Raw genomic sequence first — 120,356 nt, forward strand, 5'->3', positions numbered from 1 at the left:
AAGGTGGGTGTCTAATTTAGGGTTGAGATCGGGTTGTAAAAAAATGAGATGGGGGGTGGTTTGCAACATTGCAACATAAATTTTTGTAATAAAATTTCACCCTAGAACGAAACCCGCGGTCATGGCCCATGGGCATGGAGAGATGGTTGCCAATGACCATGTTAAATTTCCCATAAGGGGATTCGACGGGAAGCTAATTTTTTACTAGCGATATTTGTATGGACATGATACGGTAACCCCTTTGAATCAAATTGAGTTGTGAATAAACAATTCCTCGACAGTAAACCCAAAAATTTGAAAAAAAAATCGAAGAAAATCTTGTATGAACTTGTGTACCTCACTCCCCAGCCACAGTCTACCAAACACACCGCACATGAATTCCATGTACACGCATGTACACCTCACCTATAACAAAAGCCGTATCCAACAATCAAAATAAAGCAATCCAGAGCCCAGAAAATTATCACTCCACTGAAGAAAAATCTTGCACAAAATCGAATCACAATGAAATACCGAAATACTACTAATTTTTTCACCTCGCGCTCTCCCTTCACCGGGGCAACCGCTGGGCCGTCCATAAATTACGTAGCGGTATTTTTGGCCATTTTTGCAACCCCGCCCCCTCCCCTACGTAACAAAGTGTAACAAAAGTAAGAACCCCCCCCCCCTAAAAATACGTTACAATTTTCTAAACCCCCCCCCCCTTTTAAATTTAAATGCAATATTTTCTAAGCAAAATTTAAAGAATTCTTTCAAATGTTTATCTTTATTTGAAAATCGAATACAAAACTGATGCAAATTTAATAATTATATAACAAAAGAAGATAATTATTCATTCGTCTCCCAAGGGCTTGAAAAATGTTCTTCTAATGAAACAATAGTAACAGGGGTTTCTTGTAAAGTAACGTTCTCATTGAATCCTTCCGGTAGATCAACGTCTTCTTCTTCTGCTCACTAGGCCTCTTTGATGCCCAATTCATCTTGAGCGAGAATTGCCATGAGCTCACGTTGTCTCCTTGCAGCAATACGGATTGGTTTCACTTTTGTGTTGATGGTAGGCAAACGATCATTCGAGTGCACAGTTTCAACATTACCTTGGAAGCAAAATAGATTGAGCATTTTTTGCAAATCCTATCTAACAATTGAGACTGAACACTGGGGTTGTATAAGTCATAGGGCAGTATTTTGAAAGATCGAATTGACCGAGGAAGAGGGGAATTGATTGAAGGTTTCAGGATTCAGGGAAAAAAACAGCGATGGAAACTTGTGGTTTTGGAAGTCAGATCGCTCTGGTGCTTTTAAACCATCCGGAGAATAGAATAATGGAATTGGTGGTGGTAGAAAGCGCCCAGGAATGAAAAGTATGAGCTCTGGGCAGGGGAACAGAAGTTGGCATCCAAGCATTTCACAATCTGAGTGAAATATTGACTAGTCCGTACATGATTGGCAAACCAAATTTGGCTTGGCATCTTCATCAATTGTTAGAAAGGATTGTTCATCAGGATTTATATACTGAGCAATAGTGGGCTAGTTATCTACTACAACATTTGACCAGATTTCAGCTTATAGACAAATCCAGAAGAGTATGAAAATCAAAGCCGTTGGCAAGTTCCGTAGATGAGGAATGCTTTGCTGAACGGTTTGCGATATACGTTGTACCAGAGTACCCAATTGCACTAGGATGCTGTTGGAAAGATCAAAAGCTTATCTTTTAAACCAGCCCCTGGAGCAAAAGAGAGAGAAAAAAGGCATCTCTACTTCTAATAATTAAATCTGGTCGACCCTGAAATCAAAATAGTGAAATGCAATAAAACACAAAGTAAAACAAAATACAAATTATGATTAGTGTAAGATTAAGAATTGTTTGGACCTCACGTTTTGAGGAGTGTTTAAGATTTTGGGAATTTTTTGGACCTCACGTTTTGAGGAGTCTTTGAGATTTTGGGAATTTGTTGGACCTCAAGTTTTGAGGAGTTTTTGTTATTTTGGGAGAAAAAAGGGATAAAAAAAAAAACAATAACCATACCGTCAGCTGGCTAGGTGATGTCACTCATTTCAGGTTTCCTTCGGATGCAAAAAAGTGACAGTCAGTGACATTCAGTGAGCGGTAGCCCACGGATAGCTTTTGGATGTAAACGAATGGTTGGTCAGCAACTACACAACTTGATTGTCCATCAACAGCTGTTTCGGCTGTTACCGTTTAATCTCTTCAAAAACTAAATTAGATTTTGAGAAATTAGCGTAAAATTTTTTATTTAAGCATACATACTCCGAAGTAAGTTAAAGATTTCCGAAGTAAAGAGCTAAACTTTCATTTATTGTTAAGTTTGAAGCGTGAATTGGCCAATTATAATTTAATCTAAATAAATTATTTGTGAATTCTTTTAAACATAAAAAGATATAAAAATTTCAATTTGATATACCTTTTATCAGTAAAGGCGAGGAGCTCTCAGCGAATATTGACTCCGTTACCATTCATGGAAAGGTTCTGAGTTTACTTCTTCCATCACCTCCGATTTTGTGTGTGTAAGATATTACACATATTATAGGTAGTAGGTACAGGTAGTATATTAGGTAGTAGTCATATGTACAGGTAGTAGTCATAGGTAGTATATTACAGGTAGTATTTGCGTCCAACTGCAAGACATTCAAATATTTGGCAAATTGGTCAATTGCAACATACTCTTTAAGAAGACAACGATCCGCTTCATCCAATAGTTTTGGTTTCAACTCCTTCACTGCACAATTGAGTTTATCTACATTAGCTTGGTTCTTTATGAAGTCGATTCAAATTTTGAATTCCAGCGCGTAGCCCAAAGGATCTTAATCCACAAATTCATATCAATTTGATTCTCTTGTCAAGAGATCCTATAGATATCGTAGTCCACTAGTTGTAGAGGTGTGCCAATTTGTTTTTAAATGACTAAGTTACTGTTGCACCCGCGAGTGTTGATGTTGGATCGATCGAAAAGTCGATGGCTCAGCAATTATCACAAAGACAAATAATTGCTAATCCATATAATGAATACAGAAACGTCTCGTGTTTTTCTTTACAGCATCCATTGCATCATGATGAATCGCATCAATTTATACTTGCAGTTTCCTTAATTATTGAACTTTTTCATGAATTTGTGCGTTTTTTCTTTTCCATTCGTTAAGAAGCCGTCCATCTCATTCTCAGAAATTCCCCACAGGACATAACTCCATACCAGGACGCAACGGAAGACGACGAATCTTGCTTCGTGGTATAAGTGAAACTTCAGCCAGGTGAGGGTGGAAAGTTCATACGATTATCCCCTTGTAGAATTTCTTGTGTGCTTTTTTTGCTGCGTGGTTTTTCATTTCTTCTTGTAGTTTCCTTATTTGTTGATCTTTTTGATAAATTTGTTTGTCTTTTTTTCAATTCTTACAGATTTTCATGTCTTTTGAACAATTTTTCATGTCCTTTAATTCAGTGTTCTTTTTGACATTTCACATCACAATATAACACACGGAGACAGCAATAATAAATTTTAATCCACAACAATTTGAACATCATCTTTGTTTCCCGACGTCTCTGCAGCATGAATACGTATCATGATGCATATTGTGGACGTATGTCTTTATTTAAGATCTTCGTTTCGATTTATTTTTGTTTACTATCTATTGTTTCTGCTTGGTTATCCATCTTCCTTTTTTAAATTTCATTCTCTTTTTGCAGGAAACCCAATTTTTTTTATAGCTAACAATTCAAAATTTATTTTTTGTGTGCTTTTTTCGATGTGTAGTTTTCCATTGTGGTATGAATGGCGGAAACATGCCTTTGATGAATAGCTTCAATTTTTTCTTGGAGTTTCCTTATTTGTTGATATTTTTCATAAATTTGTTTGTCTTTTTCAATTCTTTCAGATTTTCACGTATTTTGCACAATTTCTTTTCTCACTGCAATATCAAACAGGCCATTTCTATTCAACGTGAACGAAAATGCAAATAATAGTTGTAATGTAGAAAACAACATATTAATCAAAATAAAGTTACACACTAAGATCTTCTTCTGCCATGGACTCCTTATTCTTGTCTCCCTTGCTTGTAATTTTGTTGTTTTTTTATGTTCTTGTTTTTTTTACCGAACTCGGTGGAAAGAACATTTCCTGTCCAAATAAATCAGTTTAAAATTTCATCTTCTGGTTTTCCTGAAATGATACTAAAATTTTTTGACAATTAATACTTAAAATCATCGTGTAACCTTACACTGTGACCGTTAGTCTGAGAATTAACTAGATGTTGAACAGGAAGGTGAATTATGCGATGACAAAGGAGTCGGTGAAGCAAAATGGAAGATTAACTCTCCTTTTTATCAGTAAATTTTCAAAATTCTGCATCATTCGAAAAAAAAATGTCTGTCAATGGTTGTTCTTCTTGTAGTCTTAATGAATAAGAAGACGCTACGAAGTGAAATTTTAAAAAATATTTATTAAAAAAAGGCGGCCGGAAAGACAAGAAAAATAAAAAAGTATATCGCTGCAACATTTTTTTTTAACAATGTTTTTTGGATGATTTTTTCGGTTCAACACTTTTGTGTTTGAACAATAGTTACTGACGGAGTAAGTTTATTTTACAAGTTCGAGTGACAGATTTTCTTAGAGCAACACATGAAGATTACATTAAAATAAAAAAGGATTAAAATCCCCACATTGAAGAAGTTATTCAATTGCAGAGAAGTAAAAGAATGCGAAAATTCTCAATTAAAATTTTGTTCAGGGGAAGATATCTTCTATTGGACGAATTTTTTACAATGATTCTATTTCAAGGATTATTTCTGCTCTATTGTACTGGTACACACCTGCTAGGGGGTTTTACACTTACTTAACTAGATTAAATAAAGTAAAGTGAATTAGATAAGTAAAGTAAAGTAAGAAGTTGGTCGGGTAAAATAGACTTTAACCCAATAGATATACTAAGAGCAACGGGCTTATACCAGCTAATCTAGATGAGCATACCATGAAAGAATGGTCTCGCTCGACCCATAATTCAGAAATAATGTGTCTAAAAGTTTTCATCTTTTTTTGTCGCCATGTTTTTGCGTCTGAAGGCACGGGAGCCCTTTTCATTTTCTGACAGCGATTGAAGGGCTAGTTTTTACGTCTTCACCCGCAGCAATGATCACATTATTCTTGGGTTTCTGAATGACAAAGTTCATGAAGAAAGAGGAGAGAACAATAAGGGCAATTGTTTAAATTTTGGACGTAAAAATCTTTAAGGATATGCTGTGCTGGCAACATCCCGTTTTTCAAGTGTCGTTTTGTCCACTGCTTTGGCAACCAACGTTGTAACCAGCATATGATTGCCAACTTCCTCTTTTCCGTTTTCCCAAAAACCTTCCTCGTTCCAGGGATCTTATTAGGTATCTATTACAACCCGATGAACAGATTCACGTCACAGGAAACAGTGGTGAATATTATAACGTGGTCAGTACCCACGCAATACGATTCTCAGCAATACACGTAATTAGTAAGTACGTTACATTGGGGAGATACAAAACTGGTAAGTCCTAATTTGACTCCTAGTTTACGTGTAAAACAGAATTGCAAGTAGTGTATTGAGTCATTAGGCGCTTGGAGGGCGGAAGACCCTGAGAGGCAGTGACCAAGCGGCTTTCTGCCTTAAATTGCTGGGATTATTGACCCACCCTGACGAACACTGTGACCACTACTACTGCTGCTGTCGTGTGTGTATATTTTTTCAACTTATTTTCTGGTGGAGTGAGAAAAAATGCAATTGTTTGTTTGCTGCTGCTGGGAAATCGGATCCTGACAGGAAAGGAAGGAGGGTTCAAGTGCATGTTGATACAGTGCAGCAGGGGTGGAAGAGTTGGGGTTTTTCTGTTTTTTAAATTGAAATTACGCGAAATTGGCGGGTAATGAGACCCGTGCGTGGGCGTCATCCCCTCTGGCACATCCGGACACACATTTTCATTCTCATTTCATATTTTTTCTTATTTTATTATTACAATTGGAATGGTTTGAAAAGCCTATTATCACGATCCGTTTTTCTCGGGAATGTTGACGTCATTTAAGCGGGGGGATGACGACCAAATAAAAACAGCTGCAGCACAGACTGTGAATGTGTAAACAGGGTCTTGTATAAAAGGAGAAAAAAGGAGTCAGGAGCCATATAAAGGGTCAGATGTGCACAATCGAGTGTAATCTACTACAGTGCCCGGTGTTGAGAGTTAGAAGAAGAAGAAGATGGAGAAAGAAACAAATAGGATCGGACGAGAATGATTCATCGAGTCTAGACGAGATTGGGATTCATCATCTTGTACGCAACTTTTACCCCAGTCGACCAATGACCTTACGAATAAGTGCTAAAGACTTGTGTGCTGCTGCTGCAGTCTGTTTATGTGCTTACTGCGTTTTTCCCAACTTAAACGGGAACGGCGGGAGAGTCGATCGACACGGACATCTGTCATTATATCGTGATGTGAATTTCAGGTTTTCCCCTAATGTTTGATCGTTACAAGCAGCGACGTTGCCAATTTAACACACACAAACCTTGTTTCTGGTTCTGGGAAATTGGAGGGCCTAAAGCTTTCCACCTATTCCTATAGCTAGGGAATATAAAAACACACGTTAAACTGTTTAGGCTGTCACTCTAAACTGCCTCGGAAGGTGGTAGCTCCTCTTGTTGTTGTTGTAGTGGTAGCTGTTGCTCCTACCACCACCTAAACACGGGTGGTAGCAGCGGCTGACCGCACCAGGTGAAAAGTTGTCCCCCTTTCCCCTCCACAAGATACCGGTAATGAATGTCAGCCGTTAGACGTATTTAAATTGACATTAGTCAAAAGCTTTTTTCTTCTTATTTTTTCTCCGACTGACAAAGTTATTTCAAAACCTCAAGGGGAGAGACCGCAAATTCCCCTCTTTCGTCTTAATTGTTGCGTAATCGCATTTTCTACTTTCTGGAGGTGTGTTGGTTGGTTGGAGTAGTAGTAGTAGTGGTGGTGTAGTATAGTAAATGGATTCACTGATTGAATGGGTGTGGTTGATGTTTGTTTCTTTTTCGCTTCTCCTCCTTCTCCTCCTTCTTCTGTGTGTATCCGTCCGTGTGTTGCCAGAGCCCTCCCGCGCTCGTTTTTCTTCTTCTGTTTTCTTCCCCCACTCTGCTGCTGCTGCGTTCATACCGTTCCTTCGTACTAAACTACACCACCCCTCCTGAAGCTCCTAGGAGCTTTATTGCAGTTGTCATTCAGATTCCCTCCAGAACACACACACGTTTCCGGTAGGGCAGCAAACCGCAACAACAACAACAATGGCGGAATAATTTAGTATCGATAGTTAAAAAAGAAAAGAAAAGGGCCAAGGCTTCGATTGTTGTGTGTAAAATCAAAAGAGATTGGGTTTCACATTTTATTTGTTAAAATTTTTTATTTCTTTTCGGGTGGAACGAGAGACGGGGGAAAAAAGAAAAAGAAAGAAAAAGATTTGTCGTTCATGAATGAATGAGCTCGTTGGCTCAAAGTCAATAAAAGTCTGCTGGACCCCCGACTATTGTTAGTTGTTTGTTGATGAATGGCGTTCTAATATTTATTCGTAGCACTTTCCATTTTTATGTTATACATGTCTCTCTCTGAAAGTTCTAAAGGGTGGAGAGAGGAAAAAATCAAATTTTATTGGGGTGTGTGTGTGTTTGTAATGCGGCTTTCTTTTCTGTAATGTCGTAACGTGCCGTGGCATTGAATCAAGTTGTTACCCTCGCACACGATTGGAGTTTGGAGTTTGGGGGGAGGCGTGGATTTCACGACACCACAGAGTCGTCAAGCTATCGGTGGAGGGGAATTTAGTTTAATTTGCTTGAACTGACATTATGACTTGAATTTAGTATTCAGATGACTGAAAATAGCTTATGGCGCCATGGAAACTACCTTGGAAATGCTTTCGAGATTGCTGATTGGCGGAGGAGGTCCTGAAATGATTGATGGAGAAGAGGACAAAATCCCCAGCCCAGAAATCCTCAGCGCTCCTTTTGTGATCACTCAAAATAAAGGATCGGTTAGTTAACTTCGTTAAGAATCGAAATAATTAAGCATTATTAATTAAAAATGTACTCGTCTATAGATCACTAGAATTCAAATGGGTGAAGAATGAGCCTTTGTGGATCGTCAACATCGAGAAAAGCATCGCCAGCCAGTGGCAATTGGATATAACAGGTGTCCGTCATGAAGGCCCTTCTGTTAACTGGGATGCTATTTGGGAAGGTCAAAGCGCAACTTTCACCGTCTCTGATGTATTCTACTAAACCCATTTAGACTATATCGTGTAGAAATTTTGCTTAAATCAATTTCGTTTATAGGACTCCTTGAGTGGTGACTGCAGCACTATCTACGACATTGAACGCCTTCCCTGGGCTCAGGTCTACACAATGGAGGCCTACAAAATGGGCTCTTGGGACGCCGTTTGCCAGGGCAAGCCCGTCTACAAACTTGTCAAGACCAAGGACTTCAACCGCTGCAGACTTCCGAGATTCGTGTTGATCTTCCCCTCAACGGCAAATTATGCACTTGTAATGCTTTACTATGAATCTATGATGCCCTCTTAGTGGCTTTGTTATGAACCATTTTAGTATAGTTAACTGGCAATGTCAGATGCAGTTTATAGAAACCCCTCAAAACAATCAAGACGCCAAATGTGTATAAATGGTTTGCTTTTGTTTTTGACGTGAAAATATAAAATATTGGGCAATGCATATTTACAAAATACTTTGGTTAGTATTTAATAATAGTTAGTCTAACTCTAAGGATTACACTACACAGAAATTAACTATTCGGGGCTGCCGAAAACAGATAAATGCTTGCAAGTTGCAAGTCTTCGTCGTGTATCTACGCGTTAGTTACGCGCTAGTTTGTAAAGAAAAATAATTGGGAAACAGACTAAATCTTTTGAAAATTATGTGTATTTAATCAAGACTGCGTAAATCAGATGAGAATTTCAATGCGAGTGATTTTGTTTATCGACATTTCAGTGTCGGCGGATGAATGTCCGCCTGGAATTCACCGGGGTCCGGGACTTGTTCAAGAGTAATATCTGTTGGAATGCGTAAGCAAACACACAATAGGTGGCAGCACAAACGGGAGTGGTGGCAGCACAAGCGGGAGTTCTCTCGGCCTTCTACCTTGACTGTGCAGTGCTCTCTTTTGTCTCTTTCTCTTTCTCTCCGTCTGCTAAAACACGCGGTCATGCGTTAACTTGTCTCCCCGTTTTTGTATCAAGAAATCTGGTCTAAAGTTATTCTATCTGTGTTCCAAACCTCATTGTATCGAGACTCTTGAGTTATTCTTTTTGTTCATCCGAGTTAATCTGACTCAGGTAATTATCTCTGTAATTATGTCTCATGTATTGCATATTCTATGTACACATTTCGACATGCATTGATGAGATGTACTTTGCCTGTACGGTACATACAGAAGCCTGTGTTTATTCAATACAGAAGCCTAGTTAAACCCTTGTCTATTCTCTACAATATCCACGAACAGAGGCTGTGACACATAACTTGAACCGTCAGCCGGCAGCTGTGAATTTTGCAGCTCCTTATTCTGGTCGATTAATTCTTCGATTTCTGTTAATTCCAAAATACTCGAAGATTCCGATTTCAATAAAGACACCACGTTGGTCTCTGTTTTCAACATCTCATCAACTCATTTTCTCAATCAACATCATTTTCAACACCAGGTTGAATTCCTTCAGTGGAGTGAATGATTTGAGGTTTTCCTGATTGTCCCTCAGCGACTTTCCCAGGGGCGATCCTATAAGGATTTGTCACTTCCTTTTTTATTTCAGTTTATGCAAGTGGCTTGCATTCGGGTTTCGGTTCAATTACGTTAACGGGAGTAGATAGGTTGAGTATGATTTCGGTCCATACATCCGTCAACTCCACTGGTTGCCGCATCACAACTGGGTCCCTTTGTGGTGGAAAAGGGATAAAACCTTGTTCGGCGTTCGATAGTACTCCAGATGGCGGAATTAATCCAGGAGACGAAAGAAGTATGGTACTGAAATTCCCATAGTAGACACGTTCCTTAACAGGTGTCGGTTTCAATTTCACAGTCTGGTATTGGCATGACAGTGGTGGTTGAGACAGTGAGTTGTCTGGTTGCGGGGTCTTATGTATCGGGTTCGTAATCAACCACGAAGAAACCATCGAGATCAGTGCTGCAAAACACATTTTGTGAGTTTGTTAAATTGCAGATCAATTTTCGAATAATGTAGAGGGCAGCGGTGACCTTTATAAAGCCTAGGCCGATTCAGCTTTCGCGCTTCGCACCAGTCATTTTGCATGGAATTTTAATTTTCCAAAATTCAAATCAAACGTTATGAAATGCAATTTTACTTTTTCTTAAACCTTATGACATTACACACATATTTCAAGCAAGTGACAATGAAATAAAATTACAGAAATAATTAAAAAGCCCATTATAGAAATGGAAATCGATAGATATGCTGGCTGTGGCTGGCAACTGCAGATAGCAAAATTACTTGCTCCTTTATGCCCTCTTACTTCATTCTCAAGAAGTTTTGAAATTGATTATGAAAAAATAATTAATCCTAGAAAATGGGCGTTTTTTTTTAATTACGCAGTTCATTTCTGCTTTCCAAATTATCTTTAATTAGAATTAGCCTAAGATACCTATACCTATTTCATTGAATTGATCAACAAAATGTTCCAATACGCAATACATGGGGATCTATTACGCAAAACGGGATCGGCAGAGATGGCGGAACGTTATTGAATTAGATGGAATTATATTTTCGAATATATTTCGATCACTCTTAATTAAAAACTTGATTTCTTTTTTTAAATGCATTTGTAATATAATAATGTTTCAGAATAACTAAAGTTTAATGACATAACATTCTACAATTTTAAAATAAATTCGAATAACTGACCAGAAACGGCTGTTGCGAGTGTGAATCGGCGATGGAAGGCTATATATAAGGGACCCTCCCCCCCAAGGTAGTTTTTCTCTAAGGTTTACAACTACCAAAATGTCAAATCTAGTTGTTCATACTTGTTGGCACTATTGGGTAACTAAAATGTCCAAGCGGTTTGGTTCGGCAGTTGAGCAGTTATTTTATGACAAGGAAGAAGAATTATGGGTCGATACCGACATGGATGTATGGGTGAATATGTCTCCTGGATTAATATTAACAGATCAAGAGGCAAGAGCCTATTTTGCTGAAACGAAGCCCGCCAGTCATATATGGATTTGATGATTTGAGCTCTGACGAGGACCATCTTCGCCGAACTAACGAAGCCGTGCAGTTTACTTCAACGGAGACATTTTTTTTGCCTTTTTCTTCGAAATTCAATACAACCATTTCAAATATCAAATATCAATATCATTTATTTTCGTGTATCAGAGTATATGACCCGCATAAAGCTAGAATATGATTAACTGTTTGAGCTGTACAGGCTATGGCTATAATAGTTCCGTTGATGTTCTGGTCATCATGCTGTGTTGTTGTGCATCATGACAATGTTGTGGTCAGGCTGTGGTCCACTTCCTTTCGTTTTTTCACTATTTATTTAGTCACAATTCCTTTTTCTCAGTGGCCTATTACTAAGGTTTAGGTTTGGTTTCCTCTAATAAATTTTTTTTTTCTGTTTGAATCAGAAGTTAAGTTTTTTCTCATTAGAATCAGTGCGATATTCTATGAACCATATTGAGCTGTGCTTCAAGCCTTCAAGTATACTGCAGAATTTTACCCGTGCCCTTGCTGTATTTTAGGGTTTCTTCTCCAATGCTAGACTTCTTCATCACACGCGTCGCATATGTCTTATGTCTCGCGGTGGTGTACTTACGTCCTGCGTAACAGTGAAGGCTCGTTTTTTAGCATTGAAAACCTGACTGATTTTTCTGCATGGCCAACTGCCAACGGTCATCTTCACCGTTTGCTTTCATGAATTTTAATCTTTTTATGGATGATTGTTTCATTATTAATCTCCCCTTCTTTGTTTCCCACATTCCTGCCTTTAATGAATGTTCCTAAAGAGAAACAATTTGTAGTCAACTAGAAATTTTACAAGTCTGAATTTTTTTTTATTGCTGCACTAAAACTTAGAGGATTGTGTATGATCTCACAACACAGGTTTAAGGTAACTGAATCACGTTTCTTGTATTGAATTTTTGGTCCAATATGTTGATAATTTCTAGTCAACAGAACACTTGCCTCATAAAACTTCTGGTTGATTTAGCCTCAGAGAGGTAATCTTGCATTAAACGATCCAATTGAGTTTTCCCAGTTAAATGGGAAGCTAAACCGCTAAACAAACTTCTTCAGGCGTTAAAATCACTAGAATAGGAGTAGTAAATATATTTGAATTAAAACTCATAACAAAAAATTACTTTTGAAGAGATTCTTTCAACGTTAATGGTGAAACTAGCTAGACTGAAAACGTGACTAGTACGAAAGAGGTTAAAATGAGCTTTTTTTACTCGTTGTATTTTCTTTACAGGAATTCAAGTACAGGATTTACAGGAGTCTCTTTTAAATCGAAGTAAAATGGTTTTAGTTCTGACATTTAAAAAAATGTTTTACTGGGCTCCCCTCCTGGAAAGGAGTCACACCGGAATGTATTACCGAGAATTAAATAGAAGCAGAAAAGATAAGCAAGTTGTTTGACAGAAATTTGTACAGTAAGAAATAAACGAGAAGCGGTTGACAAAAGATGGTAGTTAAAAAAAAGACTAGCATGGGGGAGAGGGGGAAGTTGGGACCTCCTGGCCTCCGTGCGGTCGGGTGATCCTGCTTGGCATGGTAGGATCTTCAAGGCCACGCAATAGCGGCCGCAGATTTAGCTTTCGGCAAACACATAAGCCGTTTGTGGGCCCCAGCTCCGCGTTTTGACTAGATTGGGGTCGGGAGTAATGGGGCTGGATTAACTGGGGGGGAGGGGGGAGGTGGAGTGCTGGATCATAGATGACTGGATCGGTGCAGGCGCTTGGTGGCGGAGACGAACGACCTCAAATCGTTCCACAGCGAGGGATCGGCCAAAATGAACGAGAGAGTTGGCGGCCATCCGCACTGTGACCGTGTGACGACATGCTTTTGGAGATGAGGGACTTGCTCAGATCCGCGTAGAGCCGGCAGAAAAATTTAAAGAAGGGGAGTATGTTTTGTCGTCCTCGCCGAATGCACAGCTGGGAAATGGTCTGAGTTTGAGTTTGTGGAGATGAGAGTTAAGCATGCAGTGACCTGTTAAAACTTGGGTGACAGGGCGCTTTAAAACAGTTGGGTTTTGGGTTTAGATGGTTCGGCTGAGGGGAAAAAAAGTTTCGTGGTGGCGCCCTTTGGAGAGGTAGCCCACTCTGACCGCCAGCGATCCCATATAGCAACTGGCTGATTAAAGTCTTGGTCTTAGCTTTAGATTTTGGTTGTTGGGGATGTTGCTCTGAAAGAGTTCGCTCTTGCTGGGGGGGGGGGGATAGGGCAAAAGCTGATCCCAAGGAGGAACTGGAGCTCCGGAGACACTCCGCACTGGATCAATTTTTGATAGATTATTGACGATGCTGATTTGGCGGAAGCTGCTCAGATTGACATTTGATGACTTGCTTTGTTTGCCATGACCACTACTTTCACCGCCTTTCACTCGGTTGGGAAATACTGGAGAGAGATTCTGTCGTTAAAAATAGAGATCATTTGGGACTTTACTTCCCAAAAGCAGCATTTAATGAGGGCCATCGAAAGCCTGTCCTTGCCGGCGGCTGCATTTTGGTTGAACAAGTCGATTGCTGCCTAATTTTTCCCGGCCTGACACTGCTGGAACTGTTGATTCGGTAAGTTAAGGCCCCGATAGAGCAAAGGTGACATTATTAATCACTGCGAAGTGAGCTGGGAGAGACGAATGGTCGTCTGGGAAGAAGTGGCGGGCACATTCCTCCAGAAGAGTGAGGACACCGCTAGGCCGTCAATTGTGATCGATGGTGGCATGGCGATGCTATTTGCGACTTTTAGAGCAGAGAAAAGGTTTGACCCACGAGATTTGATTCGCAAAACTGCTGTCAGGATTTCTTTTTTTACTTGCGTAATCCTCTTTGAAACAACGACTTTGCCTGGACAAAATGTTTACTACTTTTGGCCGTTTTGTCACGGGACCACGTTTCCATGGCACGCTTGGTATTGAAACACAGGGCGCCCAGATCGTTCTGATTTTCACCATGGCATCAGGTGGGTACGGTACTTGGCAGAAGGAGACTTAGCACTGCATGCAGGGACAGTCATGGTATTTACAAGAGCTTTTATCTGACTTCTGCTGTAGACGTGGAATGCCACATTCCACACATTTGGGCCCAGCTTAGAAACAAAAAACTCTTTTAGGCGCGTCGTGTCGACACGGGAGATGTGCGGTGCCTTTTTACTCGATGTTTTGTCGCGTGGAAACAGTACTGATGGACAGGGGAAGCAATCTCAAAGAAAATGTATGGGTGATCCGATAACCATGGGATGGACGAGAACATCCACCGCTGGGCAATGATTTTGTCACCACCCAATGTGATGTCTAAGAAAGACGTGCCAGGGGGAGATAAGTTGAGATCGTCTTTCGAGTGATTGAGAATGTGTAGCTTGTTAATCAGGATCTAATGCTCTAATTCGTGGTCCTTTGGATCGGTTTGTGGACTGTTCTAAATTGGTTTTTTGCGTTTGAGTCAATCGCAATAATTGAGTGCTATGTCAGCAAGTGGGAGAGGCCGCTGGCGAACAGGCCACCAATATCGGGGACGGATGGTCGAAAATATGCTGAAATAAAACGAAAAGTTGCACCTGTGGCTGTTAAGTCGACTACTGCGATGTGGTATGATGAGTGGACGGACGTGGCTTTGCCCGACTTAGCGAGAGACAGTTTGACCAGGATCGCTGCTCCGTAAGCGTGATTTTGGTTTAAGGCGTGGAAAGCAAAGTTCCCCGGAGGAACGTCAACAAGGGAGGGGGGCGAACTGTTGATGGTTCGCTGTAGAAAGGAGATGTTGATAGACTAAATATCGATGTCGAAAGACTGTTGATATATGCTTACTGTTTTTGTACAAAAACTTTGTCGAAGTTCTTTTCAAGGCTAAACTCCGCTAAAGAGGCTGCAGCTGCTTTCGAATGTCTTGAATTTATTTGAAGGCATCTTAGGGACCTTTAAGGGGGGAGGTTTGCTCTGATTGGGCTCTGATGAGGGGCAAAAGGTAGGTTGCAGTGCATTAGTCACGATCCAGGCTGAGCCGATATTGATGGACCGTTTTCATTTGAATTGTAGAGAATCACCTACTTGGTGCTTCCCGGTACAGTTTGCGCACTTCAGATCGGAGCTGTGGCACTCGCGTGTCTGGTGATCTCCCGCGAACTTTCCACATTTTGGAGCGGAGGAGCGACAGGAAACTTGAGCTTTGCCATAGCCCTGACAGTTGTAACATTGACGCACTTCTCTGTCAAGCAGAACCTCGACTACCCGGGCTGTGTTGTTAAAAAGATCAATCACTCCATGAGACAGCGCGCGATCCCTAGCCTCACGACAAGTGAAAAAGATTTTAGCGTGACCTCTTGTTGTACCTTCTCTAGCAAAAATTTGCTATACGGAGTCCACTTTCCTCTTAGAGCCAGGTTCCTAAGCATGATTTCATCCTTCTTGCTGGTTAGCCGATTGAAGTCAACGACAAGGACTTCTGGGTATAATCTGGATGAGCGGGTGATGGAAGATAAGATGTTTTTGCTGTTCGCACTTTGCTTCGACTCTAATATCGTCTTTGTCCGGTCGTATTCAGCTTCGTTATGAAGTCGCATGAAGATAGTGTCGTTCTTTTGACGGACTGACGATGGGGTGGGTTCTCCAGTAGCTGAGTCTAGTAGTTCCTTAGAGAGACTTTAGACTTTTGTGAGGGAGACCTTGTCTGAAGGTGCCGAGCCACTGTTGAAATTTTCAACTAGGACTGGGACGGGGTGTCCTATGCGTAAGACAGTCTGTTGTGATGTTCTCTGTTCGGTTGAGGCGGGCCGGCGGGGTTCTTTGCCGATGAACTGACAGGCGGTTGCATTGGCGAAGGCTAGTTTTATTGTGACTATTTCGGCTTGGAGATGGTAATCTGGTCTTACTGAACCTGAATGAATTCCAGGGCAGCTGTCAGCTTTTCGACGCGGCACTCCTTTCTGAGCCCTTCTAAGTTCATTAGGTCTTGGTCTGCTGAAATGCTCGAAATATCGGAGTATTTGCACTTCTTCGGTTGAGTCTCGACGAGGCTGTTGTTAGCCGACAATGAGTAATGTGACCTTTTGGTGGAGGTGCAAGTCGCCTGGGTGGTGGCGGCAGCCACGTATGAAGTGCGTGGTTTGGGTAACCTGAGGCTGGAGCGATTCCTATTTTCTAAGGGTACCCCGCAAAACTTGGAGTCTGCCTTCCCAGTGTATATTTTCTGACAACAAACACAGGCTTTGGTGATGGCCGGGAGCTTTTGACATCCCGGCTTTGGACCTTTTTTCTTCTTTGCTCCAGAGATGACGCCACCATCGCTCTGACTCATGACAATTGACAAGGTGACATACCAGGTCGAAAATACGATAAGCACTAGTAAAAGAACTTTCAAGAAACTGGATATGGCCGTAGTGTACCATATTCAGAGTTACTGCACTTCAAAATAGTTAAAATTATAGCACTGGTTTGGGAGACAGAAAAAAAAACAGTCGCCTATGCTAACAGCAGACGAATATTCTCCTAAGCTCTTACCTATGCCTAAGCTCTTACATAAATCGCACGAATCGACAAGATTATCAAGACTGCAACTAAAAGATTTTCTGATTGCCTCTCCACCGAGGAGCTTGCTGAATCTCCGTTCACACAAGGTGACCATTTCATGGATGAAATTACGGAAAAGGAAGAAGATCTATTGGGCGGATTGGGGTCGGGCGTAGAGGAGTTTAAAGAAGAAGGAGACTTCGCCACAGAAGCAACTAAAGATTGCGATTCGGAAGCCTTAGACGAGCTCACAATAAAGCTTTCTCCATCAAAAAATTACTATGATTTACTTTTGGAGGTTAGCAATGCTTGAACCAATCTATTACATACAAATATACAACTGAGCTCTCCATAGTGCAAGTTTTTATTTCAAGTTGCTCGAAGGAAGGTTTTGAAGTGCCGATAATGGCCGACTCGTAGGATGTCTACTGGGGCAGTCTTTTTTCATTCCCTCATGGTTTTGCGCCTAAATATGCGGTTAAAAAATGTGGCGAACCCATACAAACATCTGTCAATATGATAGCAACATTTCGCCTGAAGTTCAATAAATTCAGTTCAGGGAAATCAGCCGAACATGAGGCTCATCGGTGATTTTCTTGGAATTTTAGCCACGGGTCAAGAAGCTGGTTTTTATTTTAATTGAAGGGTTAACCCCACAACTAGCTAGTAATTACTAGCTAATCAAAAATAGTATTAATTAGTCAAAAAGATAGACAATTTAAAGGACAATAACATACTTAAAATTGAACAACTTTCCTGGGCTTATAAGATACGAATAGGTGTAAAAACGAGAAACAAATTTCACCTAATGGCGAACTCTCTTCCGACAAATGTTCTCCCGGGATGCTGGAATTCAGGAATACTCCAAGGGAAAACGGCGTGTCGCAAGCAGAAATGGTCTTTGGCCACCAGTTGAGGTCCATCATTCCGGCTTATCGGACGTCATACGCCGCGCGCTGGAAGGCCGTCATGGAAGGAAGGGACCGCCAGGCAGAATTTGACGCATTGGTCAAGTTCCGGTACGACGAACACGCACGCCCTCTTTCCCTACTTCCTTTGGGGACCCACGTAAGAATTTGGAACCCCAAATCCAAGCTGTGGGACAAGACGGGAGTCATTGTCAGCGTCGGGCGCTATCGCTCCTACCGCGTCAAATTCACAAGTGTCTTATGGCGAAACCACCATTTCCTACGCCCAATGATCGCCGCCACGCCAGCCAATGACGACGGAGCCGAAGACGCAGGCAATCGGGGGGGGGGGGGGGGGGCAGGCGCCAGCACCGCAGATCCAGATGGAAAGGAGAGTGACAGCGTATCAATCGAGCACGGTCGTCCCAGGTAAACCACCAACCACAGCGGCCAGCCCGCGCCTCGGCGAAGCGGCCGAATTTCAAAGCGCAGAGTCATGTTTGATATCTAATTGCAATGCCCGACTCGTTCAAGTACCCTTCCCGCCTCATTACCATCCCCTGTGTTAAGTGTGTTAAGCCGTTACTCACATTTTATCAATGACGTTACGTCTTGGGAAGAGTTGTTGTGTATCCGTATCAGTGTTGTCGAGCTGCCCGCCAGTTGGCGCAGCTGCTCCGATGTCGTTTTCTGGACCGTCCGCGCATTCCTTCTCCCCCTCTCCCCCTCTTCCATCCACCCGGGAGATTTAACTTTGAAACACTCCCTCAAAAAGCAGTGACAAGGCCTTACGGCCAAATCCTACAAGGTGACGGTACCACCTCCTCATAGACCATGATTCTACACATAATACAAATTCTTGAAATATAAAAACAAAAACAAAAAACATTAAACTGGGCTTTTTGAAAGAAAATTGCGTTCGGATTTTTTGGAAGATACTGTATTTAAAGCCCTCTCAGGCTGAAGAATACTCGGTAACATATCTTGTTTTTTTTCCTTTGACTTTTGTGGCATTGCAACACTTTTTAATCCACATTTAGACTAAAATTGAAGTTATCAACACGTTCTACAGTTCTTTAGTCAAGAATGAGTTATCAGAGAACTGTGATTACCTATTTGGTCAACATGAATAGTGGGGGGCGAGGTCAGAACTTTTCATCGTACCAAGTTTTTACTCTGACTGGAATACCAACGGGGAAATTGAAGTCTTTCTGATAATTAAGGGATCCTATCAGCTTGTTAAAAAACACAGGGTGTATCGAATTGTGCCGAAATTCCTTACATTTCCAGCATTGGAAAGTCCAATCAGTCAATAAATTCCAATTCTTGTCCATCTAGTTGTGGAAGTGCAAAATTGTTGGCGTCCAAACATTGCATACCTCACCTTTTACGGCAGAAATAGCTTATTCCACTGTGATGCGAAAAGGGAAAATTGCTGTCAAATGTTTAAATATTGTTCAAGGTATTTTTATGATGCTGTGTTTCTTTACATTGGAAAAGTTAAATACTTTGTTTCTACATTAGTAGATGAAGTTCAAATTCAAATGTCGGAAACTGAAGAGACGTGGCTAGTTTGTAGTTTCTTAGTCAAAGGAAAAGTGGCCGAGTTCAGAAGATAGTCGTCCTCTCCACGCTGACCGTTCTCTCTCTTTTCGTGTCTCTGATTTCTGGCTTAAATCAGTTATTTAATCCCTTATATTGTGGTAATTTTCTTTTTTTGTCACCTGATCTTCCGAGTGCTGTTCACTCAGATAATTATTCTGTGTTATTTCCACTTTATGCAGCGTGATTTCTGAACATGTTTGAGAAACTGATTTATTTTATTCTTGTTTAAATTGTTATCACATCTTCTTCTTAATCAAACGATCGAATGCTGCTTTCTTTTATTGTCACTGTATTTGTTTTGTCATTTGTAAATCTGACACTCTTCATTTTCAATTTTCAAGAAATGAGGTCAGCAGTTTATGTCGAGAATCATGACATGCAAATGAGCCGAAATGATCATCAGACTGCGATACAGCTCTTCCAATTGAATACCTCCCTATTCGTATATATAAGAACAACTCGTCACAAAATGTAAAGAACTGAAAACGAAATCATTTTCACCTTGCGGGAGAAAACGTCTGATAAATTATCTCGTGATAGTGACTCCAACTGGAAGCCTTTGCATTTACGTAGCGCCTTTAAAGTATAGGATAGTAAAATGACATTATACATATTAATAGGCTACAATTTATTAGAGGGAAATTCAAGTTAACTAACCGATGGCGAGTAAATGCGGCGGGTGAAGAGCAAGGCTTGTGAAACGACGAGCTGCAACTCTTGGCGGGATTGCTCCTTATTCATCTTCGTGTCGTTCAACGAACGCTGATTAACCGATGTGATGAGCTCCCGAAACGGGCCGAGGAAATCGAGAACCTACTGGTCCAGCGGAATGTCTTCCCTTACGTCTCTTAACGGTGCCAGCACTAATGTGTGTTGAGCCAAAGTGTCGATATGATTTGCCGCATTCTGTCGCTCAGCATCAGCAGTCACCGCTGATGAACTTGGCGCTGCAGAATGTTCCAGTTGAAAACCGCAGGGATTGGCCAACGAGAGTCGGACGACGCATCGCAGCAACAGCTCAACAGTTGCCGATTTCGACCGAATTTGAATACTCCTTGGAATGCCATTCACTTCAGTCGCCAATACACCTGGTCAGTTGAAATTTCCATGGAATTAAATTTAATGTGGGTCAAATAAACGGTTATTAAGCGTGTTTTACATGGAACAAAACAAATGTTGGAAAACATTGATTTCTCTCTGCGCGGTGCTTTCAAATGAACTTGAAAAAGGGACAAAACCATGCACGTCTAGTCCCTTTGGGTGAAAATGACTTTGGTGACTGATGAAAATGTTACAAAGAGGTTCGGTCCTTATATATTGTGGCATCATATACAGACTAACTAAAGCTTTTAGTTTTTTCTTTCGCCAAGAGTGTAGGAATTCAGGCATGTATACAGTCTGTGTAGAATTCCATTCTAATTAGGGCTCGAACTCGAAGCATATCTGTTTACGGATGTGCATGATGGGTTCCCACGTAAAACTATTTGAACCAGTGTAAAATTAATGTCCTCCGCCTTGATTGAAAAACGAAAAACAAGATATCTGCATTATAGAAAATAGGATTGTCAGACGGGTTCACCCGACAAAAATTCTCTTTTTTATGCAAGTCAATGCAAGTTATTTATTTAAATTGTGTATAGTCAAGTCTTGAAGGGGCCGGGGAGAGTCAAGTCGGAAAGGTGGACCTCTCAGTCCGACCCCTGAAAGCGAGACCGGTTATTACAGACGACACAACATTTTGTGATCTTGATAAGCAGCAGCAGCAGCGGCTATAATAGGACCTTTATGGCTTTATTCGTTAGGAATGGAATGCCCTCCCCAACACGGGCAACAGTCAACATGTGCCTCTATAGGACCAGTTTAATGTGATTAATAACGGCCGCAGTCTACGTGTATATTATATTACGAAGGCGAACAACTGATTTCAATCGTCGCCGGATAGCAGTTTACTGAGAGGGAAAGGTCCGTGCCATTACCAAGCACCAATCAATATATTAAAGAAAGAAAGAAAGAAAGAAAGAAAGAAAGAAAGAAAGAAAGAAAGAAAGAAAGAAAGAAAGAAAGAAAGAAAGAAAGAAAGAAAGAAAGAAAGAAAGAAAGAAAGAAAGAAAGAAAACAAATAATTGGTGTCTTCTATAATTAAATTATAAATAATATTAGTCAGCCGAACACTGGCATGCGCAAGCTGCAGTAGACTAAAACGTCAATCATCAGAGGGGAAAATAAAAATGAACACGTTTGGTGCATGTCAAAAGTATTGACGCTTATTCATCATCTTCCGACAACCATAAATTTCTTACTGGAACAACCGACAGCCGTTGGGGATGTATTTACCCTAAACGTAGTTGCATTCAGCGTTAGACGACTAGATTAAATCAGCTGTTTTTTGCATTTCGTTATAAAAACAAATGCAAAATTTTTCAATCAATCTTGAGTTTATTTGAACAACGCGTTTCACAGACGAACGAATTTTTGAATAATAATTTACAATATGGGCATACCGACTCCAAAATAAAACACTGTGCTGTGTTTCAAATAAATGAATCACTGCTACTGATACTAAACGCATGGCAATTTTAAGGGGGCTACTTTTACTGGCAACAAAGATAATAATCTTAAGGGATGATGCAATTTATAACCACATTACAACAGGGCGGTAGTGACGTTTTATTTCCATTTTGGAATGAAAATTGATTTGCAAAGCTTTATTATTGAGTCCACTAAATCAACTTTACCCATCACGTGCAAAAATACCGTAAAGGCCGCAACTTGAATCGACAGCACGCATTCACGGACCCTTCACGGAGATGAGATATCGATCGAAACGCACCACCCGGCCACCTCTCCACTTAAAAGACCGTTGTGGGCAGGAGGACATTTGTGACGCAACGAAAAGGGGGATGGGTCAGAACGATTAGACACACACACCAAAAGACGAAAGGAGCAAGAACAAAATATTCACAACTAAATAACAACTATCGCCATCCATCAAACGCCAGTAAATATCAAGGGAAATCAACCAGCAACGACTGAGGTGGACATTAATCACACTAATTAAGATTCCGTTTTTCTTTTTCTTCAAAAAGCACGAAATCATTATGCAAAGTGGCGCCACTTGGCATAAATTGGAGAGTACTACCTGATTTGTTGACAGGCAAGTCGATGACGCCGTTGGCCGGTGTTCAAATCCATATAGGCCTATTGACGGGAATCAAGGAGACGATGACCGTTGGTGACTGAACAAACAGCCAAGAACGAGCTGACCTTTCTCGACAGACAACTGCGCAGCAGGGACAAGTTATGGAAATTGACAAAAAAACAATCATTGACAGTCGTGATTGAAATAACAACGCCACTCAACATGACACCATAAACATTTGATAATCCCATGTAAAAATCAGACGATAAAACCAATATATATACGACCATCGGACAAGGCGAAATGGTGTATACCCAACCTAAGATGTGATGCAGCCATACAAGTATTTTTATTATGCCGCGAGCTTGCCGTGAGCCGGAAGAATAAAACGATCGCCATGTTCCTCTTAGACTCTGGAGCCAATTAACAAGTTGAGAACTAATTAGAGGTCAAGCAAAGACGAGAAATGAATCATGAACAAAAGTACCCTATAGCATGGCTTTATTCCTTCGGCCGTTATGAAAATTCGGTTCAATCCGTCTCTTTCATTATTTGATGACGTAATATCGATTTGACTTCAGCAGGCTGATCGACGATAGGCGTTATTTGAACTCGACTGATTTCTAAACGCCAAAAAGAAGATTAAAATTGAATTATTTCATATCCTGAAGACACTTGGGATATCTGTCTATATTTTCATTAAACGAACGAGATGCAAATAACGTCTGGAAATGATTCTTGCTTTATAACTCCCCCTAAACCTACCGAACAGATGATCGGAAAAAAAACAAAGCAGTTGAATTCATTCATAGTAAACTAGACGAACGAAGATAAACTTGGACGAAAAGTATTACCATAAAATTGTTATTGCTTCGCTTTATCTATTGCGTACTCAACCCATCTGATAACACGCTAAATCGTAAACACTTCAATAACAAACGTGAAAAGACGAATCACGAATCGGAAAAGAGAACTTCCCCCCTCTTCTACGGCCGGCCCGTCTATCCGTATTTCTGGATTGGCTACCAGAAGCAATAGGGAATCTTCTCCTCACTGAGAGGGCCAGAATTGACTGCTGGAATTGGCTACCAGATTTGGCTGCCGAAATTTGCTACCAGAATTGGCTACCAGAAGCAATAGGAAGCTCCTCCTCTCTGAGAGGGCCAGAATTGACTACTGGAATTGGCTACCAGATTTGGCTTCCGGAATTGGCTACCAGAATCGGCTACCAGAAGCAATAGGGAAGCTCCTCCTCTCTGAGAAGGTCAGAATTGACTACTGGAATTTGCTACCATATTTGGCTGCCGGAATTGGCTACCAGAATTGGCTACCAGAATTGGCTACCAGAAATTGGCTACCAGAACTGGTAGCCAATTCCAGTAGCCAATCCTGGCCCTCTCAGAGAGGAGGAGCTTCCCTAACCCTTGGACGCTGCGGCGTATAAAAGCAGTGCCTCATCTTACCAACCTCAGTCTCTCGGGTTAACTCGCTTTGTCAACACGAAATGAAGCCCTCTCCCAAGAAGCAGGAGACTGATCCCCGCTATTTGAACCAAAACCTAGAAGACCAAGAGGATCAGGAAATTATAAGGAAAATCACGGCTGCGTTTGAAAGGCACCTCCGACAGAAGAATCTTCAGATGGAACTCGTAGAGGACGAAATTAAGCACGTCAAGGAGGTTGTAAAGAAAAATCCATCCCTACGCGTGTTCGTAAAGCCGATCGAGATGAACATGCCCCTCGAGGCCATCAAGGTAATTTTTAATTCATTTATTTGTTTTCTTAAATTAATTTTTATTTTAATATAGGAAAAATTTAGCGTCTTCGGCAAAGTGATGGAGGTAGATGAAAATTTGAACGCCGGATTCAGCCGCTCGGTAACGATTACTTTCTACTCAAGGGATGCAGTACTGGCTGCTCTAAATGTAAGTTTTAATTATTATGTATTTTTTGAATATTGTTAATAATTTTTATTCAATTCAGCACCCCGAACCGGTCGTGCTGAATCGTGTTGCTTTGAAGATCTCCGCTTGGCGTCCATCCGACGACGAACCGGATCCCCCTGGTGCTGGTGGCGCCATTGGTAGACCAAGCAGTCGGCAATAAAAGATTATTTTTGAAAAATCCAACACGTTGATATGTATGTGATATTTGTATCTCCCCTTCCCCTTTAAAATGTTTGTGCGAATGTACCGTTGGTATATTTTGTCTCTGCCAGAAGGCATGCTTTTCGTCGAATCTATTTCTCTGAAACACTGTAATTTCATTGTACACGGAAATATTATAAATTACAATTGTTTAAACAATTACATCCCTTGTTTTTTATTTAAATTATGTTAAAATTTTGATGGATTTCCATTTGTATTGTCATTTTCATTAATACCAGAATTTTGGAGACCAGAATTGGTAGCCAATTCTGGCCAATTGGTACCAGAATATTGGTTACCAGAATTGGTAGCCAATTCTGGCCAATTGGTACCAGAATATTGGCTACCAGAATTGGTAGCCAATTCTGGCCAATCGGTACCAGAAAAAAAACTACCAGAATTGGTAGCCAATTCTGGCCAATTGGTACCAGAATATTGTCTACCAGAATTGGTAGCCAATTCTGGCCAATTGGTACCAGAAAAAAAACTACCAGAATTGGTAGCCAATTCTGGCCAATTGGTACCAGAATATGGGCTACCAGAATTGGTAGCCAATTCTGGCCAATTGGTACCAGAATATTGGCTACCAGAATTGGTAGCCAATTCTGGCCAATTGGTACCAGAAAAAAAACTACCGGAATTGGTAGCCAATTCTGGCCAATTGGTACCAGAATATTATCTACCAGAATTGGTAGCCAATTCTGGCCAATTGGTACCAGAAAAAAAAAACTACCAGAATTGGTAGCCAATTCTGGTCAATTGGTACCAGAGTATTGGCTACCAGAATTGGTAGCCAATTTTGGTAGGCAATTGGCTACCAGAATGTAGCTAATCATGGCCCTCTACGAAGTAGCCAATCCTGGAATTCTGGTATTTTATCGGGTAATCAACTGAAACCCTTTGTTTATTAGCTGGAATCCTCACTTCAACCACTCGCAAATCCACCGGTGGCAATTGGAAGGCGCCCCGTAGCCACCCCCGTGTGTGCATACACTCGCCCTTCCAGTACTCTCCGACGCCGGCGCCAGTACTGGATCGACGTCCCCGTCTACATCGCCCTGGACGAGGAGTTGGACGATCAGCAGCTCAACCAGTTCTACATCAATCCACTCTCTTTCATTCGTACAATTGCGGCCGTTTCACTCAAAAGCCCATTCTCCGCCGTACACATTTCGTATAGAAATTGTGTTTTCAATTATTTTTGTTTCATTGAAATTTTGTGTGCATTCGATAGAGAATTTTTTTCACCCTCGTGGCTGCAACTGCTAGTGAAATTCATCAAAGCTGGCGGTGGTCCAGTGTGCGAAGAAACCTCATTTTCACTGACGGCTCAACTTCAAGCCATCGACTTGCTGCGAGTCTTACTGCCAGAGTGGACCGGCACTGTTTACCAACAGAAATAATTTCTGATCCAGCTGGTGGACCTTTTAGCTGAGCATGTTTTGCTGACTAAACCAGACGTCGTTTTCGAAATGGCACATTCTGAAAATCGTCCGTCACAGAGTGATGGTATCAACTTTTGCGAAACTTTTGGCGAATCCGACAAAGTTCATTACCGAAACGACGACCACCTGGAAGTTGACGACGATTATAACCACGACGGCCACTAAAACCATTTTCATCTCTGGTTGCCTGCCCAGTCCGTTCCCCTTCTCGACGTGCAAGCAATAATATGATTGTCCCATTTGGTATTTCCTATTTCAACATGTGTTCCCCACTCCCCAATTCGATCGACATAACAAGTAAACAACACAATACAATTCTTGACGATTCCTTCTATAAAATATCACGCGTTCCTTTACGCGTTCCTACTCGGTTAGCTTTCTTCAGCCATTCCTCAAATGTGGTATTATCGTCAAGGTCACCGCTGAATTCGGGAATATCTTTTCTGTAATTTACTGCTGCGAGGTTTAGCATTCCAGCTGTTATAGCTGCTGAAAAAGTGCGAAAATCTGCCGGATCAATTCCTCCTGGCCCTAGCTGTGGTCCTAGAGGTCCAGGTGGGCCTTGGTTGCCTGGTGGTCCTTGGTTTCCTGGTGGTCCTTGGTTGCCTGGTGGTCCTTGCTGACCAACTTGCCCAGGAGCACCTGGTGGTCCTGGTTGGCCATCTTGCCCCGGCTGGCCATTTTGCCCCGGCTGGCCATCCTGCCCCGGTTCCCGGTGGTCCTTGTTGGCCTGGTGGCCCTTGTTGGCCTGGTGAGCCTTGTTGACCTGGTGGGCCTTGTTGTCCTGGTGGCCCATGGTTGCCCAGTGGTCCTAGTAGTATCGCCCTAGCTTCATCCATTTTTTCGTCTGTTTCTGTCTGTTTAAATGGGTTTTCTTTCTCGACGATTGTCAGGCTTTTGTCGAATACACGGTCTGGTATTGCACTCTTGTCAAATGTATCAAAGAACTCCTTATCGGTTGCAATGAGCTCGCTTTCTAGATTTGCGATTGCGATTGATAGTTAGTCTCCTTTCAGTTTGTGGTTTTTTTCCTTATATATTTGAGTTTATGTTTTAGTTCCAAGGTTTTTGTGCTTAATTGTTCCAATCTATTTTTTATCGCGGTTGATCTTTCAGATCTTCAAACACTCACGCCTGGTGATTCCTCTACACTCTCTTGTCTTGAAGGAGATGGCTCAGATTTTGTATTTACCTCCAATTTTGATTGATGTTCGTCGGTCATGTAGGACTTTGAAGCTCTTGTCTTCGTGCTGAGTTTCCCACGTTGTTAGAGTCCACGGCTGATATCCGTCGTCTTGAAGAGTCCACGGTTGATATCCGTCGTCTTGAAGAGTCACTTTGATGGCTCCTTCCAGAATTCTCGAAGGCTCCGCTTCTGGTATGGGTAGATCAACAGAGTGCCTTTGTTACTCTGTTGACGGAGAATTTTGCCGGAAAGAGTCACTTCGACAGCTCTTTCTCAAAATTCTCGTTGGCTCAGCTACTATGGCCGTGATGATCAACAGAGTGCCTTTGTTACTCTGTTGACGGAGAATTCGTTTGAAAGAGTCCCTTCGACAACTCTTTCTCGTAATTCTCGTTTGCCTCTCGAACTATGGCCGTGTTGATCAACAGAGTGCCTTTGTTACTCTGTTGACGGAGAATTTTGCTGGAAAGAGTCACTTCGACAGCTCTTTCTCAAAATTCTCGTTTGCCTCTGGTCTGCGGACGGGTCTGCGGACGTGATGATGTGTAGTTGTGTGTGTAGACACACTATGAAACTTTCGCCCAAATTTCAGAGTTCAAACACTTGCTCAAATGGCAGAGTTCATAAACTCACTCAAATGGTAGAGTGAATAAATCCACGCAAATGGCAGAGTCCAAAAACTCGTTCAAATGGCAAAGTTCGAAATGGCTCGTTCGCCAATTGTAAGGGCCATTCGAGACCTTACTTTTACTTATACTAAATAACACACAAGTGATCATCAGAGGATGACGCTTATGTATTACACTTGAACACTACACATACAGTACAAGCATACAGTTCACAAGAGACCACAAGAGATAGTTAAGGCTTATATTACCAGAGGCGAGTCCGGAGCGGACTGCCTTCTGGAGGGAAACACGGGGCCTTTTATACTGCCCAAGACGCGTGAGTCATCGTGAGTCATCGTCTGGGTATTTAGGTCACGCCGGTGTTGCCGTTGAACTGTAGACGGTGGTGGACGGAGTTACTGGTAAAGGTCGTGAGTGCATCCGCACTTGAGCGCGTGCACCCGCACTTGAACTGCGCGCGTCCATGGTGCGCGTGCGCGTGCACTGCGTATGAGCGCGGGTTGCGCATGCGCGGGTGTTGCGCATGCGCGCGCAACTGTAGATGCACCGCTATACTTTGCTGGCTGCTCGTGCGCTCCCGTGGCTGGTTCCGGACACTGTACATGACAGATACATATAGTTCAGTCGATCCTTACAGTTGAACGAAGTGATCTTCTTGAAATCTGGAAACTGGTTGAAGTAATTAGCCACATCCGTGTCCTTCAGAAAATGAACTTGACAGCAAGCTGTCAGCTGCACGATCCACTTCCAGGCGGCAGGATAGATTTGTAAGACCAAGGAATAGAAACGCTTCTGGTCTACACCATAAGCTGCTGGAATAGTTTCAATTGCGGCCGCATTGAATTCGACAGTTATCTCCGGAGCATTTCCTACAGCTGGGAGATGAAACTGCGGTTGATCAGGTGAGTCCGCCCGGATGGAAAGATTGGAGAACTTTTCTCTGTTATCAATCAGCTGAAGGGCGATCGCCAAGCAAATAACACCGGTGGCGTCTCTCTTCTGATTGATGGTGAGTAAATATCGATCAAGTTGTCGATCCATATCTTCTTCGAGTGTAGGACACAGGAAATCATTCTCATCATCCTCAAATGCTGGTCTATCCATTTCTGACGTTGAATCTTGAAGAGAAACGTCGTCACCATGCGACTGAAAAGGATAACATTAACAATTGAAAAGTTTTCCAATTAAATTGAAACATCCAAAAAGTGGATCTAACAAGTGAAATGAAGCGACTGCTGAGACGAATATGAAACAAATTGTTGGGAAACTTGAAAGTTGAGACATTATGGATTCATTTCTTTCTCCTAATAAAAGTCATATTAAGGCAACGACTTTAGGAATGAATACAGAAACAATCGATAGCAGCATGACGCCAGAGTTATATAGAATCTCTGGTTTCATCACGACGTATGCTAATATGGCAATACTTTAGTGCCATTTTTTAGACATCATAAATTAAACAATTTTTTAAACATATTTTGTAAAGTAAAAACTAAAAGTAAAATTTTTTTAAAAATTTTTGTTAAATTTGTAAATGTAATTTTAAAAGAAAAAACTAAATGTAAAATCAAAAGTCTATTTTTAAAAGTTAGTTTAAAAAGCAAAAACTAAATATTAAAGTAAAAATGAAATGTAAAAACCATTGGCTATTGTTAAAAGATAAATGTTAAACTAAAAACTAAACTTAAAAACTATCGAGTCCGCGAGCTATTCCGCCCCTCCGGTGCTGCCATCTAGCGACTGCTACTGCAAACGCCCATACAGACCTAGAGATCGGCGTCTCTTGCTCCCCTCCCTATAGACCGTTGCGCCCTCTACATAAAGAGTGTGCGGAATAGTGCTGTTTAGCCACACTCGCAGTCTGTGAAAACGTAGTCACGTCTGTCACAAAGTCCAAATACTTCATACTCAATTGCTTGACATTTCACGGCTTCTTCAACCAAAAGTTTGCTCTATTATTCCATAGAGTTTGTCATTTCATTGTCATAATATCTCCATCTCATTATGTCTCGAGACATCATTTTTGAGGACTGTCTAACATGTGGATGTTCAGTAGAATTGTCCCTATTGGAAAACCATGTGTCCAATTGGTAATTTACATCATAATAATATATTGAATAAATTCACATCCTAAACTCATTTTCCCACTAGCATAATTCTAAACGAGCGGTCTGTTTCTGAAGTCCAAAGGAGAAAGAAATTAGATGTGGACGTAGACAAAGTGAAACAATATCTAGGCAAGAATATCATTTAGTTACGTCTCTATAAACTGGAGAATCTTTCAGGCTAATGCTTTTCAAATTTTTTTGCTACAGATGAGAGAATTCCTACTAAGGAAATTTGTTGTTTGCTTGGAATCTCAAGAAGGACTCTATTTCGAGTCTTAAAAGAAATCAACATTACAGCTAGACAAAAATACACTAAAATTGGAACGAAGAACTTGGAATCATATCTTACTAACACAATCTTCAAAATAAACCCCAAATTTGGTAATTATTGAGATGAATAGTGTATTACATTACATCACAGTCTATACATAGATAATTTTTTTCAATAAGGCTATCAAATGTTCAAGGGAGCTACGATCGCAAACAATGTCCTTTTATCAAATAAACGACTTAAAAAGGCCTACCGTTTAATAAGACAACGACAAAATGCCCCTTTAATGCAACGCATTCATCGGAGAGTGTACAAGGTTCGTGCTCCGCTTTCGCTATGGCACATTGATGGACACCACAAATTAGACCGGTAAATTTTTTGTGATTACCAATTTTTTTCAACTGACTTATTATAGTCCGCCCAAAAAACGAACATATTACTGTTTGCTAACAAAAAATTTTTTCTACAGATACTAATTCATCATCCAAGGAGCCATCGACGGATTTTCCCGTTTTATCGTATACATATCATTGGAAAATAATAACTGTTCCGAAACAGTTATTGGATTATTTGAAAAGGGAGATGAGGAATGGGGCTATCCAGCTAGTGTCAGGTAACACAGTTTACCAATGAAGTTAGTTCACCAATTGATGCTTTAATTTCGAATTCATAAGTTTTATTTGGGAGGGACAACGTACTAGTAGCGGATTTCATGATAAACGCTAGAGGAGTGGATAAAAACGCGTTTAGAACTGGAAAGTCTGTACACAATCAGAGAGTAGAGAGGCTCTGGAAAGACGTTATAGAGCGCTGTACTATAACTTTCATGGATATTTTGGGGTATTGAGAGTGTACCTTTCTTCTTATTCTTCTTGTTTCATATTCATTTCTATTTTTACGCTATTTACAGAGAAATGGAAATCGAAGGTGTACTAGACGTCGATTCCAACCTAGATCTTTTCTGTCTGCATATAGTGGCCACGAACCTCAATCAACGGTCCTTACAGACCTTTAAAGACTCATGTAACTGCCATCCACTTCGAACAGAAAATCATCGCTCACCAATGCAACTTTTTTACGATGGTTTGCAGCATTTAAAAACCCAGCAAGATAACGGAGCCATATAGAAGGCGAAGTTACTGAGCTGATACAGGTAATATTTCAATAATTCGTAATTCGATTTATAGTAAGTCTAATAATGTATCCCCGTTTGCAGGGACAGAAATTAAAACCGATTTCGAAGTGGTCTGGTTACAAGGATACCTTCTATCGTTGTGTAATTGATCAATTTGGAGTGAACATTTCCGAAGAGGAACTACTCTGCATTATTGATCTTATTAATCCAGCCACCATTGAAATTTGGAATGTAAAAAAGAAATTCATTCAGCTTAAACAATTTGTTCTCCAAAATTTTGATGATTAAAAGTAAGTCAACCGAAGACTGAAATAAATGTTGTAATGTACGGCTTGCCGTCACAGATTGCAGCTATTACGGTCTTAGTTACTTTATTTTATTTATAGTTTAATAATAATGGATCCAAGACATTTGATATTCTGATCTCGGAAACAAAATAAAAAAGCGCAATTTCAGTACAGTCGTGTTGATCACTCAAATAATTATATTTCTCAAATAGTTGCTGGGGAATGGCTGTTGTGTTGGAGCATGCTCGAAAGATCTATTTTGTATTGTCAAATAATATATAGAGTTAGGGTCAAATAGCCAGTTCTTTGCTGTCATTCGACAATTTCTTACAGTGACTTTAATACAGGCTATACATCCTGATCGAGGAACGAATTCTCTGATCGATCCCGAATCGGTCGCTCGTTTCTGTAACGCAAGGAGCTAGCCATATTAAAACATTTTAGACTACATAGAAATTGAAAAAAACAGTGATGTTACTTCACTTTTGCGTCATCTTTAAGTTGCGTGTCAAATTAATAGGAGACCATTCCCATAAATAGTGAGAAACCCATGCACCCAATCTATTGGTCCAACCCAATATGGCTCTTAATGTAACGTTAACTTTTTTCCTAACCACTTGTTTCCCATAGTAAGGATGCTGTGTGAAACGACGAAATTTGCTTCGAGAAGAATTTTGGGGGTGGGAAATCAGTCTGCAAATTTGACCATCACAGCATCCTTACCATGGGAAACAAGAGGTTGAGAAAAAAGGTTTGCGTAGAGGCGGGGCTTCAAGCTTAATCTCTTGCAGTCTTGCTATTTTCTTTCCAAATAATACATCAGTTGAGCTTCAATCGTGAACCGAGTTAGACGCATTGTTTTTACAGAGTTCGTTTATTATTCGTTCAGTTTGTATTAAATATGAATCGAAAGAAACTAGAAAAATTGTTTAAGGATTTTAAAGCTTCCTTAGAAGCAGCAACAGCAAGTGACGACGAGGACACAGTAGATAGTAAGCATTTCATTTCCGTAATCTTTCATTGAGCCTACATTTAAGATAACATTTCTAAAATAATTCAACGTAGAACCGAAACACAAGTAAATTTAATGTATGTGCTAATCAATGCATTTTAAAATGTTGCCATAGATCCAAAGCCGTCTTCATCTTTCTCTTATTTCCGTCCGTCGGCGAAAAAAAATCCACTTAAGAGGCTCCAAACCAAGAAACGAGAAGGTGATTTGGAGAAGAAAAAAAAGAAGAACAGAAAGAACGTGAAGACGATTTAGAGAAAAAGAAAAAAGAAGAGCGGAAAAAGTTATTCGGAAAAGCAATCAAAGGTTCTATAAAGTTCAACTTTTTATTTGTGGTTTTTAGCAGTGTTCCTTTAGTCACATCATTTAATTTTGCTTAGTTCCAAATTCATTTGAGAAAGATTTGCATTGTCTGGGCAAAAAGTGTCTGAGCGATCCAGTTAGTAAACCGGCTATTACTAAACACCTTGAAAAAGCGGGACTATGGGGTCGTACTACTACGTTTTTAGAAAATGATGACAAGCTATCGGTGAAAAACAAAATTGAACAGTAATTATTATTATTTTTTGTTAATTTTTCAATTAGCTAAATCGACATTCTAATAACTATTTGAAGGACATTCCCGGAGTTGAAAGGCGGATTTAAAATGTTGAAATGCAACAAAAACGGAAAAAGCTTATTCCCTATAGGAGATGGGCCTCTTGTTGATGGAATAACGCTTAAAGCCGTAACTACTAGAAAGATTTATCTGTGTCCAATTCAGAAGGACATAGATGTGGACGAAGCAAGCTCTTCTGGATCGTCTGGTGAAGAAGATGAGTGCAATGAGGAATGTTTAGTATGTGGAGAGTTAGTTCCGCTAACGTTGTTGACAAGTCATGCTAAAAATGCACGGTGAAACAAGTTGAGGATGATTGGGACAACTTCAGTACTTATGATAACGATATGAATAATTGGGAACCTCAAGCTTTTTTACCTGCGGAAGGTTATATTTTTTTTATTTCACATTTTTTTCTTTTTCTAAACAATTTCTGTTACCTGTTAATTGTTTAGCTTTGATAAAATTTGAAGAACATCGTGAACGCATAATGGAGTATTCCGATCAAGAGGCCTACTTAAATCTTGAAGAAAAATCCAATCGGATTAGTATTACTCGAGGTGCGTATGTAACTGATTTGATGACGGCTTCAAAGAATCCTGTTTTCATGTAAGTGCTATCGTGCTTCCGCATTATGCTATCGCTTAAATTTCAGCCGTTCATTTTTTTTTAGAGTGAATATAAAAAGACCTTTGGTCGTGACTTTCGTTGGCGAAGATGGAGCAGATGGAGGAGGCTTAAGGAGAAATTTACTGTCGATGGTGATAGATCATGCAAAGGATGTTTTCTATGTTGACCCTGATCAAGTCGGAATCGACCAGGATGAACTCGATGAGTTATATTTCGCGCTTTCAATTTTTTTGGGTACAGATATTTTCTGAATTTATTAAATTCTTATCTTAATTTCATTTTCTATTTTCAGGTATTGCTATTATCCAAGAAAAACTATTTCCTAAGTTTGTTCTACGAACTTTCAACAATCTAAAATCGCAGTATGGTAGGAACTTCAAATATCATCCGTTGAACCGAGGATTAGCGCTCTTCGATCTGGACAAGGTAATGATTGATTACAAATTTGTTATCTTTAATTGCTTAATTTTGATCTTCCGATAGGTGTTTGAAGATAAGAAATTTTCTGCCTTATTTGCTGACTTTCCAATTACGGTTCAAAACATTTTGGAATCATTGAACTACGACTTCAAGGATGCAAAACTTACTCCAGAACTGAAAATGTGCCATAAGATCTCCTTTACTTTCTTTAATCAATTCTTTAACAACGTCGAGAAGGGCAAAGTTAGTTTACCTACGAGTAAAATGACTTTAACTGACGTTTTTTTATTTTATACTGGGTTAAAAACGATCCCACTTGCTTTTGAAGGTGAAGGTACGATCTCAATTATAAACTTAACGATTCTAAAAACCGATTCAGTCCGATCGCATATACATGTACGGCATGTGCTTAACTCACTCTCCCCATTGTCGAGAAATACGAAGACATGGAGGAAGGGTGGGTTGACGCCGTTCTAAACAATGAGAATGGCTTTGGATTGCTTTAAGCTAAAATGAAGAAATTGGATCGGGATTTTGTCGTAAAGAAACGTATGCTTCGTTCTCTCTTAAAATGTCTGGGCGGATGAAAGAAAATTGGGTACACGTAGGCTACTAATCATTCTTTTGAACGGATTTGATAAACATTGTTTTTGTTTTGTTCCACTATTATGCCCTTTTCAGCACGTTGCGTATCTTTCCTGAGAAATTAAGATCTGATGCGTAATTTCAATTTTTTCCCCCATGTCATTTCAGATATTCATAATCAAAAATACATAACTGTATTTTTTTTAAACAAGAAATAAAGGAAGCAAATCAGAGCATTCCTTTGTATTCGGTTGTCTTTCATTAATAGATACATTGTTTTATACCACTTTAACTTAAATCCATGTTCAATTCGCTGGATACTCCTGCAGCATTTCCGTGATGTCTGGAGCATGTCTGGAGAAAAGAATCTGAAAAATAATTGGTGTTAGCACATTCATTTCTAAGACGAAAAAATTGAAACAGTAGTTATTTTATTACCTGAATATCGGGTGATGAACGAATATGCAGAACGAACTCGTTAAGTTGTGGGTTGTTATCCGAATCAGGAAGAAAACGGATATAGATTGATTCAGAAAGTTGAGAAAGTAATAGACGTACTTCTTCATTTGGTGGGCCGAAAGAATCGCTGATTGCTTGTCCTAACCCTGGAACCTGGTTAAGATCAATTCATTTGCCGATCTCTCCAATACAAAGGAGCGCAAAAATGTGTTGCCAATCAGAATGAGGTCTCTGAGCCTCCTGGAGGAAATTCTGCACCAATGTAAAAGCTTCAGAAACTTGTTGAGTTACAACCAATGAAGCAACAGCCTGAGCGACAGAATGATGAGCAGTATTATAAAGACCAGGTTTCGACGCCAAATTCATCATAAACATCAACAGATCGCGGTAGCCAAGACAAGATCCTGGGTGGTAAATATTTGTTGCCATCAAAGGATTTCAGTTTAAACTAATGAAAAAAGCATCACTAACCAGGTGCATTAAACTCGACCAATGCCTGTAGAAAATCGAGAAGGGAGCCCAAAGCCACACCTTGAAACAGAGGTTAACGCAAGAGATTGAAAACTTTAGACAAAATGCCTCAAAATTTCCGTAAATGGCTCCGTGGATGATGAATGAGTAGCTGTAGGAATTCTCTCATCTGTAGCAAAAAAAATTGAAAAGCATTAGCCTGAAGGATTCTCCAGTTTATAGAGACGTAACTAAATGATATGTTTGTTATGTTTCTAAAAACAAAAACAAAAAACATTAAACTGGGCTTTTTGAAAGAAAATTGCGTTCGGATTTTTTGGAAGATACTGTATTTAAAGCCCTCTCAGGCTGAAGAATACTCGGTAACATATTTTATTTTTTTTTCCTTTGACTTTTGTGGCATTGCAACACTTTTTAATCCACATTTATACTAAACTTGAAGTTATCAACACGTTCTACAGTTCCTTAGTCAAGAATGAGTTATCAGAGAACTGCGATTACCTATATTTGGTCAACATGAATAGTGGGGGGCGAGGTCGGAACTTTTCATCGTACCAAGTTTTTACTCTGACTGGAATACCAACGGGGAAATTGAAGTCTTTCTGATAATTAAGGGATCCTATCAGCTTGTTAAAAAACACAGGGTGTATCGAATTGTGCCGAAATTCCTTACATTTCCAGCATTGGAAAGTCCAATCAGTCAATAAATTCCAATTCTTGTCCATCTAGTTGTGGAAGTGCAAAATTGTTGGCGTCCAAACATTGCATACCTCACCTTTTACGGCAGAAATAGCTTATTCCACTGTGATGCGAAAAGGGAAAATTGCTGTCAAATGTTTAAATATTGTTCAAGGTATTTTTATGATGCTGTGTTTCTTTACATTGGAAAAGTTAAATACTTTGTTTCTACATTAGTAGATGAAGTTAAAATTCAAATGTCGGAAACGGAAGAGACGTGGCTAGTTTGTAGTTTCTTAGTCAAAGGAAAAGTGGCCGAGTTCAGAAGATATAGTCGTCCTCTCCACGCTGACCGTTCTCTCTCTTTTCGTGTCTCTGATTTCTGGCTTAAATTAGTTATTCAATCCCTTATATTGTGGTAATTTTCTTTTTTTGTCACCTGATCTTCCGAGTGCTGTTCACTCAGATAATTATTCTGTGTTATTTTCACTTTATGCAGCGTGATTTCTGAACATGTTTGAGAAGCTGATTTATTTTATTCTTGTTTGAATTATTATTTTCACATCTTCTTCTTAATCAAACGATCGAATGCTTCTTTCTTTTATTGTTACTGTATTTGTTTTGTAATTTGTAAATCTGACACTCTTCATTTTCAATTTTCAAGAAATGTGGTCAGCAGTTTATGTTGTCGCGGAAATGGCGAAATGCCGGAACAATTTTTTACTTTGCCGAAAACGGTAAAAGTTTTCTCATTATTCTTAAGGGAACGTCGAAACACTACGAACAACACCTATAACTGTACAAACAACAATTTGCTAATCAAACTTGTTTCATCTTTCTTGCTTTTGTGCTCGAGTTATTGGGCAGCATGGAATGCGATACTATGAGAATTGGCTTCTTCATCTACAGGAATTCATCAAAAGGAAGAATAGAGATCAATGTTGTCCTATACCTTTATGCCTAGGAAATACGGCCAGGCATCCAACCACAAGTGCTCCATCCATTGAAGAGTTGAATCCACCACAGACAGGATAGGGAAACAGGGATTTCTCGTGAATACAAAAACATTCACATGGCGTACACGAGGACATTTAAAGAAATGGGAAAAAGAGAAATCTGTAACTCGATTGACAATGGATCCGATTGCATTCCAATCCTATGGGTATGCTTTTTATCTAAATAAAAATAGAAAATGGGTTACGAAAAAATATTGACAGAAACAACAAATCGGGAAAAGTTGAGAATGAGACGGGTAAACCTTAATGAAAGGTTTACATATAGGGGAGAGGGGGGCTAGTTGGCAAGTGGGGTAAGTTGGCATTTTGCTAATTAGACCCCTTACAGACAAAAAAAAATCAAGCCTTTTACACCAAATATGAAAGACAACACCCAGATTGCTCATACAAAATTTCAAAAGTATACGTCTTCCCCAACAGGAGTTATAGCAAAAAGAAAAAAAACGGCAAAAAGTTTTTTTTTGGCCCCTCAGCACTTTTCATTTTTCTCATAGTATAAAACTCTCAGAGTGTCAGAAAACCCAAGAAAAAAAGAATTAATGCTTGTCTTATTTTTAAAAGAAATTTGTCATGGAATGACCCTATTTAGTTATCAATTTATTTGTCCCCTGTGGGGTTAGTTGTCAGAAATTTTGTGGGGAATGTTGGCATACAGATTTCTCACGAAATGCTGAGTTGCAAGTTTTCAAAATTCGACCTAGATATTTTGGAGCAATGAAGAATCGTCAGCTGCCAACTTACCCCGTAGTTGGGGCAAGTTGGCAGACTTTTTTTCAGTTTTTCTCAATTTCACAATTTCGTGTAAATGAACATTGTAAACAAATACGATCAATTCATAGAGAATTTAAATCTGAATTTGATTTATTCATTCAATTTGCAAAACGTATCGTCAAAAAATTCAAATAAATTCACAAAAAGTGACCCTGCCAACTAGCCCCCCTCTCCCCCTAATACACTGCATTGATGCAGGTAATGTAGCAATGCAGCAAAAAATCTAGAGGTCACAGGTCGAATCAAGTAAAGGAAATCGTTACCCAAGCGATGATCCTGAGATTGTTGCTGACGAAAGGTTAACACCTGCACAAGGAAAACTTGTATATTGTGTGGTTATGATGGCTAGCTCTGGCCTCAAATCTACAAAAAAGAAAAAAGTTCTATAGTATACAAACAATGTATAATATGTATGACTAACTGCCATGCATCGACACAGGGCAATCACTTGATAACTGCTATTCAGGAACTAACATTTCACAAATTCGTAACAGGTTTAGCTCCTCTACAGCTGCCATAATTATTCTATTTGTATTCTTAGTTTTATTTATCCGCTTATCAGCATGGGGTATGAAGGTTATCAAAACCAAATAAATCTATTAACAATATAAATCTTGAATTTTTGTCTCTTTACTTTTTTCGAGTTTTTCGGGAAATTGGCAATTGCATTCCAATACACTACATAAGCAAAGTGATGTATGAAAACAAAAAGAAACAGTTGAAATTCCAAGTCTTGTGTATTGCTCTAGGTGAGGCTGACACAATGAACGGAATTAACGAATGCGAGCGTACCAACATACGACAAGTGAACAAAAAAAATTACCCATAGCGCACAAGGGTAGCGGGCAGTAAACGACAACCAATTGGAGAAATATGAAAAACCCTTGTTCCACACAGGAAACGTATTGAAACACATCCCTGCATATATTTCGCTGTGAATAACCAATACATTGCTAGTTTTCCAGTCTTGTAACGCCAGACACTTCTCAGGATTGCACAACACGACTCTCTGAGAACACGGTAGCACTTGCCTTCGAACACAAAATAGTTAAACATAACACAAAAACACATACGTAGTAGGGTAATATAAAGCAATACTAAAAAAAAAACTGCACACAGTACGGCGTAGGGGAATTGAATTCAAAATTAACGCATGGATAAAGACAACACCCCAACAAATGAAGAAATGAAAGACAAAAAAAGCCACAGACTACTAATTCTGGATAGACTTTCGGTTTAGTCTGACCCTTTCACCCCTTTGTCTCGCGAAGACGGGTTCTAACATTTGACACGTGCCTGTGTATCTGCAATCACTTTGTTTTTCACATCAGCAGCCAGACAGCTTGGTCTTGTGATGCTCCAGCTCCTTGCATCAAATTAATTAAATTATTTTTTTTTCCTTTTTACACAAACAATTTGCATTATATCTTGCTATCAATAAAATGTCTACTGGACTAACCGGGACTAACCAAGATCTCAATATTAAAAAGCCATTGAAGCTATGTTTATTTTTTAATTTCCCCCGATTTCCTTTGAAAGCGTTAACGTTTGAGCGTTTGAAAGCGTTGCGTTAAAACGCGTTTTAAGGCTAAAATACGGAATCCGTTAAGAGTATCTCAAAAAAACCACTGTGGCATTAGGAACGCACATGTTTCGAAATATACACCAGCTTGTTTTTTCCCCACCTGAGACCCCGCATGGTCTATAAAATTTCACGAAAATTTGAATTAATTTTATATGTATTTGAACCATATATAGAGAGAGACAATGGAAGACATTCGACTTATGTTAAGGCCTTAAGGGTAGTAGGCCTATAGTTTATTACAGTTTATTAATGGATGCATGTAATTCAGAATGTAATTATACACACATAGACACACATCACATTGTGTAGGCCTACTTCTAATTTCTTAAACTGTCGATTCCTTCCTGGTAGCCTAGTTCTTTCAATTGCTGCTCAGCATTGTTGAGAATGTCGAATACTCTCTTAGTAAAAAACGAGGTTCCATGCAGGGCGTTCTTGTTCAAATGTTGGAGGCATCCCCAAGCCGCATGGAAATGTTTCAGCATTGTAGTTCCGTTTTCTTTAAGATGATTTTGCAACATAGTGATCTGATCACTGCTGATTGATTTCATGTCGCTCCACCTCATCTTGTTTTCAGCACTAGGTCTACTTTGGCTCGAGTTATTTTTCATCTCCTGTTTAACCCAGCGGAAATGCTGATTGAAATGCATTTTCAGACTGCACTTTTCCGGGCAGATGGAACAGAAACCCGACAATGTCTTTCCCTCGAAAACATCATGTGCACTCGAAGTGGAATCCTTTTCTTCCCCAACAACAAACGAATTGTTACATGTGAAGAAGCAGCGATCGCAATTGTATGCGTATTCTCCGGTAGGAAGCCATACTTTCCTCGCTAATTCTTGTATGTCATTTTCTTCAACATCCTCAGTCGATTCAATATGCGAATCGCAAAAGACGATCGTTGATTTTGCTTTGTCTATCGCTTTCATCTTCTCACAACCGATTTCGATGAGTGATTTCAGTGTGTTCAGCTTCCCTTCCAACAGTATTCTTTCTTTCAATACCTGCCGGGTCAGCGGCAGCGAATTAACATTCTTCTCGGTCAGTGCGGCGAAGAAGCGCTGGATAGTGAGAGAATGATGCCATGAGCAGGTGCCATCCAAGTAATTGAACGGCTCCCAGCAGTCGGTGATGCTTCCAGCGACATCTTTTCCCAATATGGACAACGATTGATTATATAAATTATCTGAAACTAAATTACAAATCATGTTGAGCTTGTTGATGCTTCCGTCGTCTTCCAAGAATTCGAGCAACATTTTTGCTGTAGTTTGGAATTTGAATAAAAATTGCGAATCATCGGCGTCGTCGTTGTAAATGGGCACGGCCACGATAGTGATCGAAAATGGGACACGGAATCCGTTGGCGTGGTGAACGTCGTAGACTTTGATACAATTCATTTCAGCTCCAATTTCTTCTTCCTTGATAAGTTGAAAACGAAATTTGTCGTTCTGCTCAACGTTGAAAATGTAATTGACGATGCCGTTGATGAACTGGGCCTGGCTCAATCTGTTGGAACCCAATACCAGGAATGCCCGATGCTCTGCATGTTGGTCGGGATTGCCGAAAGAGAATCGCTCAAAAGTTGAACATGAATCGTCTGACTTGACGAGAGGAACGGAATGCACATCAAAATGGTTCTGGTACTGGTCAATCTTCTTCGAACTTTTCAGTAACCTGTCAGCGAAACGAACCTCATTTGGTAATTCAAATGATGCTTTTTGATTTTCAGTTAGTTCTTCTTCAACTGGTCGACGACGTGAAAGGGGACCCCATGGTCTACCATTTCTGATTGAACTTCCTAAAAAGTAGTAAAAAAAACTATGATCATTAAGAATAAAGAAAATCAATAAAAATATATGAACCAGAAATTCAGTGACTACCAGGGATGTTGTCAGGCGACACCAACATTGCATTCGCGCAATCGCTAACAGATGCAATTTCAGCAGGTGGTATAAAAACTGACTCGTTTGTTGCACTGGTGTCGGTGTCGGTTTCCTCATCTAAATTTCAAAAGAAAAATAAATATAAATAATTTGGCTGTTTTATTTTCAGATTCAATTTATCGCATTTTTTTATATTTAATTCAAATGAAATCAATCTATTACCTGATGTTGATGATTGAAAGAATGACGATTCCGTGTCTTCGGTGAGAGAATCATCGGTGACATCTTCATCGGCCTTTCCGGCTTCCGCTGATTCGTCACGATCAGCCAAATTTTGTGAAGATAACTGAGTTTTTATTACTGGTACCGCCGTAGGCTGTTTCATGCGCTTTTCCTTTTGTCGTCGGTTGCAGAACCAAATGCGCAAAACTTTATAATTCATCTTCACAGAGTCCGCCAGTTTATCGAGCGCCTCAGGTGACGGCCTCGGTTCCTTTTGAAAGTAATCTTCAAGTTTAATCTTGGCCGATCCATTGATGAACGTTCGCGTTCTGCGCTTCCTACCTGCACCAATCTCGGCGTGTTTTTCCATTTTCAATTTAGAATCTACAAAATGAAAAAAAATAAATAAATGGGATTATTAATAAGCTATAATACCAGTTGAATGAGGATGCTAGACGAAAGGCTACGTGTATATACAATTTTTATACATGTAATATAACTTTATATAACTCTATAAAGACATTCAAAGTAAGATAGCTCAAGAGAAGTTAGACAGAACCCAGCAATAGGCAGCATAGTATATTTCCTGACAAACTCCCGCTCATAATTAATTATTTGTCTAATACAATTTCTATCTGGTTTCACAGTGCTTTAAAGAAACTCTATCCAATAAAGAAAATAGAATAATTCAGTCGATTGTTACTTACGAATAATAATGAATAAGACTCGTTCAACCGACTAACACTCTGCCTGACCACAGACAATGGCAAATTTGTATGAATTATCAAAAGGACCGAAGAGTTGGTACATAGAAATCCCGACAATATTACTTCTCGGACATCTGCACTATTAAGACTGAACTTGACATAGGTCGAGTTATATATTGAAGAGCATGCAGCAACAGAACTTTTTCCCGACCCGAATCCAAACCGTTTCAGATTTCGCGCGGATTGTGAGGTGTGGACAACAGTCAGCGCTCGGTGGTCAATTCGCTTCTGAACTTTATAAGCAAAAAAAAATTTATTACTTAATCACTTTTCTTTTATTTTCAGCCTGGTCTCGGGGGGTGTACGGAGAAGGTATTATTTCGCGTTCGAAATAAAACATCCGTACCATTTTGGCGGTAGCCTGCGGGATTGTTTTTTTTTTGCGATCCAATTTTTTTCCGAAAAAAACCCGCCCTGTTAAGGTATGAGATACTTTAGATTGGTACTCGATCAAAGGAACTGTTAATGGAAAGAGACAAGATATAAATAAAATACGAAATACGGTGAGCAAAATTTGCCTCTACCTGAACCAAGTGTGTGCCGCGGGTAAACACCACTATCTAAATGTTGCGTCACGATAAAACCCTTCTCATTGAGTCACGATCCCGATCAAGTTCATAAAATAAATTTTGGGCGAGTTGAATGGAAATGACGAAAAGTTTAACTGGTGACTTGACTGTATTTTATTTTCAGCTGCAGTAGAATAAGGGGAAATCCGGAAATGTGTGCACATTCATGTTACATCATCTTCCACTTTTAAATTTAGGAGAAGAGCAGAAAAATAAGAAAAGGGATAATTAAGGAACAGAGTAAACAATGGATTGCTTGTAAGGATTAGAAGCCCAAATACATTTTAAATAAAAAAATTAAAAGGTTTTGCGGTGAATTGCTCGTGCACCTTCTTCATCCCATTCTCGCTTGGAAACCCACATTTGCCGAAAAGTGTCAAGTGACGCAAGGATTGAACCGCCAATCCATGTAGAGTAGAGCCTCTCCTGAGGAGCGGCCATCTGTAACACACAACTCGATTAGAGATCACTACTAGATAACTATTGTTTGATAATAACGTACTCGAACTTTAACGTCACGAGGAGCTAGTCGTTTTACTTCAGACAACAGGCGATCACCAAAGCCCTAGAAGACGGGAGGAGAAATTTGAACAATCTTTAAACCAGAATAATACAAATACCAAGTACCTTGAAAAGAGTGGATCCCCCAGAAAGAACTATGTTATGATACAAAGTTTTTCTTAAATCCAGATCTGATCGCTGTATTGCGAAGACCAAGACTTCATGCAGACCCTCACACTCTTCCCCAATCAAATCAGGACGGAATAATACTTCGGGTGCGCGGAAACGTGCAGCACCTACTTCAATACTAGATCCGTCTGGTAGTGCATATGTAGCCTTGTCTGCATCTGCAATACTCTCCTCCTTGAGTGGATTTGCAGACAAATAACAAGCACGTTCTTTCAGAGTGCGAACAACTTCCATTTCAGAACTAGTGCGAAATATGTACCCTTCTTTCCGTAGCAATAACCTGATTGTTAAAAAAGAGTGTCACACACAGTACGTCGGATTAAGTTCACATTATATGTAAAAATACCTAAGATATCGGGTAACATCTCTTCCTGCTAAATCAGATCTCATAATTGAATGTGGTAAGGCAAATCCCTCATAAATAGGTACAGCATGAGTAACACCATCTCCACAATCGAGAACAACACCAGTAGTCCTACCAGTTGCATACCTATGATGGAATACTTGTGAGCTACTGATATTACAAAACCAAATTTCATGATATTCCTTACAAGCTCAAAACAGCTTGCATAGATACAAACAGAGCTGGAACATTAAAAGAATCAAAAAAGATCTCTGCTGCTTTCTCCCTATTGTGCCTGGGATTGAGAGGTGCTTCAGTAAGAAGCACTGGATGCTGGAAAAAGACAAACATATAATTTAAATTTAGTAAGCAATCATGTATAAAATTTTAAAAAATTCTCTCAAGGGAATTTTATGTAAATTGAATCCTTTTTTTAGCATACTTCTTCTGCAAAAGTGTTGAGCTGTTCTTTACTGTAGACATACTGCCAAACACGTTCCATGTCAGACCAATCATTGACATATCCATGTTCCATTGGGTATTTTAAGCTCAATAGACCACGATGCTCCTCTGCATTTGGTCCAATGAACATGTCCCCCTCCAGGGCTCCAGCCATCACACGAACATGTTTTGGTCTTCCAACATAATTTGGAAAATGTGCTTTGGGTGCTTGATCACCAGCAAATCCTGCTTTGATCAAACCAGAACCCTAAAAAATCCAAGCACATATGTCAGAATTCATGCATAATGATTTTAATTTTCAGAAATCGTGTAAACTTACGTTATCGATAACAACAGGCTGGTTAACTATCACGTCATATGCATCCATAATATAAAACAAATGTCTATCTTGTTTGCATAAATATCACCTTTCAGAGCAGGTGTAAATACAATGGGTAACAATTGGACAGAAAGAACAACGAGCTAACTGCTGCCAGACACAGATCACACAGTAGCAGACCACAACCCGAAACACTTCTACGATGACGTTAGTGTCCAAGGGGTTTCATCCACCTACTGGCCATTCTTCGAATCTCAATAAAATACGGGCGTGTCTATTTGATGATATCACAATTAACAGGTGTGCCCGGCGAAGGCTAGGTATACAAATCTAAATCAATACAAAAATGTTAACAGTACTAAAACGTACGTAAAACTAAGAGAAATTTCCAAAAGCATTCAACTGAATTCACTTTTATTTCTCATTAGAAGAACTGTTCAATTGCTTTAATGAATAGATTTCCATTCATCAGTTAAAATTCCGGTGCATAAAATAATTTTTTTATCTCAACTGTGTTAAAACGCAAATAAGAATATTTTGTTCATCTATTTAACGAAGTTTCTCCCCATCTCCTCTCCCCTAAAAAAAAATCTTTGTGCATTACGATTACGCAACAATGATTATCTTTAAGTAACTTTCGCGCGTGAAGTTAATAGAATATAAGTGAATTTTCAGTCAGAATGTGTAATGGTTAATATTGTGATATTAATGTTACCCACACCATACCTCACATTACAGACACATGCACTCGTATGCACTATAACAATCAAGCATAGCACTTGTTATTAGGGAATGTTAAACAAATTTAAAACGCAAAATGCGTTACAATTTATCATAAAAATTGATTCTTTGTGGCCTTATATAATTTATCAACATTACCTCCTGTACCGCTGTTACTCACCGATCGAGAAGTGAGTAAGACTATGCGACGTATTGCGAAAGTTTTCCCCGCATTCTTCCTAGTAGAAATTGAACCGCTAATCATATTGAACATCGCATACTAGCAAAAAATAAAACAATTATGTGGTTTAACTTAGTAACCTGTTTTCGAATTTAATATTATCTAATAAGCAACTTATTTCACGTATATTGTAATTAATTCAATAAAAAAGATTTTTACTTCTGACGTAAAAATCTTTGGTTGGAAAAAGAAGATTATTTAAAAAATAGTTGGACCCAATCGAGAAGTGCATAAAAAACGACGTTTAAGTTGGAGATGGAATATCACATGTACTGTACATAGACCCTCCCCTGCCATGATGAAAAAGCACACATTACAATAGTAGGGGGGATGATGAGAAAAAAAAATACACAAAGTGTATAGGAAAAAAGTAACAAAGAGAAACACTGTTTGGAAAGTTGACATAACTCGAAGTTGTTTTTCTTTTTTTTTTTTTTGCTTCTTGTGACATGCGGCCGAATGTGTCCCAAAACTCCAGAGATAATTATGCATTCCAATTCCAACCAGCAAGGGTAGACGACGTCTATTTGGACCGTACAATGGAACAACTTATAGCGAATGACGTTCTTTTTTAATTAAAAAAAAAAGGAGAGGAAGAGAGAGAGAGCGACAGGCAAGAGAGACTTCCCTCGATTTGGGACTATCAAACAACGGGAGTGATAGCTTTAGCTAACCCCTTCAGTTAGATGCCTGTATCTCTTTTCCACGACCTAGAGGGGCTTTTACATCGACACGTAAGTGTAAGTGCGCTGGGGTGAGGTACGTGATGATGGCGTTAAACTAGAAGGCGAATCTGTGTGAAGAAAGTCCCAAATGAGGATCGTGTCGTCATGAGAAGAGCTTACGATCTGGAACTCATCAAACTGCAGTCGAAAAACTCGACCGGTATGTTCCTAAAATGTTCGTGTGTAAAATAGTTAAGGGATTATTTTTAACCAAGATGTTAAAAGTGAATAATACCACGAGGGTTCGAAGGCAAAGGGTCCCAGCTGGTGCTCTGGGGTCTAGCGCCGCTTGTAAATCCCAAACTTTGATTTTTCCATCGTAGGCTCCACTTACGATGCGTTTGGAATCGAACCTGAATCATTTAAAATCATCCGACAATAAATAAAAATGGTAATAATCATTTTGGGAATCGTTACTCATGCTTTACCTGATACATCTAACTAATTCTTCGTGACCTTCCAGTACGCGTATGCAAGCGCCACATTCAATATCCCACAACCTGCAAGATCATTACAACAAAATGAAAATGAGATCTACAAGAAATTGTTAAGCTGAAGGCATTTACCTAATAGAATTATCGGATGATCCAGAGACGACTAATCTGTCCCTGTATTGCAAGCAGGCAATGCCACGCTTGTGTCCGTTTAATGTCCGAACAAACTCACAGGTTGCTGTAGACCACACCTTGATGGTTCGATCACCCGAGGCAGAGACAATGTACTTGTCATCAAAGTCAACAACGTTCACAGCTGCACGATGACCAACAAGCACACGACGGAGGTTAATTTCAGTGGGACTCACCATATCCCACACAGCAATACTTCGGTCCTGAAAGATTTAAAAGGCCACATAAATATTTACAAATGCTATTTTTACAAGCTTTTAAAGTTACCTTGGAACACGTAACCATGAGTCCATGAGCAAACCGTAAATGAAGGACGGCTTCACAGTGGTGAATGAGTGTGTTGACCTTAAAATGGGTAATATTAATAATGCTTTTTATAAAATGATTTAATTAACGTACCATTTCCCCGTTGTTGAGATCCCACACTCTGACAGTTGAATCAGACGATCCGCTAATTATCACGCGCTCATCGTACTGTAAACAAAGTACGGATCCCGTATGTCCAGTAAGAACCTTCAAGGTAAATCAATAAATAAACAAGTAATTAAATCTCGCAAACTAATGAAAACCAACTTTTGCACATTGGAGAGTTTGTCGATCCCAAATCTTTATGGTATTATCTCTCAACCCAGAGACAATTCGTCGGTCATCATACTGGAGGCAGTAAACACCCTTCGAATTTTCTGATCTACAGTTTATCCGTTGCAGTGTATGTCTTCCACACCGCCAGTTGTTTTCAATTTGTTCAATGTCCTTAAGGATGCGTGGATATAACTTTCTGTAAAAGGAATGATCTGGCTGTTGTTCACCAGGACGGGGTTTGAAAAGATAGGCTCCCCATCCTCGTCGTTCACTCAAGCCTCTCCATAGAGAATCTGTTCGTACCTGTTATAAAGAGATTTTTAAAATTTTGTTTTCAAACTTATACTCATAATTTTAAAGATATACTTTTCTTTCAATGAGTTTTTTCCATAACATTCCATCTGCAATCACACGTCTCCATTCTTTGCAGACTAGTTCAGCATTTCTAAGACTACTATCATCCAGGTAACTTAAAATATTTTCTGCTATATGGTCTAAACCTTTTTCTAAATTTCAAATAAAAATTAGTTTAATTTGTACTATTTCAAATTTTGTTTTCCATGAATTACTGGGCAAGAATGATATAAAATCTCGTTGAAGCATTGGTTGCAAAAACGAGTTAATGTGGCCGTGTTGGTAGTGACACATTCGCTGCAATAACTGCTCCACGAATTCCACCTGGGAAACAATTATTGTTAAAGGAACATGATTATAAACTAGAATAAAAATAGTCTTCACACCTGATCAGATTCTGGCCAAGAATCAAAGCACTTGAGACAAGGTTCCTTTTCAACTAGGTAATTGGACGATAGTTCGGAACGGCTTCGTACAAGGCTGAGCATCGTATTTGCCTAGAATGAATGCACAAAACACTTCAGCTATTGAGAAATATGCATAACAACACTAACGACGAGCAAAGAAGAACCAAGGACAAATCTCGGAAGTTGACAAGGAAATATTGAAATTAGGCCTCCAACATGGCTGCCATTCCCAGTAGCACTGTCTCTTCTTCTGGATTTATTCAAGGCTTTTCTTCAACTTAAAGAACGAATTTAGCGAGCACGATTTTACCCCAATCGCTGGTGGAACATCTTCCACGATGTTTTCAGCTTCCATTTCACTTCCTTCCTCACTTATTTCACAGCAAATTGACAATACCAAATACTACAAAAGTCTTTCTCTTCCCCAACCCCACTTCCTCTACACTAGGTTCGTTCGAGACTGGCAAACTGACATAAATGTAACGCAGCTAGCGCTCCGGACTACGGTGTCCATGTTTCGAACTTTTCTTGTTTAATGCAGCCAAGGGGCGGGGTTACCTAACAGTCTAGAGTCTAAACCCCCTAAAACCTGCGACTGGTTGGACCTGAGACTTGGAGTCACTATGTTGTGAGCACTAAGCTTGGCGATTTGAACACTGTGGCGCTAACTGTATTTCCAACAATAGAAGATGTGCGCTAATTTCTCTTTTGTGATGACTTGCAGTGCACAACATTGCACAATTTCCTTTATGTCGAGTTGTCGATAAAGGAACCGAGATTCCGAGAAGTCGGTGAGAATGAGACAAATGAGATTTACTGCCGAATTAGTAAAAAGTAGCATTAATGTTCATTTTTTGGCAATTAACTATTAGAACTTTTCTTAATGAAAATTTCTTTACACTAACTTATAGAAGATGCCAATGGTTAAAGTAATCAACCATCAATGAATCCTAGAAAACGAAATAAGTTTGAAAGAATGTAATACTTTAATTCAACATTTTTTTATAAAATTCGATGAATTCATGTACAACTATTTCACAATACATTTATCTTAACAAAATGGTTTATTTTTCAAATTTCCCAAATTGAGAAGCTAACAAGTCAGGTCTGCCGTTTTCACTTTATTTGATGTCGAAGCAATTCAGCCGTACCCTAGCTAGCAGTCATCAAGTTTGTGCTCGATCAACAGGCTTCGTCCGATCGCATGATTATTGTGGTATATAGTAGAACACGATCGGATTTCACGATTTCATAACCTGGAAAACGTACCGGTTGAACAAATGGCGCACTTCTGCGAAGAGAGGAGTTATCCAGTTCTCTTTTGTCAATTATAAAATAAATAAAATAAGGCTAGAACCAAACACTGGCATCATTGACCAAGTTGAATATTGGCCATAGCCAAATAATGAGATTTGTAGGTCGCTAGTCGAAGCGTTCCTGCATTTAAAACGTGGTAAAAAGAAAGCGAGACGAGACTCGCTTCACCGGCAGAAGGTCGAGACTCGAGAGTGAAAGCTCGTAGAAAGTTTGTCCCGCTTGAATAACCTGTGCTAAAATAAAGTTTTCTCTCTTCTTATCAACACGAAGAAAATTTCCAATTCTTTACTCTAAGCGCATCATATAAGAAAGCGATTCACTCATTTTATTGCTGTTAAGTCAACAAGTATCTAAAGCAGGAAAAGTATATTTGCGCAAACTAAAAGTAAAATATTTCGCAATCACAATTTTACGGCACCATCGAGTCATCAACAGTGGTTGCGACATTATCCTTTCTTGCTGTAGCATCAAGCATCCAGATTGGGTTCTTATTATATATCCTTATGGGTTATGGTGTAATCGTATGTTAACATCCTTCAGTAATTCAGTTGGGTGAAAGAGATATGACTAAACTCAAGGCGGAAGTGGTTTTAGGTAACCTTGATGATGCGCTTGCAGGTAAGAATTCCGATGAAAATGATGCAAATAAAAGAAAATGTTAAATTTTTTCAAGCTTGGCCATCTGTCGTTCTAAATTGGAAACAATTGTAGGCAGATAGCCAGCTAGACATCACTGCATCGTGCAATCACCGCACTCCATATGCAACAATGCAAGAGCCAAGAGGTTCAAGTTTTTACTTTTCCAGAGGCAAATTCTATCTTTCTGTTTCCTTATCCAAATTCCACAAGACCGTGCTTTCGGGAGAGGGGGGGGGGGGGATTCCAGTTTACTTAATGCGCAATTTTGTCTTCATTTAACCATATCTGAGAAAAAAAACATTTTGCAAGCAATCTCAAACGAATCGAGATTTTCAGTTGTGGTTAGGGAAACAAATGAAAATTTTAATTTCCGTACCCATATTTATTTTTAATACACTTCATGTACAAACACTGTTTGCTAAACAGAACATTAAAATTTGCGTTTACACATTAGAAAAAGTTCCGTATTGTAAGCAAGTCATGTCGGCCATCGTCGTCCTCTTCTGAGTGTACCGATACGATTTGGAGTTGATCGAATTTAAACTTTTGATATCCTCTTTTCAAGTGTTCTCCAGGTAGAGTGATGCTAGTGTCTGAAAAAAGTTTCATCCCCTCCTGCTTCGGAGTGTTGGATTTCTTACCCCAAAAACGCCAGATATTAAATGTTCCATTAGTATCTCGAATAATAAGGTGCTCGTCGTCAAGTTGAATATCTGCTACTTCCGTTTCGTACTCGTCGTCCCAATTGTCGAATGTTGTCGGAACTTTGTGTGGGCGGTTACACTCTTCAATGTCCCGCATGTAAACACTTTTTAATCCAGCTACGAGCCATCCATTGGAATAAGAGAATATTTCATCCGAAGACATAATACCGCAGATTTCGCGAAGAATTTCGAAAGAAGTCACAGAGCGGAGTTCGATTTTGAAATCATCAGGAGACACAACACAATGATTTGAACAAAATACGAAAACAACAAAATAGTTATCGTCGGATGTGACTTCTTTTACTCTTGCACAAGGGATTCGGTTTGTTAATTCTTGCGTAACAATTTCAGAAGGAGTTTTTAGAGAACGCACTGAAAACATCGTTTGATCCCCACCCCAATCCTGCCCAACTACTGTTTTAAAACTAACTAACAATCCATGAGCAACATGAATTTTTAAATCACATCCACTCATGCTTTCGTCTGTAAACTGAAATACAACCATTTTTTTAACGAGATTCCGCGCAACGATTGTTCCGTCTCGATATGAACAAAACAACAAGTCGTTTGACAATTCTAGATGAGTTAACTCTGAAGGAGTATTATCTGACTGAACTGGTAAGTCTTCTGCCTCTAATGTCCATGGGTTCCACATTGTAACTGATAGCGTTGACTCGATCACTATGATGCGCTTTGAATCCATGACGAATCGCGTGCAGTGCCCAACGTTTATAATTTTCTTCAAATGATTTCCTGCGTCCCAATTCTTTTGCACTTTTTCGTAAGCTGTCAGGAGTCTTTTATGCAAGAATTTATCATCAACAGTATTGAAGCCTTCGGATATTCGCCGTTGAAGTAATAGACTAAGGGCTGAACATTTGAGGTTCATATTTTCATATTTTTTGCTCCAGATTTTGAATTTTCTTATGATTGAATACCAAAGTTTTGATACTGTTTCAGCATTTTTTAAGCTACTAGTATCTAGAAGAGAAAATATGTAATCCGTTACCAAATCCGTACATTTCTCATGCACTAGTTGTATAACATCAAAGTTATTTTCCATTTTCGAGATCCTAATAAGAGAAAATTGTAATACTGTAGGCTTACTTAACCGTAGTAATGCTCAATTTAAATACGAACGTTAGTGGTAGATTGGTCCACTCCAACGCTTCCAAGAATCTAAGTGTATGCCGGATTATTAAGGGAATTCGATGACTAAATGCACGATGTATTTTGTAACGCTAACGTGTGTATTGTATGAATCTCGGGACGATATCATACACTCATACAGTGAGACACTGTTGTCGGTGTCTCAGTGTCTCTGATAACATGCAGACATGCAGACATGCAGATAAGATAGAACAACGTTGTATTGGGCTAAACAGCAAGGCAGAGCAGATTAGGGCATTTTTTAAAATGCATTTTGTATTTTTCGTTTTTTTTCCCTTTTATTAAATAAACGATTTGAAAACTATTGTTAACGTTTAAAATTTAAAGCTGAGAAAGCTAAAGATCCGCAAAGTCGTCGACTCGTTTTCTTTTCTTGTGGTTCGATCCGTCTAAAAATATAATTTCGTTTACAAAGAAAAACAAAAATCGTGTTTATCTGCAATTAATAGGGGCGACGGCGACACGATAGTGAAGGCAGTAGTGTTACTGCTTACTAGTATAGTAGTAAGGTTCCATTTCTTTGTTGGAGCATTGTTACTGATTACTGTAGTATATAATAGAAAATCGAGCTTCACAAAAGCGGAGTGTTTTTGTTGTGTTTTTTTTAACCACACGAGTCGGAGACTCGCAGTTCCAGATTGCTTCCTGAAAAACATATTTACCGCAAGTAGGCAAGCGCAAGCAGAGCCTGGCCAGAGCTGGCCTGGCGCAAGTAGCAACTTCTAGCAGTGCCTGGTCAGAGGAGACTTCTCTGAACAGTCGACCGTATAAATGTGCCAAACGTCTTCGGTCTTAGTGTAAACATTGGATTGTGGTTTCAACATTCAAGAAAGATTAAACATGATTCTAGCCAAATTAAAGTGGGATTAGACGTTTGGAAAATTAACACATTTTTACGGAAGTATGGAAAGTATGGAGCGATGTGAATTTCGACCTCTCCTCTCGAGTTCGAAAGGCAATCGCGAAGGTTTTTGTCATTGGCTTTCAACTGTTCGACTGTCTCGTATTATTTTCTGTATATTGATTGTTCTAGTCATCGTCCCTATCGTAACTCATTATTATTTGTCCAGCGTTGGAAGTGAACAATCGGAATCATTCCATTCAAGAAATAAACTTGACCTTCCAGATGATCTAGGTTCAGCAAAAGCCACTGAAGTAAAAGTCCGGATAGAAGAAATGTTGAGGATTAAAATGTCAGTCAACAACGAACTCCGGGATCTGGAAGCCAAAAGACAGAAATTGCAATCTGAGATTTCTTCTCTAGGAATGAAAATAGAAGAACTTAAAAATGAAGCTGGAAGAAAAGTTATTGAACTTGATCGCATCAAACTTTCAATAAGTCAAGCAGAAGTTGCTCATTTGGAAATTCTTGAAAGAAATCAGCCTGAGCTTAGATTGCCTGACAAATTAGAGCCTAATCCTTCCAATGACATTCTTCCCATGCCAAATCTAGAGGCTGAATCAAATTGCAGCATATATTCTTGTGTTGATTTCTCAAGATGCTCACTGATATCTAATTTTCCAGTTTATGTTTATCCTTTCAGTGGAGAAGGATATGAAGAGAGGATATCTGCTTCACTATCTCAAACATTGAACTACAATCCCCACATTACTTCCAATTCTCAAGAAGCCTGCCTTTTTATTTATGTTAATTCTTCTCCAGAACCAGAATTACGCAAAAATCTTGTGACTTTATCACACTGGGCAGGAGATGGTCGTAATCACATAATTTTTAACATCGCCTTCTCATCCAAAGAAACACCAACTATACTTTCTCATGGAAAAAATCAAAACTCTACCTACGGAAGAGCAATGATAGTTCAGTCAGTATTTCAAACTTATCGCCCGCATTTCGACTTACTTGTGCCCCCACTACTGGGGCCTCCTGGAAGTGATGTTTGGTATGACTTGCCATCCATAACTCCGGCTAGACGGAGATATTTACTGTCTTACAGTGGCCAGTCATTCGGAAGTTCACCGGAAGTGCAATCAACATTGGAACAGTTAACAGCATCAACCACCAGCGACGAGTTTTACTTCGAATTTCAGTGTTCTAATCCAAGTAATAAGACTGACACCTCCTTGTGCGGTACAATTCAGACAAGATCTGCTGTTTTGCAACAGTCCACTTTTGTTCTGATTCCGTTACCCCCCACCGATCTTACCTCATTAGCGGTTCAATTAAGACTGTACGAAGCATTAAAGTATGGATCAATTCCCATCATGGTTGGAAATCACAACGCCAAATTTCTTCTTCCGTACGAAGATGTGATTGATTGGAATCGTGCCCTCATAAAACTCCCAACGTCAAGATTACCAGAGCTGCATTTTTATACTCGAGCCGTGACTGATAGGGATATTCTTGCCATGCGACGCCAAGGCCGCGTTTTATGGGAGAAATATTTCGGCTCGGTTCAAAGTATCGTTGATAGCGTTGTTGCAGTGTACCGACATCGCATTGGCATACCGCCTCCAGCTATTCTCGATGAGCCGTCCCCTTCCGTCTTCAACGAAACATTCACGGTAAATGAATTTTCTTTATTTCTGTGCTGATAGGTCGAAGCAATTAAAGCAGACTTTGTAAAAGTATTTAAAATATGTTTCTGTTTATATTTAGCCTCTAAAGACTGAAGCTGCTCTTCAAGATGTTAATGGGGATTTAGACGAGAATCTAGGACCTATTGAGCCCGCGTATCCATCGCCAAAGTTTCAGCGCAATCTTACCTTCTCACTCTTACATGTAAGGATATGGTAAAGTTAAAAAATATTCCTGTAAAATTATCTAATGTGACTGAATTCCCTAGGGATACGAGATGTGGAATACATGGACTCATCCCTTTCATCTGTTTCCCCAAACGCCTTACGATCCTGTGATGCCTTCGGAAGCAAAATTTATTGGTTGGCTTATTTGAATTTTGTTTAAAGAAATTATCTGTATTTATCTGATTTTTTTCCCCTGTAATATTTTACCTTGCAGGATCTGGACTTGGATTTCGACCCATTGGTGGTGGATGCGGTGGTTCCGGAAAGGAGTTTAGCGAAAATCTTGGTGGAAATTTACCTCGCGAACAGTTCACAATCGTCATACTTACATACGAACGAGAACAAGTAATTATTCAGTGACCTATATCTTTTACGACATTCAGTGACATTATATCTTTAATCAATGGTTTATGAATTATAAAGGTACTAATCGAATCACTTGCTCGATTGAACGGATTACCTTACCTCCACAAAGTAGTAGTCGTTTGGAACTCCCCCCGGCCTCCTTCTCCTGACCTCAAATGGCCCGAAATTGGTGTTGAAGTTCATGTACATTTGGTTTTATTCGAAAATGCAGCATACAATGACGAACATTTTTTTATCTCATTTAGGTTATCCGTACTTTGAAAAACAGCTTGAATAACAGATTTTTGCCATATGACGTAATTGAAACTGAAGCAGTTTTGTCTGTGGATGATGATGCACATCTTAGGCATGACGAAATTATTTTCGGATTCCGGTAAGTTCACGAAGTCGTTGAATTTTAAAATAAAAAAATATTTTATCAACACTTTTGAAAATTTAAGAGTATGGCGTGAACAGCGAGATAGAGTAGTGGGTTTCCCAGGTCGATTTCATGCTTGGGATTTGGAACACAAAAACTGGGCATACAATTCTAATTACTCGTGTGAACTATCCATGATTTTAACAGGTTTGTAATTAAATTTTTTGTACCAATGTGAAATCATTAACTAATCTTTACATACTTAAATTTATGTTTCTAGGCGCAGCATTCTACCACAAGTACTACAATTATTTATACAGCCTTGTGATGCCACAGGCTATTAGGGACAAAGTTGATGAATTTATGAACTGCGAAGATATAGCTATGAATTTCTTAGTTTCACACATAACCAGACAACCCCCAGTCAAGGTAAAACCTAACGTTACTGAAACAATTTTTCTTTACCTTTTCTTTTTTTGTACTGCAACGTAGGTAACTTCTCGTTGGACCTTCCGCTGTCCAGGGTGTCCGGTTTCGCTTTCCGAGGATGAAACACACTTCCAGGAAAGACATAAATGCATAAATTTTTTTGTAAAGGTAAAAATCAGACGTTTTAAAAAAAGAAAATTTGACGTAAAATATAATAAAATGTTATTGTGCCCATTAGGTATATGGATACATGCCCCTACTCAATACGCAGTTCCGAGTTGATTCAGTTCTATTTAAAACGCGGATACCACATGACAAACAAAAATGTTTCAAATTTATTTAAATGAATTTGCTTTAAAGGATTTTATTTGAGGCGCGACTTACACCAATTTCTTTTATTCTTGCTGTAAAACCATTCATCATAAGTCATTTTGTTCATCAATACAATGCAAAATTACATTAGTTTAATCTAGAATTGAATAAGGTGCATAAAAAATCCGCCCACTATAATAATTGGTGTTTAAATGAATGTATTGTGTTGATGAGTTACAACGATAACATTTTCAGAAGACTTATCCACGTCTTAAATTTTCAACGTGGAAAAATGGTCGCTTTCAAAAGCCGAATCATTGATGATTTCCTCACACGTCAGTTTCGACCGAGCTTTGATTGCGAAGCATGCCACTTCGAGATGGCGTAGTACGAGACTGCAAATTAATAAATTACACAGTTGTCCATTTACACAGTTATAATGGTTTTCTTACCGAAAGAGGTGTAGTTCCTCTACTTGATCCAAGTGCAGATAAATTGATGAGACTAGGGGGGCGCTGGAGTGGTCGATCACTAACACTGGTATTAAGCGAGTCTTTTGACGGTGTATACCGGTCTCGGCTCTCAGTGGAATCTGATCTCTCCATACTGATAACCAATTTCAAATATTCAGAAATTAAATTTAAAAGAAAATAAAATCAAATCAAATAAAGATTTGTTGAAATTGTATACTAACCTGCTGGTACGAGAAGATGAACCCTTTTTAAACATTCCCGTAAGTTTGTCTTTAACAGTTTTCTTTTCCTTTTTACGATCAGGATCCTTATCTAAACTTAGATCTGATCCACTGGGAGCCACGGAAACACTTGGTATGAGTGCCTTCGAAATGTAAAGATGTTTGTTATTTAATTCTAGGTTTATTTATTTATTTATTGGAAGGGGGAGGGGTTGCGGTAAGAGGAATAACTAATCCTACCTGAATTCCAGCGTTCACAAGTTGGTTTGCAGTGCCCGTATCTTCTATGCTGCGGGATTTGGTGAGCTGTTTAATTTTGCCCATTAGACTTCTTTTCTTCTTTGTTTCTGGAGTAGCCATAACAGCGGATTCGCTGCGCGTTGAGTCAGTCGATTGTCTGATAAGAATTATAGTTTCAAAATTGCTTCTTAAAAAAAGAAATACAGTTCTTTTAAGTGTTACCTATCCAGGCTTATATCACGATCTACGGTCCGGCTTCGATATGAGTATGACGATTCCTCATCCGCGTAGCTATTGGAAGTATATGAACTAGAAGATGCATTCTACAAGAGCATTTGGAAATTACCATGAATTTAATTACAATTAAAGAATAAAATGGCTATTCATACCTCAATTTCCTTAATGTTTTGACTCTGTTCCAAGGACAAAGCACGGCGGTAAACTGGTGCCCGTTTTGTCACTGGAGTTGCAGGAGTAACGCTGTCTCCATAGTTATTTGAGGCGAGATTCGATCCCATATCACCAGGAGCAGTTGACATTGCTCTGTTAAAAAACAATGAAAAAATATTTAAAACAAAACAAACGATTCGGGAAGAAAGACAATTATTAGCTTTGAAAAAGACTTACCTTCTAAAGGTGGTTGTGGTTCGCTTGCTACTGTCTTCAGTGTCTCGTTGTTGAAGCTTTTTAACATCTTCAGTGCATTGATTAATTAATCTAAGTGTGGTGATGAATTCCTCTCGAATTTTCTCCTGACGAACGTCTTTGTCTAGTAAAACATTTTTGAAAAACATCTTCACTTGCAATAACAAATTCCTCTAAAATTATTACCTCGTTTAGCACCCGATGGCACTTCTCCGGAAAGAGATTCACCCATAGCCAATGGACACAAGTCCTTCATTTTCTGGACTTCTACAATAAGTTGACTCACGCGTCGCTCGGTGTCGTTTTCGGCTTTACGAGAGTCAACGACCGTTTTTTTCGCGTCGTCTCTTTCTTTTTCCACCCTCTCTTTATCACGACGCAATTTCTCGCACGAAGTGCGCAGTTTGGCGTGTGCATCACGCAATTCCAACAAGTCACTTTGCAGTTCGGTCACCTTCTTGCGAATTTCCACCTGTTCCTCTTCATTTGCTCGTTTCTGTTGTTCCAGCCGTCGACGAGATTCGAGTCGCTCACGATCTCGTTCTTTCTCCACCTATAGATTTGATTTGAGATATGGAATGTGGTTATACTGTTTAAATTATTTTAGTTATTTGTCTTACCTCGAGTAGCGTTTGTCGCAAGTCACGCGCCAAAGTAGATGATTCTTGGATTAAACGCTGTTGCTCTTCTCGCTCCTTTTGCCAAGCCAATTCTAGGCGAGTCCTGGTACCAGTAATGCGACTTCTTCCCATCGCCATGATTTTGTCTTCCTCGAGCTAGTAAGAAACGAATAATTTTGAGCGATGCAAAATATAAAAAAAAGTAATAAAACTCACTTCATTGATCTTGGTTTGCAGCTCAGAAATTTTGATTTCTTTGGCCGATTTTTCATTGAGATATTCGGTTTTAATGCGTGAAGTTTCGGTTCGCGCTTCATTCAGTTCGTCCTCAAGACTTGTAATTTGGGCATGGAATTCTTCAATACGAGTCAAGGTATCTTCCATCTGCAAATAATTGATTTTGTTTTTATTAAAGTAATAAAGAAGAATCATTTATGTCATCATACTTCACGAGAACGCGCGGCATCTACTCCAGATTTCGCTTTTTTGCTCGGATCAGATTTAAGTTCCGATATCATGCGTTGAGCACCATCCAGCATTTCCCTGTTGACAGGAAAATGAAGAAAACAAATTTTTCGAATAATTTGCTAAGGTAATTATTACCTAAACGTATCTCTTTCACGCCTGGCTTTTTCAAGTTGCATTTGAGTCGCCTGGGTTTCTTCTTGAAGCAACGCGATTTTATTGTCATTACGCATTTTAATATGCGTCATCTCTGAACGATGGGCTTTCTCTTCTTGAGCCAATCTGTAATAAGATTTCAGATTTATCGTTTATAAAACTATACAATTCGAATTTTTTATTGATGTTATTTCACCTATTTTTGAGTTCCCGTAGTTCACGTTCGTGCTCTGATGAATCATAGGTCATACTTCTCTTGATTTTGGTTACTTTATCGAAATCTTCAAGTTTCCTTCGCAGTTCGTCGTTCTTTATTAAGAAAATTGTTAATACAGGAGTATTTTTGTAAACATAAAGAAAGCTAACCTCTCGTCGGATGTTATCTATGTGGTCCCTATGCAGTTCTTCATCACGTTTAATCTTCTCCAATTGCTGATTTTTCTCTTCAATAATATCTTTAAGTCGACTTCGCTCAATGTACCAATTTTCTCCAGAGTGTCGCAATTCTTTTTCTTCCAACTCTTTCATTTTTTCCTGTTAAAGAATTGTGTTGAATGTATATTCTATGGTTTTAAAATATTACAATACTCTTAGTCTTACTTGCATATCCAACTTCTCTTTGATCCAAGTATCCTGGCGCAAGTTAAACGTTTCTCTGAGAGTCCGCAATTCACCTTCTACCGTATCATGTTCTTTTTTAAGAGAAAGATACTCCCTAGTAGGTAAATAATATCAAAATAATTCAAACCAATCACTGTAGACGCTCAGAGAAAAAAAAAACTTTCCATACCTCTCGATGTTTTGCTTATCCATGACAAGTTTAGCTTTGATTACCAAATAATCTTCCTCTAGCAAATCATACTTGGCTGTTAAATCTTCGTACTCTTGATGCTCTTTTTCCAGTTCCAATTCCAGTTCTGAATAAATAGATTTTCATATAGGGAAAATGCCAAGTCGCAATCTTTCATATTAATAACCTCTAGAACGTGTGTCTTGATTTTTGAGTTCTTCGTATCTTTCGAGCGCTGCTTTTAGCTCTATTTCGGTCCGTTTGATGCGCTCCTTTAATCCCATTACTTCGTCATCTTTGTCCCGCATTTCGCCTTCGTATTCCTTTTCCACTCGGTCTTTCTTCTTTTTCTCCGCCTGAAATAAATGTAGATTCATTGGTAAAGTCAGAATACAAAAATTTGGGGATTTGACGAAAGCACGGGTCACCTTTATTTCTACTTCCAGATCTGTTGCACGGCCTATTAGCTGATCACGTTCCTTGCGCCAGTCTGCCTCCAGCCGTTGGATTCTTTCGTTCAATGCCTTTTTATCCATCTCGGCCTGGTTCAATTTTTCATTAGATTCAGGACCATAATAATAAAATCGTGTGGATTGTAGATTACCCTAGTAAACTTTTGTTCCATATCCTCTGCTTTAGTTTTGAAATTGGTTGTTTCTTCTTTGGCCAGTTTGACTTCCCGCTCGCCTTTTTTCAGTGCGGTGTCCACAGCTTTCTTCACTTCGTCTTTAACGCTCGTTTCCTTTATAATAAATTTGATGATTAGTAACAACTTAATATAAGTATATTAGACGGGAAGGAAAAGTTCAGGAAAAGTTCAGGACATGGAAAGAGTGCGAAAAAAAAGGTGCACCAGATCTTTGATCTTCTTTTCTTTGACGACGATAGCAGATTCCAATTCGTCCATCTTAGATCGCATATCGGTCGACTGTTTCTTCAATTCATCGCGTTCTTTCAGCCAATTGAGCGAGAGTTCTTTCTGCGAAGACTCGGCTTGTCGTAATTTCGACCGCTCCTCTTCCATCTACTCACCTCAATGCCACGGTCGGGGAAGGATCACACAAAGAGGACAAAGATATAACAATGAGAAAGAAGAGTGAAAGAAACAGAGTGTAACTTATAAGTAAGAAAAAGAATGCTGAAAAGTCAATAGTCTGAAGAACGTGCAGATTGAAACAATTCAACATAAGCAGGGTATATTACCTCTCGTTCGACATCGGTGATTCTTTCATTATTGTCCTTCAAAGTTCTTTCCATTTTTCTATTCTTATCTTCCGATTCCCTGATTTTCTTTTCCAAATCGGAGAGGCGGTTGTCTCTTTCTGTTAGCTATTGGGTTAGAGGATTTTCATTACAGTTTTAGCGCGATGTCAAACTCACTAAATGCATTAAAGCGCATTACCTCTTTCTGTAATTTATGTTTTTCTTGCTTGACCTGATGAAGTGTGTCAAGATCAACAAAATCTCCGGCCTGCATTTTGGCGGCCAATTCTGTTTTTTCTTTTTCCAGTTTGTCACATTTCTCTTGTAAAACTTGGATAGCTGTTATACAAGAGAAATAACCTTAAATAGAAATAGTTTGTGGAAGATAGTACATAATACTAACCTGAGCTGTTGCTATTTCCTTTTTTGATATCCGCTTCTAATTTGACAATTTTTTCGTCCAATTTCTTCTTCTCGTTCACCATATTCTCTCTTTGCTCACGTTCGTCTTTCAAATTTTTGGTTAATTCTGCAATTTTTTTGGTATCAGAAGGTAATGGCTGGGCAGTACTTCTCGATATGAAGTCAGTGAATTCGGTTTCCAAGTCTTCAACCATTTTCTAAAAGAACAACATTTCATTACTAAACTCCCAATCTTAAAATATGTTTAAACTCTAGACGAACTTTTAGCTGAATTTTGGTCATGGTTTCGGTTGGTTTTTTGGGCACGCGTTTGACTGCTCCTACCCTTGTATCCATTCGATGATGGAGATTCTCATTCTCCTTTTCCATGTGTTGCAGTCGAAGAGTAAGGGAGTTTATTTGTTCTTCTTTGCTTTTCAGATCGCGTTCTAAAATTTCTTTCTCTCGTTTAAGAACGCTCGACTCTGGGTTTATGGAGCCGGTTGATAGACGGGCCCCACGATCACTAGCGCGGGCCAATCGAGGAGATTTTTCTAGGTCGGTATGTTGTTTGTGACCCGATGCTTCTGTTAATTTCTTCTCCATATTTTTAATACGTTCTTCCAACTCCAGTTTATCTAGAAGTAATTTCTCGGCATCCGATGGTGGAGGTTTTCTCGATACCCGCAAATGCAATCTACGGTTCTCGGCCGTCATCTTTTCATTTTCCGTTTCCAAATCGACCGTTTTGGAACGTAAAATACCTGCCTCTTGTTCGACGAGCTGCAGTTGTCTCTACAAAAAATTGTGTCGATTTAGTTAACTCGAACAATTTTTGGTGTGTGAAAATGCTTTGTACCTTCAAATCTAATGCGGATTCGCTCGACTCCAGAGAACGACTCCTCTGCACCACAATTTTACCTTTGTTTTTCTCGGCTTGAGTTAACGCTTCATTTAAATGCTCGATTTCTTTGTTCTTCTCCATCAACTCGGTTTTAAGTTTATTGATTTCTTCAGAAGAGGGTTTGGTAACCTTGGAACGGGCTTCAGGTGTTTTTTCGATCGTCGGTTTAGATTTGACTAGTTCTTGGAGTTCTAAAACTTCCTTACTCAGACGATCATTTTCACCCTCCATATCTTCCATTTTGCGTCTTAAAACAGCCGTTTCCTACATTTCAAATTAGGGTCCAACTTTAAAATAACAAACAATATAATTAAGCATAGAAAATTCTGCTTACCTGCTCGTTGAGTTCTAATTGCAGTCGGAGTTCGGAAAGACTAAGATCGTCGATATCACCAGAAATCCCTTCGTCCTTATCAACTGAAGTGTTGGGAGTTGTTCTTTGACCTTTCTTCATCGCCATTTTTTTCAATTGCATGACCAAAGATTCATTCTCTTCTTCGATACGACTTAGTTTCTTTCGCAAAGACTGGGCCTGATCTCGAAATGAATATCAGAAACACGCTTACATCAAACAAAAACGAAGTTATACCTCTTCTTCAGCAAATTTGAGTTGTTCGCGAAGATCCGCTTCTCTTTCAAGCGAATCTTGAAGATCTCTTTGCAGCTGGGACTCATTCTCTGTTGATTTCGTTGCGGCACCACCTGCCCCCTATAACAAAATTTGATTCGAGTTTGTCGGTTTGAACGTCATTGATTTTTCGCCAAATTATTACCTCCAAGCTTCGACTTTTGCTGAGAACTGGTCCTGATGCCAATACGTCTTTACTTCCAGTACGAATTTGGGATTGGAGCTTTTGCACTTCTCTTTGAGACTGAGCCAGTTGTTCACGAGTTTGGTTGAGTTCCTGTTCCAGCTGTGAAATTCGATCTGGTCCTTTACCCGGGGTGGGAGCCGCAGTCGAAGGAGCGCTGTTATTCTGGAATTCTTGGTTCTGAATTTCTAGTTCGTGTTTGTCGGTTTCCAGTTGTTCCATTCGACGTTCGGCCTTCCTCAATTTGAACTGCAGGATCCGACAGTTCTTCGCTGTCTGTTCCAAATCTTTTTTCAAGTCACGATATTCGTCTGCCTGGTCCTCTCTTGTACATTTAAAAGGAATTGCGAAAATAATCGTTCGAGCGTCTAGTACTCATCTAGCGAAATGGAATTAAACTGATCATGTAAATGTTACCTGAAATTATCTTGCAACTCGTCCATTTCGTCGACCATTAGTCTCATATCTTTTTTGAGTTCTTCGTTTTCCTCCATCAGTTCCTCGATGAGAGCCTCGGCTGCTGCTGATTTGGCACGTATTTCTTCCATGGCCTTTGCGTGGTGGAATGCAAACGAAAATACGTGTTAATATTCAAAATCCAGTTCAATTAGTCGAGACAGGATATGCAGTGATCGAACCTTGTGTGTCTGTGCGGACGAAGGGCGCGATTCCAGTTCTCGTTCCAGTTCAGCGACACGGAGCTCTGCGGATTGCTTGTCGTCTAACAGATCTTCGTTAGTTGTCTCCAGCTCTCGAATCCTTTGCTGTAGCCTCATGCTCTCAGATCCAGTGCCGCCGTTCATACCGATACTCCGGAATTTCTTGTTTGACAGTTCGTCCTTTTCTCGTTCCAGACGCTCGCATCGCACCCTGTATTTGTCGAGCTCTTTTTTCATGTTGTTTACTTGATCCTGGCCCAACGAAAATGGTGTTGCTGAAATTGTAATCATACGGAGGCACCCGAAAACAAATCCAAATTCTCGTTCCTGACCTGCAATTCGTCGAAATTCGCTTCAACCAGAGTGGTTTCGGTTGTCTCCGTGTTTTCTGTGATGTCAGTCCCTGCAAAGCTGTTGGCATCATCGTCTGATCCTCGAGACTAAAGCACAACTTAGTTGTTGATATAAATACACTAAAGCGAAAATGAGATTTACCTTAATATTGGAACGTTTAACTTCTAAGATAAACTGGACATCTGGGCTGTTATAGTTGCTGTCAGCTGGCACTTCTTTAAGCGAATGAATTTGAACGCGCTTCTTTCGAAGTCTTTCGCTTTCATCGCCCGAGCTTCCCCGTCGAGGTATCTCGTAGTCGCCACCACTTTTGGCTATTGCGCCAGTTCCCGAAGGATCTTGGGCAGTTGCCGAGGATTTGTGCTTATTCAATCTAGGAAAGTTGAGAAAAAAAAAATTAATTATAGTTTTTTGCTCGTTTATTTTGGTTCAGCATTCAAATAGAAAATAAGAGGTCTAAGAGGAACATTGTGATCCTATACCTCGAGAACGCTGATGCAGAAATGGAGGAATAAATACTACCATAGTCCTTGGATTTTTCTGTTTCTTTAAGGCCTGCTTCTTGTGGATTCTTTAGAGTTGGAAAAGAAAGTGTGATTAAAAAAACGTTACACATTCGCATAAAATGGAAAAAAAAAAGATTACTTCTTTTAGCATGGGTATTTCCGTTGTATTCCTCCTACTTAAAGCCACCGATTCCCTGGTGCGAACAGGGACAACAGGTGTTGGGATACTTTTTCAAGAGACAGGGAAACAAATTTTGAAAACAAAAAACACAAAAAAAAATGGTTGTTAGGTGTGTGCTGGAAACATTCTTATTTGTGGTTTCAACCATACTTTTCAAACTTTGATTCATCTAGGCTGTCTACCGAGCTAGACCGGTCTTCTCGACGCAGCGCACTGGTAGAGGAATCTCCGTTATCCTTGCGATTTGTGGCATTCGAGTGCTCCTTGTATTCACTACAAAACAAGGATATGAAGCCAGAAGCACTTAGCCAACGTTTGGCAAGAGCAATTTATTACCGAAAGCACCGCTTGCAACGGGTAGGCCATCGAACTTGTGGGTGGAATCCCAACGGACACAGTGGATCCGACACTTTAGGCATTTTATTTATATCCTTGGACCTCCTTTGCTACTACCTTTCGTATCAGCAACGAGCTTCTTCAAATTACTTGCCTTTGCCGACCAACCGACAATGGGAAAATCCGGGAAAATCACACGAGGAAAAAGAAAGAAACGTCAACTACATACTACGAAAACATAAAATGTGGTGCTTAAATTCCATTAAATCTTTACAAAACAAGGGCGTTGAAAAATGAATCGTTGCGCGACTCAATTAACAGGGGATTAATGACTGAAGACCGAAATCGTAAAGCTCAGTATAGTATGGGACTAAAGATTAATACTTTTTTAACTGAAAATGAGTTATTCAATCTGTGTGGTCGGTGAAGGCCAATTACAATAGTTGGCGACGGTGTGTTATCATCAACAAAGAATTAAATCTTAGAGAACCGGAAATGTCATCTTAATAATTTATTCAAAATGTACATCCGGATAAAATTGTTTTTATATTATGTTTCCCAATGCAAAATGTAAATTTCAAATCTCTTCCTATTAATTAATCAGTGCGCTCTTATTTTTTAATTGCTTATTGTAATTTAAAGAGAACCCTAGGAGCGATAAAAATATATGTGAATATAGCAAGAAGATAAATCTAGGACATTGTGCACATTAAGATAGTTTGAAATTAGGGATTCCAAATTAGAGAAAACCGTAAAGTCACAAATTCCATACCGCACTTCACGCGGGTGAAGTTAGGGTTTTTGTAACACGTTTTTCATTCTTTGCGTTTCCACATACCTTGCGACTCCATAACGCTCATCACGTCAATCCATTGTCCATGGAAAATCTATCCAAAGTTTATAGATAAAATAACTAAAATGTAAAAACCGACTGGTTAGAGCACTTCACTGGAACACGTCAAATGAACTTGGAATCAAAAATTACGTGGGGCATCGGCCAAGTGTTGGCAACTTATTCACAAAGTATATCGATGACTCGGTGATTGCGGATGTTAGTAAATCCAGTCAAAAGTCGTTGACGATATACACCACAACCATACTGCACCAAGGCTCGAGAACACTGTCTCCTGAAGCAACCAGGAGTCGACTCGCACACACTTCTATGTTTAGCCCGGGCTGCTGGCAGGCCACAGACGGCCGAAACCAGGCAATCGGGTTGGCGGGTATTTTGGTTCCATCGTCGACATGGCGCGTTCTCTGCGCTCTTTATTATCTCCCGATACTCCCCTGTTATACGCCGGTACACCCCCATCGTGAAAAAAAATCCTTATAACGTTTATATTCGTGATGCACAATAGACAAGGCCAACTCTTTTATTTATGGTTATTTTAGCGCACAACAACAATTGGGAGATACAATTTGTTATTTCAGTTGATATTTTTCCGTCAATTCCGACTACTATAAACAAAGTCTTTTCAGATGAGTCAGTGAATAATGAAACCGCAATTTAGAGGACTCAATTTATAAATACGGAACTTCTTTTTAGCAAACAATAATTTTAAAAACCTATGAAAATCAATCTTGAAAAATTTTCCTATTATTATTTCATAACAAGTTCAAAAAAGTTTATGTAACCGATTTCTTGGTAAGAGAAGTTCGACGCAAAGTCGAACCCTCTGGCGGCAGATAAGTGACTCGCGTTTTTCGTGAAAATTTTATTGCTCCACGACGCCCCTTCTTGACGACTGAATGATCGAGGAATGCGAGCACCAAAATTTGAGTCCCTCTCGACAGCACTCTCAAACAAAATTCTGCGTCCTATACACTGTCTAAACCCTTATTAACCATATCTAATACACAATATGCGGTTATTCACTACTGGTAACTTTATAACAATCGATCTTGGAGAGAGGAAATAGACAAGTGTTCAAAAGAATGCACACAAAATAGCAAATCCAATTAAAATTTTTGATCACTAAAAAGGTGGAAAAAATGTTTGAAATTTGCGTTCAAAAAAGAAACGCGTCGAAATCCACTGTGCTGACAAAATAGAACTTGCTTAATCAGCAAAGATGATGAATTCAGGGTTAGGCCGATCAAGTTGCTAGCCCTGCATCCCTTATATACTGAGCACGAGCTGACTTATTCGGCTGCTCCCAAGGAAGTGCTCGAAGTGCAACCTGGGCATTCGAGAGAATCCTGGGAGACGACTGCGAGAGACATCCATTTGGCGCACGCTACCGAGTTTTTTCAACTTTGGCTCAGTTTGATCTTTTGCTTCTTGCAGGGGCTCTGTTATCATCGTGTCACACAATCGTGACTTGAATTTTATTTGCTAGTTTTTACCTGAACAAAATACCTCGGGACTTTTGTCCAGGTATTTTAAATATACGACCAAGGGATATTGGAAATGTCTTGTGAAAATTGTGAGCTAGTCGGTCGTCGTTCAATTTGGCAATTGGAGACATTTGTCCTTCATCACAGCTGGGGCTTTAGAACCGTGACGTTCTTCATTTTTGTATCTCCTTCTTTTGGAAACATTTGGCTCAGCGTCCAAAACGGCGGTAGCCCATCCCTGGGGAGTTTGATCATTTCGATGTTCGCGGCTACCGCTCGCTCGTTTTAAACTTTCATTTTTTAAAAGATAAACTAACTGTCAAGTAACGTACTAAGCCAATTCTACTTCAGATTTAGCAAATTGCTATAAAAAAAATGTCTAAAAAACCGCAATATTTGATATTCATTCCTGAAATTGAAAAAGTGTTTCAGCAGCAAATAAAAGAGAATTGCAATAAGAATTTGGCAAATTTGCAACGGGTAATGGCAAACATGAAGCGACTCGACATATTCATTTTCAAAAGAATTCATTCTTGACATGGATGACCGACTAACATACTTTTCTTTTTTAAATTGCTTATCAAGGATGATATGTGAATGATATGAATTGCTTATCTGTAAAATGAGGGAAAACTGGCAAACTCAATTTCAAAAAATGGCAATGGCACGTTTATTACAACTTCCATGGATGAGAGAGAGAAACGATGCGCACAGAATGAATAGGGCGAGAGGGGGGGGGGAAGGATTGTATCTCGATAGCAAAGAAGAATACCATAAAAACAATCAATATAAGATATGATATCGATGAGGGGTCGGCAAGGATGATTTAAAAACGATGAAGAACCAAGAGGCAAATCGAGGAGAGAGAAATAAGAAAAAAACAAAAATAATAAAAAAACGGTTTGAAATATTCTCCAGAGGAATACATGAAACACATAAGAGGGTTGAGGATGTAATAAACGGTGCTCCAGCTGAAAATAATATGGTTTTGTTGTGTGTGTGTGTGTGTTGTGTGTTAAACCATTTTATAATAAGAGGCAAATGCAGCTGAAACCGATCGGGAGGGAACGCACACATTTAATCAACGATAGCTATGGAAAAGACTTGACGTCTGGCATCTATTTGTCTTCCGAATCCAAAAACACTCATTCAAAAAAAGCAAAACTGTAAACAAGTTTTTTTTTCAAGGGGGTAATAAGGGGCGTGTGTGTGTGTGGAAGCCACGGGTTTTCTCTGAATGAAAAACAAAAAAATCCATCTGAGACGATTGAACTGGAAAACACCAATGACCCCCCGTCAGATAAACCAAAAAGAGGGAAATAAAACGCAAAGGAAAATGGACGCACAGAACCCCACAAATGCCTCCCGAGGTGTCATGGAACAATGTATGCTTGATTATGAATGCCTTAGGCCAGAACAATCCGGATGACAAAATCCCGACAGAGAAAATTTGGAAAAGGAAATAACGAGAAGGAATACATTCGACGCAACCGACTTGAGATGCTTTTTTTTCATCAGTTAGACGTCGTTTAGGATTAAATAAAAATCGAAAAATCGGGGGAAAATGTCGCTGTAAAAAGGAGGATTTTTCTTGGTTTGGATTTGAAATACTGAGGCCTCCTCCTCTCAACTGCCATAGTCCATGCACTGTCTTCGTTTTGAGATCGCTGGCTATGCATTTCTCTCGCCTTCTATTAAAGTACTTCAGTGCCCGAGGAGGCCTCTCTTAAGCTTCAAACGATGTGGGGGAAAAAAAGGGGATTTATATAACGGGATATATAAATGGGAAGATGCACAAACGACAGTGTAATGAATCTGCCATCGGATCAAGAGAAACTGATATGTCCTGGGTGATTGGAGGGAGGGGCCTTACGTTCGCTTTCGCAGCTGCTGTGTGTTAATTTTTTTAGGGTTAGGCTTGTCCGAATGTTGTGCTCGAACTCGAGGGGTAATAAAGGCACGCTGATGAGGGATGCTGGGGAAAAGGGGGAGGGGAGGGCACATACAATCAGAAACCAAACGCTAAGGAAATGTGGCTAATGAACCAGCTGCAGGTGAGCAAAAAGTAGGTGTCAAAATCATAAGTTTCAAACGCGTGGCAAATTAAAAGAAAAACTCGAGCTACTCGTAATAAAGCTACTCAGCTAGACCATCAGGAGCTATTCCGACATGTTGTGGGGGTAGTGCAACGACACGCTGTTTATCGGAGACGAGAGATTTGAAAGAGACGAGGGGAGGGGGATGTAACAAAGAAGAAAGAGAAAACGCTAAACGTTCTAGCAAAAACACACACACACACACACACACATTCACGCACACATGCAAACACCGTCTGGGATATTTTGAAAAAATAATAATAATGAATCAGTGATGAATGACAACTCCGTTTCAACGGCAGAGCGTGTTTATGTTTTTGCGCCTTTTTGCTTTTCTTTTCCACAACGTAAAAATTGATGCGTTGTCGCAGCTACGTCAATGTGATGAGATAATATTGGGGGGCGAGGGGATATAAAGAGAAGACATAATAATTCTATACAATCGTTTTTGTTTAACGAGCGACGAGTTTTTTTTTCTTTTCTTTTTTCTTTCAAATGGGGGGGCGAGCAGCAACAGTTCAGCAGTTATAAAGATTGCATAATATGTACTCGGTCGCGTCAACAAATTTTCTGTTTCTTTCTTTCTTCTTCAGCCAAAGATGTCATTGTAAACAGATGAGGGGGGTGGTGGAGCGAGGAAATGTGTTGCTGCCCGGTTTCTTTAGTCTTATTATTTTCTTCCGCAAAGTTGTTTCATCTTTTACATCAGTGAATGAGGTGCCCAAGAAACTTACGGAGGAATATGAAGCACCAATCGGAAACAAATCACATTCAAAAGACGCAAACATCACACTCACACACATCATTTAACTGATATACCCCCCCGGTAACAAGAAACTTCCACACCTTTTCTTACTTTTTTTCCAGGTGAACAAAATTTAGAAAAAAAAAACAAAATGGATTTTTTTCCCCTCCGAAATAAGCAATCACTGCGCGGTCGACATAAGATTGGCGGTTTGTCCGCTATAGTTTAGTGAAGTCACGGTTTTTGCGGGCAGCTAAGTTCGACAATGCACACACCAGCGAGTTGCTAGATCAAAACTAAAAAAATAAATCAAATAGCAAAATGTTAATACTCTGAAACGCTCAGCGTAATATTTCTGTTGCTCGAGTAACTTACGGAGGATGGCATGGATCCAAAGGGGATCATGGGAGGAGGTCCCCCACCGCCAGCACCTCCTCCGCCGCCCAAATGAGGCGGGCCTTGCATTCCCTTGGCCGATCCGTCGTCTGCTTTTTCTTCTTCGCGTCGTTTCAAGCAAGCCGCCTTCGGATTCAAATTCCTCTCTGTAAAAATAAATGGGGAAATTTAGAACAAATTGAAACATTTCTCCAATGGAAAGAAATAAAAAGCGACAGAAAGTTACGAGAAGTATACAAATTTAAGCAGTTTTAGCCTTTCTAGTTGACCATGTTACCAAATTAAACCAATTTTAAACATCCAAATGATGTTATCAAATAAATAACATTTTAAAGGTAACATGTTCAAATAAAAAGGTTAAAGAAAAAAAAAAAAACGTTGCAGTAATGGAATGGAGAATGTGTTAGTAAACAGTGGGATAACGAAAAAATTTATGATGGGTGTGGGAAAGGTTTCGGGATGGAAAAACAAAAATAGTAAATGAAGTTAAAAAAAAATGAACGGGGTTGGTGCATGCGCTCTCAAAGGCCAGGAATCAATAAAACGAAAAAGCAAAAATAATTTTTTTACATAAAAATGTTTACAATAGTAACGAAAATAAATAAAAAAATAAATAAATGGAAAAGCCACTAATGAAACGAGGTCGTGCACTGCGTTAATAAAAACGAATGAACACATTTAAAAGATCAAGTAAGGCGGGAAAGTTCAGTCGTTTGAATAGAACGGACCATGAAAAATCCACAATCGTCATCAAAGAAACCGAACTTTCGCGATTTGTTTTTTGTTTTCGTCTTTGCTGAGACCAATAGAAAGAATGCAAGAAGAGACGAGAACATGTGCACATGTAATCGCACGTGGCAGTTGTGTGTTGCAGTACCTCGCACTTGCTGCTCGAGCTGCATGATGACCTCAACGGCCATGTTGAGGATGCCCAGTTTGGTTTGCGGCTTGTCCGACTTCAAATGCGTCATGCACATGCGCCCCAATTCCTTGAGCGCTTCGTTGATATCCCGGATTCGGATCCTAATTTTGGGGGTTCGGAGCGGGGTCGAAGGTAAAAAAAGGGGATGCGTGAAATGAGGGTGAAGGATGGGGTGGAGGTAAGTTATCGAAGAGAGTTGATTGGAAGAAGAGACAGAGAGAGAGAGAGAGAGAAAGAAAGAAAAGAGACACGAGACAGGCGAGAGAGAGAGAGAGAGAGAGAAGAGAGAAAAACAAAAGAAACGGGTTACTACTCGTTCTCTGACAACTACCTCTAACACGTTGTTCCAGCTGAGTGATGACGTCGACAGCCTGGTGAAGCACCGTCAACTTGGGCTGCGTCTTGTCAATCTTGAGATGCATTTGACACATGCGGCCTAACTCCTTGAACGCTTCGTTTATGTCTTTCACCCGCACTCTGACAGCCGGACAAGAGTGGATGAGGCATAACCGTAATTGTAACTATATTTACTAAATCTAATTCCAGCCAATTTTTTTCTCTCAAAAACTCGACTACACTCACGTCAATTCAACAACACAAAATGTCCTAGACCAAATCCCTAACTGACCACAAATTTGAAAAAAAAAGGGGGAAAAGTTGTTCTTACCGCTCGCGAGCGTTGTTGGCTTGCCGCCTCTCCTTTTCCTTGACAACTTTGACGGCAGGATCCAGTCCTTCGTCGTCGTCATCATCCTCGTCATCACTACCAGCACTGCTTATAAACCCCGAGGTAAATGGGGTGGTCCAGGTAAAGAAAAGACAAACAAACAAAAAAAAAAAAAAAAAACGAAAACAAAGAGAAATTCACCATTAGTATGATTGAAATGATTAACATTTTTGATGGTTTAAGTTAGAGGGCGAAGAATGGCCGAAGGTACGCACTACCTCCTAGAGCGTTTGCTGCTCTTGCTTGCGCCTCCGTGGCTTGACGAGGTCGGGGTGTTGGCTGAAGCTCCGCCCAGCGATGAAATACGTCCGTCGAGCCCCAATTTGGCTTCGCTGCTGTCTGGATCTTTTCGTTTTTCTACAAGACAAAATATTTCAGAGATGAATTCAAGTCAACTCAAGTAACGTAACAATTCGAAATTACTTGAACTTGTAGGAGGAGCTTTCACTGTGGTAGGCAGGCCGTCGACCATCGGCCGATTCACGGAATCGTGGAGGGAGCCACCAAGAGAGGCGGGGCCCAAACTGCCGTAAGACGATGGGTGCCCGACTGTGCTGCTGACCGGATGATGTCCGCCCTAAGACACAAGAAAATGGCAACGTAAACAACACGCGGGAAAATAATAATAATAAAGCCAATCGATTGAAATGTACCATGAGAGGTTCAAGGACGGGCGGGTAGGCGGCCATGATGCCGTTGGAATGTGACAAGGCGGGTGAAGGTCCGGCACCGGGTAACGCAGATTGCGGCCCACCACCGCCTACCGATTCGGCGTGATTCCGGAGCACGTTGATGGCATCGTCCAGTCTCTCTTCCATCCGAGTGGTCGCCTGATGAAAATTGCCATTTAACGGACTCGTAAGACTCTATTTTGTGGATGGTTAGTTTCAATTCAATTAAAATTCTATGTCGTCTAGCTCAGGGACAAAGAAAATAAACCAAAGTACGAAAGGTCTCCAGTAAAATAACAAGTAAAGAAGGAAAGAAAGAAACAAAGAAAAAGAAAATAAGGACAAACTACCTCAGTGTGATTCCTAAGAATGCCAATAGCATCGTCCAGTCGCTCTTGCTCGGGCATGCGACGAGCCTGGACATCCAAAACAAAAAAAAAGTAGGAAGGACAAAAGAATTGTAACAAAAAAGAAAAATCAGAGAACAAATAGACAAATTAAAAAAAAAAAAAAAAGGTTTCGTCACACAAACACAAACTGAGGATAGAAAAGGTTTCGCATCATGTCGTTGGAACTAGAGAGCCGGAATAACAAATCCCCCACTTTGGGGTAAGCAAAAGCCAAGCAAAAACAAACAGGCCAGCACTTCCGTCAACAATCAACGCCAGCGCAAGAGACGCATTCAATCAAACTGAAAAGGAACTACTACTGGGACATCTGGCCGCGGGTTAAAAACGTACCATGTGGAGATTGCGCTCATTGTAGAGGGGAGAGGCGGTGTTGGCTACTCCGGCTGGATGCGTGTGCGGATGAGGAGGCCCATTCCACTGTGGCTGGTTCACCGACGTCAAGGGAGGAGGCGATGAGACGGGTGTAGTGGGATGCGAGCTGAAACTGCTCGTGCTCTGGTCAGCGGAATATATCTATTTAAATTTGATTGGCATTACGTTTACAATCCATGCTCTTCCGACATGACTAAAGGAGGGGGAAAAGAATGAAGGAAAAAAAAAGCAACTAACCGAAGCGAGAGCTTTGCCGAGAGCGTCGCCTGTCTGACCACCAGGGCCAGGCGGAGGACCTAAATTCGGACTGTGGCTGTACATAGAGGGAGATTGGACCGTGGCTCCCGATCCAGCCTGGACTACGCCAGACTGCGACACGGGACCACCCATGGGTCCCGTAGCTGAGTTGCGAAACGTTGACATGGGTGGAAGACCAGAGCTCATCAAATTATTGGGGCCGTTGTGATCCTGGGCTGGCGACAGAGCGACGTTATAGCCGCCCATTCCCGATGGATCGTGAATGGCTCCCGATCCCATTCCGTGCATACCAGGACCTGCTGCAAGGGAGAGAAAGAGAAGAAAAAAGAAAACGCGTTGAAAGTTGATGTTGGAATAAAGAAGAACAAATTTTAAAACTGACTGAATATACCCTGTCCAGGGTAAGAGGGTTGTCCTCCCATGAGGGTGTTGGGTATGCCTCCACCTCCACCAGTGGGCCCACTGTTCATGAGCGGTGGAGTTGGCCCGACTTGTTGCTGCGATTGTTGCTGGCCACCGTAGCTACCATATGGGCCGGGTTGTAAGGGAGCGCCTCCGGCTCCGTTGGATGACCACGGATCTGCTGGATGTGTCGATCCATCACCTATGAATGCGCAAGAATTTCAATGATTAAATGATGAACGAATGGCTTTAGCGAGATAAACCCCAAAACGACTGACGCTTTGTTTATTGACCCATTGGGTGGGCTCGCAACAGCTGGGCCGTCTACCAGTCCTGACCGACGTCTATTTACTCGGTTAGGCAGACGCGACAAAAACCTTTGAAGTAAAGGCCGATCCATCAACTGGAAATAAGATTTCCAAAGATATTCTTCTTCCGGGAAACAACGCCTGGACAAGTGTAGGCACCCACCCAAAAAGGACCTCCCGTAGGAGGATTGGATCACCACCAACACCTCCTCTACTTCGCCGATTCTGCCATTCATTACATCGCCAAGAAAAGTGATAAGGTCCTGTGAGCTATTTGAATCGCTTCATTGCCTTCACGTCATTCAAGGTGCGTCCCCATTCTCATTGACAATCTCATCTCATCAGGTAGTTGTTTATTTGTAACAGGAAATCGGACTGATCATTTTACCCATAAAATAGGAGTCGCCGTAGAGCCCACCTCCAGGCTTGGGTGAAGTGTACCGCGGAGAGTCCTGGGGAAAGTCCATATTCTCCGATCCATACTAAACATGAAAAGAGAAAAGGAATTTTGATGATTAGTCCAAAGATGTGGAAGAAAACCAGAAAAAACAACACAAAATTTATTCTTTTTTAGACGGGCGATCAAGAGAACGGCAAAATGAATGGTGTCACGAATCTAACCGAAACAGGTCTGTTGGGATAAGCGGGACTGATGGGCGAGGGAGTGGCCGGACTGGGAGTCGGTGTTGGTGTCAATGGGCTGTTGCCACCAACGGGCGAGGAAACGGCCGGATTATTACTACCGGCCGTCCAGTAGTGCGGATTTCTCCGCCGAGCAATCACATCAAACGTTTGACGGACAGGGGGGATTGTCGTCGCAGTGGGTGGTGGCGCGCTAGTCGCCCAACCATTATTACAATTATTGCCGTAATTACTGTTCCAGGCGCTATTCGACTGAGTCTGAATCACATTTCCGGCTTGATGGTAAGCCATTGTCACATTAGGGGGTGCAACAGTCGTTCTGTTGGGTAATCCAGGCATGTTGTAACACGGATTTAATGGCACAATTAAAAACCAAACAACTGGAACCGAGGAGAAAAGAGTCTATCTGTGAAGAGGTGAGTGGCTCAATTTAATGAGAAACCCAGGGCTCCCAGTAACACTTTAGAGGCATTCCATCGTTGTAGAATCGTCGATGGAAGAAATTTCAAAAAATAATAATAATAATATGTCCGTCGGGAATGTTGCGCACAGGTTGGCACCGAGTTAGAAGCAGGACTGACCGGCTGGGCTCAATGCTTTTCCAATCCCCCCTCTCTATCTCTCTCCACCGAACTACGTTTTTCTGTTCTCCTAGAAATGTGAAGCCCCGCCTCCCCCTTGGCTGGTCAAATGTGTCTTTGGGAGGGTTCCTACGCGGGTCCCACTTTCCAGCCCAACGGGTCGAGGTTGCCATCGACAGCGATGCCATCTACTGTGCAAATGATCGCCCCACGCGAATCTGACCATCTACTAAGCCACGCCAACAAGCAGAAAAGCAGCTAGGGGAATCGTCTTTTTTTTTTTGATTCTGTGATATCATCCGTTTCGATCAAGGCTAGAAGAGAGAAAAAACAAAAGAAACCGGCTGCCATTATTGCCGAAAGGTAATCCGACGGACAGGTTGGGCTTTTCCGGACGACATTGATGACTTTGGTGTGGCTGCCTTCTTGTCTAGTGAAGTTGTAGCATGGGCTTTGGCAAATATTCAAATTCTTGTTTAACACACACACACACTCGCACGAAAGACCCTAGTGATGGATGGCGATGTGGCCACTCCTGGAATAATTGCAGAGCTCCTTTCTCTTTTCCTATTATCAAGTTACCAATTCTCAAATAGAATTTGTTAAAGAAAAAAAAAAGAATCAAGTCGTTTAGAATCTAACGAGTTCAAGGCGTGGCTCCTGGTCAAAGAATCATAAAAACTCTTTGACAATCATACGAGAAAAAAAAATTGTCCTGGAAGAGTCAAGTGGCTGCTGCTGCTGATCATGGGAAAGTTTCCACGACGAGGCCAAGAAAAATGTCGAAAAGCTTTTTCCCTTCTTCTTCTTCTCTTGCATACCGAAATCCGACGACCTTTTCAGACTTGTTGGGGGTCTTGGGAAAAAAAGAAACAAAGTGTATAGTAGACGAAAGAAAAGAAGCTCGGAGGCAAAGACATAAAGAAGTGTCATAGCCCCGAGGATAAGTTGTCGAGACCCCGCCTAGTTTGGCACCAAGCAGTCTGGGAACTTGGGGGAATTCTTTGTCTCTCTGGGAAAAACCTCATCAGTTTTGATCAGAGGGGGGAAATCATTTTCTTCATTCACATCGGCAAACTACTATCACGATTTTGATTTCTCTCTCTCGGGAAAATCGTACGTCAAACTAACGATAGATTTCGCACTAAAAACGACGAGGGAATTCAAGTTTGGCTCGTTATTCAATGGCCCAAATGTTCCCCTAAGAGACTACCTATTTTCCCCTCCCAACACCAGAAGAACAAAAAGGTGTGAAAGCTTTTGTTAAAAGTCCTCCAAGTTCCTAAAAACAAAATGGCCGAAAGGTCTCGAGGGGAAGCTTTAAAAAAAAAGGTGTTGGGACCAATGGCCCCCGCCAAAAAATAAAACTTTGAAAAAAAAGGGACGATAAAGAATGAAAAAAATCTCTTTTTTCTTCTTCTTCTTCTTTCGGTTAACAGCACACCTGAAAAGATTTTGAAAAAGTGGGAATCCGCCATGTGCTGCACCCAACAAACACCCCGAGTCCCGCAAATTTCCCAACCATGTCGACATCGTTGATCAAACCTGTCGTTTTCGATTCCGTAAGCACGCCCAGCTGAAATGTTGCGATGACTGACGATTTTTGGCTATATTTGGATTCGGCTCCTAACTGAAGATCGTCATTAGTATTCCCATCTCGGAGCGGAGCCCGTATATACGTTTAGCCCTAGGTGACACTGTGGGGCTTGGCATTCTTGAACTCTTGTAGCTGACAATCAATTTTAAGTGACGTTAAAAATCTAGACGGGATGTTGGGCAACCGAAAAACCGGATGGCTACAGTGTGGTGTCATCAACATATGATACAATGACTTTTTTTCTTCTTCTTTTATTCATTTCTTTTTTTATTATTCGAAATGAAATAAAAACGGGTGTTGGTATCACGCTTGTCCATGTTTGCATTGATAGTGTGACAACGGTTCCTAACCGTCAGGAGTAGGTGTGGCGCGGTAGGCTTTAAAAATATGACAAGCTAGTAGAATATCATATTGCCATCGATGTGATAAAAAAAGGCTGTCGGGAACTTTAAAAAATTCTCTTTCCCCTATTCGATTGCTCTTTTTTTGCATCTCGAGAAGCCGGATGTTAAATATCCAATTGAAAAGAGCCGTCTTTCTTTACATTGATAATGTGACGTCACATGATCTCTTATCGCGGGAGGATAATAATAATTATAATGATAATAAAAAAAATGGCATACACCTCTCTCACCCCCCAATCATCGGACATCCGGAATCCAACACCCATATTTTTAGCGGTTTATTATTTAGGGGTGTGTGTGTGTGTAGAGATGAAGGAATAAAATAGGCACACAAAAGAAAGAAGACGGGATTTGGATGGTATGTGAAACTTGACGACGAACCCTAGAAATGCAGAAAGCTTTTCTGCCGCCATACCATTTTCAGTGAGGGAAATGGGATATCGTTGTTAGTATCATCATCATTATCGTGATCGCCGTGTGATTGGACATTCTAGAAGAATGGAGGAATCTCATTTCGTTCCTGTTGAGACTGGCTCCCGCTGCGGGTGGGGAAAGAGAAACATTCGATTCGGACGTTCATAAAAGACAAAAAAAAAAATGCCACAGGGATCACGTGACTTGACAACACAAAAAAGAAAAAACGGGGCCACAGAAACCCTCCGGACCAGACAGCGCGGCGCCACCAAAATCCAAAATAGGTAAAAGTGATTTTTTGTTTTGATTTTTTGTGTTGTTGTTTAAAAAATAAGAAAAACTTGTCGAGATTTTCCTTTTGTTTGTTGTTTTTCGAGAAAATTCGAATTTTTCTCAACAATCAGAAGGAAATGGTTGCAAGCCATAAAAGAATGAAAATCAAATGAAAACGAACACAACTCGGCAAGAGAGAACAAGGAAAACTAGACAGTGGAATGAAAGAAACATTGAAGGAAAAAAATAAAATAAAATCAAGGAAATCGTCTCTATCCTCTCAACACAAAAAGAACTTTAAAACCCCCCAATTCGAGAAGAAGAAGAAGTGGAAAAAATAAAAGTATATAAAAATGGGGTCCCCCTTGCTCATCGAGTTCTCCCCTCTCAAGTTCTCCTAAATACGACCCGTAGCGCCCAAGGTCATAACACAAAAGAAAATGGCGTCAATTCCAAGCCCAGAGGAATATTTTACTGGTTAGTTCATCAGTTAAGCGCGTTTTTATTTTACATTTTTCTTTATAAAAATGCCATCAACAAGAAAAAAAAAAAGTTGTTCCTTCAGAATGAATTTTTCGACCGGCAAACACAGTCCGATCGCTAATGCGTAAAAAATGGAGCCATTATACAAAATTGGGACTCGGCAACATAGGGCAAGACAACCCAAATGTTCCTATCTTGTCATGACTAAATTAAGGAAACGGGAAGTTCATTGGCCATAAATGAAAAATATTCGATTTGAGCGCCACCTATTGAAGACTTGGGAAATCCCTAATACGCCATCTGACGGTCAAAACATTCAACTCAAATCTGGAAATTTCTAGAAAATTTCGGTCGCGCATGGAAGTGTGAGGAAAAAGTAAATTGTTTCAAAGCGGAGCTAAACGTATGGGAAGAGGGAGAAGCGAAACAATTAAAATAGGGAAAGAAAGGGGTGGATGAGCAGAGCCAATGAAAACGACTTTATCCAACGGGCTCGAAAATGTTGGCGGAGCAAGACAATAAACTAATCGCACAGAAACGGAAATGGCTAAGTCAAACGAAGAGAATCAATTTACAGGGTCGAAACAACGCCAGCAACAACTGCGCCGGAGAGAGGGGGAAAAAACCTACACAACCAAAGTACAAATAATTTCGAATGATTTAGTTGAAATGAGGGGCCTTAAAACCGGGGATCGCCGTGGTTATATTTTTTATTTTAAATACATCTTTCAATCAGGAGAACGATTAGCCAAGAATTTAAGCTCGGTAACCACATGGCTTAATGAAGTCTAGACGTTTCCACGTTGATGATTTCTTTCTTGTTAGAAGAAAAAATATATAAAAAAAAGACGGTCAAAACAAACGACCAAAAAAGAAGTCGGGAGATGGTCGTTTCTCTACACTTTGGTGGATGGCAGATGGCACAGGGAGCCCTAACCGACTTGTAGCTCGAGGCGAAATCGGGTTAAAAAGGGCAACATCTGAAGTTGTATATTCTTTAATCCTGAAAAGTGAAAAGGTTTCGGATTGCAACAAAAGATTTCTTGGGTGCCCCCCTCTACCACCACCACCACCCAACTGGCCCGGCAACAATAGTGCAGCAGCAGTTGACAGAGCCACCAAGATGAGTCTAGGGATTCAACATGTTGTCCAGGAAGAGTTTGACATTTGAACTCGTCCGGTTTGTCATAAGAGACGATGGCTCGAGCGCGGAAGTTATCCGGCGGAAACACGTGCGACAAACCTGGCGTTAAATTCAATTTTCATTTTCTCTTGGGGGGGTTTGTTCACGGGAGGTGCCAAAGGAAGAAGAAGAAGAAAAATCTTCCAATGTGTCCAGGTTGCACATGAGAATCTACGGCCCATTAATTCATAGTCTCGTCACAGTCGGGCGATTGGGTTCTGAGATTATGGCTAGTTTCGCATCGTCTCGTTCTGGTCGCCCGCACTACGAGGACCGTGATCTTGTTTGGGGCACACCGCACATTACGGTAAACCCCCCCAACTCGAGGCCCAACAACAACAACAACAACAATCATCGTCGGATTGAAACCAAGGGAAACAAAGAAACTATTCTAGCGGTCGACCTGGCAACTGTACTTTTCCCCATTAGCTTGGTGGTCATACGAATATAAAAAGAAAAAGAAAAAAGACCAAAGACGTCTTCCAAGGTTTTTTCGCCGACGTTTCTTCCGGAAGTCCGTCGTGAGAGAATCACTATCCTCTACGCAAATTCCAGGAACAAAACGATGGTAAGACACGAGAGAGAGAGAGAACCCATCGAACCCGGCCAGTCTTGTTTTCTCTAGTAATAAAACTTGATAACGAGCTCCACTCTTAACGAAATAGAGCGGCTTGGAAAAAATAAAAATAAGAAACAAAGCAGCTCACGCCATCGTTGGACGGCTCCGGGCGGTAAAGAGACCTGGGAGAATAATGCACTTGAAATAAATTTCGGCCAGCAGATTACAACGCATAGACTACTCCAACACCTGTTGGCTTCTTCTTCTTCTTCCAATGTTTCATGTTGTTACTTTGAATAAATTCGCCTCAATGAGAAACAAAGAAGAACTGGTGACCGTGTGAATATTCAACTGAAACGAGTCCATCACAGATATAAATCCGATATGTCGCAACCTCCTACCTACTTAATAAATTCATCGTGCATATCGTTAAAAAAACAAAGAGACTTTACAGTCATCGTGAAATGGCCGTTCGTCGCCAAGATGTCGTCTGTCGAGTGGCTCAACGGCTGTCGCATTCGGGCACAAAGTGTCACACGTAAAAACCCCAGCACGATGACTGTCTATCTGGGATTTTGATTGATTAACTGATAAGAATATTTCCTAGTCCTTCAAACAAAAGATTGACCAAGAGTGGCTAGGAGAAAAAAGAAAAGAAGGATGCCGGTCATTCAAATTCCTGGACGGCAGGTGGCCACATGGTGGTAGTAGCTGCCGTGTGTGTGTGTGTGTGTGTGGTGGCGTGTGTTGAACTCTGTACACCCTCTCTCTCTCCCCTTCTAAAAAAGTCTACCAGCTGCTCTTTCTTTCTCTTCTCTCGTTTATCGCTCGTCTTCCTTCTCTACTGCTATTCATCTAGACTCTGTACTCTACACCATTATTCGATCGCTACCTGTTGGGCTGGCGAGGGGAGGGCGACACGAAAAACTAGAGCACACAGGAAACGTATAGAACCCGAAAAATACCTGATGCATCGTCGATGAATTGGCCATCATGCCATCGTAATTGGCAGGAGCGTAGCCTCTGCGAGAAGATGTCGACGCAGCGGCGGAAAAGGCGGCATCAAAGACACCGGACAGGGAAGAACTACCATCCTGGTGATGATAGTCGTAGCCCATCATCGTGGCAGATGAACTCGTTTGATAACGTTCCACCATTCCGTTCGTCATTTGTACCCAAACAAATAATTCCCAATTCACTTAAACACACTACACGTGACTTGATGTCATTTAAAGTTTGGCCGACAACGAGAGGCTCAACGAGAGCCAACCTTCACGGACGCTACAAAGCCAACAACTGACGGATGAAAAGGGCCCAAACAACAAGACACACACACACACATCGGAAAATGTCCCGAGGGTAAACACACGCACGCACATCGGCGGCGGGGGACGCCCAAAAACAGGCGACGCCATCCAGCTCGGGGCCCGACGAAAGCAAGGAGAATGAGAGAACATATGATTGTCCATTCGCTCCTCCTCCCACGCTAGTTATTCACTTACTTCTCTCTCTCTCTCTCTCCCCTCGGTTTTTTGGAAAAAAGTAAAATATAGAAGTGGGGGAGGATAATTTGTAGTAGAGGGCGCTATTGTCCTCTACACTGTTGCCGTCTCTCAAGATATTTCAAAATAGAGAACCTTTTTTTTTTCGAATCTTTTTTAAAAAAAGTACTTCATTACTTTTGAATTTTGACGAAGAAAAAGAAGAGGGGAGAGCCAGCAGATCGTGTTACTAACTGTCGCTGTGAAGAAAGAGCTCAAGACGACCACCAAAAAAAGTACAGAGTAAAGAAGAAGAAAAAATAATACGACACCCTCCAACAGCTTTTTTCTTTCCCATAAAAATGTAGAAGTTTCTTATTCTAGTGACGGATAAATGGATATTTTATACATAAATTTGGCAACGCCGTTCATTTCGACATGCATGAAAAGAGAGGGAGAAAAAAAAAGAATCATCAACAAGCCTATAATTAGCCAGCCAACAGAAAACCCATCAAAAATTTGGCTAACAGACTGTTGCTCTCTAACGATATCGATAAAGCTCTCCAGAACGTCCGTAACCTCGATATTCTATTAATACACGCATCTTCTTTTTTCTTCTCTCTCCCTTTCAATCGTATTAATGAGTAGGAGTTTGATTTATTTCTTTTGCTGAATACGAGAAGATCACAGTTTTTGTGTATAAGAAATTCGAAACAGGGTTTCAGGCCGTTGCTCTCCTTTTTTTGAAGCACGTGGAGGAACCGAAAACCCCCTTCCCCATTGCAGAGAAAATGAGACAAACCATTAGTACAGACACACACACACACGGCGAAATTTAGAAAAAAAAGGAGCTGTGTAATGGTTACGAGCGTTAAAAAAGACTGGAGCTTCTCTGTCTTCACTTTCCGTCGAAAAATCATGTGTGAGAACCCTCCTTCAGTTTGCGGTCGTCATTTTTCCACCCACTCTTTTAACTTGCCTTAATGTCGCACGCGGCCTTCATTTGTTTTGTTGTTGTTTTTCCGAGTTCGTTGAACGTCATCAACCTAATGACTGCGGCAACAGTTGGACGAGCCGAGATTTTACAACTCATATAAAGAGTTTTAAGTTCCATCGAGCGTCCTGAAACCTGTTGAGTCTACCTGACCACTTAAACACCAAAAAAAGAGCAACTGTTTCGATGACTGGGTTTTCATTTTTATTCCTTTACACATTTCGATGGTCGGCATTCTGATTTGTTTCCAGTATGCGGTTTCACTTTTTCTTCCCTAGTGGCGATTCACTTGGCTGCACAACAGCAGTGACCGGAACGCATGAGAATAATCATTCATCACGGAACCGGATGCAAAGAACCTATCAAACACTATGTGACAGTGTCTTACTGTTCAACATGAATCATAAATGTTTGAGGTGGGATTGGAAAAGGTTGAGAGACGAAGCCAAATTTTTTTCTTTTACAATCAACCTATCACTGTCCGTCATGACGCTGGTTTTACTGCCTTTCAATATTAAAAATGACTTACCCATGGCTGAGGCACTAAATCCATTCCATCCGTTGTGTGTTCTGTCATTCCACCCTGCAGAGAAAAAAGAAGTCGACAATTAGAGCAAAACTTTGAGTAATCTATCTTCGTGGCAGTACTTCTTTTTTCCTCTTTGCTGGGCCAGAGTTGGGGGCTTGTCTGGAAGGATGTCCAAAAGGGAAGTATGGAGTTTCGTTGCCATAGCCATCCATGGGACCCGCTGTGCCTGATGCATAAGCTGCAGGTGGACCGTAGGCCTGGCATAAAGAAAGACACATTACAAATAACCGCACTCCAGCAACTAAAATGAAACAACTGTGGAGCTCGTCTCACCATTCTGTTATCCATTCCAGCGTATGCAGGAGGAAAATTTGGTTTATCTATATATTGAAAAAGAGTAGTGATTAAAATCAAGACTATAATATACAACAACATTGAAAGAAATGTTGCTCAAATCAGTCGATCACTTGTGTGTTGGTATAAACTCCCGCGAATTTGGATTGCACTACAACTAGAATGATTGTTTTGGAATTGAAATTTCTGTATTAAAAAAATTTGTACCTGGCTTGGATAGATTATTTGACGTTATTTTGTTAAAACAATTTTGGAATACTTCGTAGAGGTGAAGAGGACCATTTCCATCATCATCACTGTTGGCCGCCATCTTGGCTCTTGTTTTCAAGCGTTTTTCCCCCCGACTATTTATCCACACACACTCACACACACAACTACACACACGCTACACACACTACACGACGCACGCAAGTATATCCCAGTGTTGGCGAAAGTAATAAAAATAAAAATTCAACTCGTTCCAAATAATTCACTAATTGAGTTGGCGTCAATTTCACACGGATAAGAAACCCGCCCCACGAACCCCCGATGAAAAAAAAAATTAGAATAAAGTCGGCTTCGGTGTGTGAGTGTGTTAGAAGACTGTCAAAGGAAACATCACACTCGTGTGTATATTCCCCCCTGATACACGGGGGCGCGCAGAGCACAGCAGCAGAGCAGCCCAACAAAAGAAAATTTCCTTCCCATTCCCCCTTTTCCCAGCTACTACGGGATCGGACGCTCACAAGCCTCTTCTAGAGCGGCGTGCGCATTTGAACTTCTTTTCGTTTTGAAAAAATTTCCACTTTTTCAGTTGTTAACGACAGTTTAGTTTAATGATTCTCGAAAGGTTACACGTGTATGATGCTTTATATGTAAAAATAATCTGATCTGATCCGGCATCTATTTTCAATGGTTGGTTTTGTTCAGTCAGCATGGAAATGAATTCCGCGAAGGTTGAACAAAGGGTTCAATGTTTCCTCGGCAAGAAATTCGGGTATAGCTCGCTGGGAAATAAATTTGACTCGACATTCACGCTAGATTAAAGACTGCACATCGTCTTCTTTTGAAAAGTCAAGAAGTGAGTCTTTTTTTTCGGTCCTATTCAAGTCAAATGTTGGCCAGAGAGATGAATCTTGTCAGCGCATTCACAAGTCGGCGGTTTTTCTTTTTGAGGAAAAGGTTTACGACCAACGCATTTCCGCTTCAGACGGGAATCGTTCGGTAACTCCAGTGATCATTTCTTGAAAAACGGCAGTGAAACGGTAACGCTGTTGCTGCTAGATTGACGATCAACAGCCGGGTGTTTTATTGTCTCTTTATACTTCCCTCAACAAACTATGGTCATATGTAATAGAAGAAAATAAGAGATCATAAACTAGTGAAAGTTTCATCTAGTCAAAACTGGATGCCCTTTGATGTCATAAACAAGACGACAATCAGGCTTCTTCTAACTATGATTACATTGGAGAATAAAGAGGAGGGGGGGTGGTATAAGAAAAGTAATTTAACTAATAGAAGAAAAAACAAAGCGGCCCTTGTGAAAAAGCCGCTTTGTTTAGAGGCTCTGTCGGAGCGGAAATTGCGATTAGGCTATTTCTCAGAAAACAGCTGTCTGCACTCCAGTATGAATCAAGAAAAGGTAGAGAGTAGAGCGCGTTTTTATTGAACCTACTTAAAAATAAAAAAAAGCTAAGGCCGTCGTTCAATAATTATCAAGCAGCGGCTAATACTGTTCGCTTCATCGCTGCCTTGGTGGTCGCGATGACCTAGCTCTTTTTTTCTAAACAAACACATTTTCATTACCGGAACCTTATTTTTTCCCCATCCAGAAAAATAGATATAAAACACAAATAAGAACCCGGCGACGACGAGAAATTTTCGTGATGTAAAGTATCAATAAAAATTCGAGCGTTGATGGGGCTTTTCTCAGTATCACAGTTTCAAACGGCATCCACCGTGAAAATACCAATGTCCTAGTTGCCCAAGATTTACAGTCAACTAACTGGTTCTCGTTGTACTGTTCTCCTGTTGCGAGGGAATTTCTTCCTAAAGAGATTGTGAAATTAAATTTTTTTTCTTTTTTAGAAAAAAAGTGCCACGTTGTATTTTCGTACGGATCAAGGTATATCTGACGGTTTATAACGCAACGACGACACACCAAACTGAGGAGGATATAGAGACCGAGAAGCAGCAAATAAAAATGAACAGAGTGAAAAATTGAGGATTTCTCCAACAACAAATCAGAAAAAAAAAAAGTTATCAGGAAAGTGGTATTATAAAACGTCGCACACATGTAATGAGAAATAAGAGCAGATAGGGGATGGGAGAACCAACTGAAGATGGTTGAGGGATGGGGGGTAGTGCACTGCTCGATACGAATGGAAAAATACGTCTGTCCCCAGTGAGATGTCAGCAGCAATTAGAAATAAAAGGAGAATTCGACCAAACTCAACCAAATTCATCATCTAATAATATCAGGGCGAGATGGAAGCAAACCAAAAGACAAAATCGGACGAGCGGACAGGTCGCAAGAATTTCATCACTTGGGATCAGCACTTCAACATAACGGCAATATGCATTTAATTAAAAGGAGGGGGTAGGGAGGGGGAACGAAACGAGCAAAAAAACAAGAGCCTTTCAAAGAGCTAGCGTGATCTTTTTAGGATGACCCATGGCACACAATTTTCAATCAAACTTTCCTCTTTTTCATAGTGACAGCTCTAAATTCACTCGAAACCAGTCAGCTAAATTTCGTTTTGTTTTTAATTTTGTATATCTAGTCGCGTTTTCATGAATGTCGTATTGCTAGGTATATAGTGTTTTTGTTTTCTTCTTTTTAGACAGACTGGTTCCGAAGCACTCGGAACTTTTCCTTCCTACCGATTTTCAGTATCATTTTTCTACAGACGAAAAAGAAAGAAAAAATTTAAAAATCGCTCAACATAAAAAAAACTGCGGAAAGGATTACAAATGAGGCTTTACAGGAAAAAAAAAGGAAGATTCGAGGGAGAGAAATATGTCCGATTTTGTTCAGTCTGAATTTCGTAGTAATGGGGGAGTAGTAGGGGAAACAAGCACACAAATCATACAACCAGGTAGAATACTCGTGATACGAAGGTAAGGGTGAACGAGCAGGATGTTCACTGTAAGCACGCAGGCAAAGAAGAAGTCTCATTGTAAGTTTTTTTTTAAGAGTTTGGAATCGATCTACGTTGTATAAGAGAAAGAAGAATGGGACAAGGGGGTACCAGTCGCGCTACTATTTGTACTCTCACAACAAAACGTTGATCTATGCGGGAAATCAAAATTTAAAAAGAAAACAAAGTTTCCGCAGAGAATTCGTGAAAGCTAGCTAGGATCCAGAAGAATCCCAAACGTCGAGTCCAACCGCGTGTGATAGACTTGAAAGAAAAACACAGCTGGTAGAGACTAAGCGGAGCGACGATATTGTTGGTTGAAGTAGTAATACTTTTTCTTGCGGAAGAGGAAGAGAAAACTGTCAGTGTGGCGGGTCGTAGTCAAATCAGAAGATATTAGGCGGAATAATTCAGACGCGATATGATATCGCGAGCGGCGGCAATCAATCCAGCATTTTCAGGCGATCCTTCCTGGATTATGGAGCGCAAATGGGCCATGTAGTTATCCACCGTTTGTGACGTCGGAGTCTCATTATAACCTTGAAAAAATGAAAAGAAACAAAAAATTATTGCCGTTGGTTAAAGCGCTGGCCTTCATCAGGAATCGTGAAGCGTTTAGTTACATATTTCGATCGGATTTACTTTTAAGGAAACCAAATTGTCAAAACCAACTCTGAATCTTGATTGAATGAACGAAGGCTACTGCAAACCCCCTTTTTTTTCTCAAGAAAAGCAAGAATGGTGTGCCAAGAAAAGGACAGATAAAAAAAGTTCAGCGAAAGTTGTCGAAATTCGTACCTTAGCGGCTACTCGATTGGAATCAGATATAGAAACAGGCTAGTATTTCCAGATTTGGTCCATTCTTAAATCTGAATAGATTCTGAAAGTTGGTTCACCTGGAAGGGGCAAATGGGCAAAACTGTTGGCCAGCACATCGCGCAGGCTGTCGAGGTGATGCTGTAGCGCGGCGCTGTGTCGTCGCTGCTGCTCTGTTTCCGCTTCCAGTCGACTGACGGCCGCTTGAAGAGTCTCGACGTGCTTCCGCAGGGCGCTATTCTGCTCCTCGTACTCGGCTGAAGCTTTCCGCAGCTGCCGCAGCTCTGTTTCTCGGACTAAGACGGGGCAGGACCATTACAGGGTTGTCAAGGGTTCAAAGGAATTTCTTTATGATTTGAATGGAATGGTAGTCCAGACAAATTTTTGGTGTCAACGGAAAAAATTCCGATTCTACTTGGCTTTGGCTCAATAGTTTTAAAATAACCAATGTGTCATAATCTTCGGCAACTTAAACAGCTAAAAATCTTACTTGAGCATGCAATTTTGTACTTTTTCATTACCCTAAGAAATCACTACCATCACAATGGCATTGTAAACCCAGCAATTTCTTTTATTCATTCCGTAAAAACTTTGGAATAAGCATAAAATCCCACACTTATTTTTATCACTGAATACACGCAATCTTAAAACATTTCCCCATGAGATATACTCAAATCCTTCAAAGTATACATTGGTGGTTAAAAAGTTATGGATCAAATCCTTTTCACAAAACAATTAAATTTCTTGCATTGAAGAAGGCCTGCACCCCAGTCGCTACACGAGAAAATGACACATCGGCAGCTTAGCTCGTTTAGCATCTACTATTGAATCATTTTGAAAAGCCACATCAAACATAACAGGGTTAGAAGGAAACGGTTTCAAGGTGATGGGTAAGAAGGAATAGCCAGACCCATGCATTGGTGCAATGCTCACTAGATTAAAAATAGGCCAAGATCCATCACACTGCCTACAACTGTAACTTTTCTTTTTTACACGCCTTGAGCGTAGTGTACGGCTAGAAGGCAGTGTGGTGGAGTCTTCTTAACTATAAGAGCCAAAAACTTGTCCTACACAATACATCTTAATTGAGATCCTTCTTTTGTTTTTTAAGAAAACCAGTTTTTTTTAATCTATTTGTTTTTGAAACAAAAGGTCCTTAACAAATCAAATTCTAACTAAATGAACAACATAAAAATAATGCATTTCCATTTCAAACTACACATAGAAATTTTATTAAAATAATCGTACCTTTGTTGTGATCGAGAAATTCTTCCGTGAAGATGGGAATGTCGAACACACCGACTTGATTTCCTGACCCATCAGGACGGTGACCAGCGGCATTGTTACTTCTATCGCCATGCTGTTGATGTTGCCCTGGCTGCATATGTTGGACAATATGCAACTGGGGGTTGTAACTCTGGATTTGTTGAATGTATGGCTGAGCCTGGACTTGGCTGTGAGATGAATGTGCCGCCGGTTGTTGCTGTACATGACGTGTGTTTTTGATAAAAATTAATGTACACAGATAGAAGGAAAAACCAATGTTACCTGTGACTGAGATTGATGAGTAGCTTGCATAGCTTGTCTTTGTTGTTGTTGCAAATGTAATTGTTGTTGAACATGTTGCTGTTGTTGCTGTTGAACATAGCTTTTGTAAGCTTCTGTCTGTTGATATTCTTGCAATTCTTTTTGATAGCGTTGACGGTCCTGTTCAGCAGCTTGCATATATTTTTGCTTTTCCTCAGCAGGTAGTTGAGTCCATTCTTGGGCCATTATTTTCATAATATCAGCAAAACCTGCACTTGGATTGGCAGCTCGTACTTGTTCTCTTCTTTCGTTTAGGAACCGTACATAACCTGCAAAATTAAAAATGTTTAAAATCAATGGAATGCCCTATAAGTAACTGAATAAAGTTGAAGTAAAATCAAAGATGCTCAGAAGCAAATATGTCTAATAGTTAAATTTAGAGTGAACAAGGACAAGAATATCTATACCATTAACAGGTTGACGAGGGGCTCCTGGACCAAGATCTTGATTCCTTTTCCTCTTTTTACTTGTTTTGCCTGCACCTCCTCCTCCTGCACTACGATTTTTAGTGGTTGGTTCTGGATTTGTGTGCTGCTGGTGCATATTGGTTGCATTAGACTGCTGGTGATGACCTTCCATTACTTATACCTGGAAATGTTTACAAATCATAAGTTTAGACCATTAAATTTTGAAACTTAAATATACAACAAGACAAAACGCAAATTAGCAAGCTATCAGGGGGAGGTAAAAGACTTAATAAATTCAACCTAATCGATATGCGTCACTTTTGAACGCCATTAAACCGATGTTGTTGGTGGTCCTATTTACTGGTCAGTTGCACCTCCAAACCAAGATATTTAAGACTTAATATAACGTATAAAACCTGTTACCTCGAAGAGTAATGCATGTAGATCAGAAAAAGGCCGAGATTTCAGATAAATTGTCTAAATTCGGAGGGTAAAAATTCCGACCACGAAAGGCAACACGAGGCGAGGTCGAACAAGAAAAAGCCAAGCAAGCAAGCAGCGTATCACAGCGTATGCCTGGACTTCAGAACCCTCTTCTTACCGGGATGCGCCAAATGAAACGTTGATACATACATGCCTTCTAGCTAGGCTTCACTTTCCCGCCATTTCTGAACATTCTTTATTAAACAAAATTGTCATTCGTTGAAATCTGCGATTTCTTTTTAATTACAAGTTTTCAATGAAATATGTGTTCGAATTATATTGTTAAGTAAAAAGTATAACCAGAAGAAGCTTAAATTTGATTTTCTCCGCGTCAAAAATCACATGTACCTAGATGGAGTGTTTTCGATGTCGAAAACTCGAAATTACATTTGCTAATCGTGAATTTTTTTTTAAAACGGAATATCATCGAATTAGAAATGTGCAGATAAAATTGCAGCTAGGAACAGTAATCATATTCTACAAATGTAATTGAAATCAATCTGCTCCCTAATTTATTTAATTAACAGATAGTCCACGCACATTTTGCTGGCAATTTTAAATAAGCAGCATTTTCGTAATTTTCGTTTGTATTCATTTACAGATTTGGTTACATAACCAACGTAAATATTGTCTTTTATACCATTGCTATTCAGAACTACGAGTAAAAAGAAAGCGAAGATTACCCAATGAAGAAATACATTTTGAAACACGACCTGTGTCATCATTTTATTTCGTAAGCTAAGCAAATAGCATGTAGACACAGCAATAACGCTGGTTATTATACTCATGGTGCAATACCTTATTACCTTGCGATTCTCACGAGCGGAACCGTCTAATATAGATATTAGAATACAATCGTCAAGTTTGCCGGAATTCATAGACTACAGGCGAACGGCAAACCTTAGAGCTTAGACTTCAGAGGATCCGGCTTTATTTTTAAAAATAGAAATAAATTGTAGCTAGTCCTGATCTTCCCCCAACCAGGTATCTTTCCCCCAGGTCAAATTTGTTTCAAGACCCTTTGGGCCTTTGTTCTCCTTCACTAAACAAAAGACACCAGCCGTTCAATGCATTTTAGGTAGACTGACCGCTGCTTGAAATTTCCAATCACGTTCTTTCTCCAAGCTAAGAAAAAAAAAAAAAACTTTACAATGGGCGTTGGACGAAGATGTCTTCATACTCGAGTTGTTGGAATAAATTATGACATATTTTGAAGGGAATAATACATATAACAGTTCGTAACACTAGTTTAAGCCTCATGTACTATTTGCAGAAAACATCTTGATTCAATGGAGGGTTTCATTTTAATTTTAATTTCGAAGGAATTTAAAGGCCATAAAGGAAAAACAATTCTAGCGGAAACCCATGGGTGTTCTACTCAAAATCTTTGAATTTGTTTGTTTGAAAAAAAAAATGAAAATAAACAAAACAACGCACTGATGGAGCCAGTTTTATTTTCAGCACTATCCCATACGGGCCGCATTTTGCCTATAACCTAGAAGAATAATACGTTTACATTTTCATTAGTTTTAGTTTAGTTTTAACTTATAAAGGACTGTATCAGGATTCTACATCCGTTCCGTACATATCAAATTGTAGCTGGGTATTTAAAAAAAAATTGTTACATAATTTTTGCCATCTATTGGTTAAGAACCATAACACACAACGATACCATGACAAAAATTGACAAAAGCTCGTTATTCCAATTCCAGTAATAAAGAAGGACCATTAGTCCGTTACATTACTTAACCTAATCAGTTTGCAATGCCAAATCGATAAAAGCTCTTACTCGTTATCTTATCACTCCCATTCTTTTTCATTTTACGAATATTTATTCAAGTTAACCAATAAGATACCGAGAAAAAAGAATTACACATAACTTAAGTATTTCAGTATTGAAGCCAAAAACAATCCTTGAAATTGTTGTCACTGATTTACATTTTCTTGGTTTTCCTTCATCTATTGGCTTACTTCTTTTAAAAATACAATAATTTAACAAGATGGACGTTTTCTTTCTAAAAACATAGAGCGCGTAGAACAAATCGTCAAATCCAAACTTCCCACCAAACTGTGAAATGCAACGCTGTGAAAAAACTTTGACTCCACGCACAAGCAGGAGTAAGCAGCTGTTCTTATGCCTTAGGGCAAAACTCGCATATCCTTCATACACATAGTATGTAACGGACAATTTTTCATCGATTTTCTTCGAAATTTCAAAGTGGGTGTTTGAAATTAACATTTGAATTTCTGAGTTGTATTTATTACATTGTTTTGTAATGAATGAGAAAACTGCAACGAAATTTCATGGCACAAACACAAACGAAGTAGGAAATAGTAAGGTGCGTTTCACCACCTTAGTTTGGAGAAAGTAAAGATACAAGAAGAGCTTCGAAACCAGCCATAAGCATACTTACCTGGCTCAGAGGCAACCATGATCACTAAGGTGGTTCCTCCAGGGCGAGGCCTTTCCATTGCACTACGGATGGGCTGACCCTTGCGATTAATCCAAATGTGATTAACTCGGGAGTACAATTTTTGGTAGTGGGGGACTGCGTTCGCGCCGTTCCCTGATAAATACAATAAAATTAAAGATGGATGATGAATCTATAATTCCAGTAGGCACACCACTTCTCACTCATAATGAATGCAGATATGTTATATTAAGTTAAACAGCATGCGTCGTGTATGTACAGTACATAAATAGTTAGCATTTGTGCCGTCTTTGTTACGATGTAACGACACCTTCAAATTTTCCCCATTTACCAAACTGATGAACCCTGGTTTAGTTGTAGAGAGAGGCTAACTAGTCTAAATGTAAAGGTGCTCTCTTGGATCTAAGAAACTGTTCTCTCTGTGTATTTTCTCTTCATGGTGATGGCACTGTCGAACTCGTGAAGGGCGTGGTCTTGGGTGTGGTCGGCAGTGAAAGTTATTGGGAGTCTGAGCTCGTTGAACATTGCAGTGCCAGCTCCTTAAGGCTGCGTTCAACCACAGCGTCGGCGTCGCCCGTTACCCCGTGCTCGTGACGAATACTATAATTCGTATTTATTGGTAGCTTAAATTATACGCATTGTGAATCGGAACATGATTGACATAAATATACAATTTTTTTTCGAATATGTTGAAATATATTGTTAACATTATGCTATCATCAGCGTACAAATAATTGAAGCAATCCTATTCACAAAAAGAAAAGGATAATTAAAATTGAAAATTACTGACATTGTGACATTGATGAACTTGTGTGTATTTTAGAAGACGATCACCGGTAATGTGTAACGCATTCATTGTTGCAACCTATACGGACTAATCGAAGTGATTTTGACATCAAAACACAAATATTTAGATCATTATTTGGAAATGAAAATGCTTAATCAAATCCGATTGTGTAATTTAATCTACGATTTTCAATCACCAACCACTCGTGCAGTGGTTGGTAGTAGTCCATCAACGGTTGCGCATCAATTTTTGGATTTTCTTCGAGGGTAAGGACTTTGAGTGCCACATTCCAGGGATGACTACTACCCAACGACATCATCTCTCTGTACGTGATCGACACAACAGAACACCGCCACTTTTTAGTGATTGCAAGTTGTAATTGTTATAATTAATACCTGAGGCGGTTGCCGGCTTCGATCGATCCATAAATGTCGCATTGGTTGAGTGGCTTTCCAAAACGAGGTCCTTGACCACTGGCTTCACACAGAGCTTGGAAAATTTGCACTTGAAGGACGCTACTCAGAAAATACCTGGTCCATCGAGTGTTATTTTTCCCACGTGAAGAAGTGGAACATGTAAATAGTATTTTAACGCATTGCTAAATACTTTATGTGCCTAGATGTGTGAGCCTACCTTATGTAAGGGGTGTTACTAATTATGTGAAATTTGCTTGCGGGATCAAAATCTTTTTCGGAGCGCTCGATCGGAGGAACTATTCCTATTATTTGCAGAAACATAAATATATTTAACAGAATTTAACATGCGTGTTATAGATGAGATATTTTGAACGCGTCTACCTTGATATTTAAGTTTAAGATTCCACCAAGCTTGATTATATTGATTTGGTTTTATTTGACCTGCCATGACACCCCAACGCCATTTTTCCAAGGCTAAACTAAATGGTAATATTGGTATTTTCACTAAAGCTTGCCGCAGAAGATTGATAATATCTAGATCTAGAAAAGAAATTTAACGTTCAACATTGTAAACAAAAATATCAAAACATTTTCAAACATAATTAAATACCTTTGGGGTTAGTTTTGTTGCCTGTACTCACAAATCCAAGCCTATGACGATGCTTTGTCGCCATTGCTGCGTAAATAATAGTGTCCCCAATTGCTTCGTGGAAAGCAGAGCTAGCCCCAGACTAAACGTAAAGAAGTTAATATCATTCTTGTTGCAGAATATGCTGCTTATGCTTTACGCCATGGGCCTAATAAATTAACTCACACGAAAGAGAAATGGCTGATGGCTATAAGTTAAAAAGTAATATAAATGGCCCATTTCATGATGAAGGGTGTAGAAATCATCTTCGTTAATTTTCCCGCACATCAAAAGTCTTTCAAAAAAGGAATAAAATAATTATGATTTTCATGTTTTAAAAATTCGTTGTTTTAAACGTATTAGCACCTAACGTCTTCCTGAGAGTAGAAATCCGTGGCGGAACCGTGACAAACTGGTTTCCGACCATCATTAGGTCGAACAAACTGCGAGCGAGTCCAAAAAGTGGGCGGAAGTGGTTGAAAGCCTAACGATAGGAAAAAATCTTGCGCCACTTCCACCAGTTGGTTGAATGATGAATAGCGCCTGCGCAAAACTTGTGTGGCATCTTCCCCTCCCGAAAGCGCTGCGGTTGGTAGCAACTGTGGTAAAATCGGTTCCCAGTTTTGCGCCCACATATTTCCTTCAGTCAATATGATAAAAATTCAGAAAAAATTCAGAATTTTCTATTTTTACAGTGAATTTCTAGTAAATAAATAAAAAAACATACCTAAAACATGAGCGGGCAAAGGACGATCTGAATGAACCACTCCTGTTTTGTCGATGGCAGCCAAGCGACCTCTAACAAATGCATGCAGCTGAACGTATAAAGGTTGAATTGTTGCATATAGATCATCCACAATTTTTTCCAAGTTACTGATTCCCAGTTCATTCTTCCATATTTCACTTGTATCGTGAAAACCTAAAATTTCCTCAATAGTTATTGGAGAAATCAAATAATAGTCGCGTTTACACCAACAACTGTACCTGCTGATTGGACCCCCAAGTTGTTGATTTCAATCATGCGACTAAATAATTGCTTAGATGGCGGCCCAACAGCATTTCGCCAACCGGACCAAGCTTCAAGTAAAGTGGAATAATCTCGGGTTTTGGCCATGACGTCTTTAATCTCACTTTCGCCAGTGTAATTGTAACCGGCCACGTTGACGACTGCTTCGGAATAGATTGCTTGCAATCGTGACGAAGTTTCTACCAACATTCTTTTCAAATTATCGTTTTAAAATTACTCGTATTAGGCCTAAGAATTATTATCAATAGAAAAGTTTACTGACTTAGTTTGTTCTTCATTTAATCGTGTTCCATGGCATAATCGAGCCATCATTCTCTGTTGTCTTCGACTTAATAGTCCTACAGCCCATCTCTTCCGTTCCTCACATAATTTGGCATTGAATTTCGATCGGGATCGCTCTTCTCTACTCAATTCTTTAACGGCTAATGTCGTTCTGTTGGTGTGAATTTGCCACGATAAAGTCGCATGCCTATTTGCCGCTTTCTCGAGCTTTTGGTTAACTTTTGATAACCATTTGTCAGCTGAATTACGATAATCTTCTACAATTTTAAAATATCGAATTTAAAAAATACATTGTTTCGCCTTTTTAATTTTATTAATAGTTACCGAGTTGTTGATTTTTTGGGGATGGTGACACCTGACAAGTGACTAAGAAAAGGAGCACTAAGTGGAACAGAGCTAATCGATGATCCATGCCCTTGCAACCGCTCCGGAGAGAGGAACCAGGCCGACTGTCGGCCACCGCTTCGGTGACACCCAAAACAACACCTTATCTGCGGCGGAGATTGAGCATTTCTAACAACATACTAAATAACTGAATAACAAAAAAACGCTGAAAATTTGTACGCATTAACGAGACTCATTGTCGAATTTTTGAAGAAAAAAAACTATTTTTTCATTTAACACGATAAAGAATGAACACATTTCTTAATTTTATCATGTATTTAAAAAAAAATCAGTGGTGTTCGTTATTTTGTTCTTTAAAATACTGGTAAAGCGTCTGCTTGAAACGCAAATTTTGAAAAGCTAAAGGTTGTAAAAAAGATTTTTAGCAACAAAAACGATAAAGGTCGCAATGAAAAGAAAAATAATGTAAATCTTTTAAAAAAATGAAATGAATAACGCAACAAATGGAAACCCCCCCCCCCAAAAAAAAAGATTAATAATAACATGCAATAATGAATCCTGAAAAAAAGGAAAACGGAAAAATACTACCGGTACGATAAACCTGTGACTTATTTTTTGTCAGTTTTTAGGGATTGAGATTTGTACAATCTATAGATGATAGTAGATATCTATACAGTAGATCTATAGATATATAACCATCGACGACTCAATTTGAATTTATTTTAGAGAGGAGACTGCGGTGTGATGGGTTCTAGGGATTTAATTCGATAGGTAAGCACTACCAAACAGTACAGCGCACAGCGGTATTTTTAAAACTATTTGTGTTAGTATAACCACGACTATCCTCGAATCCTCGGACCGCCTCAGACGAATCCATGAAAGGTTCTTGGCGTAGATAATTAAAAAAATACTTATTTTGGTACAGTGTGCATCACAGGACTGTCAGATCTGCCTTGCGTCTATAGTATCTGGTTACCATCACGGACCTGCTGCATCCGTACGGTTACGCTGCCAGCAGACAATTAGTCGCTGAAATAGCAATGGTTGGCCGTGGCATCAAAACTCGGAAGTAATCATTTGTAGCGCTGGGAAGACACGACTATAGGCAAAATCCTGGACATGTATTTGTAAAAATTAGTTTTATTACCAAATATGAATAATAAAAAAAATTACATTTTCTTTTTCTGTTAAATGAGATTAATTTGTTTACATAATAAATTTTTGCTCAAGAAATCGTGAAATCCCCCCATTTCAGTGAGTCATTGCAACTCTGCAATGAATATGTCCTACCCATTAACATAAAGCGGATCATAAAGGCTATGGAAGGATCAGGGAAGGATATCGAAGTTTAAAAGATTACGTTAATTCAACTCAATGCTAAGATCTAGTTGTACAGTATCTTTCACAATATTTTTATCCCTGAAGAATTCCTATCCTTCAGGTTCTATATTGCATTAACGCCCTCCAACTGAAAAACTCTGACACAACGCTTAAGCGCAGTGTACGAAAAGGGGAATTCCCTTCCCTGCTTTTTTTGAGGGGGGACAATGGGAGCTAAGAAAAAGAGGAATGAATTCACCAGTCTTTTTTGGGGGGTGGGGGTGGGGTGGCTGGGTTCAACTGTTCAAGGGGAGCTAAGAAAAAGGGGAATTCCCTCCCTTACAATACCATCTAGCGGGAAAGCAAGAAGCAGTTTCCTTCGGCAATTTTTAATAGTTTTCCTTATTGGGAAATATGAAGTAAATCAAGATAAAAACAAATAGAAGAATTTAGGTCCCAGTCTCTATTAAACACTATGGCATACCACATATTAATAGCATATAGAGGCTATTCACCTCGCGGTTTCGCGAGTCAATTGTTTCTACAGTACCTAACTAAAGTTTGGAAACGCGCGCGCGCGCGAGAGAACCATATGGCGTTTAGCTTTTTTTCTCGGCGATCCGAAAAATCCAATTTTCGTCGGATCGCAATGAATTTTTTTTTGGCCGTAGCCATTAAGAGTAGCAATAAGCTGAATTTTTTTCAGATTTTTCCTACTAAGGGGAGGGTAGGTTTAAAATGGATCCCTAAGTTTGGAAACACGCTATAGTGCTCCATACAAATTAGGGTACTTTGAAGGGGAATAACTAATGGACGGGTAGAGCTAGGAAGACGAAGAAAACTCTGAAATGAAGAGCTTTGCAAGTTCAACAGAAGTCTTCATTTTCAGATTTTTTGCGTAATATTTAATCTAGTCAATTCTGAATTGAAAACATGATTTATTTGTTTGCCCCTGTTTGTCCCTTTTTTCCTCCCCATTTCCACCCCGCGCGCCTTTTTCTCTGTTAAACAGAGAAATCGCGCGCTTATGAGGGGGCGACAACCCGGCGTGGGTGGAATGGGTGGAGAAGAAAGGGACTAGAACGGGCAATAAAATAAAATCCGTTTCCAATTAAGAAGATCAAATATTACGCGAAAAATCTGAAAATGAAGAATGTTGTTCAGCTTGCGAAGCTCTTCATTTCAGAGTTTTCCTCGTCTTCCTAGCTCTACCCGTCCATTAGTTATTCCCCTTCAAAGTACCCTAATTTGTATGGAGTACTATAGCGTGTTTCCAAACTTAGGGATCCATTTTAAACCTACCCTCCCCTTGGTAGGAAAAATATGAAAAAACTCAGCTTATTGCTACTCCTAATGACTACGGCCCCAAAAAATTTCATCGCGATCCGACGAAAATTGGATTTTTCGGATCGCCGAGAAAAAAAGCTAAACGCCATAAGGTTCTCTCTCTCGCGCGCGCGTTTCCAAACTTTAGGTAGGTGCTGTATGTCCGCCATGTTTGTTGGTTATTTTGGTTGTCTGTATTGGCTGAAAGTGTTTTTTCCCAATACAAAGTGAATTTTGAGAATCAGTGTGTAATTTTTTTGTGTGTGTCAGTTAATTGCTACGTATCTTGTTTAGTATGTGTAGCAATTTGTGTCTCCAGATCATATTCCTTGTATTTTTAAAAAATGTTTTCCCCTGTTTTTTTATTTTTTTTGCGACCGAATCCACAGAGAATCGGCCCGAGGGAAGAAAAGGGAGAAAAGGAAAGTTTAAAAAAAGGTAGGACCCATACTTTCCTTCGATTGATATTTTTAATCGATTGATAAGATCGATCAACATCTCGATCGATTATTAAAGGAACAGCTAAAACTGACTCAACAGCAGTGTCTTCTGCATTGTTTGGGGCCCTAATTAGGCTCCTTCTACCAAAGATGGCTGAACAGCAAAATTTGGGAAGGAGGAGTCTAATACAACTTTAAACTTAAATATCTCGCGAAATAAATTTTTTCGAGGTAACAAACCTCTCGAAAAAATGATCCCTGTGAAAAATTACCATAGTCCAGTGGGTCATTCCATCCCAACTCGAATTTTTTCGTCGCGGAAAAAAATAGAAATTTATGATTTTTTTACAGTGTGTTCCTTATGCATCGATCATGCACTTTGTGAAATTTCAGATTTTTAATTCAAATAGGAAGCTGTAAAATCGGAATCAAAATTTCCGGTTTTGAATTTAATTTGCATGCGTAAATAGCGGTTTTGCTTGTTTTTCGACCGTTTCTACATACGGCATCGAAAAACAAAATACATAGAAAAATCGGAAATAATTCAGGCTTTCCAAATATGTATTCAAAAATCAAATTATGTTTTATTAAATTACCCTAATACAAATTTTTAATTTTTAATTTTAAATGCATTTAGATAAAATATCGTTGGGTGTAGAGACTTGAAATTTTTAGGGTTTATAGATATCAATAATGTCTATCGTCATAAAAAATTTCAGCGTCCGCCAGACCGGCGTGAATTAGTTATCATTTATTTAAAATGAAAAGTAAGCGCTATCTCTTAACACAGGACCTCCCCTTAATCGAGCCTTTGGCAACTCCCTAAACCCATATCCCTTGGGGATTCCCCCCTTCTAGAACTTTTGTCCTATGTTAAAGGATAGGGCTATCTTAAGATAGAAAAGCAAGCTTATCAGCTCACCGCGAAGGGATAGTCGTAAGCCAGTTGAAAACTGTCTTAAATGACAAATTCAGGGCCTATTGTTAAGTCGGACTTATTCACGATTCACACTTTCCTTCACAGACTTTTTGGTCTTAAAACGGGATTTTTCTGTCAAAGTTCAATATCCTTGCAAGTTATTTACGTTTAGTTTGTTCAATTCATATAAAACATAAAGTTCAATAATTTAATTTAAAAATAACCATCTTTTAGTCAAATAACTGCAAAAACATAAATGCAAATCTGGTTCTTGCGTCAAGGTTGGGTCATTAATTATTGCGTCATCGACGACGATGCTATGGACATCTGGTGGTGATTTATTTTGACCTAAAGCGAAAAAGTTGTAGTTTAACCACCAGATGTCACCTCATGTGTGTCCTCTCACAGCAGAGCAACTTCCGTGCCTTGTCATAAGAAGGAGAGGTATGGACAACACCTGTGCCGAATTCAAAGTTTGCCGTAAACGTGTTGAAGCAGTTGGCCGATTTCTCATTCAGAACCATCCAGGCTTTGCTTCACATCGCATCACTTTTTGCCAGACCAACTGTGATTTGTTGCCCGAAGATGGACCTATGTTAAATATCCCGACGATGGACAGTGACAACGATGAATTGAATGTCACTGACGAAGGAGCCATGACAAGGGATGTTCCACCAGAAGACATTCTTGATCAGCCACAACCTCCTGATGTCGCTTTCGTCATTTCTAACAGCATCAGGCCTCCTCAACAAAATGAAATATTAAATGCGCTCGATCCGATTAATTGGCCAACAATTTCAACTGAGCCTATCAACGAATTTGAGGTCATGTCTGGTCTTGCATCTCTGGCTTTCATCAAGTTGTTTCCTCTTGGGCAAGCTGACCCAACAAAGAAAGGTCGCAGACAAGACCTATCCGAACTCGTTGCTTCTAACCACTTAATGAAATATGCCGAGATTGATTGTACAAAGGAACCTGACGAATCTCATCCAAACGGGTATTTGTATTATCCGTTTGCTGAACATGAGCGCTTCTGTTTTTGGTCGGTTGATCGCATACGACGCCATCGAGCCCTTGGGCAGTGTTCCGTTTTTCTGAGACAAAATCCCGAAGAAGCTGCATTGTCTATGGAGGAACTTAAGGCTATGGCTGCCAACGGTCAACTTGACTCGGTTATCAGCAAAATGTACTCCTATACAGCCAATGTCACTGGCAGTGACGCCTACTGGAGCAAGCGTCGGAGAGAATAAGAGGCTATAATGCAACAGAAAGGTCTTGGCACGGCTTTTTTTACTGTTAGCTTTGCTGACAATCACTGGGACGACCTCCATCGTCTTATGCCCAACGGTTCAGCTGAACCAAAACTTCGCTACCAGAGTACAAATGCAAATTTACATCTAGAAGACTGGTACTTTTCCGAAAAATTACGTCTTTTCATGAAACATTTTTTCGGTGGTGTCTTGGATCTCGAATGGTTTTGGTATCGTTTCGAGTGGCAATCAAGAACAGCCATTCATGCCCACGGTGTTGTAAAGCTCAAAAACGACCCGTGGATTGCCGACCTAATGATTAAAGTCTACGCTGGCCGACTTATGGCGCAAAAACTAGCTGATCCACAGTACACAGGAAACCTTAGCGAACAAGACGTCCTAGAAAAGCAAGATCTTGTTGAAGCCGGCATTCTTGCAGAACTCAAGGTTCTAAAGTATGCCGATACTCTGTTGTGTGCCTGTAATACTCGGTCTGATCCAGTCAACCCGTTCAATGCTGAAGTACCAGTTCCCCATCCATGTTCAAGTAATGTCTCGTCAATTTTGAACGATGGAGCAGCCGTGGACGACTTCTACGAAAGATTGGCAAACTGTGTTCAACGTCACGTCTGTCGACCAGACGGTTACTGTAAATCGAAGGATGGCAAATGTCGTTTTCACTTTCCTTTTGATCTAGTTAGTGAATCGAGAATAGTTTTTGAAAAAATCGGAAACACAGACTCTGTTCGTGCTAAAATTGTTCTCAAAAGAAACGACAAGTTCATGAATGTCCACAACAGATCAATGTTGGAACATTGGTGTGCCAATGTAGATCTTCAGCTCATTCTTGATCATCACGCTGCAATGAACTACATGGTCAAATATGCCAGCAAACAAGAGCGATCTGGAAACACTTTACAGCAAGTGATAAAAACGATTATCAACAAGGCTGATGTCACCGACAATGCTGGCTCCGCATTTAGCTCCTCAATAATTCGTTCCATTGGCCATCGTGACATCGGGAAAGGTGAAGCGTCGCGCATTTTGTTTTCCGGCCACCACTGTGAATCATCCTTCAATTACGTCAACGTTTCTTTGGACCTGACTGTTAACGAAGTCTACAGAAATCCAACGACTGGTGAGTTGGAAACTCGACCAACTCTGCTTACCTATTTTGCCAAACGTCATGTCTACATTGAACAAAACACCTACCCCAATTGGAATCTTGATCAACCCAATTTTATCGAGTTTTGTCGTCACTTCACTGTCGTCAAAGGGAATCTTAGAAATAACCCCAATCCGGACTTGACCATTGTTTTGACATTCTTGGTGCATCGAAATTCTCCTACGTCAGCTACCTACCATCTGTTCTGCCGATATTCGCTAATCAAGTTTTTCCCATGGACGGAATCATCTATTCCAATGCTTTTGGATGACAACCTTGTCGTACGCCAATGGCAAGACTTTCGATTGACTGCAGCTGTGGAACTGCGTCAATATTTCAACTTAGACGGAGAATTACAAAGTCGATTAGATCAGGCAGCTGATGACCTCCAGGAAGAAGACAACATTGAAAACGACAACTTTAATTAACTTGAATGGCAGCAAGCGGTCGGTATGCGACCTGCTGGCGAACAAGAAGTTCGTTCTGATCTACCTGTGATTGACCGTTCTTTCCCTTGGCTGACTAGTCTTCAGCTTCATTACATTCCACATGAATTGGCCTGTGGAAGCACTTGGGTGGTTAATCATCTAACCAACGGAAGAGATCTCGGCACTGATTCTACAGATTTACCCTTTGTCAGTCCCAGTCAACTGAATCGTTCACAACGAATGTGGTTCGACATGGTTGTTGAGGCTCTGCAATCTCGGAAACAGTTGTTATATTGATCGTCAACGGCACAGCTAGTACTGGCAAAACCTTCACTATTTCAGCAATTTCCAGTGCTGTCCCTAAAGAACATATTGTTCGTTCGGCCTACACCGCTAAAGCTGCTCATCTCATCCGCGGTGAAACTTTGCATAAGATATTTCAAATTCCAGTAGAAAAAGGCCAAGGCACAAAGTTCGGCCCTCTTAATGGAGCGAAACTGGCAGCTCTTCAAGAGAAATTTCGTCATGTTAAAATTATCATAATTGACGAATATTCAATGTTGAGCTTGACCATGCTTGGAAAAATTGACGCTCGTCTTCGTGAAGCCAAAGGCAACAACCTTTTTTTGTGGTGGGATGACTGTTATTTTGGTTGGAGATCCAGCTCAGCTTCCTCCTGTGGCTGCTCCTTCCCTCTATTCCCAATCGACAGCACCGTATGCCAACGAGGGTCGGGCCGCTTACTTGGCTTTCCAATCCGTCATCAAGTTGACAGAAGTTCGACGACAACTAGTAGAAGATGGCGACATTGACCAGCAAACATTCCTGGACACACTTAACTCTTTGAGAGAGGGAAACTGTTCCATAGACCAGTGGAAATTCCTTCAAGCAAGAAATCCGGAAGCCATTGCCAACTTTGGCACTGATTTTGAAGATGCGACCTACTTGTTTGCCACCAACGAAGCTGTAAATCGCAGAAATTACTTCAAACTACCACAACTTCAAATGCCAATCACCCTACTACGGTCGGTAAATCTGCCTTCAAGTGGCAAGTCAAAGCCATCTGATCAGTTTCGAGGGCTTCAAGTTGAACTGTACCTTGCGATTGGAGCCCAAGTAACGTTAACATCCAACATCAACACGGCTGTGGGACTCACTAATGGTGCCAGAGGTACCGTGGTTGATATCGTCTATTCCAAACAGCCCAATGTTGATCTGCCTGATTTCATCGTTGTTAGATGGCCTGATTATACCGGTCCTCAATTCTTCTCTGCAACCATGAATAACGGCATTTCAACTCACAACTGTATACCAATCCTGGCCATATCCATACGGTCTGATGACACGAGAGCCGTCCGGATTCAGTTTCCCCTTCGCCTTGCTTATGCGATGACCGTATGGAAATCTCAAGGAGAAACTCTAGGCAAAACTGTTGTAGACATCGGTCCCAAAGAAACCGCCGGCCTGACTTTCGTCGCTCTTTCAAGGGAACGACACATTAGTGATTTGGCCGTCTTGCCATTTGACTATCAAAGAGCATTGAAAATATCGACTGGCGATGGGTTATTTGCTAGGAAGATGGAAGAAAGACGGCTAAATATGTTGTGTCAGGCTACACAAGATCAATGGTTTGCAAATAACCATCCACCAGATGCCCATAGCATTGCCGCTATGACGCAACCATGACGCAACAACCATCCACCAGATGTCCATAGCATCGCCGTGATGACGCAACCATGACGCAACAACCATATGAAGATTTAAGATGAAGATTTAAGTTTTGCAGTTATTTGACTAAAAGATGGTTATATCTAAATTAAATTATTGAACTTTATGTGTAAAAATTGGAAAATATGAGTTGAGCAAACTAAACGTAAATAACTTGCAAGGACATTGAACTGTGAATTAAAAATCCCACAGGATTGCAATTGCGAAAGGCAAGTGTGAATACGAGGTTATATAAGGGCACGAGGTGATTTTAAAAGCATTATTTGATGTCAATTGAACGTCCGCAATTAAGACCGAATGCTTCAAACAATGGATCTGGATGAAATGATGTACGAGGATTGGATTTCTTCTACCATCGAAGATTGGCAAAACGAAGTGGACATCGAATTGTGAATCAGGAACAAGAAATGCAGATTGAAATGGAAGAAGAAGAAAAGGAGCATCAGTACTTATTCTGGCTTGAGGCAACTGTAAACGAATTTCAAAAACCTGTCCTAGACGCAGCTAAAGAGAGGATGTTCGAACTTGGTATTCCTCCAAATTTTCCCTTTCCACCTTTTCTTTTTGATTCATTTCCAACCCTTTCTAGGCTTGCATTTGACAGTATCCCGCATCAACTTCTGATCATTTAATCATTTAAGATGGATGTTTGTTTTATTGCCTGTACCCGGATGCACCGTAGTGCATGATAAATCATGCATTTTTTTATCAATGTAATCGTCAACTTTCGTTAATACAAATAACTGCGACTTAAGAATAAAATATTGTTTTGACCGATTGATTTTTAGCCATGACTCAGACAAGTCAAAATTCCGCGAAAAAAGTTTTTTCGAATTTGTCATTTAAGACAGTTTTCAACTGGCTTACGACTATCCATTCGGCGAGCTGATAAGCTTGCGTTTCTATCTTAAATCAAAATAAATGAAAATGGAACAACAGCAATCGTTGGTTTAAAATCCAACTCACCATTTCATATCCGTTCATAGTGTAGGGGTTAGCGTACTCGATCAGGGAATGTTTGCCGCGCACTCATCCCTGTCGTGTATTCGATGCCATGGTTCAAACCCAGCACTCGCCAAGAAATTTAATAGAGGACATTGAAATTGCCAATGGAAATATTCTACCCCACCCTTCTCCCACATTGCTCGAGGTGTTTAGGTGCGTGTGTGCGTCAACCCTCAGTCCTTCTGTACGATTGGAGGGTGATGTCGACCTTTTTGGTCGATTTTTGTCGAGTCGAGCGAGGTCAGACGTAGCCTTGGGTGTTTTTTACCCTTTTCGCAGGTAGAAAACGGTCGACCAATCACAGCGTGCGCTCATCCGGATTTCCAGACTTCCGGACTTCCAGAAAGATACACAAACAAAGCTCCTCCCTCTTTTTGCCCTTTTCTTTTTATTAGTTAGGGACAAGTAACTTTATGCCCGTCCAGGGCCGGTTGTTAGTTGGCCTAGTGTAAATTAGCCCGTTATGCAAATTCCCTTGCCCGTGCCGTTTCCCTTGCCCGTGGATCCCTTGCCCGCGAGCCATCTCCTTTATTGGAGCTTTTAGGCAGGATTTTGGTCAAGTCGCCGAGCGAGGTCAGTCGTAGCCCTGGGCGATGGCGACCCTTTCGCAGGTAGTAGCCCGTGAGCCAATCACAGCATGCGCTCATCCGGACTTGCAAAAAACAAACAGATACACACACAAACTCCTCCCCCTTTTCGCCCTTTTCGTTTTATAGACAAGGGATGCTTACCATATTGCAACGATATTTCCGAATAGGAAACTGCAAGTCTGCAACTGTTGCACATCAAAATATGGACACTCGAATCGATCCACAGCATAGTCCACAGCAATGGCAGCAACTTGTGAAAGAAAGGTGCAAATGGCAGAATTTACTGTCCCGTCTCTCCCGTTTTGGCACCATTTTCACCCTAGCGGTAAGTTTGTTAACAATTTCTTTTTAAACACACGTTGTTGCCATTTTCAAAACGAAATTAAATTTTCAAAAAAAAATAGCGGACTAATTAGCTAGTAATGTAGTATAAATAATTGTATTGTTATTTAACAAAAAAAAACATCTTAACACATAAATTTTAACAAAATCAACAAAAGCTGATAAGCTTTCTTTTGTCAAAAATGTTATCAGGTGGGTTTTGGAAACTTAGAAAAAAAAATTAAAAATTGTAGAAGGAAAAGAAAAAGGTGAATCACAACATCTAACGAAACTGCTAAGAAGAAAAATTTTGAATGGATTGCCAAAAAGGTTGAAACGGAGATCATTTTGTAAAGGTCGACACAACGGAATCATTGTGTCACCAATACGAAGAACTTAAATACTATGAGGCGACTTTACTCACAATGTCAAAGTGAAGTGTCTAAGACCAACGGGAATAATTAAGGCTAAACAATGTATTGATAACGGACAGATCATACAATAAGGTGAACTAATAATATTAAATAGTGAGACGATAAATAGGTGAGACAATACTACTTGTATGGAGAAAATGTGGTAGCGGGCTGAGCGGTTAGGCTTGTCGAGAAACGGCAAGTTTCGAGGTACAGTTGGAAATGGCACTTAGCTTAAATAACAGGCACTGAGCACAAGGGAAAATATAACTAATACAATACCAAAAAGGAGAGTGCGACTGGAACACAATGGTAGTGTGAATGCCGTGGGAGAATGCAGTCCAGAATAACATTTACATACAGTTTTTATACTAATTCTGGCTGCACGGTTAGCATAGGCCTAGAGAGGAAGTATAGGGAGCAGACATGTTTAGGCCTAGAGAGGATAGTATAGGGAAACGTGAGCAGACACGCTAAGACATGGCAAGAGCGGAGACGGACGAAAAGGGAGTTTGTTATTGAAAAGCGTTGAAGGAAAAAGGAAAATATATTTATATAGTGTCATAAAAGATAAAAGTACGCCTAAAGTTAATATAGCGAAAAGGGAAAGGGGATAGTAAAAAGGGAAAGGGATGGGGCGAGTTGGCGGCAGAGATGGGGCGAGTTGGCGGCAGATTCAAATGGTAGCAGCCTCCTCTGGTATGAGATGGAGAATAGCGGAAGCGACATCTAGTAGTCGACGTTAGAGATTGTCTTGTAGAAAGGGAAAGTAACAAGGGAAAGGGGTGGGGCAAGTTGGCGGCAAAGATGGGGCGAGTTGGCGGCAGATTCAAATGGTAGCAGCCTCCTCTGGTATGAGATGAAGTATAGCGGAAGCGACATCTAGTAGTCGATGTTAGAGATTGTCTTGTAGAAAGGGAAAGTAACAGAAAACGGGAGTCGACCGAGCGTTCTGTTACATCGCTCCCGGCCCTATGAGATTACGTCACGGAATCTAAACAGCAGACGGATCGTATTCGGAATGATTCTGATCATCATCCAAATAGTAAGATCCTTTGAAGTGGTCAAATTTTTCACTTAAATATTGCAGCAGTCTCGAGGCTCCGCAACAATTTGTAGCGATGCAAATGGCCACGCCGAAAATAATGGCACAAATTAGAGCGACGATAAGAAGGCAGAGACGGAAATTTCCGAAAGCTGTGTTGGTTTTTTCAATTGCCGTAACAATGATGTTGGATGCACCAATGGTAGTATCTTGTGAAGATCCTTTTGCAGAATGTTCGTTAATTGAGGCCGTCAGGTCGGCTATGATATCCATTGGGCTGGTCTGTGAGTCAGCATACGCAGGATTTGAACGTTGATGATATTCGAAGAAAGTAACATCAGTATAGCGAAAAGCGTCTGCCAAATCACGTTGAGGAACGACGAGAGAAGTCTCAACCGGCTCCCAAGTATTATTGCGGAAGGCGTGGAGACGATCATTAAAATTCACGGTCCCGCTAGTCCAATAGCAGGGAGTGAAATTTGTCAGTTCCCATCCGGTCCGGCTGACAGTGAAATTTTTGTAGCGAGGCTGTGCGCCACAAATAGTGATTTCAGTAGTAAAGTTGACAGGAATGGGTGTGCACTGAATAGCCGAGACGGTATTTCCGGCAGCCGTTAATTTAATGCATTCACGTAGGCCGAGTTGTGATGCGGCCAACCATCCATTATATTGTGCTGTTGATACTGCTTGCGCATGTTTTATGCGACGTTGCTCACATTGTACACTTTGGATGATACGAATTAATTCGTTTTCGTGACGAACAGCTGAGTCGGTTAAGAATTGGATTGCAAAATTTTGATGGTCGTTCATGAGTTCTGCGTTTATCCAATAGTTCTTTGAAGAATAATATGTCGGCTTTGGTGATGCGGTTGGGGCTGGGCCAATCAACGATTTAATAATAAACAGATGAGCGTTGCTTACTACCGTCCAAGTGGGAATTGTCTTGTCGCATTTCACATTCTGACACCGGGGAAGCAGTTGCACATGAAAGTCTAATTGGTTTTCATTGTCTTGAAGGATCCAGGTGTCCTTGGTAGATGATTCATACCAGCTTCCAACACCTTTCTCCAGTTCACGTAAAACAATATCTGTTGGTTTAGCGTACGTGTCAATCCAAAATAAGGTCATATGGTTGTGTGAAATAAATCGTTGAGTAATGTTGGCTTTGCCAAGTGGGGTGATAATAAAATCGCTTTCGTCTTCGTGAGCGATACTTATTTCTTCGAACAGACAATTCACTTTTTCGACTGTCACTGTCCGGAGCCAATATCCAACAGCTTCGGGCTCTTCGATGTAAGTCCATTTGTTGTCAGATTTGATCATTGGGTCATCTCCGCATCGCAGAGATTGTCTCATGATGTCGCATTGAATCTGGGAAGTGTCCAATGCAATGCGTTCCGGAACAACAATGGTTTGTCCGAAAAAATCTTTTGTGACGTGTTTAGTATTTCGCCAACGTGAACATATAAATCCAGGAAAATTGTAGGCTGCTTTCCGGTCAGTCATGACCTGGTAGTTCACCCGTGTTTTTCCTATTTTTGTGGCCGGCTCGCAAATGCCGTCGGAAAAGGTCAGTAGGCCTATTCCTGTCGGTTTGGAGCAGTCACAAATAGTTGTCTCGAAACTATGAGCTGTCGAGACGACCAGGCTGATGAAGATGAAGAGCAGCATTATCTGGAAGTATTTGTATACATGTACATGAAATATATGGTATTAAATATAATAAATCTATGCTTAACATATGTAGCATAAACATTTTAAGTATAGAAATAAGTAATAATGAAAAAAGTAAGTTAATAATAAATAAGAGGAAGGGGAAAAAGAGAGAGACGGCGAAAAAGAGAGAGGCGGCGAAACGAACAAGGCGACAGGAAAGGGACATATTTTATCATAGGGAAAAAGTGAGAGGTATAATTAACACTATATTGAGGGCACCTGGCTGTTTCCTTTCCCCCAAAAATGTTTTCACCAAAATATGGGGGAGAAAAATAGAGAAGGTAGAAAGGCGAAGTGTCTGGGGAGTTGAACATATTTTACCGCGAACTTATCGGTGGAAGGGAGGGTGAAGGAAGTAAACAATAGAACGATGGGACATATCGAATTCAGTAGCTTTTCAGCTTTCGACGAGCGGAGGAGTGTGCCGAGAGATGTGGAGAAGAAGAGATGCATATAGATATCGACCCGAAAGAAGAGAGAAAATAAAATATTTATAAGTTCATTGACGTGATTTGTGTGAAAGTGTTATTCGAATGTATGTGATTGAGTGGATAGTTGGAGGGTTTTTTGTTTTGTTTTGATTTGTTTCGTTTGTTGTTGACATACATTGTTATACATTTGATTGTAAAATTTTGATTTGATTTGATTGATTTGATTGGCAAGTATGCATTAATTTTTTTATTGTTGTTTGATATTTTTTTTTTTAGTATTTTGATCATTCTTTTTACTTAAATCATTTTTTTTTTCTACTATTTTTTTTTGTTTTGTTTTGTTTTGTTTGTTTGTTTGTTTTGTTTTCTTTTTTTTTTTATAATTGAAAGTTTAAAACATGTATGCATATAAAGAACAGTTTGTTTGTTTTTTTTTCATTTATTTCATACTAGTATTTTTTTCAATAAACAGTACAAAATGTAGTGATTTCCTTAGTAGTGCTCCTCTCCATAACGAGCATTGACGTCCCGCACCTTTTGGAAGTATCGTACGCGCAGATCCTCCTGGTCGATCACGTACCGTTGCAGCAGTTCGAGCTGCTCTAGTGCGAGGGCTGGGCAGTCCAATACTGATGGCCGCAATCGGTTTTGATTGGCAGTCAGGACGGGACGAGGAGCCGGGGCAGCGGTTGCCAATTGCTCCAAGGGTGTTTGTCCGGCGGTTGCAGCGGGTCTTGGTACCCGCGGCCGGACGGAAGGGGATACCGCCATCACTCTGCCGTTAGAATGGACGACAGAGGTGCGTGAAGGACGTGGGGCCGGCAGATTTTCTGTTTCCAATGGGTAGACGGCGTTTTGTTGTCGGGGTAGAGGCCATAAGACAACACGGCCAACCACTGGTGGGGGGTTGGGGTCGAATTCGTCGTTGGTGGAGTCGGTTGTAAGGAGAAGTCTGCCTCGACCAGCCATGATGACAGAAATTGAATGAATGAGAAGGTAAAGGGGCAATAGGGAGTAAATGATTTTTTTTTTGTTGAAATGGTTTTTTTTTGTTTTGTTTTTTGAATGATTTTTTTTGTGGGCGGAGCCCAGTTAACTCTTTTTTTTTTCTAGTGGCTGTGAATACCCGAAACTACAGGAGCAAACATTTTATTTTTCTAGGGTTTGTTTTTGCTCAGATTTTTTTTTTTTTTTTTTTTTTTTAATTTAACGTTTGTGGGCAACCCAGTTGTCCATTGTATTTAGACATTTTATGCTTAGGTAAGCGAGAAAACATAATAAAAAGATGACGGTAAACATTAGAAAATATTCGCTCTTGTCGCGAACTGGAGCCCGAACTGAGTCAACTTCCACCATGTCGGCTGTAGGAACCGGTGTGTTCCATTGGCGCCGGGAGTAGCGAGGATGAGCTGGTGGTTGAGGAGAGTATATGCGCCCGTCGACTCCTCCTGGCAGCTGCAGATCACGAATGTATTGAGAAACGCTTACTACATTTCTCCAGTTGACGTCGTCCATGCTGTTGTGGGTCAGTTCCGGGTGGCTGCCTGCGTCGATAAAAAGTTCGTCCAACGTATCGTCCGCTATAAGTTGGAGATCCAATGTCGATGCTCGGGATGCTGTGCGGGACGGACTGTCTAACAGGAGTGTTTCGTCGTCCGTTTGGTCATCCATCGCGATTGGTTCGGGAGTCGGTTGGTTTGTGAAAAGGATGTCGTTAGTAAAGACGTCCTCCATCCTACCCCAGTCAGAGGCAGAGAAATAGATTCGGTGGTTTGGAAGTGCCATGTTACTGTTTTGACGGATGAAGTGGGAATGGTAGAGAAGTATATTTTTTCTGATGCTTATATACTTCTTTTTAAGGTTTTGCATGTGCAATTTATTAATTTTGCACCATTTCCGGGTCACTTGTCGATTGGGAAAAAAATGTTGAACTGGCACAATGCTCACGGTGGCCGTTTCAGAATACACCGTTTTTTCTTATCGCTCAAAGTTAACGGCGGGAGTATATAGTCACAGCTGGCACAATTGTCTTCGAGAAAAACACATTTTTTTTCTGCACATTGATTTCCGTCGGCTAGTATTTGCGCGCACTATACGATTTCGACATTTGATTCCTCCTTTCATGCGTGCCTGTAGAATTTTTCTTATCGTTTCCGAAATTTTTGTTTTGTTTTGTGCACGTATATATTTTTCAAAATTTTCCGTTTCACTTTTATTTATTATTTTTATTGTTGGTGTAGGCTAAAGACATCTGGTCTCGCGCTGAATATAAATTGCTTGATTGTGTTTTTTTTTTTCGCTTCATACTTTCAAAGTATGCATATTGATTTAAATTTTTTTTTTGTGGAGGAAATATACTGAACACATCTTTCTAATAAACTTTTTTTTTTTTCTAAACTTCCGCAATTAAACGCGATTTCGGCTTGATAGCCGACCTCGGTCGTAAACGCGGACGTTCAATAGGGTTTGGAATATTTTCGTTATTGTTAATAATTGTGACGATGGGAGATAAGGGACGGGGGTGTAGTATGTATACGGGTGGGTTATCAAATTCTATTTCGTCCTGATTAAAAAGAGGAATATCTACGTCGTCGTTTAGCTCGACTGAAATATCATTACTAGGTATATTAATTACAGGGGGATTGAAATCAAGAGCAGGTTCAGTCTCTACTGGATCAACAGAGTTATTTTCCTCAATACTTTCAATATCAGATTCATCATGGGAATCCCAATCAGTCTGAGTGGCTATTTGTTTACGAAAACGTTCTCTCGGTTCGACTGTTGACTCCATGTCAGGCATGGGTTCATCAGTCCATAACATCGTTTCGAACAAAGGTTTAAGTCTATTGCTATGCACAAGTTTAATTTGAAATGAACTATCAGCTATTTCGACTGTATGATTATTATTTACTTTGATAACTCTGTAAGGGCCCTTAAACTTGGAAGTAAATTTTTTATTATCGCCTTTTGTTACTTCCCTTATATCTAGTAAAAATCTATCGCCCGGTTTGTAATTATGAAGTAAAGCCCGCTTATTGTACTGCTCTCTTTGTCGTTCCCGCGCTTTTACATTATATTCATGCGCCCTTTGAAAACTATAGCGGAGTCTTTCCAAAAGGGAATCGACGTAATTAGACGAGGGGACTGGGTCTGGGACCGCCCCTAAAATTTTATTAATGGGAAAGTTGACATCGCGACCGAAACACATGTAATACGGGCTCTCATTTGTAGAAGAATGTATTGATGAACGATATGCAAAGCATACTTCACCCAACACATCCTCCCAATTTTCATGCTGCCCGTCAACTAATTCTTTTCGTAACATTGTCGTCATAGTACGATTAAAACGCTCGGTTTCCCCATTACTAGCTGGGTTATAAGATGTAGTAAAACGTTGTTCAATATTTAACTTTTGACAAAAATATTTAATTAATTTAGAAGTGAAATTTGGGCCTCGATCGGATACAAGCGCCAGAGGCGGTCCGTGCATTAAAACAATATTTTTATATATACATTCCGCAGTTGTGCGAGCCGTTTGATCAGGCAAGGCGACTGCCGTCACGAATTTAGTAAAATAATCAGTCATTACACATATACAGTTATTGCCGTTTGGCGAGATGGGGGAAATTGGGCCTAAAAAGTCTATACCAATTATCTGAAATGGAGCTTTAGCTAGCTCATGAGGAAAAAGATAAGCTCGCAGCTTAGATTTAGAGTTGGCTATACACGTTTCGCAAGTTCTACAATATTCTTTTATATCAGGCAAAATTGTCGGCCAATAATAACTAGTTTTAATTTTTAAATAAGTGCGTAAAAATGCTAGATGACCTCCTGAAAGTGGGCTATCATGCATTTCTTTTAAAATAGTAGGCCTAAGAATGAGGGGAAGAACGACCTGTTGGCAAGGAATGTTTCGCCTACTTTTTTCCGTCGGCTCATCGATCCGATAGAGTATGCGATTCTTTACAAAATATAGCTCAATTTCTTTTGCCCATATAGGCCGTTTCTTGTCGTCTTTTTCTGAGAGAAATCCATTCTCAAGATAATTATTTATTGCTTGACAAAGAGGGTCAGCTGCTTGGCTAGCCCAAATATCAATTTCTGAATTTTCTATTCGAACATGAGAAACGCGAAGGCGTGAAAGGCAATCCGCATTTTGGTGAATACGGCCAGGCCTATACTTTATTTTGTAGTTAGTGCCCGCAAGCAAAATAGCCCATCTTCCCAATCTCCCATTATTGTCTTTTTGATTTTCTAGCCACTGCAAGGGTCGATGGTCACTAATGACGGTAAAAGGTTTGTCAAGCAGGTAGTGACGAAAATGTTTAATGGAAAATACGACGGCTAAAGCTTCTTTTTCTACTGTAGCATATTTTTTCTCCGACGGCTTTAGCTGTCTACTAGCGTAAGCGATCGGTTTCTCAACACCATCTTGTATTTGTGAAAGAACTGAGCCGATTCCATAATCGCATGCATCAGTAAATAATAAAAATTCAAGGTTGAAATCAGGATATGCCAAAACGGGAGGCGTGACGAGACAAGTACGCAGCGTGTCAAACGCCTTTTGGTCAATATCCTCCCAAATAAAAGAATTTTTTAACGCATCTTTATGTGTTTTTGCCGTTAAAGGTTGCGCTATTGTGCCAAAATTTGGAATAAAGCGCCGATAATAACCAGCAAGCCCTAAAAACGATCGTACTTCGTCGGCTGATACCGGCGTTTTATAATTAGCTATCTTTTCTATTTTTTCTGGATCTGGGCCTATTCCATCTCGTGAAATAATGTGACCCAAATATTTAACAGATTTTTTTATAAATTGACATTTCTTTAATTTTAATTTTAATCCCGCATTTTGTATTAATGTAAAAACTTCTCTAATATCTTCAATATGGCTTTCGAACGTATCGGAATAAATAATGACGTCATCCAAATAGACTAAAGCTTTAACTCCCGAGACGTCTCTCAGAATATAATTCATTACTCTTTGAAAGGTGGCTGGCGCATTACAAAGCCCGAAAGGCATTCTAATAAACTCATAAAGGTTGTTTTCTACGATAAAAGCAGTTTTTTCTTTCGACGGGTCATCTAACTCAATCTGCCAATACCCTGAGGCAAGGTCAAGTGTAGTGAAAAATTTTTTCCCATAAAGTCTATCCAACGTACTGTCGATGCGCGGAAGAGGAAAAGAATCTTTTTTTGTTAAGCTATTTAATTTACGATAATCTATGCAAAATCTAAGTTCTCCACTTTTCTTTTCAACTAAAATAACTGGCGCCGCCCACGGAGAGGTGGAGTGTTGAATAACATTCGTAGCCATCATTTCTTTAATTTGTCTCTCTAGCTCCTCCTTCTGTTTCCTCCCCGTCCGATAGGGACGAAGTCGAATAGGCCCTTTCCCTTGGGTGTCAATTGAATGTTTTATCAACCCAGTACTACCAAGTTCAGAATTTTCCGTCGCAAAAAGTTTCGGAAAATAGCGCAATAATTCAGCAATAGGTTCTTTAAATTCAGCATCTACATCTGGATCAGTTCTTGATTCTTTAATTTTCATATCATTCTCTTGCTCGGCATCAGCTGATTGCCAGCTGGTGGAGACTTTCCCCACCATTAGACAAGAAAACTCAATAGTTCCAAGAATAAATTTCCTTGGCAATAGAATCGATTGATTATTTTTATTTTCCAGCTCTATGAGGTATTTCCCGTCTATACTAACATTATTAACGAAACTTTGGATACAAATTCCCTCCGGCAACTGTGCATTCGGAGAGAATAAAAAGATTGAGAGGGGGGCTATCACATCGGATTGCCCTTGAATCTCAGCCTCCACCACCTGAGAGGTGAGGGGGGCTATCCTAACATTTCCGACCGAGGTCATTAATGTCTCGGATATTTCTTTTTCAACAGATACACACGCCCCTTGATTAACAATCAAATGATCCTCTGATTTATCGCGGGCTAAAAATATTGTCTTTGAGCGGCCATCGAACACAAATTCGTGATTAATGGCGGCATCTTGACCGATTACACATAACTCAGAAATACCGTTCGTGACGATAAATTCCTGATTTAATACATGATTACCATATACGATTGGTAAAGTAATAACCCCTTTTGTTAATAAGGGCTTATTATTGATATCGAACAAATCGACATCAGATTCGGAGCAAATTAATTGTTGGGGCGACATCGCACCTGATTCAGAGCAATTAATTTGGTCCGAAACAATTTTATTGAATACATTTATGTGGAGCAGACTTCTTGCTGCGCCCGTGTCAAACAAGGCTTTAAACGGATAATTAAAAATTTTCATAGAAATACGGGGTGCTGAATTTTTGCTGAAAGCGGTAACTTGTGCCATTAGTCTAGGTTTTTGGGGAAATTGTGGCCTAATTTCGACTGCCCTATTACAGTCGGCCCTTACGCGTTTCCCTGAGTCTGTAAAAACCCAGGCGGCGCCGGTCGAATAATATTTGGTCTATTCGGACATCCATTAGCCCTGTGGCCAGTATTCTTACAATAAAAGCAAACGTTTGCATCCAAGGCCTGCCGTTGATTACGGTAGCATGTTTCTATGTTATGATTTGTCAACCCGCAGTTTGTACATTTCATTCCACTTTGCTGTGGGCGAATTGGTTGCTGAAACGTTGGTTGGGGGGACTGAAAAGGACGGGACGGTTGCTGAAACCGTTGATTCGTCTGCTGGGGAGGCTGCTGAATAGCCTGAGGGAAAATGCGGGGGGGCTGCGGAAACTGCGGAACAGGGGGTTGGAGGGAAAAGTCTAACGGTGGAAAATTTGGATTTGGATAATGGGAAGGCTGACTGTCAAAAAGATATGTTTCCCTCCCGACGGGTTGTTGAAATCTAGTGTTTGGCCGTTGCTTATTAAAATTATTTCTGGGAGCGGAGGTTTGATGATTTTGCTGATTAGATTGCCCAACGCTATTCTGATTAAGAGAAATATTTGTTTCCATGTTTGCTTGCATTAGGCCTCGAAGGTCAATGATCGATTCAGTTAATCGGTCCAATCGATTATCAAAATTTGAATTTTGGGCCGAATTATTATATACATTTGCCTCAGCAGGCTTATTTCCCATTTTAAGACTGGTTGCAATGGCACAAATTGTTTCGTTTTGTTTTTCTATTGCCTGAACTATGAGAGAATCTTTCTGATCGTTAGCTGCTACTGCATTGACAAATAATTTTTGGTCTTTGCTGTGCTGGTCTAACTGTACTCTTTTCGCATATTTCTGAGTTACTGCTACAACTTCCTCAAAAGAAGAGACTTTTTTGTAGCGTACAATATGTTGTAGCTCATGCTCTAGGCCTTGCAAAAATTTCTGACGGAGAAAACGTAGCTGAGTCGCTTTTTCTTCCGCTGACTCAAGTTTGTTTGAAGGATAAGCGCGCTGATATATTGTTTTTAAACGAAACGCGTAGTTTAAAATATTTTCTTTAGGCTTTCTTTGTATTTCATCGAATTTAGTCTGATAATAGTCGGAATCTTCGTCGCCATGAAAGTTTTCTTGGAAATAAGATTTTATACTACTATATTCTTGGGTGCCACTTTCCATTATATTCTGTAATAGGTCGTATGCTTCTCCTGACATTTTAGTCGATAGCATATTGACTATATCTGCGTTATTCCAATTTGACATTGCGACTACGTTGTCAAATAATTTAATCCAGCGATCAAAACGAACAGCTGGACTTCCAGTATAATTTTGAATCTGATTCAACATGGTCATAGCTCCTCTTCCTTTATGAGTATCCGAAAAATTTTGGCTTGGTCTATTGGGACTACTAGCTTTTTTGGGAGAAGGGCTTCTTATTGAAGAAGAATTATTATTGCCTTTTGGTTTGAGGCTTTTAAGAGTGTCACGAGATGGCTGATATTCAACGAAGAAGGTTGATTCGTCGGTATCTGATGATTGTGTGTCAGACTCTCTTGGTCTATAATCGTTACTTCCTCTACCTGCCCATCCGCTGGGATTTCTTTCGTCGCTTCTTCTTTCATAGTCTCCTTCCTTTCTAGCCCTACGGGGAGGTTCATCGACTGTTCGATGTTGCTCGAAAAAGCTGGGTTTTGGGCGAGTGGAATCGGCAGCCATTTTCTCCTTGTTATATTTCCCTTTATCGATTCTTTCTTTCCCCCCGTAACTTGTATTTTTGATACTAGTTTTACTGGGCTCTGTTGGTCTATTTGATTGCTCGGCGTTGGAATTTCTCTCAACAAAGTCTCTATCTGTATTTGGAATTCTGCTTTCTGTTCGTGCAGCGAACGAGTCAAATCTGCCGATATTGCTGCAGAAATTAAATACTTTCTCTGATACTGTATCTTCGTCTGGGGATTTTTGATTAACTTCGTTTGTCGCGCAAGCGCCTGATAGATAATTGGGAGTGTCGATGTCGGAAGAATGCACTCCTGATCTTGGATAATTAGGCTGAAAAGGCGCAATAAATTCGCTCCCAGAAACGACGGGAAAATATGGCAATCGCTCAGATTTATTGTGCTGATTGTCAGGTTGTAACGCAAAATTAACTTTCTTTTCGCTGCGTGGTGTTGACAACTCAATATCGACGATAGTCGTTTGAGTGGGTGGTAAAGAGAAAAAATTCCCTGCTGATTCGGGACCCAAACAAGACTGATCGTTTCTAATTTGGTATTGAATATTCTCACTTCTTGTAGGAATTCCCAAGTCGCGTTGATGAATTCGATTATCGTTATTAGCTCGTTCACTGCACAATTCGCATATACAGCTAAAAGGGCTGTCGTTTCTAACGCTTGAGTCCAAGTCCCCGTCGGCTTGTCGTTTAAACGGATTAATCTCGGAAGGATTTGGAAAACCGGAAGAGGAAGAGGGAAATGGGAAAATCGGTCGAACGGATTCCTGATAGCTGTTTTGAAAAATTCCCGAAGTGGGGAAATATCTGTTACTACTGGCCCCTTCTTCAAGATAACCGTAATTGACTTTATTATCTCTGAGCTCGTCTTGTAATTTGGGCGGGGCTTTTTCAGTTCGTTGGTC

General features: G+C 40.1%; 11 protein-coding genes, 4 long non-coding RNA genes and 1 other non-coding gene across 72 annotated transcripts; 8 read left to right on the plus strand and 8 right to left on the minus strand.

Annotated features, from left to right (window-relative positions):
- Positions 1 to 7,892: 7,892 nt before the first annotated feature.
- LOC124200604 lies at positions 7,893 to 8,577 on the plus strand. The gene is made up of 3 exons (XM_046596875.1): positions 7,893 to 8,030; positions 8,122 to 8,265; positions 8,332 to 8,577. Exons 1-3 carry the CDS (start codon positions 7,893 to 7,895, stop codon positions 8,575 to 8,577), a joined length of 528 nt encoding a protein of 175 aa, XP_046452831.1.
- A 15,312-nt stretch (positions 8,578 to 23,889) lies between these two features.
- On the plus strand, positions 23,890 to 24,668 carry LOC124200049. The gene is made up of 3 exons (XM_046596132.1): positions 23,890 to 24,151; positions 24,206 to 24,322; positions 24,381 to 24,668. Exons 1-3 carry the CDS (start codon positions 23,903 to 23,905, stop codon positions 24,501 to 24,503), a joined length of 489 nt encoding a protein of 162 aa, XP_046452088.1. The 5' UTR covers positions 23,890 to 23,902; the 3' UTR covers positions 24,504 to 24,668.
- A 5,452-nt stretch (positions 24,669 to 30,120) lies between these two features.
- Positions 30,121 to 31,668, plus strand: LOC124199247. Its single transcript, XR_006876765.1, has 6 exons — positions 30,121 to 30,293; positions 30,363 to 30,552; positions 30,653 to 30,796; positions 30,858 to 31,023; positions 31,094 to 31,336; positions 31,400 to 31,668. It is a non-coding gene; the product is annotated as an uncharacterized LOC124199247 (long non-coding RNA).
- Positions 31,669 to 32,712: 1,044 nt separating this feature from the next.
- Positions 32,713 to 33,818, plus strand: LOC124200323. Its single transcript, XR_006877264.1, has 4 exons — positions 32,713 to 32,923; positions 32,998 to 33,166; positions 33,233 to 33,602; positions 33,671 to 33,818. It is a non-coding gene; the product is annotated as an uncharacterized LOC124200323 (long non-coding RNA).
- Positions 33,819 to 35,122: 1,304 nt separating this feature from the next.
- On the minus strand, positions 35,123 to 36,019 carry LOC124200324. Its single transcript, XR_006877265.1, has 2 exons — positions 35,781 to 36,019; positions 35,123 to 35,713 (listed from the first exon to the last, which is right to left on the minus strand). It is a non-coding gene; the product is annotated as an uncharacterized LOC124200324 (long non-coding RNA).
- Positions 36,020 to 43,361: 7,342 nt separating this feature from the next.
- Positions 43,362 to 45,410, minus strand: LOC124199615 (alpha-centractin-like). The gene is made up of 7 exons (XM_046595518.1): positions 45,086 to 45,410; positions 44,747 to 45,013; positions 44,513 to 44,637; positions 44,308 to 44,451; positions 43,899 to 44,241; positions 43,774 to 43,836; positions 43,362 to 43,712 (listed from the first exon to the last, which is right to left on the minus strand). Exons 1-7 carry the CDS (start codon positions 45,131 to 45,133, stop codon positions 43,569 to 43,571), a joined length of 1,134 nt encoding a protein of 377 aa, XP_046451474.1. The 5' UTR covers positions 45,134 to 45,410; the 3' UTR covers positions 43,362 to 43,568.
- Positions 45,411 to 46,295: 885 nt separating this feature from the next.
- On the minus strand, positions 46,296 to 49,514 carry LOC124199613 (F-box/WD repeat-containing protein 1A-like). Its single transcript, XM_046595516.1, has 11 exons — positions 49,051 to 49,514; positions 48,720 to 48,830; positions 48,549 to 48,657; positions 48,346 to 48,485; positions 47,971 to 48,282; positions 47,797 to 47,910; positions 47,665 to 47,742; positions 47,338 to 47,600; positions 47,200 to 47,271; positions 47,007 to 47,124; positions 46,296 to 46,939 (listed from the first exon to the last, which is right to left on the minus strand). Exons 1-11 carry the CDS (start codon positions 49,093 to 49,095, stop codon positions 46,769 to 46,771), a joined length of 1,533 nt encoding a protein of 510 aa, XP_046451472.1. The 5' UTR covers positions 49,096 to 49,514; the 3' UTR covers positions 46,296 to 46,768.
- Positions 49,515 to 51,057: 1,543 nt separating this feature from the next.
- Positions 51,058 to 52,741, minus strand: LOC124199614. Its single transcript, XM_046595517.1, has 2 exons — positions 52,541 to 52,741; positions 51,058 to 52,473 (listed from the first exon to the last, which is right to left on the minus strand). Exon 2 carries the CDS (start codon positions 52,461 to 52,463, stop codon positions 51,147 to 51,149), a length of 1,317 nt encoding a protein of 438 aa, XP_046451473.1. The 5' UTR covers positions 52,464 to 52,473; positions 52,541 to 52,741; the 3' UTR covers positions 51,058 to 51,146.
- A 369-nt stretch (positions 52,742 to 53,110) lies between these two features.
- Positions 53,111 to 56,948, plus strand: LOC124199611 (exostosin-3-like). Its single transcript, XM_046595460.1, has 10 exons — positions 53,111 to 55,093; positions 55,188 to 55,310; positions 55,375 to 55,468; positions 55,548 to 55,678; positions 55,757 to 55,882; positions 55,945 to 56,072; positions 56,140 to 56,264; positions 56,338 to 56,486; positions 56,550 to 56,654; positions 56,725 to 56,948. Exons 1-10 carry the CDS (start codon positions 53,474 to 53,476, stop codon positions 56,827 to 56,829), a joined length of 2,706 nt encoding a protein of 901 aa, XP_046451416.1. The 5' UTR covers positions 53,111 to 53,473; the 3' UTR covers positions 56,830 to 56,948.
- A 51-nt stretch (positions 56,949 to 56,999) lies between these two features.
- Positions 57,000 to 66,923, minus strand: LOC124199610 (COP1-interactive protein 1-like). Of its 4 annotated transcripts, none has more exons than XM_046595457.1 (37): positions 66,751 to 66,922; positions 66,604 to 66,652; positions 65,766 to 65,919; positions 65,580 to 65,702; positions 65,388 to 65,475; positions 65,225 to 65,313; positions 64,884 to 65,115; positions 64,721 to 64,828; positions 64,368 to 64,640; positions 64,147 to 64,280; positions 63,691 to 64,054; positions 63,507 to 63,626; positions 63,252 to 63,449; positions 62,873 to 63,181; positions 62,296 to 62,808; positions 62,015 to 62,231; positions 61,811 to 61,950; positions 61,612 to 61,737; positions 61,262 to 61,432; positions 61,013 to 61,150; positions 60,837 to 60,950; positions 60,596 to 60,764; positions 60,409 to 60,535; positions 60,219 to 60,333; positions 59,815 to 60,152; positions 59,601 to 59,744; positions 59,444 to 59,540; positions 59,214 to 59,381; positions 58,998 to 59,153; positions 58,564 to 58,930; positions 58,360 to 58,501; positions 58,122 to 58,275; positions 57,955 to 58,055; positions 57,733 to 57,889; positions 57,493 to 57,635; positions 57,251 to 57,404; positions 57,000 to 57,193 (listed from the first exon to the last, which is right to left on the minus strand). In XM_046595457.1, exons 3-37 carry the CDS (start codon positions 65,846 to 65,848, stop codon positions 57,128 to 57,130), a joined length of 6,138 nt encoding a protein of 2,045 aa, XP_046451413.1. In that variant the 5' UTR covers positions 65,849 to 65,919; positions 66,604 to 66,652; positions 66,751 to 66,922; the 3' UTR covers positions 57,000 to 57,127. The 4 variants fall into 4 exon arrangements, with proteins under 4 accessions (XP_046451413.1, XP_046451411.1, XP_046451414.1 ...); XM_046595455.1 differs by having other exon boundaries at positions 66,604 to 66,678; XM_046595458.1 differs by having other exon boundaries at positions 59,815 to 59,927; positions 59,985 to 60,152; positions 66,604 to 66,922.
- LOC124199617 lies at positions 59,021 to 60,217 on the plus strand. Of its 2 annotated transcripts, XR_006876900.1 has the most exons (3): positions 59,021 to 59,156; positions 59,235 to 59,370; positions 59,424 to 60,217. It is a non-coding gene; the product is annotated as an uncharacterized LOC124199617 (long non-coding RNA). The 2 variants fall into 2 exon arrangements; XR_006876899.1 differs by having other exon boundaries at positions 59,235 to 60,217.
- Positions 66,924 to 68,748: 1,825 nt separating the features above from the next.
- LOC124199612 (transcription factor 12-like) lies at positions 68,749 to 85,573 on the minus strand. Of its 50 annotated transcripts, none has more exons than XM_046595474.1 (16): positions 85,111 to 85,573; positions 84,883 to 84,929; positions 84,669 to 84,806; positions 84,550 to 84,603; positions 75,798 to 75,891; positions 75,082 to 75,303; positions 74,679 to 74,998; positions 74,400 to 74,564; positions 74,010 to 74,075; positions 73,642 to 73,854; positions 73,412 to 73,565; positions 73,207 to 73,345; positions 72,929 to 73,036; positions 72,593 to 72,738; positions 71,319 to 71,485; positions 68,749 to 71,239 (listed from the first exon to the last, which is right to left on the minus strand). In XM_046595474.1, exons 1-16 carry the CDS (start codon positions 85,211 to 85,213, stop codon positions 71,234 to 71,236), a joined length of 2,142 nt encoding a protein of 713 aa, XP_046451430.1. In that variant the 5' UTR covers positions 85,214 to 85,573; the 3' UTR covers positions 68,749 to 71,233. The 50 variants fall into 50 exon arrangements, with proteins under 50 accessions (XP_046451430.1, XP_046451449.1, XP_046451447.1 ...); XM_046595493.1 differs by lacking the exon at positions 72,593 to 72,738 and adding an exon at positions 72,217 to 72,362 and having other exon boundaries at positions 72,929 to 73,033; positions 73,204 to 73,345; positions 73,642 to 73,818; positions 75,091 to 75,303; positions 85,111 to 85,572; XM_046595491.1 differs by lacking the exon at positions 72,593 to 72,738 and adding an exon at positions 72,217 to 72,362 and having other exon boundaries at positions 73,204 to 73,345; positions 73,642 to 73,818; positions 74,679 to 74,995; positions 85,111 to 85,572.
- A 1,760-nt stretch (positions 85,574 to 87,333) lies between these two features.
- On the minus strand, positions 87,334 to 91,448 carry LOC124199616 (high mobility group protein 20A-like). 4 transcript variants are annotated; one of them, XR_006876898.1, is made up of 7 exons: positions 91,256 to 91,422; positions 90,833 to 91,013; positions 90,387 to 90,694; positions 90,087 to 90,321; positions 88,919 to 89,134; positions 88,355 to 88,561; positions 87,334 to 88,286 (listed from the first exon to the last, which is right to left on the minus strand). XR_006876898.1 is itself a non-coding variant. In XM_046595520.1 (6 exons), the coding sequence occupies exons 2-6, from the start codon at positions 91,002 to 91,004 to the stop codon at positions 88,419 to 88,421; spliced, it is 1,074 nt and encodes a 357-aa protein (XP_046451476.1). In that variant the 5' UTR covers positions 91,005 to 91,013; positions 91,256 to 91,448; the 3' UTR covers positions 87,334 to 88,418. The 4 variants fall into 4 exon arrangements, 3 of the variants coding, with proteins under 3 accessions (XP_046451476.1, XP_046451477.1, XP_046451478.1); XM_046595520.1 differs by having other exon boundaries at positions 87,334 to 88,561; positions 91,256 to 91,448; XM_046595521.1 differs by lacking the exon at positions 87,334 to 88,286 and having other exon boundaries at positions 88,821 to 89,134; positions 91,256 to 91,423.
- Positions 91,449 to 93,721: 2,273 nt separating this feature from the next.
- Positions 93,722 to 93,885, plus strand: LOC124201245. The gene has a single exon (XR_006877568.1). It is a non-coding gene; the product is annotated as a U1 spliceosomal RNA (small nuclear RNA).
- Positions 93,886 to 94,541: 656 nt separating this feature from the next.
- On the minus strand, positions 94,542 to 97,364 carry LOC124199699 (angiotensin-converting enzyme-like). Its single transcript, XM_046595615.1, has 11 exons — positions 97,212 to 97,364; positions 96,868 to 97,144; positions 96,563 to 96,795; positions 96,306 to 96,497; positions 95,945 to 96,218; positions 95,765 to 95,873; positions 95,561 to 95,681; positions 95,332 to 95,490; positions 95,168 to 95,252; positions 94,930 to 95,064; positions 94,542 to 94,857 (listed from the first exon to the last, which is right to left on the minus strand). The coding sequence occupies exons 1-11, from the start codon at positions 97,297 to 97,299 to the stop codon at positions 94,686 to 94,688; spliced, it is 1,845 nt and encodes a 614-aa protein (XP_046451571.1). The 5' UTR covers positions 97,300 to 97,364; the 3' UTR covers positions 94,542 to 94,685.
- Positions 97,365 to 104,539: 7,175 nt separating this feature from the next.
- LOC124200605 (ATP-dependent DNA helicase PIF1-like) lies at positions 104,540 to 105,766 on the plus strand. Its single transcript, XM_046596876.1, has one exon. It carries the CDS (start codon positions 104,717 to 104,719, stop codon positions 105,764 to 105,766), a length of 1,050 nt encoding a protein of 349 aa, XP_046452832.1. The 5' UTR covers positions 104,540 to 104,716.
- Positions 105,767 to 120,356: the final 14,590 nt, after the last annotated feature.

Source organism: Daphnia pulex, chromosome 8, assembly GCF_021134715.1.
Source record: "Daphnia pulex isolate KAP4 chromosome 8, ASM2113471v1".
Taxonomy (NCBI): Eukaryota; Metazoa; Arthropoda; class Branchiopoda; order Diplostraca; family Daphniidae; genus Daphnia; species Daphnia pulex.

Excerpts from the sequence above, each read along its gene's own strand:
- LOC124200604 (XM_046596875.1), top strand. The coding sequence starts at position 7,893 with ATGGAAACTACCTTGGAAATGCTTTCGAGATTGCTGATTGGCGGAGGA. Across the intron at positions 8,031-8,121 it reads TCACTCAAAATAAAGGATCG|AATGAGCCTTTGTGGATCGT; the intron begins GTTAGTTAACTT and ends AAATGGGTGAAG. Across the intron at positions 8,266-8,331 it reads CAACTTTCACCGTCTCTGAT|GACTCCTTGAGTGGTGACTG; the intron begins GTATTCTACTAA and ends TTTCGTTTATAG.
- LOC124200049 (XM_046596132.1), top strand. The coding sequence starts at position 23,903 with ATGAAGCCCTCTCCCAAGAAGCAGGAGACTGATCCCCGCTATTTGAAC. Across the intron at positions 24,152-24,205 it reads TGCCCCTCGAGGCCATCAAG|GAAAAATTTAGCGTCTTCGG; the intron begins GTAATTTTTAAT and ends ATTTTAATATAG. Across the intron at positions 24,323-24,380 it reads CAGTACTGGCTGCTCTAAAT|CACCCCGAACCGGTCGTGCT; the intron begins GTAAGTTTTAAT and ends TATTCAATTCAG.
- LOC124199615 (XM_046595518.1), bottom strand. The coding sequence starts at position 45,133 with ATGGATGCATATGACGTGATAGTTAACCAGCCTGTTGTTATCGATAAC. Across the intron at positions 43,837-43,898 it reads GGGGATCCACTCTTTTCAAG|GGCTTTGGTGATCGCCTGTT; the intron begins GTACTTGGTATT and ends CCCGTCTTCTAG. Across the intron at positions 43,713-43,773 it reads CTCGTGACGTTAAAGTTCGA|ATGGCCGCTCCTCAGGAGAG; the intron begins GTACGTTATTAT and ends TGTGTGTTACAG.
- LOC124199613 (XM_046595516.1), bottom strand. The coding sequence starts at position 49,095 with ATGGAAGCTGAAAACATCGTGGAAGATGTTCCACCAGCGATTGGG. Across the intron at positions 48,831-49,050 it reads ATGTTCCACCAGCGATTGGG|GCAAATACGATGCTCAGCCT; the intron begins GTAAAATCGTGC and ends CATTCATTCTAG. Across the intron at positions 48,658-48,719 it reads CTTGGCCAGAATCTGATCAG|GTGGAATTCGTGGAGCAGTT; the intron begins GTGTGAAGACTA and ends ATTGTTTCCCAG.
- LOC124199614 (XM_046595517.1), bottom strand. The coding sequence starts at position 52,463 with ATGGAAAATAACTTTGATGTTATACAACTAGTGCATGAGAAATGTACG.
- LOC124199611 (XM_046595460.1), top strand. The coding sequence starts at position 53,474 with ATGGAAAGTATGGAGCGATGTGAATTTCGACCTCTCCTCTCGAGTTCG. Across the intron at positions 55,094-55,187 it reads TCTTCAACGAAACATTCACG|CCTCTAAAGACTGAAGCTGC; the intron begins GTAAATGAATTT and ends GTTTATATTTAG. Across the intron at positions 55,883-55,944 it reads AAATTGGTGTTGAAGTTCAT|GTTATCCGTACTTTGAAAAA; the intron begins GTACATTTGGTT and ends TATCTCATTTAG.
- LOC124199610 (XM_046595457.1), bottom strand. The coding sequence starts at position 65,848 with ATGCCTAAAGTGTCGGATCCACTGTGTCCGTTGGGATTCCACCCACAA. Across the intron at positions 61,738-61,810 it reads AACATAAATTACAGAAAGAG|CTAACAGAAAGAGACAACCG; the intron begins GTAATGCGCTTT and ends CTAACCCAATAG. Across the intron at positions 58,056-58,121 it reads AAAACATTAAGGAAATTGAG|AATGCATCTTCTAGTTCATA; the intron begins GTATGAATAGCC and ends ATGCTCTTGTAG.
- LOC124199612 (XM_046595462.1), bottom strand. The coding sequence starts at position 85,213 with ATGGCGGCCAACAGTGATGATGATGGAAATGGTCCTCTTCACCTCTAC. Across the intron at positions 73,346-73,411 it reads AGCTCCTCCTACAAGTTCAA|AAAAACGAAAAGATCCAGAC; the intron begins GTAATTTCGAAT and ends TTTGTCTTGTAG. Across the intron at positions 73,037-73,203 it reads AGCAAACGCTCTAGGAGGTA|CAGTGCTGGTAGTGATGACG; the intron begins GTGCGTACCTTC and ends GGGGTTTATAAG.
- LOC124199616 (XM_046595520.1), bottom strand. The coding sequence starts at position 91,004 with ATGGAAGGTCATCACCAGCAGTCTAATGCAACCAATATGCACCAGCAG. Across the intron at positions 90,322-90,386 it reads CTCATCAATCTCAGTCACAG|CAACAACCGGCGGCACATTC; the intron begins GTAACATTGGTT and ends CGTCATGTACAG. Across the intron at positions 88,562-88,918 it reads TGCCCATTTGCCCCTTCCAG|GTTATAATGAGACTCCGACG; the intron begins GTGAACCAACTT and ends CATTTTTTCAAG.
- LOC124199699 (XM_046595615.1), bottom strand. The coding sequence starts at position 97,299 with ATGGATCATCGATTAGCTCTGTTCCACTTAGTGCTCCTTTTCTTAGTC. Across the intron at positions 96,796-96,867 it reads TTAAATGAAGAACAAACTAA|AATGTTGGTAGAAACTTCGT; the intron begins GTCAGTAAACTT and ends TAATTTGAAAAG. Across the intron at positions 96,498-96,562 it reads CTTGGGGGTCCAATCAGCAG|GTTTTCACGATACAAGTGAA; the intron begins GTACAGTTGTTG and ends AGGAAATTTTAG.
- LOC124200605 (XM_046596876.1), top strand. The coding sequence starts at position 104,717 with ATGACTGTTATTTTGGTTGGAGATCCAGCTCAGCTTCCTCCTGTGGCT.